Consider the following 144,179-nt stretch of genomic DNA (forward strand, 5'->3'; position numbering starts at 1 on the left):
ATGTAACGCTACTGGTGTTGTGTTTGCAGCTTGTTTTTGTTGCCCCCAAGTGGCACAAAAATTAAAGGTGGAGTCTTGCAGTTCTGGGGAGATTGTTGAAATTTAGGTGGTTAGCATTTGCCAGAATTAGCATCTCCTTGCCCCCACTGCCTTCTTTTCTTTCCTCTCTGGAACAGTGCTGCATGGCTTGATTGGAGCCACTTGGTGCTCCATTTCTACAGCCAGAGCTTCGTGTAAACATTGTTTTTTCGTGCACACAGCTAGCAAGCCCTGAGGAGAAATTCACTGAATTAACAAATGGATTAGATTAGTATCACTGACTCCACCTTTTAATGAATCACAGTTTCATACTGGACCACAGTGGCGAACTACAGAGCAGGTCATGTTAGAAAAAATCTTTTGTATGTGTGGATGAATGCATTTGTGGGGTCTGATTGTTAAACTGTCCACACACTGGTTTGTAAAGTAAGTATGCTGATCTACAAGCCTGCTGAAAGACTGGAATCTGTGGGAAATAGAGTTCTCCTCAAAACTTTAGAAACATTAAATGATCTATATGGACACATCCATCTGTTCCTCACATTTTCACATAAATATTTGTCTCCCACAGATCAAAAACATCTCACTTCAGTTGGAGAGAATAAATGCAACACTGGAGAATCATTCGTGACACTCAGTTTGAGAAAAATTTACCAAGAAAAACTCAGGAGACCAGAAATATGAGACAGTATTCCACGTTTTATTTTTTTTGGATATTACCATAGCTATATGTAACGTCTGACAACAGGTATCAACTACAGAATAATACACTGAATATTTCTGTCAGTTCCAGCCCATCTTTATTCCCTCCTCCTTCTTCTTCTGTTGCTTTTTGGTCCAGTAACTTTCCTGCTCCTGATTCTCTCTTCGCTCGGTGTCTTTGAATGTCAAACATTAAACACATGCACGTCATTCACCTGGATACAGCTGAGTAAGACAACAGTCAAAGAGACCTGACAGTATGAATAGAATCGTGTTTTTTTTCTCACACAGCTTTATTTTAGCTGAGACACCCATACAGTATTACTACAGTAATTATCATAAGGCTAGATTATTGTACAGCTATGCACCAAAAGGTTCACTCTGCTGTTCTAGATGGAGAGAAAGAGCACCATATTTACAAATCTATTTACATTTGGTTTTTTTAAAAAAAAAAAATCTCAGACAACAACTAAAGAGAAAAAAAATATTTAAAAGGTTCCTTTTTTCCTTTTGAATCTAAAGCAGCTGCTGTGAGGCTGCACAAGTCTGGAATTTAAAAATGAAACTAATGAAAAGTGTTTCTGTACAGATAGCTGCAACACACGGTATAGCTTATTGCCAATGCCCTTAAAGAATTTCCCCATTCCCCCTCTTCCTCTCTCTCAATTGTTCATCTCTTTTCCAGCTCATGTTAAAGCTGGAAGTCAGAAACATTTCTCACTGTGTGAAAGAGTTCCTACTGGAGCACATTCCTCACCAAATGACACTTCATGCAGACCCCTCAGTAAAAAAAAAAACGAAACAAAAGAACATTTTCAAACAGCAGATCGCTCAAAATAATGTACAAGTTTTAAAAAATAAACTTTGACTTTTCATCACACTGTATGTACATACTCTACTAACGCTGCACCCTCATGTACAGTAAGCTTTGGGGAACCCCGGATATCGGTAGCTGGAAACAACATGTTCTCTATCAGCAAACACAACGTCATGTGGATAAAAAAATAACACCTCATTTGTAAATATGTGGTCAGCAGTAACTTTTCCAAACATGGTGAGCACCGTGTTGCTACAGAATCAATACAGCGCTGCACTCAACATGCTCTTTGAGAAACGGCCAGGTTTCCTCTTCCTTGTTCAAAATCTAACAGAGTGCTGCCTCTCCAATGAGATTTAAAGGGTTGTGACCAGCAGTTTGCACCAAGCTCAATTCACCCAGAAATTATTCTCAAAAACAACAGAAAACAGATTGTCTGAGTGCAACATGGAGTCCAAATAGTTTCGTCCCCGACAAGATCCACTGGATGGATTCATACTCAGGGAGTCCAGCTGATCTCTCTGCTGGCTAACATTCAGAGATGACCACCGGGTAGAGGTGAGGGAGGGCTGTCGTTTTCAGGAGTGTTGCTTGGTATTAATGAGGAGATGCACTCGTTCTCCATCACTATCAGCTCTGCCTAATACTTCTCTCTGAGCCTGTCAAGCACCTGGAGTGTTCAGACGCTCACCTCTGGAGACATCAGTTGTCAAGTGATCACAATGAAGTCGTCATTTTGAGAACAAGTCAACAACATAAGAATACGTTTTTCATTTTTACAAGGAAAAAGGCTAAAATTTCAAGATTAGATTGAATTATCAGGAAAACATATATAAATAAAGCTTAAAAAAAGTTATCACAAAAACCCTTTAATGTCAAGAGTAAACTCTCTACAAGTTAAAAGGTCGTAATTAAAGAAATAAATGAGACCCTTAGAAGAGGTGATTATAAAACTGAGCTTTCATTCTGTAAAAAAGAAGTTGTACTTCATTCAGAATGTCAGAAGAAATTGTAGTACAAGCTGTAGTTTTATAAATAGAATATTTCAGCAGGGCATCTGCAGGACTGAAACCAGCTGGTCAAAGTCTATAACTTTATTGACAGCGGCTCTGCATTAATCAGTAAAGGTACTTCTAACAGTCTGCACATGACTTTAGCTAAAAAACTGAAATCTTTAGTACACTTCTGCAGTGTTCACTAAATCTGCCTCATATAACATCATTTAATGTGTTTGAGGGTTAAATCAGCAGGACAAGAAGGCTCAAATTATATATGAAGTGCAGGAAATTATTGACATTTCTGTGACATTATTGTCAGCTTAATAATTCCAAGTTACATGATCTGGACACATACACCACTGTTCAAAAGTTTGGAGTCACCTAGAAATGTCCTTATTGGTAAAAAAAAAAGCATTTTTTTTCAGTGAAGATAACATTAAATGAATGATAAATCCAGTGTAGACATTGTTAATGTGGTAAATGACTATTCTAGCTGGAAACAGCTGATTTTTAATGGAATATCTCCATAGGGGTACAGAGGAACATTTCCAGCAACCATCACTCCTGTGTTCTAATGCTACATTGTGTTAGCTAATGGTGCTGAAAGACTCATTGATGATTAGAAAACCCTTGTGAAGTTATGTTAGCACATGGATAAAAGTGTGAGTTTTCATGGAAAACATGAAATTGTCTGGGTGACCCCAGATTTTTGAAGGGTAGTGTACATTCATTTAATTTCTGAGTTGATGATTTTCCAGATGCTGTAGCAGCTGGAATGATGCGACATTAAAAGGTGTGAACAGCATCTCAACAGTCCTGCTTTTAGTTCAGAGATGGAGAACGTGTCGTGACGGCTGCAATCACGCACCAAGTAATGTATCATTTTTCTACTGCCTAACTCAGGCAAGATTTAAGTCCTTTGGGATTGAAATGCAAGATTTTTTATGACCCTCTAAAGGGACTGAATACTGTGTATTAAAGTCAAGTCCAGACCTGCAGATATGTAGACCATAAACTGGTTAATCCTTCCACTGCTGCTTCACCAGCTCCTGGCTGTGTTTGGTGACTATTTAATTACATTGTTGTGGATGATTGTTCTGTGCAGCTGGGAATAAACAACAAAGATGCCATATAAATATTTAAAAGTTGCTTGGTGAATAGTGCTAGGCCATATCCTCTATACGGTGACTGTAAACCAGGCATTACACTGTGGTGTATATCTTGGAGAACCCTGCAGAACTTGTTTGAGAATATCATCATAATATATTTATCAATAAATTTCCACTTTGTCAGCTTTTTCCAAAATATGACTTCATTTTGAAAACATGACTTCATCCTACAATGACATTATAACGTGTTTCTCAGAATGCTTCATACGGAGGTCCTAACACTGTCTGTCTGGACTCTGCTTGCCTTTAATTCAAACCTTCCTTGTTTGAATATGCTTTAAAACCAGCAGATTCTAATTAAGAATGTAAAAATGCAGTTGGGAAACATAAAACCAAGATAAAATGATGACGTGAAAACACTAACAGATGTTAAAAACAACCAGCAACAGGCAGCAGAAACACATCCAGGTAGCAGAGGACAGAGTGAACACAGTGAATGGAGGCTCAGCTACCTGCCACCACAAACACAAGACAAGAAGGTTCAAAAAAACAGGATGCTGGAGGAGCAGAGATCATACACAAGACTGAGAGACAAGATGGAGAAGTGTGAGAGCTGTGTGGAGGTGGTCCAGGTGGGTGAAGGTCCACGAGGGCTTAGAGAGCTTCAGATGACCTGGCAGCAGCTGGCTGGAGCTGAGGTACAGAGCAGGCCATCCCTAGAGCCCCCGCCCCGCTGGATGTTGACGGAGATGGTCTTCTCACAGAGAGGTAGTTGGAGCACGCCGTTTTTCAGTGCGCTCAGGTTGCTGTGAGCGTCCCTGCCGCCCGGCCTGTGCAGGCCGGGGGCCCCGTGCGGTGCAGTCTTACGGTGGTGGTGCTGCCCAGAGTGGCTGTGGGTCAGGCTGCCGGTGGTGGTGGTGGTGGTGGTGGTGGTGGGGAGGGTGATGGTGTCCAGGCTCCCCGTGGAGCCGATGCACATCCTCCAGGCTGATTTCTCCTGGATTTTCACGCTCCCTCCTGAGAGGCTGCCAGGGTCTATGATGAACTTCCCCCCTCCCCCTCCTGCCCCGCCCCGACTGCCCCGCCCACCGCGGTGCTGCTGCAGCTGGGAGCTCAGACACAAACTCATCAGCTTCAGACTTTCCACCAGCTCCGTGCTGCGGCTGGCTGTGCGGGAGGACCGGGACAGAGAGCTGAGGGACAGGTTAGTAGTGCTACTGTTGTTACAACAACTGGAGGGGCTGTCTTGTCCTTTGTTACCCCCTCCTCCACCCCCACTCCCCCCTCCGCCGCCGCCACCCTCTCCTCCTCCGTTACCTCCTGCTCCAGGAGGACTCCCTCTGTCTGGACCAGAGGAGCCTCCTCCCTCTGCGGGGGGTTTACCCTGCCCTGAGCTGCTGCCTCCCCCGTTTCCCCCCTCGCTGCCTGGCGGCCCCTCGCTGCTGTCCCTCCTGTTCCAGCCGTAGCTGAAGCCCGAGTCTTTATCCAGACGCCTCCGGTGGCTCTCCGAGTCGTCGTCGCTGGTCTCAGAGCTGGAACACGACGACCCCCTCCCCTGGCTCTTGCGTCGGTGGTAGCGCTTCTGCGTGGAGCCCGGAGACGACGAGGATCCGGCCCCGGCGCTCAGGTTGCCTGCGTTTCCAGCCATGTTCATCTTGAGGCGGCTGAGTTTTGGCGGCAGGCCCTCGTCCATGTCGAAATCGTCGTCCGACTCCCCCTCCTCTTCAAAGATCTGGTTGAGAACCGGGGCGCTCTTCCTGGAGGTGAGGCGGTTGGTGATGGAGGGGGGTTTGCGCCGCAGGATCACTTGGGTCGGGAGAGGAGACGGGTCCTGCTCTTCCTCCTCCTCTTCATCCTCCTCCACCCTGATGACAAGTTGACATGGAAAATTTCACTCAATTTATCAGATCAGAGAGAGATCACAAAGCAACAACACACTATTCTGATTCCAGGCAGGACCACAACTGATGGCCACATTCATTATCAATGAATTATCCAGTTATCATCTTAATAGATCCATTGATACTTTGGTCTACAGAGTCAGACAGCAGTGAAAAGTGAGCATCACAGCTACTAAACACCTAAGCTGAGGTCTTCAAATCTTTCCTTTGGGTCTGGATCAGTGAAAAACCCAAAACATTCAAGTTCTTGTAACATTAAAAAGAGATAAATAGCAAATCTTTAAATGTGAGAAGCTGAAATGTGAGAAAGTTTAATGTTTTAGTGGTAAACATGACCAAAATAGTACTGTTTGAACCATAGATCTATTAGACCTGAATAGGCAGGTTCGCTGCTTGGCTGCTGCTGAGGTGGAAGGGGTGGCGGCCCTGATGGTCCCAGAACCAGAGCCAGGAGCAGGACCCGAGGCGGCAGCACAGGCTCCCTGGAACGAGAACACAAGAAAAGAGCAGCCAGATGCATTACAGTGCATTAACACAAGCTGAAGTATCCAGTAATGAGGGCAGCCATCTTTATTCTCACATCGTCTTATTGTCATCACCACAGATCACAGACAGACAATCCAATCACCCCCTGCACGCCTCCCGCCCCTCATTCATCACATACTGTCACCTTTAAATCATAACACACTCACTCTCATTTACATACGGTCCTGCTATAAACTGAAATACAGGTTTGCTAGCAGCTGCTGTGCTTTGAGAGCTGAAAATGAGTGATGACAGAATCAACCAATCAGATGTGTAGGGCGACATTTACATGTATCTTTGGAGAAGCATCATTTCAGCCTGATATGTTACGTTGCCCCATTTGTAGCTCAAAGTCAGAGATCGGCTATAGAGAACACCTGAACCATTGAACCATAGTACTTGTCAGGTGGTCAAACAGCTTCATTTGACACATTTCCCCACGTGTGCTGATAAATATGACAAAGATGAGCCAACCTGTGCTGTTGGTCCTGGACAGTCGGTCACAGTGGTTTCTTCCCGTCGGCCCAGCTCCATCATGCCTTTGGAGCGATGTCCGTTGAGCAGGTTTTCTGCGCTGCGAGCGGGCGACTGAGGGCCTCCTGCGTGGGAGATGGACGAAGCTGCCAAACTGTCCTCGATGTCCTGGTGCATGTCCATTCTGGTGGGCCAAGACTGCCTGCAGAGACAAAGTGGAGATGAAATAAGATGAATGGAACTCACTTCTCAGCTTAACTTAACTGTGGCTTGCACAGTAATCAGCTAATAAAAAACTTATCTGACAAATACAGACAATGTGGACAGGAGTGGAGAAGACAGCTTCAAAGAGATTACACATCTCACTTTAAAGATGCTGCATTGTTTAAATGTGTTGTTCCCATGAAATATGGAAATAATATGCCATGGTCAATGAAAGTTCTGGATTCTGATTGATTAGACAATTAAACTGAATCAATGCACTGCTGTCAATGCACACAAGGCTGTGTGTCTTCAGCATACAGGTAGAAAGAGAGGCTAAGTGTCCCAATGACAGAGAGATTTATAATATAAATATTAAAAAGAAAAGGCCCTAAAATCAATCCTTGAGGTACTCCACCAGTTATTCATGCCTGGAGAAATGATCATCAGTTGCTAAGGAGAACTCTCTGCCAGGGAGATAAGAGGCAAACCAGTCCAATGAGAATCCTCCGCCTACAAGAATTCAGTGATCACCTGCATCACAAGCAGAACTCAGATCAACTAGTATGCAAGAATCCAGCTGGTTTATGAACTACATTTGATGCATTTTGTAAGAAACCAAGATCAAAATGAGCTGTAGGTGTAAATTAATGACTAGTCAGTCAGTTTGTGTGTTGCCTAATGGAAATCTTCTAATCAGCGTGACAGAAGCGTTTCTCATTCCAGGTCATTTATGTCTGTGATGTGCTTTGTTCATGCTGCAGATAATATTATGTTTGTGAAATAACAGAATCGTTCCTCTGAATTACACAAAGAATGTTTTAAAAGTAACAATTCTCAGCATTCATTATGAAACATATCTACAGCACATCCCATACTGTGTCCAAATTATGATATGACCAAAGCCTCTGATTTCACAGCAACAGCATCACTCGCTGAATGTTATTTTACTCTATTAGAACTTAGTATCCTTGTGTTTCAAGGTGACGTGTAATGCACTGCATGTTCACTCCATCAGTTTGTCAATCGTTTTATCAGTTTGTCTTTACAAACTGCAGGACCCTATATGGACAAGAATAGTTTAAATTCTGGGTCCTTTTAAACCAGGCAGCTAAACAGGTACTGAGGAGCTAATCGTTCTGTTTTGGTTTTGTAATTAACGGAGAGGTGGGACAGTGATGGGATAAATTAGAATCCAATCCAAGAGAACATCTTTGGGGTTTTTTTTTAAAGAAAGGCAAAGCAACAAAACCCCTCCAGCAAAGAGCAGTCCACCAGACAGACTTTGAACCTAAACATATTGTATTTCTCAGTGCACTTGCACATATCTCCTGCGAATTTAGGCTGTCTCCATGTCTTCTGTCTCTTTCTATAATCTCAGACTGAGAGCATGATGTTGATATCAAGGCTCTCTCGAGGCCATACCATCTGTTGCAGGACTCAGAGAAAAACTTGAACAAAGGCTTAGCTCTAACCAAAATTCAGTGTGGTTAGACATCTAAATGTAACTGTTGCACAAAGCAGTTTAGTACTCGACTATCTTAACGTGAAGTAATTTACTCTGAATACAGGTGAAATTTCCCTCCCTAATAGCATCATACAATGGATAAGAACTAAAACATCTAAAGTTCCTACAACTTCTGCATAGTGCTGTATGGTGAATGCCATTATATGCATCTGTTTATTTGATTTCATAATGTCATCACACCTGATAATCTAAAATGATAGGCAAAACTTTTCCAGTCATGTGGAGACATTGAAAGAGCTGCACTCCAGGATCTGCTTGGACCTGTATTAGGTCCATGCTGCCTTTGAGTAAAACAACGTATTTGATGAAAACAAACAACTGTACCGCCTGGTGAACTTTTTCCTGGAGGGTTTGTGTTGATGGGAAGGAGCTGAAACCAACAGTGAGGCTGAGCGGTCCCCTGACAGCACACTTATGAGTCAGAAAACAATTAATCCCACGAGAGGCATTGCTGTTCACTCAGAACACACGAATGCACTCACTGACTTGGAATCTCATTTGCATGGGAAGCACATCTTATGCACACAAACACAGACAGATCTAAGAATACATCCACACTGAAGCGTCCACATCTGAAAAGGTTGTTTTCTGGTGAGAACAATTTATGAACTTTTCAGTTTGCAATGAACCCCAAGACAAAAAGTAATTAGTATGTCTTTTATGGTTTCTTCTCTTCCAGTCAGAAATCAGCTGACAGACAGGCAGGTCACAGAGCAGAGTACACCTCCTGCTCTGCTGCCTCCTCCTCTCCATTATCACTGATCCTCTGCTTTAACACAGACTTGTTTTCAGTGACTCTTATCTCTTCTTACTGCTGTCATTCAACTAAACAAGCAGAACTCTGACTTGATAGAGGCTCCAAAGAGCTGGAATCCCTAAGCTACTTTAATGAGACAAATAAACACAAGTATAGAACAATGAACAGTGTACAAGTGCTTATACTGAAACTGACTGATCACAGATCAGAGAGCTGAATTTAAAGTACACAGCACAAGTTTGTGTCTGATCACTTGAAAAGAGGCCAGATTTTTGGTTAAAAAAATGACAAGTGTGCATTTATGGTTCTAGTTCTTTTCCTGCTAATTGTTTACTACATGAAATGTCAACAAGTAACACACAAAGAGTGTCTACCAAGAAAGTCCTAGACACTGTCGATCAACTCACTTCATCAGGACAGGATCATGAACCTTGTGTTTTTTTCCAATTGGCATGAAATGTCAAAAATAATGAAAAATGTCCATCACAACCGCTTAGTGCCTGAGGCTGTGTTTTCAAATGTCTGTATATGAGTATTTTTGCTTGAAAAATCACTGATTCAGTTCTTCACTGACTCAGAAACTTTATCATCTGTCAGAATAAATGCAGATACATTTTTGTGTGGAACAAAACCATCACCAGATCATCTGTTTCAGCTCAAGAGAGGATGTGTTTGAAGATTTGGTGTATGTAGTAGTACTTTACTGGACTATCAGGGTGCTTCAGCTGCTTGATTTCTGTTTGATATTTAGGTTTGAAGTGTACACTAACAGTCAAAAGTTTGGACACACCTTCTCATTCAATGCTTTTTATTTACTTGTATTATTTTCTACATTATAGATTAATACTGAGGGCTGCACAGTGGTGTAGTGGTTAGCACTTTCGCCTTGCAGCAAGAAGATCCCTGGTTCGCGTCCCGGCTTTCCTGGGATCTTTCTGCATGGAGTTTGCATGTTCTCCCTGTGCATGCGTGGGTTTTCTCCGGGTACTCCGGCTTCCTCCCACAGTCCAAAAATATGCTGAGGTTAATTGATCATTCTAAATTGCCCGTAGGTGTGAATGTGAGAGTGATTGTTTGTCTCTGTATGTAGCCCTGTGACAGACTGGTGACCTGTCTAGGGTGTCCCCTGCCTTCGCCCGAGTCAGCTGGGATAGACTCCAGCCCCCCCATGACCCTAGTGAGGATTAAGCGGTGTATAGATAATGGATGGATAGATTAATACTGAAGATTGACACTTTTTTGTTTACAACATAATTCCACGAGTATTCTTTTGTAGTTTTGATGTCTTCAATATTAATCTACAATGTAGAAAATAATGAAATGAAAACCATTGAATGAGAGGGTGTGTCCAGACTTTTGACTGGTAGTGTATGTTGGTGCTACTGTGCTGTGTGGCTGGCAGCAGGACAGCTCCTGGTATGTGACTCAATCTGAGCCAATTAACAGAGGTCTCCTTTAAACACATTAGTCACTATCATCTGCACAGCAGGTCAGATTCATTTAACCAAGATGTAAAGGGGTAAAGCAGTGCAATGGAGCAGATGGTCATAATTTTACTACTCTGACTAACATCTTATTTCACATAGTGACTCAGGTACTCACATAGAACTCCGCTCAGTGTTTGTGCAGGTCACTGTTGCTATGTAGACGACACTGGAAAATGTGATGAGTCATGTTTCCCCTTATATTTTGTCTTGGTGTTAATTGGTCTTAGTCAGCTGTGATCCCTCAAATTCTTCACATTGCACCTGTATGGCTTAAATCTATATCATTCATTCTTAATCTCAGTTCCCTTAAGGTTTTTACAAGTAGAGAGTAGCTGGAAAATGCTTTTAAAGCAGTTCTCAGACTTAGAGGACCTTCTGCAGAGCAGTAAGAGGAATGTGTAGGGAGTTGTGCCAATGTTTCACAACCACAGCTGTCTTGCTGAAGCCTCCTCACTCCTCTTTTCCTTATTTGTTCCCGTTCTCTGTTGCGCTTCCTTTTATAACCAGAGGAACAATGTTGGCAAGGAAGCAAATCAGAAATACTTGGACAGCCAAGGGATAAACTAGGAAATGTTTTCTTAGTTTTTAGCAATATGATGACTGACAGGGGTCCAACATCCGTTACTTGTCTCACATCAGGGAATTTAACTAATTTTAAGACACAACAGTCAGTTAGAATAACGATGGAAAATGAGAATCAAAAATAGATTAAGGCTGAGATTCAAAACACTGTGAACAATCTGTTCATAGTTCAGACTATTTCCTCCACTTTGTCTCCCCTGAGCCCAGCAAGTTGAGGCTCAGTGAACCCAGGAATGGAAATGAAACCTTTAGAGATCTAACCCAGTCTTAAGTAACTGTGGCTGAGCTATGCAAAGTGGAGCTAGTCAGGCTGCAGTCTGAGGCAGTAGAGCAAGATAGGTCAATTACCCTCTTCTGGGCTCATGCTATGACTCAGATACTCATTATGACAACAAGCAGTGATATTACATTACTCACAGTCTTTGCTAGTTTGCTAAAAAAGAAAAAAAATCTGAATTTCTGCCAAAAAAGTGATGGTTTCACTCTTACTACTCAGAGAGTGTTTTTGTGCATAGTAGTGTGACTCAGCGGATGAAGGATGCGGGTATAAGCCACTGCTCATTGTCACCTCTGTCCTTCCTTCCGCTACACGTGTTACTGTTTTCTTCATGATGGGAAACAACAACAAACTCTGAGCAATAACGTACTGCACTAAAAATGTAAAGTTTTGGCGATGATTTGGATCGTGCAGTGAGGTTTTTATGTGGTGACTTTTCCATTTTAATAACACACCTTGTCACCCTGCAAGCAAATGTTCAACTCCAACAATTCCACTCATCACTATTTATTGGAGCACTGAAGCCACATCCTTCACTTTGCCCTGCCTAAGATGACTTTTAAAAGAATGCAAACAAGCCAGAGCGTTTTTCCCCCCATATTGAATGATGTTCTATAGAATGATCTGGAAGCGTGAGACTAGCGGAATGCTGGTGTTCTTTACCTGAAGTGTGCCTTGATGTTGCTGGGGCTGGAGGATCGGGTCTGGACCTCCTTCTCCTGCTTCTCCCTCAAGATCCTCTCTGCTAGCAGGTAGTATGTGGCTGTGATGTGGTTGTATTTGTTGGTTTCCAGGGCTCTGAAACAACAAGACAGACATTAGGAACATGTGAAAATGGAAACAACAAAGAGGGCTGAAGACACGCAACATGGAAGTGCTGGATGTCAACAAAAGTGACAATCCAGAATAACTAACAATGGTATGGCATTCTGTGTTTGTGTCCAGGGCGTCACCTATAGTGCAAAGTCTCAATAAAATTATCTCCATATGTGACCATCATATATGACAAAAGCAGATAATCATGACATTTGAGAAACTAGAGCTAACAAATATTTGGCATCATTGTTGAGAAAACATACTATAAAACAATTATTTCATTTATAAAAGTGTTGCAGAATAATTATCTGGTGATCAGTGTTGTTGCAGCTCTTTCAGAATCTTTAAATAGACTTTAAATGGAAATTTAAGGTGTAAAGTGTCAGACAGAAGCAGAGAATAACAGCCACTAGAATATACCATTTAAAAACTGTGTGTAAATGATTTTTGTATTTCATTCAGATAGGTCACAAGTCACTGTTAGATAAGACATTCTTTTTTGTGTAAGTCTCTTATATTTAATGTAATTTTTGTTAGAAATGTAGAATGTTTTATATATTACTCCATACAATGCAACCTTGGTCCTTAGTCAATCCAGTCGAAAACACTGCAAGGTGAAACATTTCAGCAGCATCAAGAGAAGATGTTTTCACAGGACTACAGCATAACGCTGATACACAGGATTCATATGCATTTATCATGGACAGAATGAATGTCAGGTGTGTCTAGCAGTTGATGTCAGATCAGGCATGTAGTGTCAGGGTTTGGTTTCTATTATTTAACTACAATATTTAGACTAGCACAGCTCTACAACTGCATTCCACAGAGACACTGTCTGAGCAGACTCAATTAAACATGACAAACCTCTGAAAGTACTACTACAATTATCTGGCAGGGACTAGCTGAGAGAAATATAAATATTCAAAGGATGCAAACATCTCACTAATGACGAATGACTGCTGTGGAAGAAACAGCAAAGAAAAGCTTTCTCCCTCTCAGTAAGGTTTAGTCCCCTAATAAATGATCTTATTAACTGGACTGTCATGATATTAGACCACTACATTTGCCTGAGCCCTCATGTTCCATCGTAAAATGAAAAAACTGCTTTAACTAATTGTATGACCTCTTTGATTTTAAAGAACCTTTACCAAAAACAGCATCAGATGTCCTTGTGAAGAATGACCTGCTGACCTCAGTGACCCAGACTTCATGCGTCAAGTCTGGGAAAAAACACAGCAGTGCGTTTCTCAGACTCCCCGTGCAGCCAGTAGGATTAGAGCTTAAGCTCTGCATATTAATGAAACTAATTGAGTCCTTAGGACTGCTGCCAACAGCTGTATACACAGGAGGCGTGAGAACATTTGTGTGCTGTGTGTATTTTGTTTGTGTTCTTGCGACTGTATTTATTTGTGCTTGGAAGTACTTTCTTTACTCTGAGGCTAAGACACAGGTCACTTTTCAAATGTAGTGCAAATAAGCAGGAAAATCTATGAAGAGATGTGAAAATACATTGTATTCTGATAAATCACTCACTACACACTGCTTTGGTGTTGTGTTGTTACAATATATTATACTCAGTATGTTAAATATACAGAAAGATTCAAAAAATGGAAGTGAAAGTAATATCATAACTGCTCAAACAGATATTTTTACTCTGCTAAGGAATGTGGCGGAGTTATGTGACGATCGGCGTATATTGTCCGTTTGTCTGTCTGTGCACAACATTACTCAAAAACAGACAGATTTGGATGAAATTCTGAGGGAAGGTCAGAAATGACACAAGGACCAAGTGATTAGACTTTAGCAGTGATGCAGCTTATAGTCTGGATCCACGGATTTGTTAAAGATTTCTGTATCATTACAAGATAGCAGCACAGCGTCACTGTAACTAAGACAACAAGTGAACACCACATCAGCTGCCTGCTGACGATCACATGATTGTGATCCTACTACAGATCCAGCGCTGCAGACTTATCAGGACTTATCCGTTGGAAAAGATACAAGGAACAGTTGATTAAATTGTGGGGATGTTTCTGAGTCCCATCAATTCCCGCTACATATTTAGGTCACGTGATTCAGTATCCGTACATAATGTACACATGCATAACACACACCTGTGTTCAGCGTAGCATCATTATGTTTGTGGGTACATCTATATTAAATGGACACATTCTATAGTGCCATGATTTCTGATCATCAATAACTAATAAACAAATGCTGCATTTCTACAAAAAATATGATGCATTTCTGACAATGCCATACGGGGGAATGAACAGCCTTGGTGGAGTACTGTGCTCTCTGAGTGTTTTTCTTATTTACTTCATCTGCAGACAAAAGAGCATACCATGTTTTTAAATTCTTTTGTTCTATTAAATTGTATTTTAATAAGAAACCTTTTTTCTTTATCTGTATCTATTCAATTTACCGTTGATACCTTTTGTTGGGAATGTTGACTCAATAACTCCAAAATATCCATGTTAGAAGTCAATAAAAGCCAAAGGGCACAACTGTTGCCTGCCCCGTTCGGCTCTTTTTGTGTGATTTAAGCATTTGTGATATTAGTAAATATCTAGATTGAATTTTATGAATAATGGCCTTAGATGAAGGACCAGTGTTTGGCTCAAAGTATTGGTGTTAGTCAATCCACTGAATGTTTTGGATTACATATGAACATCCCACCTTTGAAATGTGTAGGATTTAATTTAAAATGCAAAAATTTTTGATTTGATGTTTAACATGTACCACACACCAAAACACACCCACATAGCAACAGCAGTCCTTGATGCCTGTTGCCACCCCCAGCAGGACAATGCACCCCGACACACCGCAGAAACAGCTCAGGAGTGACCCTGAGGTGCATGTATATGTATGTATATGTATATGTATATATAAATTCAGAAAGTTGTGACTGAGAGAAGAAAACAGGAGCTGAAATAGATTTTCTGTCAGCATTTTCTATTAATAAATGTGTTGCCTCTGCTTCATTAAATCAAGCAAAGGGCATCACTAATTGACTGATGTATGGCAGCCAATTGAAACTCCCTGTGCTTTGTACTGTGGCTGAATGAGTATTATAGTGCATGAAAAGACTGCAACTCGTTGAAGCATGCAATGTGTGATAGCAAGGCAAGGTCTCTGCTGCATGACGCTTCAGCTTATGATAGAGTTAATGTATAAGACAGGAGAGTGGAGAATGTACAGTGAAGCACAACTGCAGGAACACATCACACACACTCTGACACAACAAATCCATCAAAGGCTGATGCTCAGTGGGGAAGAAAAGCCTGTAAAAACTGAGTTACACTTTATCTCTCTACTATTATCTCCTGAGCTTATGTAGACTCAATCACAGCTTCTGTGGATGTTGCCAGTGACAGAATACAACTTAGTGTTTGAAGTCTACATTCCAGAGGGAAAAAAATGTACTTAATTACTCCTACTCTGCAGCAATAGTCACCGTTTAGTTACTTTTCAGGTAAATTACATGACAACACAAAAGCCTATAAAATATAGCACACTAGAATTAAAGCGATAATTTCCAACTTTTTGGACTTGTAAGCCACTAAAGCCAAGTTTCTGTAGATTGCTGTCAAGTCCAACTCAAAACAGCTGACTAGTATGTGCTTCTATAAAAGCTATACTAAATGGTACACAAACTAAGATACGTTCCACATATGCATACTAGTAAACATGATCGTAGTCTCTTGACAACAAAAATCAGAACTGCTTTGTTTGTTGTGCTTTGTTGAAAAATGTGGGAAAAGTAAAAAAAAAAAAAAAAAAAAAAGAGAAGTGTGTGCAACTGTTAGAATATATTGAGGATGTGGTTTACATTACAAACTTATAGCATGAGCATCTAGTTGGCTCTGTAGAGAATTTACTCCCAAGTCCCTTGCAGAGGGTGGAGCAAAAAGAAACAATCCTGTACTTGTGGCTCCTTGTCAAATTCCAGATGTCTAAATCATTCGCATGTTTTTATTTCTATAGCTGCTAAAAAGAAAGACTTACATTTTCAGCTAGAAATCAAAGACAAAAGTCCAAAAATTTAAACTAGATGTAGGTATCAGATCATCTCACAACTTATCAGATGTACTGGATCTTGTGAAACGTGGCTGCAAGCTCTTGTTAGAAAATACTGAACTGCATATGAAGTAGTTAAAACTGGTATCAGTGACAGAGACCACCTGACTGCAAAATGTGTACAAAATATCTTTACTTTCTATGCATTTAGCTCAGAAGCATACAATTATTGTATTAGTACTTTTACATAAGTAATGCTCTGTTCAGCTGGCGTGCCTGCATGCTAGAACACAACACACACACTCCCTACTGCTGTGTACACAGAAACATAATGAGTTACTTTGTAGTGCTGTTGTTCTGAAAGGAAGACAAAGGCTAAAGTATAAATTGAGGCTGTGCACACTCCACTTGGTGTATATTACGTGTGTGTTTCTGTCATCACACCACAGGCAGCTCCTTAGAGAGAGCTGAGGGTGAACTGTGAAACAAAGCTGACAAGAACAAGTGTGAACTTGAAATCCAGACTCTGAAATCAACAGCTGTTCTGAATTATTCCTTTAACGTTCTCCCATGCAACCCTTTGTGTTTCTCAGCATGTAGCAGCACTCCAGGTTTCTCTGATAGCTGGAGGGTAAAGAGTCAACGGTTCTTGAAGTCAAACATCTGTCAGCTAGCTTCAGGCTTTCTGTTAATGTTATGTGTGCTGTGTTATATAACTTGTCATATGTAGGATAGTGAAGTGAAACAGAGAACAGGTTGACTCACATTTTATGGAGTCGCACAATGGAACAGTCTAACTGCCATCTATTCAATTCATTCAGTTCAACTGAAAGAGCTTCAATGACGTGAAATATTGCCAAAGCATCCAAATAGAATTTCGGTCAAATGTTTGGAAGAATAAATCATAGTGATATTCACTGTCAGTGTCAGACACTGATGTCTGTCTTAGGAATGTTTTCCAGTAGATTCTAGTTTAAAATATCAGTTTCTTTATCAGAAAAGAACTAAGAACTAATTTTCCTTTAATCACCTACTTGCAAGGCAAAGTGCAGCCAAAAGGGAAAGTTTCAAATCTTCCAAGCCTGAATTTTATAAAAGAAGAGGTCATATTAGACAAAACAGGACTGTGGATTTCAAAGACTCCCATTAGGAACGGTCTTATTTTGACAATCCTTGGAGGATACAATTACAATGTATTTCACAGTTCTCAGTATCTCAAAATCTATAGTGTGTTTATAACTGTATACTTGGCTAATGACTTGTTAATGTCACACAAACTGGACCAGTTAAAAAAGTTGCATGGTGGAAACAAGGCTTTGTGAGGACTGACATGAACACTGTGTGAAAAATGCACAGTACAACAAGGGCAGAGAACTTTGGTAAAAACAAATGCAAAAAAAACGATTCGTCACAAAAATTTACAGCATCTCTAATGTGCACTCAGTTTGCTGCAAAAATGCATTCAAGAGCACAGTCCTTAATGGCTTACATGTGCACAGCTACAGCTGGGCACGATGCATCACATACTTCTGAAAAATATCTTTTGATTCTGGATCATATCCAATAAAATACTGCAGTTTTAGACCCTTTGATGTGCTTCAAACGTATGGATCAACACCTTAAACTGGTCTTCCTGGGTTGTACACAACTGTCTCAAATACACGTTTTCCTTGATATGTTGTGAGTCAGTGTTTTTGTGTGCTAATGTGGAGCCGTTGAAGGTGTTCACATAAAAATAGTTGAACAAAAAAAAAACATATACTCCAGTTTGTATAGCAAAGGGACAAGACAAAGAGCAGCTTACTCGACTATGGCCTCTCGGTCTGCAATGTCTCCCAGCACCATGCGCTGGATGATGCTGTTGTGCTCCTCCTCGGACAGGTTCTTGTGGGAGACGAGGGGAGTGTTGTACTTGGTGGCTGGGGACGGGTCGACCCCCTGCAGCCAGGCGTGGCTCTCAATCTCCTCCAGGGAGGCCCGCCGCTTAGGGTCTCTCTGAAGCATCCGGTCTATCAGACTGAAGAGAGAAAGAGGAAATAAAGAAATATTTTTTAAGCAAAATCCTATAAAAATATCAGTCAGTGGTACTTTAATTAAGAGTAATCAAGGGATGTAGTCTCTATCTAACCCAAATCACATTTGGTTCTGGTTTAACATTCTTCCTGTTTGGAGTGTAAGGAAGCTGTACCCTGATGTTACGCTCAGTGTGACAGCAGATTAAATGAGTGACAGAGACCTTAGAAATAGGTGCTGCTGGGTCCTGAAGACCTCGTCTACATGCTGGTGAAAAACTAGTGATAGCTGACAGCTTCCAGGGTACGAGACGGTCTCCACCTGCTCCACCACCTGCCCTTTCTGCCCCAGGGAGCAGACCCATCAGAACAACTCCTGAGTGAGTGGTGTGACTCGAGCTCTGCTCCTCACTATCGTTAGACCTCACAGAATGGCACATCACTCACAACTAGAGTGAAATTGTTACTTCAGTTTGTTTTACATCAGTTCTGTTTAGTCCTGTGTCTGAACTTTTCAAATCAGATATTTTTTTAAAAAAAACAAACAAAAAACAAACAACAAAAGCATCTGCAATGAAGATGTACAATTAAGTTATCTTATGAAACAAAACAAGTTGGGGGCTTTGGTTAATTTAATGTACACTTCAGTACTTCTTATGTTGGGCTGCAGAGCTGACATCACCTAAATGTTAATTACACAGATGTAAGCACTGCGGGCTAAAATATTTTTCCTCAATAAAAGGCCTAAAGTACTTTCATTCAAGTAAATGAAATAAAACATGCATGTTATTAATGGCAGCCACAACACAGTGGTGACATTGTAACACTCAAGTGTCAACTTAATAATTTTATATCGTTGTCTTAATACTCAAATTATGTAGTGGAATGCTACTATGGGAATGAGGCTTTTACTCTGAAGGATTCAGGCTACAAGTTTTGCAGTTGCTGTTTGTAGAACGTACATAAGAAGGATTTGTTAGTCATATTAAAACCATAAGGATTTCAGCATGTGGTTGGTTTAGTGAAGGTTTGTATAACTGTCATGATTTTAGTTCAGTTTTTTACTCTGGAGACCATGTGCATCAATAACAACAGTGCATAGCTCCTTAACTGTGGCTCTCTTCACTTTAGTCAGCAGCAATCTGTAAAAACATTTGCCTAAAATCTGAAGTGGATTTGCACAAAAGCTCTGTAATGCTGTTTCCCAGAGGTTCCTTTGCACAGTGGCTGATGTTAAGGTCATCTATTTGCCAGGCAGAGTGACACACTTCCATTAAATGTATTTCCTCATGTAGAGGAGTTTGAAAATGTAACAAATGATAATAATGATAATTCTTTGAATACTTGTTGCCTACTAACAATCAAGCAGAGTTGGGGTAAATCCAGTATCAGATCATACCTAATGACAATGCATTTAAATGTACTTGTATGCTGTTGTGCCCATTTATTCCATCTGTCCAAGTAAAGACGCTGAACACATAGGCTGATGTGTCAAAAAAATTTTACAGCTATGACAGTCATTTGCAAGAGGGATTGTAGTCCTGCCACCAGCCTTGCTGGTTCGGATGCTTCCTTTAGTGGGTAGCCAATGTTTCAGCTTTCTGCCTCACCAGAGCTTGCTGTCTCAGTACAGCCTAACTCATTTTGTTGTTGTGACACACAGTATGGCGAGCAAGAGCAGATGGAGGCACAGAATATATGGTGTACAATATATAGTGACAGACTGTGTGAGACATTTGCTTCAACATAGTTGAAGATGTCAAACTACATCTGGTCAGCTGGCAGCTTAAATTCCACACAAATGACACTGTTGAGAGCTGGGATTGCAGTTAAACAGGATTAGGTGGGATATGGAATCTAGTGAGAGGACTACAGTTACTACAGGACAAAAGCATCATCCATCCAGATGTAAGCCATCTTCATCATCTGTATAGTAAGTGAGACAAATAGGCATAAAGCTCAGGATTTACATGTGGCATATAACAAAAGACTGACAAAGGAAAAAAAAACGAAATTAATATGTGACAGGAAAATAGGAAAAAATGCTTTCTCTACATGAAAATGATCTTGTAACAACAAACTAAACCTGGTCTTTTCATGTCTATAATATACACTACTATTTATTCACCGTGCATAGAGCTGTAGGACACTTGTAGAATTTTACTGACATGCACAAAGAGTAAGTACAAACTTATACTTTAGTCCTTACACACATTGATATATAGACTAAAGCAGAGAAATCGGTGCAACCATGGCAATGTGCTTCACCTCATTTTGCTTCACTAAAATCATTTTTCCAACTCCATCTAATCCCCAAGTGTATTTGTGGCAAAGTACGAGCAGACCATGGCGATGGAGGCTACAGGCTAACAGGCTGGGCAGAGCAGCACTCAGCTGTCCGTCATGCTGGGGATTAGTCAGAGCTAGCCAGTCTCCCTTGGGACCACAACTAGCAGCAGCAGCAGCAGGAGCAGTGGAGGGAAGACAGAGGCAGCAGGGAAGGCCCAACAACTATCTACACACTGGCAGCAAACACTGCATGGTTGGTTCAATAACCCTACAGACACATACACATTTACAGATACATAAGAATTTTTTATACCATGTTGAGATGCATTTGAGTGAGATTCATGTATTTTGTCAGGGTCAGTGCTCATGAACCTGAGTTAGTTTACAAACTTCATGTTCATCTCGTGCCTGGGGAGATGTTAGAAAAGAGAGCAGCCACAGCTTCATATACAAAAATCAAGACAAACTGTTGCAGTAAGTGGTAGAATTCCAATAAAATGGCCAGTGCAGCTTATTCTATTATTATTATTATAAATAATAATACTAATAAAGTAAAAAATTAATCAGCAGACAAAATGTGCTGTCAAGTCTTTTTGTCTACTGTGTTGCAAAACTGAGACAGTTCCACTGTGTAAAGTCAATTACATTTTGTACCACAGAATGACAATTTGAGTACATTTTAAACAAGCCAGTCCTACATTTGAAAAGAGCCGCTCTATCCAACTCTTATTAATGTAACTAGTTCTGGTGGACGAGCTCTATCACAACGATCTGTGTGGAAGAATCTACACCATGACCCTAAACATACTGACCACCCCAAAACAGCTCTGTTCCACTAAGACATGGGTTCTACAAAACCTCCACAAGTGCTCTGCAGTATCTGGCAAAAAGACATCAGCAAATTGCAAGTAAGTGGTGAGTTTCAGCACACTCAGATCAAACACCCTGTCACTAGTTTGGTCTTTACTTCTGTCCATGTCTCCCACATCCAAAACATTGACTATCAAACGGTTCACATACCTTTTAATATAGCCCAGACCTTGACTTATGCTGCTGTTAAGCATTAATTTGTGTTATTTGCTTCATCTGTGAGTGGTCAGAATATTTTGGCTCACTGGTGTATGCAGTCATGAATCCAGTGATCGAGGCTGTGGCAAACAACCTATTGAGTTTTTAATCACATAAATACTGTAACTACTTGATATTCTAGGCTTTGTGTACCTTGTGTGCACTAGTGCTAGCACCTGCACACTTTAGTGGACTGTAATGACTTCTTTATTAGGACATGTTCCCGTCTGACAGCAGATTGGGAGTGAAATACCAAAATCTGGGTGCAGTTTATATGGACTATACTAAAAAGGGCTACCTACTATGAGCCGTAAACAATAAGGTGATCTGTTGTATTGCAGCTGCACCCATGTATGATATCACTTGTTATGTTTAGCTGAACCTGTTAATGGAAGAAAACAGGAGAAAGTTGACCAAAGAGTGTATTAATGAAATGTAGCATTACAGCAAGGTCAAATTTGAGTGCACTGTCACACTCAGTGACATGTTTTCAGTCATGTCTTCATGTATTAGTATCAGAGTTGATCTGAGGTAAATGGATTGGTATGTGTATTCTGATGGGCTTTGTCCACTCCAGTCTGCCATTACTGTAGTGCTGCTTTTCATTATGACAGCAATGGTGCATCAGCATACACGCTTTGGAAATTTGGTGTTCATTAAATGACATTACACAGTCTTACTGAGTAACTACCGTATGTACCATCGGCAAAGAGCAGTGTTTAAAATATTAACCTAGTTCAGCATTTGTAGCTGATACAGACTGTGACAAAATTACAGGTGTTAAAGTGTGTGGGTGTGTGTGTGTGTGCGTGTGTGTGCATGTCAGCCAGAGACTAAGTTCTGCCAAAAACCATGAAGGAAGAAACTCCACTCTGTAACATAAATGCACAATCTCAAGTGGACAAGTGCCTCTGTAGTGCCGTCATATCAGCCCCAGTGATGTGTCCTCTAGCCAGCTGTCAATTTCGGGAGTTGCATTCTCCCAGTCAGGGCTTTTAGTGCACAGATTTTTTTTTTTTATTTATGCTTTGGCCAGCACAAAAGGAAAGTCTCCAACACCTAATGGATAAGAATTGAGAAAAAAAAAAAACTACTTCGATACAGGGAGTTTCATTCACTCAACATGATGGACATGTTTGTTTATCAAATACGATGTCAAAAATAACAGGAAATGCAAATTTCTCTCAAATTAAGTAACACAAACACATTGCCCTGTACACAGAGCAATCATGCTTACTGTTGTGCGTAGTCGTAACCCCAAAGACCCATTCTGTGCCACACATAAACCCAGCCAGTTAAACTTTTATTCAAATCAAATTAATAATTTAAGCTTGAACAACATTTTCAAATCAAGACATCCAGCTTCTGAGGCAAATAGCATGTGGAAAAAAGTGTGCCAAATTTAAACTGGCATTTTGGTAAACGTGTGGTGGATTGGATGAGTTTTGGATCACGCCAAAAAACACCCAATTGAGACGTTCTTTATTTTTAATAACATACAGGTGAATCCCTCTGCAAACCATGACCATGACCTGTGTAAAAGGGCCTTTATCTTATACAGAGAGCTACACTGATGCTTTACAATCATTTCTGTAACTAACATACAAAGTGCAAACATGTCCTCTACAGCATGTAGTGAGCTGCTATACAAACAAAAATGAGCCAGTGTACAGTAACCAGTATGTACACACAGAAAACCACTATGTCATCTCTGTACTGATGTTTTATGTTACCCCTTCCACATCTAAAACTTAGGCATATGTACTGCCATATACTGTGTCTGCACACATGTCAACACACAACAACATACAAACAATTATTTTTTAGTCCACTAGAATTACAGCACAAGGTGAAAAGAATGTCCTCTGGAACTCATATATGTGCTACTCTAACCAGCACTTGCCTTCCTTACAAATGGCTGTCTTGTCTCGTTCCTCTCTCATTCTCATTCTCATTCCCTTGGGACCTATACAGAGAGAGGCTGTAAAGTGCTTGCAGTCAGTCACACAAGGGTGCCTCCGTTTATACTTCCTCCCTCTACAGGTTACACACATTCACACTTGTGTATAATAGCTAGTCCACACATTTTCTGAGGTGTGTTAGAGATCCCACCAACCCACGAGCCAGAGAAAGTGTTAAAGACACGGCAAAGGGAAAAATTAGAATCGCAGCATTCATGGACATTTTCAGCTTTCCTCCAGAATTAAAGTGTAAAAATCAGCAGGCAATGAACTCTCTAAACACCCATGCTGACAATACATATGTGTGAGTTCCATGTCGTTTGTACAGTAACATCAGGAACCAAAGAAACAGTGTTCTGTTTTGATTGTCATTGGCATAAAGATGCAGAGAAGACCCTGCAGTTCAGGCACCATAGACACCACACCATGAGGCAGACAAGAACTGAAGTGTGTTTGTTCCTATATGTTGATGAGGGTGGTGGTGGCCGTGGCAGGGAGGGCTGGTGGATAGTAGGCATACAAAACAAGGACTATTTTAAGTCTAATCCCCAGAAATTAAAATCAAGGATGACAAAAACAAACAACGCTCAGAAGGAAGAGGGTGTGGGATTGCAAAAGCGAGCTGGTGAATAATTAATTAACTGAAGCGTGTAAATGCGTTTTGGTGAGTCAACAGGGAGTACAGAGCAGAAAGAGAGACACATCCACACACAAGTAGACAAATGGGGGAATGAAAACACAGAAATATGAAAGGCTGTGCTGATCCAGTGAGGTGGCACACAAAACCGACCAGAACAGAACAGTACAGCTCGCCTTATGGGAATTACCTGGAGGACGAGAGCCTCAAAAACCAAGGCAGTTGAAGGCTCACAGTAAACCCTGACCTCAATTACACCAATACTATAAACTGAGCCCACTCACAACCAAACATACCAGCCCTTATTACTAGCAGACAAGACTTCACAAATCAGTCCTTCTCCCCTCCCATTTTCGCGGCCTCTGACTCTTTTCTCTCCCTTTCCTTCTTCTTCTGTCAAAGGGTTTTGTATAAAATAAGCAAAGGTCAAATACAAGCCAATTAATTTTATAGCCTGCAGCTGCCTGCCTTTAAAATAGCAGTCCACTAGCTGTAACTGTCACCAGCTCCCCCTGCTATACTGAAAAATACCACATTAAATTTAATACTATGAAATTCTTAAAATGGCTTGTTTTCATTTAATTTAAGATGTTTGTTTCTTGTACCAAAGCCTATCTATAATAGCAGACCTAGCTTTGGGACTGAAAAGAAACATGATGATATCACATGCCTCTCCTATGAATTTTATTGATTATGTCATGTTAAGTCTTGGACACTGGGCTTTAATGTTGGTGTCACTTTGACACGAGTCAGAGCTCATGCACACATTTGGCCTGTGCATGAGCACGAGGTGCACATGCAGGCAAGTGATGCAGCACAAGCTCCTTCCAAGTGCCAAATACATGGATCTAAACAATGCAGGATTTAAGAAAAAATGGCCCTGCAAGTGTTTTATAACAAAGGAAGTGCATTTAATCACACATCTCAAGAAACTACGTAATTAGCTTTGATATATAAAGGTCAATCCAAAACAGCACATTTGCATGTGCTTCTATACACTACCAGTCAACAGTCTGGACACACCTTCTCATTCAATGGTTTTCATTTCATTATTCTCTACATTGTAGATTAATACTGAAGACATCAAAACTATAAAAGAATACATATGAAATTATGTTAAAAAAGAGTTAATGTTCAGTATTAATCAACAATGTAGAAAATAATACAAATAAATAAAAAGCACTGAATGACAAGGTGTGTCCAAACTTTTCACTGGTAGTGTACATACTACAGGTAGGGTTAGACTTGAATGCACGTGTTCCACACGCGTGTATATATTCATGACAAGTGGATACCGTTATTGACACTAAATGTAAATATAATTTCCGTTGCTATTTTGTTGTTGACGAAAACTGCAAGATGTACTTTAAATTGTTGAGACCCTATCAGGCAAGGTAATAAAAAAGAAAGCTACAGAGCTGTTCAGGTAAAACTATGCAACTGACCTACCTACTGACATACAGTCCCATTCTCCTCTCTGTAGGTCTTCTTACCTTCTTCATCAGTTCTCAGACTTTTAAACATAAGGTAGCAGCCACACTGTTCTCCCAATTAGACACAAGTTACACCAAGAGCAGATGTTGCAGAACCAACGTGTATTCCTCCAGTGACCACAGTGTTTAAACTAGGGCCTCGCCTAATTAAACATGATGTGTACTGAGCAGCCACAACATTAAAACCGTCTGTCTAATTGTGTGCAAGTCCCACTGTGTGGCCAAAAACAGCTCTGACTCATCAGTGCATGGACAGGAGACCTGTGAAGGTGTCTGGCATCGGGACATTGGCAGCAGAACCTTTGGGTCCTGTGGGTCATTCCAGTGCATCTCATGAATGTTCGACTGAATTAGGATCTGGGGAGTTCTGGAAGTTGAATTAACACCTTAAGCTGTTTATCATGTTCTCCAAGCTGTTTTGGAGCAGTGTTTGTGGCGGGGCAGGGTGCGCTGCTGGGAAAGGATGTTGCTGTTGCCATGTGGGGTGGTGCTCGATTTGCAACAATGTTCAGGTGAGTGGTACATGTCAAAGCGACATCAAGATCAAAGCCAAGGACCCAGGCTTACCAGAAGAACACTGTATTCTAACGACGCGATCAGTGTCACTCGTTGTACCTGACCAGTGTAAGCATTTAAACAATGCAATTTATTTTCACTTTTGCTGGATGCCCTACACCAACTACATTTCTTGGTGGAATTACTACGCTAGAAACTATACAGCAAACACAATTCATTTATTCCAACTTCACAATGACTGAACATCATCTTCTCTAATCAGTAAACTACCACTAGAAGTTTTTATCCTCTCTGACTAAAAGTAATCCAGGTAGTGATATTTTATCCTAGATAAGAAGGAGCCTTTATCGGCTATTGACTTAAACCTGTCTATTGATTGGCTAATGCTTTTAGTCATACCTATAAAACAACTACACAGGTGGACAAAATTGTTGGTACCCCTCAGTTAATGAAAGAAAAACACACAATGGTCACAGAAATATTTTCTATCTGACAAAAGTAATAATAAATAAAAATTCTATGAAAATTAACCAATGAAAATCAGACATTGCTTTTGAAATGTGGTTCAACAGAATTATTTTAAAAAATAAACTCATGAAACAGGCCTGAACAAAAATGATGGTACCCTTAACTTACTATTTTGTTGCACAACCTTTTGAGGCAACCACTGCAATCAAACCATTTCTGTAACTGTCAGTGAGACTTCTGCACCTCTCAGCAGGTATTCTGGTCCACTCCTCATGAGCAGACTGCTTCAGTTGTCTCAGGTTTGAAGGTTCCTTCTCCAGACGGCATGTTTCAGCTCCTTCCACAGATGTTCAATAGGATTTAGATCAGGGCTCATAGAGGCCACTTCACAATAGTCCAGTGTTTTCCTCTTAGCCATTGTTGGCTGTTTTTAGTTGTGTGTTTTGGCTCATTATCCTGTTGCAAGACCCATGATCTGCGACTGAGACCAAGCTTTCGGACACTGGGCAGCACATTTCTCTCTAGAATACCTTGATAGTCCATCCATTCATCCATCCATTATCTATACACCGCTTATTCCTCACTAGGGTCGCGGGGGGTGCTGGAGCCTATCCCAGCTGACTCGGGCGAAGGCAGGGGACACCCTAGACAGGTCGCCAGTCTGTCGCAGGGCTACATATATAGACAAACAATCACTCACACATTCACACCTATGGGCAATTTAGAGTAATCAATTAACCTCAGCATATTTTGGGACTGTGGGAGGAAGCCGGAGTACCCGGAGAAAACCCACGCATGCACAGGGAGAACATGCAAACTCCATGCAGAAAGATCCCGGGAAAGCCGGGACGCGAACCAGGGATCTTCTCGCTGCAAGGCGAAAGTGCTAACCACTACGCCACTGTGCAGCACCTTGATAGTCATGAGATTTCATTGTACCTGCACAGATTCCAGACACCCTGTACCAGATGCAGCAAAGCAGCTCCAGAACATAACAGAACCTCCTCCATGTTCCACAGTAGGGACAGTGTTCTTTTCTTCATATGCTTCATTTTTGCGTCTGTGAACATAGAGCTGATGTGCCAAAAAGTTTCAGTTTTGTTTTGTCTTGTCTGTCCATAGGACATTCTCCCAGAAGCTTTGTGGCTTGTCAACATGCAGTTTGGCAAATTCCAGTCTGGCTTTTTTATGATTTGTTTTCAACAATGGTGTCCTCCTTGGTCGTCTCCCATGAAGTCCACTTTGGCTCAAAACAACGACAGATGGTGTGATCTGACACTGATGAACCTTGACCTTGGAGTTCACCTTTAATGTGTTTAGAGGTTGTTCTGGGCTCTTTTGTTACCATTCATATTATCCGTCTCTTCCATTTGTCATCAATGTTCCTCCTGCAGCCACGTACAGGTCGGCTACAGTCCCATGGATCTTAAATTTCTGAATAATATGTGCAACTGTAGTCACAGGAACATCAAGCTGCTTGGAGATGGTCTTATAGCCTTTACCTTTAACATGCTTGTCTATAATTTTCTTTCTAATCTCCTGAGACAACTCTCTCCTTGGCTTCCTCTGGTCCATGTTTAGTGTGGTACACACCATGTCACCAAACAGCACAGTGACTACTGTAACCCTATAAATAGGTCGACTGACTGATTACAAGTTTGTAGACACCTGTGATGCTAATTAGAGAACACACCTTGATTGAACATGTCCCTATGGTCACATTATTTTCAGTCTTTTCTAGGGGTACCATCATTTTTGTCCAGGCCTGTTTCATGAGTTTATTTTTTAAAATAATTCTGTTAAACCACGGTTCAAAAGCAATGTCTGATTTTCATTGGATAATTTTCATAGAATTTTTATTCATTATTACTTTTGTCAGATTCAAATTATTTCTGTGACCATTGTGGGTTTTTCTTTCATTAACTGAGGGGTACTAACAATTTTGTCCACATGTGTATATGGGATGTGTGTCTATCACATCAGCACTTCCCTTTTGAAATTCCATACTTAAGACATTTGAGGACTGCAAGTCATCTATTTATATTTGGAACTATTTAACATGGATCTCAGCTGCGTGGTGGAAGAAAAGTTCATACAGCCTCATATCAGACAGTAAAAGTGTCCCAGTTCTGAAGAAAGGCAAAACATTGCAGTGTATTAGATGAACATTCGCACCATTTTTGAAATAACAGAAGATTTGTTGGGACAATCTATTGATCATGATTTGCTTATTGCAGATTTGTTTGTCCCAAGAAAACTTCACAGTGAATTGATCTGCTCTCAGTGAGTTTCCTCCTGTAAATATCTTCTTCTCCACTGCTGGTTCGTTAACTTTTGTCCACTTTACCCTCATTCATTCCAAAAGTGTCTCCCAAAGTTGTCATGAAGTGACTCTGTCAAACTGGGTTTGGAAATTAGTTTAGAGTGACAGCATGTTTAAATGAAATGTTAATATTTGCCACCAGTGTATTAATAAGGATTTGCAAGAGTAAGTGATATGATATATTAACAGATCGATATTTTGTAAATGTTTTATGACAAAGGAAGTGCATTTAATCACACATCTCAAGAAAATACGTAATTAGATCTGATATATAAAGGTCAATCCAAAACAGCACATTTGCATGTGCTTCTATACACTACCAGTCAACAGTCTGGACACACCTTCTCATTCAATGGTTTTCATTTCATTATTTTCTACATTGTAGATTAATACTGAAGACATCATAACTATAAAAGATTACATATGGAATTATGTTAAAAAGAGTTAATCTTCAGTATTAATCAACAATGTAGAAAATAATACAAATAAATAAGAAGCACTGAATGACAAGGTGTGTCCAAACTTTTCACTGGTAGTGTACATACTACAGGTAGGGTTAGACTTGAATGCACGTGTTCCACACGCGTGTATATATTCATGACAAGTGTATTAATAATGATTTGCAAGAGTAAGTGATATTATATATTAATAGATCGATATGTTTTCCCAACCCTTTTTTTAAATGATTGATAATGCCTTGGTTTTGCGCAACCATTTCTCAAACTGGCAACACTGAGAGAATTGTTTGTAGCAACACAAAACTGAGACTGCAGCAAGATAAGACACTGGACAATCTGTTTTGAAATCCATGTTTGTGACATGGACAGATAATTCAATGAGTGACGTGGTAAAAATATAAGCCTGACACTCAGCATGAGACAAATAGCTCTTCTGCTCTGAAGTCAAAGCCCATCAGATTGCTCACAGCTGCTTCAGCTTAGCACTTCAATCTAGTCAGATCTCTCCTCCGACTCAGAGAAGATAAGCGTTTATTTCCTGTGTCTAAAAATACTCTAATGTGCTCTGAGAGTGTGGAAATACAGAATTGGCCTTCACAACGTGTTGAGCACATTGGCTCTGATGCCATCGGCCATGTCCATGAAACCCACTCATTAGCCATTGCGTCAATTCAAAAATACATGGTCGTCTAATCAGAATTAGAACGGCGTTTCATTTTTTGAAACGTAATTTTCAGCTTTTACAGTTTGTCAGACCTGATCTATTTTAAAGAAAAGGATGAGCATAACTGCCTTTTATAATCAGTGCAGAAATAGTTTTTCTGAGCCATGAGACACAAGAAATATTGAGGAAATAATGATTTCAATACAGTCAATCTGAATACAAAAAAAGAGTCAATGAGAACAGCAAATTAGATCAAGTTAAAAGAAATATATAAAAATCCTGGCCACAGTTGCTGAAAAGACTGTCCAGCTTCAAAAATCACCCCAGTGTATCTTCAGAGAATTAATTAGTACAAAACTAAGAGCATGAGCTACAAACACACATGGTTAATTATGCAACTGCTAATTTATTTGCCTCACCGTCTAACTTATTATGAGGGTGGAGCATGTGTTGTGTGTGCAGTTGGACTGTACTGCTCAGCAGCTGGGCTGCTCAAACCGCTGTAAGGGTTTTAATCTCTGCCAGCTACTGGAGCAAATTGGTCTGCAGGGCCTGGAATGAGTCAGTGAGGCTACTGCTGGGTTCCAGTGCCTTCCATTTTACACTGCAGGTCAGAAGAAAGAGTTTTGCCATGGTTGACAGCAAACTGTAAATATCTGATATATTTTTGTCTTTTACTGTACATTTGTAGCAATGCCAAATATTGAGGCATTACAAAGACAAAGGCTGATGAACTTGTGATGACTTGTCTTACAATATTCTAATTTACATGAATATGAACTGCATATGAAGTTGCACATGTGGTGGCTGATAATGTATGATCACTACAATCCACTATGACACCTTGAACCGTTGCATATCACAAAGTTACACTGAGCTTCACAAAAGTAGATCTAGCTACTGAGTAGGGTATATTTTGTATTTGCAATAAACTCTTGCAATAATTACAAAGGCAAGAGTTTGTTGGAGCGTATTTTCTACACTGACTGTATGGATGTATATTTTTATGTTATTTGTGACATTTGTTTTATATTTTTATATTATGTCAATCAAAAATATAATAATGAGCTGATATGAATGCAGGATGTTCCTATCTGGCTAAATATGCTGTATTTTTGTGCTGTGGATGAACTCAGTCATTTCATTCTACTATGTTTTGTGAAGTAAGTTAGTAATGCAGTTAAACAATTGATGAGAGAAGGTCATTAATGGTAACATTATTACTGTAAAGTCTTAAAACTAGATGCAGCATTAAATAGAACAGCAGGCTGCCATATGGTGAGTCAAGGTTTCCATCCAGCCAAAAAGTATGAAAAGTATTTACATGTTTTGCTTTTGTGACAAATGACGAGCTATGACCCATTTATGCCTAGAAACAAACTTTGAGAAGATGATATGTGACTTTCGGTGAAGGTGGATAACTTGATTGTGTTATGACATATAATACACAAAACGGTACAGACAGGGTGGAAGTGTGGCACTCGCTGTACAATATGGCTGGTCTGTGCTCTGGTCTCTGGTGCAAGCTAGCAGCAGTTTTGTTACAGGTCAATACCCCCGACTGCAGACCATTTCTGCTTAATGGGACTGGCTCTTGTGTGAACTACAAGCCAGACAGACAGAATGGCAAAACTGGAATATAACTTTTATAGGGACAGATACAGGGGTAAACAAATAGGGTCCTGTAAAGTTTTCCAGCACATTTCTAAGACTTTTTCAATCTTTTAGGCATGGTATTTTAGATAGAGATGTCATCCTTCTACCAGGTTACTCTTTGTGAAAATCTACACATAAATACGCACAATAATGCGACAACATTGCTACTGAAATAAAACAAAAACTACATTCATACTTAAACTTGTTCCTTTGAAACTGTTTTATATTAGTCAAATCTCAATCCTGATTGTGGGAGCACTAAAAAGTTGATTTCACAGCTTCTTCCTCATCTAGATCCCAGTGTACCAGGCCTAGATCAGAAGCTAAGACTTGTCAAATCTGGCGAGAGTTTAACCATGAACTTATTCTTGATTTATACCTATTCTAATGTTGTGTGGATGAAGAAAGCATTGTGAACCTACCATTTTTGACTCTGCTTTTATGTGTAAGCAACTATAATCTCCCCTTTCTCATTGTAACTTCATTCCTCTCTCTTGCTCTAAGCAAAAAATGTCAGAAGTGTTTTCCTGGGCAACATAATATTTTTCAAGGCACTGCACTGTTTCATTCATTTCCCGACTGGCAATGTGTCCAAGTTTTCCAGGACATGTAGGAAAAGTATTCAGGCCTGGCAACAATTGAGGAAGCACTCTAGAAACCAAAAAGAACAAGACTGAGTACAGCTCAGCTTGTTGAGATGTCTTATTGTAAAAGTGTGACCAAAACCTCAATGTTCTTTCAGCTTGATTTCCAACAGCATCTCAAAAAAAAACTACTTACAATAGATGCAGATGGGATAAAAGGAAAAGAATGCTGTAACCATGAGACTTACTCTTTGCAGGCGCTGGAGACGTGTGCCGGTACAGTGTATTTACAGTCCATGATCATAGTGAGGGTCTCACTGTCATTAGCTTCCTGGAAAGGTGGTTGGCCGCATACCAACATGAACAGGATCACACCAAGACTCCAGATATCTGAGACAGAGAAATACAGAGAAATACACAATTTCAATCCAAATATAAGTCGCTTTTTTCTTTTTGTGTATAACAGCAAACATGATCCAGACATTTGCAAATACTGCTAACAAGTCTATTCAGTCGGAATGGAATAATCACATGTGCTAGGCCCAAACACAACCTGTGATGGGGGTTATATTTTCCTTTTCTCCCAAGAAAGATCAACTAATATGTTATATTTAAAAAAAATGTGAACACTGTCACCATGACTTGGGTTACAACAAGAATAATAATAATAAAAAGCTGCAAATACATATGGAAGGCCTTGCTACTGATGGAAATGTTCCATTTCCGATTCCCTTCCCACATTCTCCATGTTCACACATATTTTAAGGTGCTAAAGCATCAATTAAACAGCCTACTGGAAAAGTGGAGGTATGAAATAAAACTGAAGCATGTGAAAGATACTTCTGTATGTTTTCAGAGTGTAAATAGGGATTTGTTGTGTGTGAGTTTTTTTCAACTGGTACATTTGTACAGTATATTGGTGACTATATGCTCATAGATCATAATCTATTCAAATTGAAGCTCCAAGGCAATAAAAGATACTGCGGAGACATCCAATGACAGTTGATCTATCACCGCTGACATCACTTAAAATGATCTTTAAGTGGGGAAGGCGTCTCTATGTTTTTTCCTCGTTATCTCGCTCTTCTTATGTCTTAGGAAAGGATGACTATGATCGGAAAGATCCTATTGAACGGAAACAAGGAGACAATTAAAGGAAGTGGGATGTACTCTAGACAATCTGGTAAACAACAGTGATGGAGAGAAAAGTGAGCGCTACAGTAAATCAATCTGTTCTTTCTTGTCTTCTTCCTTTCCATTGCCTCTCTTCCATAGCATTTTAACCCAACCTGTCATCTTCACAGGTGAAATATAGACTTCTGTACACCCTCTTTGCACAAAGGAAGCAGCGTGTGTTTTTGTGCATAAAATGTCCACTTCACTGAAACCCAAAACACGCTGTCATGTACAACACTATCATGCAAAAGTGTGTGTGTGTGTATAATGAATGTCAAGTCAATTCCTTTGTGCATATATGTGTGCTTATTCAACTGTACATATCTGCACTTGCTAGTTGCACCCACAGAAAGTAAAGTGTCAACATGAAGAAGCAATAGGCAATGCAGAGTTTATGTAAAATGCACACGTACGCACACGTATACACACACCTTTTGCTCCAGTAGTGGTAACAGAACCAACAGCAGGAGGGTGACAAACGGCCTCCAGCCGTTGGGACAGTAAACGCATTCTGATCATATAGTATGCTGTGTTCTCCCTCTCCTACACACCTCAAAACACAGGCAAGTATTTAAGCAAGTTCACTGAACACATAGTCAAGTACAAACAGTGCAACTATGAGTCAAACCATACTCATATAATCACACACAAAGATTTGTGAATTAATGTGTACCATTTCCATCTCTGATCCCCTGTTCAGCAGAGACACTCAGCCAACTCATTCAGGATTGAGGGAAAAAAAACCTAACTGCCGATAGTTTGAAATATTGGCAGCTCTGAACTAATTATCATGATGAGGATTTTTAAGTAACTTTATAATTAAGCTCAAATGTTCAGATGCCCTCAACACTTAAAGGTGGAGTGAGTGATTCTAATCCAATACACTTTTTGTCAAATTCAGTGAATATCTCATCACAGTCTGCCATATGTTCTCTTTGATTTCGTTTGTGCTGTGAATAGGAAACAAACAAACGAAGGGGTTCGGAGTGATCCACACACTATTCCAGCCAAACGACAACAGCGGGTGTTCATGCTCCTGCAAACAGCACAATGTCGAGGAGAGATGGAGGAAAGAGGGCAGTGGAAGTGAGAGGGATGGTAAGTCTGGTACATTCTAACATGATGAACTTCACAGCATAGCTGCATTATCAAGGAGAAGAGCATTAGTACCATTAGTTCTGCTATGTTTAATAGAACTAATAGCTGTGAGTTCAGGTAGCAGGAGAGTTGGAACTGTCTGGAGCTTGTGTGCTGGCTCATCCTCTCCATAAGCTAGCTTCACATGCTAACTTAGCTAATATTAGTAACATTATTTGCTCTATCGTTTTTTACTCTATATCATGACATTTGTCTGCAAAGGAAAGGTTTCATGGCCACAAAGATCTAAAAACACAAGTTTGCTTGTCATGCAAAGTCAGATCTATCACCGCAGCACTTTGTCGATGCTGGAGAACAGTCTGGTTGTACCTCACTACCATCCTGCTAAAAAACACTGCGGCTTGGTTGCACTTCTTCAAACCAATCGTCGCCAACAGTATAAAGCCCTGGATGCAGCAATGGTGCCCCTGCAAAACAGTGATGGGGTAATAGTTTTGGTGGAACGCTTTCACACGAGAAAGGGAGCACTTTCATTAAAATTGCTAACTCACTGAAAGAACCAAACAGCCCTGCCTTACTGCCAAAACTGTTGTTGTGGCTGTAGTGAACAGGATTTTGAAAACAGTAACACGCAGATCACGGAGGGAGAGGAGAAAGCCACGTGACATGCACAGCAGAAACAGTAGGTTGACCAAAAGTGTCAAGTGAGTTACACTACAAGAATGCTATCCCATTGGGATAATTTGGATTGATGCACAATTTGAAATGTTATGTGGGTAAACACTACCCTCCTTGTTAGCTGGGCTACAAATCCATGATCCTATCTCAGACACTGTAATTTTGCGAAAACAATTTGTGCATCCAACCCTCTCTTATATTTTGTTGTGCTTTGAAAGGTGCATTTGCCTGCCTGAGTGGTGTTCATTTTAACGACATTTAACTGTGTCATTTTTGTTTTGCGGTGAGAAAGAGATCCTAAAACTCCTGTAGCACTGGTCAAACAGTGACACATTCTAAAATGGGGGGCTCCATCTTCAGAGCTGATTTAGTTGGGTTAGTATCAGCACTGCGGAACTTATCCTTAGGCTAGGCAGTGCTGTGAATAATTAAACTAACTGAGTGACCATACAGAAAGGGAACAAAACAAGCCAGACAAAGTGCATTTAGGTGCACATATTTGAAGAAACAGCTCACGTAATTGAATGTTAAGGCTTTGTTCAGTACAAATTTTAATACCATCCATTAAATCTAATCTTAGGGCACACCCCTGTTCCACTAACATGGCTTACTGACACTACTGCTGTAGCCTATGTTTGCAGAGCTATCCTCGGCTCTGCTCCTCTCCTCTTGTCTGTCAGCCCTAGGGTCTAGGTCTCTGCTACATCAAGCATGGTGCAGTACGGGACAGAGTATCCCTCAGGCATGTTTTATACCAATTTCATTTACCCATGTTCACTCAGCGGTAGTGACATAGCCAGGAAATATAAACAGTGGACACAGCATGCATAGAGCAGCAGCTGCAACAGACAGTGGTCCACAGTAACAGCCTGCCCTCTGACAGCAGAGTCCCCACAAGCAAAACACAGGCTATGTGGCAGGTTAGACGATGATTCCTGCTTTTCTGTCTGACTTCCAGATGGCATTTGTTATGAGAGTAGGCAAAAGTGAAAGGCATTAATAACACTGAGCCACTGCTAAACCTTAACAAATGGGATGTTACAGGGGAGCAGAAGCTGCTAGTGACTTTTTTTTTTTTAATGAAAATGCATCAGCGCAGTCACCATGTCTCTCAATCCATTTACAAAGTATCTGCAATGGTACGACTTGGTGCAAATTTGGAATGGCTATTAGAGAACATAACAAGCATTTTATTTCAGCCATGTTAATGGACTAAAAAGCTGCCTCAGTACAAGATGATAAAACAACAATGTGTACTTCTGTATTACAAGCACCAATGGAATTTTCAGCTAAAATGGTGAGGCAGATGTACTGTGGTATAAAATACATCACTGGGATTGACATTGCCACATCTGGAGTACTTTGATAACTCTAAAACAGCTCTCCCTCACCTTGTACCGTCTCCTCACCTGCTGAAATATTAACAGAACATGGATGTTGTGAAATGTTAGCTCAGTATGACATCAGCGGATCAGCTTGCTGTTCAATGTGCCAATTAGGTCTAGTGATTGTGTTGACACACCCATCATCAGGCTACGCCTCTGTTATCTCACTGAGGAAGGCTGCAGCTAGGTGTGTCTCAGCTAGGACACATTACAGCTTGTAGACATTTCACCTGAGTCCTTGTAAATTACAGACAGCAGATGTTCCGGCTGGACAGCTAAACATAGACTGTGGGCACTGTCTTAAAGGGCAACCTCACCTATTTTCTAGAGCAGTTCCATTATTATAAAATGGGAGATACATCTTCACAGAACAAAACTGTAATCATAGAATGTCATATTATATTAACTTCTGTATTTTCTATTTTTACATATGGCTACAAGTGTTTGTTATTCTAAAACATGCCATTGCAACAGAATGGATGTCATGAAACAACCAAGTATGTCTGATCAAGAGTGGGGTCATAGACCTGAAATCACAAGTCAGTAACAAGTGTGTCAACCATTTGCACTGCATAATGCTACTCATCTGCAATGAATAAAACTAATGAAGTCCTCTGCCTTGGCTTGTGGAATGTTGTCCCACTCTTCCTGGAGGAATTTCTGAAATTGTGGGAGATTTTGGGGAACAGCATCCTGTTATCACGCACACCTATCCAAAGCTGTGTGAAATGACTTCTTACAAGATGCCTATTCTCATTTTCTTTTTTCCATATGTGACATTCTGTCATTTGAGTAAAGCTGCATTTAATGCCTGTGTGATGGTCACGCTATCTTACCAGCGTCCTTTAAAGCAACACCTGACCGGGGTGTGGATTAACTCAGTGGTCGAGTATTTGTCACCTGTTGAACAGCTCAAAAACATTTTGTGCACAACTGTCTCAATAGAACTTTTTAACTAACCATAACTATGAGATTTTTAACTTTTTCTGTAAATCAGAGAAGACCATTTGCTACGTTTATGCTTGTATTCAGCATATAAATAATATATCTTACATCCCTATTTCATGTTGCCTTTATGACCTCCTATTCTATCATCTGAACATGTTTTGTAGAATCCAGGCTCTACTTTAAAGATTTTCACACAGTGAGGTATATAGATTTTGATGTGTTCACAGATGTGTTTTATTAACAGCAAAGGCATCACAGTTGTGCTGAGTATGGGATGCGTAAGCTGTTGGAAGTAGTGTAGTGAAAGAGAAATAGTTGTATTCCCAGATCAAGGCAACAGCTGAAGAGAAGGTAGCACTGTCAGGCAAGGTACCAACACCGTTACACTGCAACAAATGCCAACAGTAACCAAAAGGAGAAATATACCCCCAAATAACAACTGTTTTAAAAGAGAACTTAATCAAGCTATATTCTGACCAAATCCCTACCAAGTATCTTCCATATGAGCTTATTATTTCCAACAACACAAATAATGACCGCAAAATGGCAGAACAAATTAAGCTGAGTGTCTTTCACAAACAGTTGCACCCTATAGTTGTCTAGGGCTTTTATTACTAAATAAAAACCCCATTTTCCAAACTACTACTACCTCATAGTATGCTGATGTAGCAAATTTGGCCTGACTCCTGAACAGTGGAATAGCACCTTTGAGCCAGTGCTATGAGACTGATTTGAGGAACAGGATGGTATGCTAAGGACTACATCCATCCATTATCTATACACCGCTTAATCCTCACTAGGGTCGCGGGGGGTGCTGGAGCCTATCCCAGCTGACTCAGGCGAAGGCAGGGGACACCCTAGACAGGTCGCCAGTCTGTCGCAGGGCTACATACAAAGACAAACAAGCACTCACACATTCACACCTACGGGCAATTTAGAATAATCAATTAACCTCAGCATATTTTTGGACTGTGGGAGGAAGCCGGAGTACCCGGAGAAAACCCACGCATGCACAGGGAGAACATGCAAACTCCATGCAGAAAGATCCCGGGAAAGCCGGGACGCGAACCAGGGACCTTCTCGCTGCAAGGCGAAAGTGCTAACCACTACGCCACTGTGCAGCCCTTCCTAAGGACTACAAGTAGTTTCAAAGAGTGTTTTATCAAAAAAACATGTCTGAAAACTAAACATTTGTTTTCAGATCTAGCTGAGATAGATATGAACCCTAGAAATACAAGTTGCTGTTGCCAAGCTGCTAAAAATATATTTAGATTTTTCTACCGCTTGATATTTCTGCTGCTCCAACTTGAGTCCAGACATGTCACCAAGTAGGAATAAAGATGTCATGAAGGGAAGCAGACTTATCCTAATGGGAAGAGTACACTTCAATTTTCCCCTCTCTCAACAGCCTTTTTTATGTCTTTTTGGTATTACTGGGCACAGGATGCTTGGAAGACTGGCTGCAGCAAACTCCAGCAGGGGCAATAAAAAAGAAATCAATACCTAAAAAGGATATGGGTCATAGCAGAGGAACTTAGTGTGACCTTGTGTGCTTTGGACCGTATGACAATTCAACTCTCTAGGTGGTCTCTCTCCCTCCTGTCAGTGTTCAGGCCTTCATCTGTCACAATCACTGAGAACCACTACAGCAGCAGATAAAAGTCTGCATAACACAAAAGCAGGATGATTTCCCTCAAACAGCCCCATTCAAAAAAGAACAGGGCTGTCTGAGAATGAGACCAGTAAATTATTGCCTCAGGGGGTCGTGCTGCAGAGAACACTATTTAGCCAGGCTACATCATGAAATACACGCAATCACATACCAGGTCGAATACCCTGAAGCCTGTACTGTACCTTGAAGCAGTATACTAAGTTATGGCTTCCTGCATCAGAGTCGAGAGGAGCAAATTATTGCTGACTTACTTCACCTTCTACAATTGTTAGTTTTAGAATATAGTGGTATGGCAAAGGTGGCATGCAATCTTTTCTGGAAGCACAGCAACATAAGAGCTTGCACACAGATGTTTAATGAATGCTCGTCTCATTTTTGGAAATAAGAAATCCAAATTGTTTGTGACAAGGGTCTACTGCAGTAAATAACACGAGCGATGACATCAAGTCAGGGGACTGAACTTGTGTATACAATTACAAGGGTAAATGCATCTCAATGCAATGGCAGTTGGTGCAGTAATTACCCTCATTTGTTTAACCTGCGAGGCTCGGACTTTGGATTCAAATTCTACAAACTGGCTGCTGTCACCTTTTCTCTCAGCAGGTGGGAACTGATTAGATTTAAGGTGATTGGGGAAGTGTTAGAGACTGAGGACTTTTCCTAGTAGTGGCACACCTGAGGGCTCCCAAAACTGAAGCGACATCCTCAATATTCATTCTTCAGTTCCAAAACTTGGAGCCCGAGTTCCATCTAGTTATACAGGACTGTATCAGCCAGTAAGCTGATAGTTTCATTTGTTGCTGCTTGCTCTCCAGTGCTTTGGTAGCAACAGCGTTATGATTGAAGTGCCTCATCAGCTTCCAGCTGCAACAGTGAACTGGTGCACATAGCTGGAAAATCCATCATTAATAGCCAAATAAAACATGTGCCAAAAGTGTGGAGCTAAATACAAGTTTGCACAAGTAGGACAATTTGTTGTCATGATATTTTTTGTGTTCTCAAGGATAGAGACTTACTTCAGCAGCTAGCTCAAAAGTCTCCACAGCTTCATTCAGCTTTTCACTTATCTGCTGTTGTGTTTGACTGATATGGCCTTGGTTAAGAGGATCACTGATTTCAAAGGCTAGTCTTCATCGATGTAGTGGACCATAACCGTGTTGCAACTCTGTGCAGCTAATGCAGTCCAACAGTACGTTATTATAGCCACTTTGTCTTTCTTTTTTTTTTTTTGCATCATCTTTTAATGTGGCAAGTAACTGTACCTCTTGAGGGGACATAATAGCCTGGTTCAGTGTAGTTCAGTCACTCAAGAATCCTTTACAGTCCACTACACCCATAGACATCACATCCTTTTCTACCGGAAAAAAGAAACTGCCAAAATTATAAATTCTGTACACAAATCACTTAGAGCCTCTATTGGCTAACACCAATGCACTCCAACCTTTTGACTGGATTTCTCAGGTGCTACAACACTGACATTGTACTGGACTTGTATTGTAACCTGGCATCACAATGTCTACAATGAACAGTGTCGATTTTTGTTTAATGCTTCTACACTGGACTGCTTTTTGCTCTCTTCATCATCTTATCTCACCATTCCTCACTGACTGCTCATTCCTTTGTTGCACCAGCAGTCTTTCTGAACTGTGGTATACAAGTTAATATATGTGAGCTCCAAAGAAATGGTACACAGCACATAGAACTTTGTCAGTTAATACATTTATAACTAGTTACATTCTTAACATCCATAACCAATTAATGATTCATAATAAACTACTAGGCACAACTGAATGAAATACAAAGGCTGAATATAGCCAAAAAGGAAACTCCTCCAGCATTACTGTGCCTTGTATATGTACAGTTTGTGTATTGCTCGCTGTACAGGAAATTAACAGGGGTTTCCCTTCCACAGAAATGCTTGCCCTCAATTTTTAAGTGATCTTAAATAGAAAGGTAAGCTAGCAACTAGCAATGACTTTTGATCAAGTACAATGGGTGTCGCTGTTAAGGATACAATTAGCCCCCAACATCCACCAAACCCCCGGCTCCCAGACACAACCTAAATCCTCTGAAAAGGGGAAAACTCTGGTTTATAGTGAGGTAGCATCATCACTCTTTCATTTATTTTGTTTAAAATTGAAAGCACAGTTTGGTATAATTAAGGAAGTGATGTAATATACTGATTTTCTAGGTCTTCATTGTGCATGAACCTATCCCTAGCTCAAAACTGTGTATTCCCACGCAAAGAGCAACACAAGCAGCGTTGGCAAAAATAGTAAGCATAAACAGGAAAAAGCAGCAGAAAATGCCACACAGCTCCCAGCACTGTGTGTTGGTTAAAACAGATGCACAGCTAAATGCCAGGCTAAAAAACAGTCTTATGAAGATGAATTTGGATTTGTGGAGTGGAAACCCACTAACTAAATTGGTAACCAAGCTCATTTAGATGCAGCAAGGACATAGTTTTATAATCTGCACAGTGTAATTTCAAATCATCAGTGATTGAAAAAAAATAATAATTAATGAGCTTTTTTAAGGGGGGGGGCTAAAACCCAAAATCACTTCTGAAAACATTTTAAAACAAGAATTATGACAAAATGTAGCACATTTTTCATCAATAAGTTAAAGGCATACAATGATATCAAAGGCAGACAAATGGACAGTTTAATTATTTGACTGCAGTCTTATTCAACAACTGGCACTGCACACTGTCACCTCCAGCTCCTGATTAATGAAACAGTTTTATCTGGTGGCCAAAATGTTCAGAAGTTGATTTAGTTGCTTTATCTGTTGCAATTTATCTGATGTTACTGGCTCTCAGAAAAAACAGATTGATGATCTAAAACTATCTACAATCCATTGAGAATTAGGTAGCAAAACTGCTGAGACAAACTACAAAAAGGCATGGAGAAAGCATGCCAGCATTCATTAAAAAGTAAGTCAGTGTAACATCATTAAGTGCTCTGCTCTAATATTAACACTACTTTTGGTCTACTGTCTTTCATGTTGCTATCCAACCAGTATCACTGTGGTAATGTTCTCCAATGAATTTGTGTCCTCTCTCAACCCAGACACTGAACTTTTAGTGAAAAACAGTGAACTCAAATTATTTGCTGATATGCTGTAAAGACAACAGGTAGCTGTGTAAAAGTTAACAGAGAGAGAGACTGGTTCTGTCCCAATAGCCAGAGTGTGGAAATGATGGAAAGTGTGTCTGTTGTTTTACTCCAGAGCAGATTGACACAGAATAAACAGACCCTTTTCAACCGTGTCATGGAACATTTTCCTATCCTGTAAGTATAAGATATAAAAATGTGCCAAATGAGACTAAAACTAACAAAGTAACCATCAAGTGAGATCAATTAAGCAAAGTACAGACATCTGATTAAGCATAGCTGATTAAACAGGGAAGGAAGTTTAATCTATCTAGAAATGCAAAAGCCATCCCTGGAGTTTTTCCATTACTGAGCTTCACATCAGACAAATATTTTCTGGTAATTTTCCAGGATTTATAGCTGTAAGATTACAAATTATGCAAAAAGGCACAAACACAGCAACCACAATCACTTTAATGGATAGGCTGTCACCAACATATATGGAGCTGTCAGCCTGAAGAGCACCTATACACTCTTCAGTCCTTCACACACACACACACACACCCTCATCACATCCACATAAATGCTGCTGTCACTGACAGGCAGAAAGCATGGAGAGAGCACTCTGGGTGACAGCTGGCGATCTGCTTAAGATCTCTCTGTCACATACAGACTTGTTGCTGATCCACTTCTGCAACACATGTATGAGACTGCTGCATCATAGGTCACACATGCACTGCTACATATTGCTCCTTATTCAGATCCTTAAATGTGTGTTTTACTGGTATGTTGAAAGTTGTTTGTACTAGATCCAGTAATTCTCGTTGGAGGTGTCTACTCGGTATGCAGCTTACATAATTTTGAAGGTTAACCTTCTTTTTGTTTTGCTCTTTTAATATCTTCAAAGTCCCCTCCAGCCATTCTTTAACACATTTTAAATTACTCTGCTTTGAATATTATCTGCATCTCATATGGCTTGCTCATTTTAAGAGTTTAACTGCTCAAAAATGCACTTAATGTTTTTCTACCTTAGCGGTGTTCAAAGCATTTTACAATTTTTCTCATTTACAAACACACTCACACACTAATGGTGGCAGGACTACTATGCAGCCTGCTCAGATGCCATCAAGGGAAACTATAGGTTCATGTCTTGCCCAAAGGGAATGAAGATCGAACCCTCAACCTTGTCATATGTGGATAACCTGTCTCCAACCAACCACCTGAGCTATAGCCACCCAGTAGATCTCTACTACTTCATCATGAAGTCAATTCCCATTTAATGCATGCTGGAAGTTAGCTTGTATATCACCCATCTAAGTGGGTTATTGGACGCAGATTGACTTTCATAATATTTGTCATGGCACATATTGTGCATGTACTCTACCAGTCAAAAGTTTGGACACATTTTCTCATTCAAATGAGTGAGAAATTTTCTCCCACATGTATATGATTGTAGAAATGTATTTTAGCTATTTTCATTCCTTGATACAACATCTGACATATGAAAGAATTCATACAACTGTATTTACATTTGTCTATCTTTTTGGGTAACATCCCAAAATGTATGAGATGTCTCTCTAACAGTTAAAAGTCTTCATTTATGTGAACTTTTACAGGAAGCAGTGAGTATATTGTTGCCATAGTCATCAGTGAGTTACACTATGAGCTGCAACATGAGCTGAAGTTTTTAAGCCTATAATGGTTTACAAAAGTAGACAAATTACTGTGTGAGATAAAGTTCACCAATTTTAGTTTGTCTTTTGTGGTTGCAACGTGCTTCTGAGATCACACTGATACATATCTCTATATGTGACTGATTAGGGGTGAGCTGGAAAATGACTGAGACATCTGGGCTAACTTTACTGCATTTGTCATCTGATGTTGTTCACTTCAGTCTACTTTTGTCATGTGTATCCTGATGCTCCATACCACCATCCACCCTGTGAGCCACATCTGACATCACCCCTTCAGCTGTCTCTCAATCACAGGAATGCTTCCAATTCATGTGCTGTTCACCATACAACCTGAAGTTAAGTTTGAGTACCTCTTTGTATATTGGTTCTTTGCTCAGTCTTTTGCTACATATCCAAGTTGCTGTTGATCTTTTACTATTTTTTTCATTTTTTAAATGTATTTTCCCACCATCAAAAATGTGTTATTACTTGTTTATCAAAATTTGTAAATGTTTTAATCTCTAGGGAGGGAGTAAATCTCCTACAATCACTGATTAAGACGGATTAACACAGCAAACAATAAGCTTACTTGTAATAGATGTAGTATTGTTACACCAACTTACCCATGCAGCATGTGATTTTTCATAGATTATAAGGGGATCTACACAAACCAAGAAAGTGGAGATTTGTTTCTCTTGTCTGTATTTTTTAAAAGTTACTCTTTAAAGTTAACATTGGCAATATGATTGACTTTTTATCACATCTGCAACTGTGCTTATTTGACTCGTGAAATTTATTTCATATTATGTGATGTTTATAGAATATTTATGTAACCTATTACCTGACAAGTCTACAAAAAAGAGACAGAAAGATAGAACATGAGTGGGTGAGTGAAAGAAACTAAACCTAGGCAATTTGTTTTGGAACAATTTCATGTGGCTCCTTCTGAAAACAGAAAAGACACCAGAAAACACACAACTCTCAAACACACACACCTGAAACAGTTCATGGCATTCCGATCTGGCTTTGAACTCATCATACAGAGCTTTGAGTACTGATTTAAACTAATTAGTTAGTAGTAACTGGACAACACGTGCAAGACACTGTCAACCAGGTGCTTGTTTCTGAGGAAAAATTGTCTTTCCTGTAGTTGATTTATCAGAATTTCTCATTGATTTTAGCAAAAGCAGCAAATGAGGTTGTAGCATGATGTGTTCAGGTTAATTTGCCCAACACACACCCTGCAAACTGACTATTGCACAATATGCATGTTTTAAGGATATATGTAGTGCACACACAATGGCACACATAAGACTTGGAGCTCCTTTCTTCTATCACACAAGCTGATCCTCTGTAATTTGGAGAGGTTTACTTGTTCAGCAGTCTGGAATGAATGGGTCAGGCGGAGCTACAACACATGTTCTTTTCTTGCATCGAACACAGCTGATGTGTGAAAGTGACATTTTCCTTCTCTTGTCTGAAGCACATCCTGCTCTGCAGTTACGGTCTTCGCTAGCGACTGGAGAGCCATTCCTGCACTTTGCTTTCCTCTGCTAGCTTGTTTTAAAATTCATCAAACACATCTCTCCTTTCAAAATGGGCTTGGGGACTAATCAATTCTGCGTTTGAGATCCACAACTTTCTGGTCTGCAAAGTTTCTAAAGATGCCCATTCTCAAAATATATTGAAAGCAAGCAAGTTGGAAACAATAACAGTAAGTTCCTAACTACAATATCGTGGGAGGGCAACATTATGTGTGTGTGTGTGTGTGTGTGTGTGTGTGTGTGTGTGTGTGTGTGTGTGTGTGTGTTCAGAAAAAAAATAAAAATAAATTCAAGGCAAGGGCCCTGGAAAAGATCAAAAGCTGTCATGGTGCTAGTTTTATGAAGCATCCTCCTCACACACACATCCTCCTGGCATGTCTCAATGGGCTAATGATTCCACTATATCCTGCAGCAAATCATAAAAATGCACACAATTACTGCATAAAAATTGGCTGGGATTGGCACAGTGTGACAGTGGCTTTGAAAGCTGCAGGCAATGCACGATAGAGTGGCTTTACACCTGAATTCCACAAAAAAAAGCACTGCAATATCTCTATATCCTATTCCGTGCCATTCAGTATGTTCTATTTTTTATTCTCATTAACACTTGGGCATCTATAGAATCTGACAGTAAATATACCAATTCATTATTCTGACAAGAATATCATGAGACCTCAAAGACAATAAGTGAGGGATATCTTACACCGTGCCCACGCAGAAAGCATTTTTGCTATATTTTTGAGTCATCCATCTCACGCATGTCTGACAGGAAAATAGGCTTCTATGGTGGCTTGTCATTCATGCTATAAGGCTTTACATCATTTTTTCTGTGTAACACACACAACTATACAGTAATTGGGCTCTGAGCACTTCTAAAACACAGGTGACCTACGCTGAATACCTAAATGCCTCTTGTGTAGACACACAGATGGATCACTCGTTGCTGAAGCTGCTTTGTGAAAGATGTTGCTCAAGCTACACTTTCTGTCGACATAATTTTACAGAGAATCTTGGTAAAGACCTAAACCCAGACTTGTAAGAGAGCATCAGTAACTAGACAGACATGCCAGAGCTCTGCACTCTGCTCTAATGAGCACAATCCCCTCGAATACAACTGTGTGAGCCTAAAAGGCTTCAAATAGATTGGATTGTCTTAAAATTCCAAAAGTGAAAACAACTGTGAAAGGGAATGTACTCAATAAACAGCAGATCACAACATTTCTTTAATTATTAATCTACTGTCCATTGTGTTGAAGTGAGAAGCTGTTGTAGTTTTAATAACTTGAGTGCTTGTCTGGCTGCTTTTACAATGTATTCAACCCTTCAGTAGGAAAAGACTGCTTCGGTTTGACAGTTAACTGTTGCAGTTTATATTAGTGTCAGTGTCATGCTTGTCTGGTAATTGGCCCATAAATGTATTACAATGACCAACTGTGTTGTTACAAGTTTTGATCTGATTAAAAAGGACCAGATTCTCTCACCTCAAGTTATATCTATTGTTATACAACTCACTTGAAACTTGTTTTGTTGAGTACTGAGGAAGCACTAAAAGCAGTACATTTTATTTTAAAGAGAGGTCTTCACTTAACAAAAACTACTTTCAATATGGGATTCGCATTCAGTATTCAGATATGTAACTCGATTCTGATTCAACAAAATCTTGCCAAACCCAGTTATGGGAACTTCTTGTTTCCTGTGCGATTCCAAATGTTGCATGAAAGGTGCATATATTTAGTCCTCATCCTGCCAGTAGGAGACAGTGCAACAGATGTTAAAAAGAACCAAGGCACATGGGTGCAGCCAGGATGTACTGATGCACACAGCGGCAGCACTAATCAGAAAGAAAAAACAGTTTTAGTGTAAAAGAATATAAAATGGCAGGTTATGTGTGTAGGAGAACTGTGCACATGTGGGGCTATACTGAATGTCTCAGTGAGTGGCTGAGACATTGGGAGAGAGAATGTAGGAGAGGAAGGACAGGAGAAATATGCTGGCTCCAAGTGGTGAACAGAGATGCTTTTGCTGAATATGGATGAGAGCCAGAGTTCCAGAATAAAGTGCAGCTCTCTCCCAGGCATCTCCTGCCTCATGTTGTCTTACATTAGCATGACGGCTAAGGGATTCTCCCCTGCCCTGAATACCAAAGAGACTAAAATCCCTCATCCCTGACCTATTCATATGGTATTCACTGTATGACTGGTCTCTAGCATTGTGGGCTGGAACTAACAACTACTGTCACTAGTGGTTGATATGTGATTTTTTTCAACTAACTGTCTACAAAATATTACAGTTCCTTCGAGCCAAAAGATGGCACACTGAAATTGTTTGTGTTGCTTGCAGTATTGGTGTTTCATTATGAAAAACTCCAGCAGAAGTTTTAAAAAAGAAATCTAATATGCAAATGTATACACAAAGGCACATCTAAATCTAATCAGACCACACCAGGCTTTAAACACTAAAGCCCCATCTATGTGTATTAAAATTATATATTTAGAAGTATTTTTCATGAAAATAATCCCTCTCCACCTTAAAAAGGCTTGCATGCAACTCTATACCTTTGCTTAATCTAGAATGTACAGATCTATGTGGTTCCTGCCTCTCTCCACTCACAGCAGTGTGTCTGAGCAGGAAACTGATCTTGGATAATGAGAGCCCCAACCTGCAAGTTGAGGAATTGGTTCCTTAGGTTTATTACATATAAAACCCCAGAAGTCTCAATCCACATGTTTCAGACAGTCATTAGTATAATTCACCATTCACCACTTTTTTCCCCTCATAATGTCTCCTAGCACATGAAAAACACCATATGGACATGTTATTAGAGTAAAAAAACCAACAACAAAAAAAAAAAAAAAAAAAAAACTTGATTCCACTGGAGGGGGTCTTTAAGGAGTGACAACGATTTCTGAAAAATCGCGTGCCTGCATTAATATACAAATATATGCAGAAAGGTGCCCTAAATTCAAATGAGATTACCTCCTCCATATGGAGTAGCCATCATTAAAATGATGTTTTTACAGTGTATTATGTTCACAAGAATGAGTCTACACACTTACAGCCATCAACGAGACAATACAGCGCCCCAATTAACTTTCGCACAGTGGTACTTTGAGCTTAGCAGTGCAACTAACTCATCAGAGGACTCTTTTACTTTGTCTAACAATAGTGAAAATGACCATCATTTCATACTAGCCTTCAAATAAATTATTTTGTTCCAACAGTCTGAACACAAAGGCCATTTAGGTGAGGAAGAGCAGCAAATATTTTCATGGAGGAAGCAGAGGTATGTAAAAAAGTTATCCAAGCAGAAACATTCAATAATTGAAATGTAGCACTGATCAATATCATGATAATCCATGCAAAGAAGGTTGACACACTTCAGGTATGGCAAAGGCAGATTGACCAACACTGACATCACCAGAGCTGAACTGCTATTGTGGCTGAAAACGCTGATTCTAACGGTATGTGTCCACTGAATACGTTTTTCCCGCATGTAAATGCGCCGCATCTGAAAATCGTCCACTTGGTGAGTGGTCACTATGTGGTCACATGATAGCGCTTTCAGCTTGAGTCCGGTAGATGCATCGGACCAACATGGCGGCTCGGTCACAAACTTTCTCTTTTATTATGAAAACACTTCAGCGAAAAGTATTTCTGAAAGCATTTGAGGTGAGAAATAGACTGTGCATTAGCTGAATCTGTCCTCGTTTTAGTTCAATGACAGCTAGTTCAGATGTTTAAAGAAAATTTCACAATGTGTCGGACCTCCGCACTCCGCATTGAATTTGCATTAAGTAGAAGTTGTCTACTTTATGCAAATGAGGTCCGGGGAGATGCACCAGATCACAGCTCCAAACATACCACGATAGAACCAGCATGCAAGGTGGTGCGTTTCACATAGACAATGAATGGGATGCGTGACATTGATGAATCAAGTGGACAAGTACCTTTAGCCTCAGCCAATAACAACTATAATAGTAACAAAGAGCAAACTCAGTGCAGATCATCCACTTCTACTTTTACAGCAAATTAACTGGGGATCAAGGCATATGAAGGTCACTGTCACACAAGACACTACCTGTATTAGTCTTGTGGCGATTAAATGTTTTTGACCTTAAAAATGTGTAAGAAGCACATTTACCTCAACTTTAGCTGCAGGCCACCCCTGGACAATGATGGTTGTTACTTTTTCAAGGAAAACAGCGACAACAACTCCGTCTGCATTGGCTGGCTCAGCTGTATCATCAACCAAAACATATTCCCAAACAGCGAGTCTACCATATCTGCCAGTTTCCCATATCATGACTGACCTCTGCTAAAATGTGTTGCGCACTGCTAGACATCACATTCATTGAACATCACCATGTCAGTTTAATAGACCAATGAGCATACAGTATTGAAGTCATACATTTCTACATACCTTAATGGTAAAATCAGAAATATTAATCCAGTACACATTTTCTCCAATTCAGTGAATATCTCCTCATGGTCTGCTCGCTGTCTCTTCTGTGTGTGCACTGAAAAAATTACCTAGTGTTGGCACACAGAGTGTCTCGGACAACACTATTTCAGCATATCTTGTGCACATTTGCGCTTTGGACAGGGGGAAAGGAATGTGTGATATAATAAGGGGAAAGGGGACCATCTGGCACATTGTGTAAATTGTCAAAATATGCTAACTATCAACCTAAACTGTCCAGGTTTCACTTTTATTATTACTTAATCCTCTCACAAAAGTAATTCTGTGAGCAGTTTGTTCCAAACTAGATGATGTATACTTTGCTCCCACAGTAGTTTCCCATAAACCACCAGCCTTCTGATCTTGTCTGATAAACATGTTTCATTTAGTCATAGCATGCAAGTGAAAAGTGGGTTATGCAACCATAAACAACCTCAGGCCCTCCCGGGACCTGATGTGCTGTGTGAGACACTGGACTGAAGCCATAATCAGGTCAAAGAGCTTGACCCAGGAGTGACTTGAGGCCTACACAGTGATGCACACACTCACAACATTATTAAAGCTTCCTTTCTTAGGAATTACAATTTGTGTCAGCACTACTAAGGTGCTTTATCAATTTGTACCATTTGTGTGTTCTACATTGTCTTTCTTTTTGGAGCTTATGTGCCCCAGTTTGACCTAAACCAGAGATAGAGAGGGGTGGCGGAGGAGAGGCAGAGATCCCCAGGGACCACAGGAGTACTACCTCACACCTGGCAGCATCTGTTGCCATAGCAACACTTTCTCCCCATCGCAAATTAGAGACTGAAACGTGCTACTGTCAAGCCCTCTGGCAAATCTGTCCACACACACACGCACACGCACAGGCACACGCACACGCACACGCACACACACACACACACGCTGGTGAACAATAAAGATGGCAGACCTACAGTACACATCAATATCACACAGCCTGGAAAAGTCAAGCCTGTAAACCTACATTTCTATTTCACATTTACATATTAAGAGGCATGCTCCCAAGCGATTCACAAACAGAGGAAGCTTGGATTAATATTTGCTTCAGTAACCCAAGCAGTCAGTCATAAGTACAACTTCACTCAGCATGTATAAATACAATAAGGAGTGGGAGACTGTTAAAATAGCGCTTTTATTTCTGTATTCCCATCTCAGCCTCAACAAACAAACAATGCTTCTAGAGGAAACAGGAAGGAAAGAACTCAGTCCCTTCTTCCTTTATCCTCCCCTTCTTCCTCTTCTCAGCCATACTCTGGCTCATCTTTGTGTCCATGTTTTAATTATTTGTTCTTGACAAGCTATTGTTCCATCATCCTCTTGGCCTCCACACTGGAGCCTTCTCAGTGGAGTTACAGTGCTTGACCTGAAGCTACCACTCCTTTTTCCCCCACTCACTCCTCTTTCCAACATTATCTATCTTGGTATTATAGCCCACCATGTTCCATTTTTCATGTCCTCCTCTCTTCATTCTCCCAACTGTCCCTCCCCACAATACACAAACACATGCATTTGCGAGCTCCTGAACATCTTCTCCTCCTCTTCCTCCTCCTCTCTGTATTACAGCGGCACCATGATGCTTTAATTAGCGATTGTGGGATTTTGTCTCTTGGCATCTTTTCCTCTCCTACTCTGCAATCAAACGCTTTGCTCTGATAAACCACCAAGCAGCTTGAAATGACACCAGCCACGGTACCAATAACAGGGAAGTGTGTTGAAGGAACTGGACCAGATCAGTGCTGAGAAACGTTATAATGAATAGCTTGAAGGCTTTATACTGTAGCTGTTCTTAGTACCAGCATAAAATGATCTCAGCCCCGCATTTAAAATAACATTACACTGTTGACAAAACAATTTTCCCTTACAGTCCATTTAGTAGCTGTTCTGAAAAGCTTTCAACATATGCATCACTGCTCATCAGCAGATTGAGTCTGCTTAATTATCACATTATCAAAAGTCTTCAGATACAGCCTAGAACATCACATTTATTTTTACTTGAAAACAACAAGAATTTAGAGAGGAATTATGCACTCCAAAATTTCATTTTGCACTGTGCGCATACACATAGATTTCCGTTTGCGTGTTGTGTTGATACACCTGACTTTCTGCACAATATCTTCAAGGCAATCAAATGTGCATCTTTAAGGTCTGTGTGTGCAAAGCAGTTGTGTGACAATAATAGCAGAAAAACTAGACCACAGCGTTAAATTTAGTTTATTTAGTTTATCAGACAATGCAAATTAGTGATAACTCATGTCTAAGAATAACACAATCTTAACCTAGGTTATAGGTCTGTTACCATTTAGAAGATACAATGTAAACTCCCAATTACTTATGTCACAGTTCTCCTATGAACCAAAACTTTAGGACAACATGAGGGAAAATTTTCCCTGCAAGTTAATAGTCTGTATTTCAGACTGCTCCCAAGGGCTGGTTTGCGATATTTCCTTAAACTCCCTAACTCAATCTAACATCAGAACATTCTTAATACTCCCAAATAGCTGTCTAATTAGCCTTTCCAGCTAAAGTTGTTCAGTTGTTGCCTATGTCGTCTTAGTTCAGTGTAACTGAGACTCTCACCAGCTTAGACAGCATATGTGAATGGTCTATACTAAGATAATCACATGGCTATAAAAAGTTTTTGGTGGGATTTATAATGCTCAGAAAAACATATTCACTGTCTTATTGTCACTTTTTCCAGCAATAATATCTACAAAAAAAGCGCTTTTTGGGCCAATGTATATCATGTGATGAATGTGGAACTTAGTGACACAGTCTGGCCACTACACTTAAACTGTCTCAACACTGTCGCTTGGGGCTTTGTCCAGAGCCAGCAGACGTCTGCAGTGGCAGCATCCAGAAGCAGACCAATCACAACAGAGTGGGTTCAGCAGTAGCAGGGACATAAGGAGACTAAATGAGCTGAAACACCATGAAATGAGGGGCTACATAAAAGACCTGTGTAAGATACACACCAATGACAAATTCAAGGAAAATCTGACTTCTAGCCACTACAGTGAGCAGATCATGGGCAGAGTATGTGTTATGCAGTCGGGGGCATTTTGCTTTCAAGTTTTGGGGAAACTTGTCTAGTTTAGACAGAAGGATCATTCCAAATCGACAGTTGTTTTGGGTGATAACCTTTGATAAAACACTAAATGCTTTGATGAGTATAAAACTGCTGTGAATTACATACTTCACAGTCATGAACCTAAAGTATTATATGCATAGCTGATCAATGCCTCAGACATCTAAAATGTACTAGTTTGAAGCAGCATTGGGATCTATGCCATCTACCCAGGCTGTACGTTAACCCACAAACACGTTAGTCTGCATATCAACCAGTCAGTCAATTAGTGTGCCAAGCAGCCAGCAAACCCCACCCAGTGGCCCGTGATAATACAGAGTGATGGGCCTCATTGCACACAGCAGCACCACCTCTAACTTGTCATGGATCACTGAAAGGAATAATTACACTTAATTATATCTCTTTTCTTGCCTGCTTGCTGCCCTTTTCCTACCGTGGAATCCTACTGTGACAATTGTTAATGCAGGAACTGTCTCTTTGGTTAGACTGAAGGCCAACTTAATTTTCTTTCTTCATCTCCTCTCCTTTATCATGTTCTTCTTACAAAGCAGCCATGTCTCTAAGTCCTTATTTAGTCAGCAATTAAGAGAGAAGTGACAGAATTTGGCACCGAAAAATACCCCCTTGCAGATCAACTGGCAGTGGAAATTGGAGACTGACAACAAATGAGAACACAGCTGACTGTTTCACTGTTTGGCTCATCTAGTGCTGGCCAGATGCAGTGCAGTGCTGGCTGCTTTATCGAGGATTTGAACTTTTTGATAAGTCAGCCAGAGAGTGCCTGTCCCGCTCAGCAGCTCAGTGTGTATATTAATAACAGATGTGTCAGATCCAGAGCAGACCAGACATCTGCCAGCTCAACCTGGACTGTGCTTCAGGAAGTGAACAGGAATGGAGGAGATGACAAAGGAATACAGAAGAAGACACGCCAAAGTGAAATGAAGTAGTGAAAATAGAAACATTTCATCGCAAGGATGAAAAACCATACGCATGTAGAGCCTGAAAGTCGGCTGTGTGTGACGTATCACCCAACCACAACCACTCTGCTTCCATCTGATGACACACTGACCGGGCTGTAAACACCAGACTGAATATTGGCCTGGGCAATTACCGGATATGTTATTCAAGCAATTTAACAAATACATCATAAAATAAACAAATTTATTCATTGCTCAGATGTTGCTGCCCTTCTCTACCTGTAGTCCAGTGGTTCCCAACCTGGGGTCCATGCCCCCCTAGGGGGGGCGCCAGAGATCAGAGGGGGAGCATGAAGCTTTGTCTGCTCTGAGGCTGTGAGGTTTTTAAAAATAGATTTTTACATTCTGGATAAAATCAGAGTACCAGACTTACTGTGTCATCACAAGTCTACCTATAAAACATTTTTAAAACACATTTATTTGCTCTTTCCTCAAAAATTCTTTGCTGCTTTGATGGCCACACCTCCTTGACCTTTCAACTTCTCTCCACACCTTTGTCAGGTTGGATCTCTCGCTCGCTCATCCTGATTCATTATTTTGTGTGCAGTTAGATAATTATTGACGGGAACAATGTCTGAAAAATGCAAAACGGCTGAAGATTCATCAGTACCTAAAAAAGAAACTCCGGCTATACCTCGAGAGTTACCTTAAATTTGGTTTTATTGAAGGACAAGACAGAATTATGTTATTTGTGGTGAAATCCTCGCAAATGACAGCATGAAGCCAAGCAAATTACGGCGACATCAGGAAACAAAACACAGTTCGGCAAAGTCAGAAAGATTCACAGATTCGGACTTCCAGCATCAATAACTCATTAAATATACGTTGTCAAAACATAAACGATGCCTCTTTCCCATCATTGTAAGGTAGACAATGTACTACAAGCCCAGTTTTATCAAAAGTAGCTTTCTTTCAAGTTGCAGAAATAGCACTGGTGTCTGAGCAGCCGGCTGTATGATGACTGAACAGGGACCGTCTGCAAAATGCAAAACCGCTGCAACAGCGAAGAGACACAAATTTTCAATAACTTAACTTTATACACTGTAGTGTCACATAGTGTAAAATTTACTGCAGCCAGCAACTGGCTCCTGCTGGTCATACTACAACTCTTGGTTTGATATAAAAAAAAAAAAATTCAGAATTTTAGGAAATTTTTTTATTAATAATACAACTCAATAACTTCCCTCTTATGTAGTGTAGTGTACTTTTAGGGGAGTTTTGGGCGGGGGGTTGGTTGGGGCTGGGTTGCAGCTTATAGGGGGGCTCCAAGCCAAACAGGTTGTTTACCACTGCTGTAGTCAACACTCAGATTGCTCAGAGGAGGATAAAAGCCAGAAGATATCTTAAACATGATAAACATAAATACACACAGGCATATCAAGGAATTTTTGGAACAGAGTTTAGATTTTGACAAGACTTTTATTTTTACTGCAAATCAGTCCCAAATTCAGTCACACTCATTACTAATAATTGGTATCTTTATATCGGCCCTCACGTATCAGTTGACCCCTGCTTCATAGATTTTCATTGATAACAATAGTGCATCATGATATTCCCACGTAGACGTGGTTGTAGTCGACTATAATTCAGACCCTACTTCAAACAACACTGATCTCCGTCAAATCAGGCTGTATATAGTCCACTTCAGCAACTGACAAACAAGCAGCAGCAACTGGTAGTAATAAGTATTCTGTAAACACAGCAGCCATAAGAAAAGCGCTTTCTAGAATAATCCAGGCCAGCATTGTTTTCATATGTTGATACCAGCCAAAGCAAGTGAAATCAAGCTTCCATATTCTTGCAAATGATTCTATGAGAATCACTGATCAAAATGTAGCGAGGTTCCTACAAATACTGGAATCAGTTAGTCCAGAAACAGATCAATGTCATCAAACTGATCAACAGAAAATTAACCACACCTATTTTGATAATTGATTGGGTCACTTTTCAAGCAGAAATGCCAAGTTCTTGATAGCTTTAGGTCCTCAAATTTGATTTATTCTGTTATTCAAGCAGGTAGGTGCCATTGAAATCATGATTTGTTTTTCAAAATGTCTCAAATTATAATAAATGCGGGCATGAGGATTGTTCACAACATCAACTACAGCTGTAGGACACTTTGATCTGTTATTTTAACTGTATTTTCTTACCTACCAAAAAATGATACAGCTAAAAATATTTTTTAGATTAATCAGCAACAAAAATAATTTGTTGAGGCTCCATGCCATACTCATACACAGGGCCAGACACGGGACCCATATTCAGATTAAATCACAGAGCTGAAGAGCAATAAGATTTGGATCTATAACCGCTTAAACAGCATTTCTGAAGTCAAGTTAACCTTATCCTAACAATTGCTTGCTAGTAATGCTGGCTACAGTCCAAACAGAACAATGCAAAGACTCTCCCTATCACCATCATCAACCTGCCATTTCAGATACCTCCCTCACAGCATAAAGGCCTTAGCTACACTCCTGTGTTAATTATTTTGAAGTGCACTTTAAGCTGGAAAGACTCATGCAGAGAGAAGGCTGAGCAGAATCAAAGCATGTCATGAGGGCATCAGCAGTTAGGAGTGCAGCTGCGACATAAGTCTGACTGCAGACAACAAGTTCACCGTTCTCGTACACTGCTCTGTTCCTTTGAAAATCTCTGTGGTCTGGCTCTACAATAAAAGAGGGAAAAACAATAGAAAGTGCACAGCAGTCACAATCCTGTCGAGCAGAGACCCATAGGGTGTCAATCCCACCTCCGGAGTCACAACACAATTTTTAGCTCAAGTCCAAAAACTAATTGGCACTCTCCCACCCTCAGAGTGATGAGTCCCCGCTATGCCGTCTGCGCTTGGGAACCACACAGGCCTCTACGAAAGTGAGATAATGACAAGTAGTTCCCCAACTGTCAGCTTACTTTTCTTGACAAAATACGGTGGACTTCTATGTACCCTAAGGGGCTACCATGGCAACTACATCACAGCTGGTGTGTCAAAGTACCTGGGTACTACAAACAACTCCACAGACCTTGAGTTTTTATTAAAATGTTAATCAGTGGATGGTCAGTGAAAGACACAGATGCTGTGAGGTGAAAATGATTTGACATTGGCTGATAAGCTGATGCTTATGAGGGTTCAATACAAAGCTACAGCTGACTGAAATGTGATGATGCCACTAGATGAAAATTTAGGGGAATACTCAAATTGTTACTCTTCATGATGTGGGGGCATAAATGTCTGCACCAAATTTTATACAAATCCATCCAACAGGTGCTGAGACAATTCATTCAAAACCACAAACGTGATTCGAATCGGTACTACTGATGGAAAGGCAGAGGATCATCCAATTTAGGAGGACCCATCTTCTGAGGATCAAATCCAATAATTACAATCATGACAGGAGAGTCAACAGTAAGAAAGAAATGACTGGTCCTCCACGTAATTGGAGTATTTCACCTGTTAGCAATGTGGACTTAGGCTTAGGGTCATCCTGAAATTCAGTCTGGCAGTGGAACCTTTGACTCAGACCAAGTCCTCATGTCTTCAGATTGAGTGCAGTGCACAACCCGTGCCACCTGTCACCCCATCCATTCACATGTCTCTCTCTCAGGAGCCCAGCTAGCTTTGACTAATCCCCGCCATAACTGACTGACAGCTGACCATTTGCTCTCCCAGCCACCATGCCTAAGTAGGCCTCTATCCTTCCTTGGCTTTGTAAATCCCTCTGTCACACACTCACGTACGCACGCACGCACAAACACACACACACACACAGTAATACAGATGCAGATCAAGTTACCCACTGTCTTACACTGCACTCTTTTAAATTAATGCAAGAGGTGCAAGGGGCCCTTGGGCATAGTTGCTCTACAATTTCAAGAATCTGGGACTACAGCAAGAAGTTCAGATCCACATTTTACTGTGTACAGGAAGAGCAATTCTCACATGAAGCGTGCTCCTGATGCTCTAGCGAATTTCCTTCTGCAGCAGATACGAAGAACTAGACCAGACCTGCCAACTTGGGGCTTCATTAGTAATACAGGTATTAATGGAAATTGAACATGAAGCATGCCTTCTGACTTCATTCACATGCAGCACTCCTCCACAGCCTTCTCTCCCTCATGGCACTCAGCTTCAGTGTCACCTAGAGTTTAAATGGAACACACAGTATCGCAGCCAACACCACAGTGGTGTGAATGTAAGAGTGTATTTTTCTGGAAACTGCTTTTGAAAACTTTTTTGGTCTTATATTAGAGGACTGTACAGCTATATCTTGAAATCTTAAGATATTGTTTATGGATGGAGAGTACAACAGTCTTCTACAAAAAATTCCAGGTTGTTTGCATTCTTATGTCGCGTTCACAAAAAGGGTTGCCCAACAAGGTTTTTCCAGGGTCAATGCCGATACCAGCTATTCCTAATCATAGAGACCAGTAACTGATAATGAAATATAAATTTGAAGTAAAAAGAAGAATCTTGGTGTTAATGTTTAGAATAACGCATACTCTACACAAAAAAATGGATTTGCTTATTTATGTTTTACATATGTTTAATAAAAAAAATAGTTTATACCATTTATCCTTCAATATTGATGGGCTATTATTCAAGACCAATCAGATAGTGGTGTAGGTAAGATACTGACAGGAGCAGTTGCATCAGAGCCAAAGCAATGCATTTTTAAACTCTTTTTTTTTTAGGGATTGGTGGAAAAAAATGCAATAATCTGAAATATGCTGGATCTGTCAATCAGGCAGGCAGACAATTTGCTAAGCCCCATTTCAAACTACACAATATCACCACGATAACAACCCAACCCAAAACACAACTGATTATTTTATCCCGTGTGGTGTATCAAAGTGAACAACAACCAATGCTGCATCTTGGATGCCTCACAATTGCCCCTGCCAGTTTTTTTTACCTTCTCTTGCATTTTATGACAGCTTCCAAAGCATGACTAACAATGATCAATAGCAGCACAGACATCCCACGGCAAGGTATGACAGTATCATCCACACTGTTTCAGACATTACTGTTTCTTTACATTCTTATTGATCAAAGTTGGTCCACAAAACATCCTTCCCAATGGCATCACACAGGTATCAAAAGATGGCAAGCTATGATTGGCAAGGTATTCACATGTAGTCATGTCATGTCACAACAAAATCTATTATTCTATAATTGCCTAAACTGAGACAGTGACCATATATTCAGACAAAAATATTATGTAGTATTAGTTAGGCATTAATTTTGCTAAGTTAGCAAGTGTTTTAAGTCCGTTCATAGGGAATCTTTCAGAGTCAGCTGGCATATAAATTGGTCTGTTGGACCAGTTTAACCTGCAGGAGTTTCTGAACACTCTTGGAACAGGAAATATGCCACTGGAAACTACTTCATAGCATCTCTTCACATCTTTTCTGCAGAAATGAGGCAGGGAGAAAATCTGTCAAACAGCCAAGAATTACAGTTGTCACATGTGATGAGCTCAAAAGAGAAAACAAGTTCTCTGACAGTAGCAGCAATCAATATAGACAAATGCAGGTATTATGGATATCTACATAAGAAAAGGTTTCAAACTTAGGAAAACATCCCCAACAGGACGAGTGCAGAAGGACTTTTTTTGTCATTAAAAAGATGTTTTCTTATAGTCTGTGCTGTTCTTTACTACTCCAAACCCTAAACACTAAACACATTTTCATACAACTTCCATTTTTGTCTGTGAAGGCATTTGCACTAATGCAAATACATTATACTATACCAATTATCACAATCCTGTGAGTCAAGATGTCAAAGAAATATTTTGTTTGTATTTTTTGAGGAACAGCGTTACCCAACAACACAAATCTCTTTTCAGCTTTATAGCCCATTCCTTATCAACATTTTTATTGTTAAGACATATTTGGTATGGAAGGTATTAGAAAGGTTCAGCATGACGACAATTTGTACAATTACTCGACTGTAGACCTGCTTAGGCTCCATAAAGGGGGAGATGTAGATAAGAACTAGTAAGGGTACTGTACGGCAGGGTCAGAAACCATATAACATTTACTGTATGTTTGCTTTATGTAGTGCTGGGCGATATGGAAAAAAATCATATATTACGATATGGATTATTTTATATCACGATAATGATATATATGAGGATATACCACAACAAAGTATGTTTTCTGTTATTCTCTGAAAAGTTTGACAAAAATTTCATTGCATACTTTTCTCCATGAAACTTTAACCTGTTGCTAGGGCTGGACCCGAGTATTCGGTCCCCATGGTGGTATGTGGATATTAATTTTGAGATCCGAATATTCGCCCCCTCCTACCTCCACCCTCACCCCGTCGGGCGTTACGAACGGAGCCAAAAATTCGGCTCTTTCCTCCGTTAGCTCACCGCCTCTGACCTCACGGACCGAACCAAATATTCAAGTCATTCCTTCGTCCGTCCGTCAAATTCCTCCCCCCCGGACGTTAAGGAGGGGACCTAATATCCGGAGCCCAGAAACTGTTATTCGGGGCAGCCCTACCTGTTGCACGTCCATCGCTCAGCACTCATGAGTTAAGTAACGTAAAGCATGTTGCAAACCTGCATGAGAATCAAAGAACGTAAAGCAGCGTCATGTCGCAAAAACCACAAGACGGAGTTTCTTTGCGAAAAATCTCTTTTTTATTCTACTTTATTTTCACGTATATAAACTTAGAGTATGCATAGTGACAAGAAAACACTTATACAATCGTCGCAGGCTATTTAATGATAAATTTGCTGTAATAATTGATAAAATCAGGTTAGAAACGATAGAAACGATAGAAGAGAAATGGCACCATAGACACTTTTCTATCGTTCTCACGATATGTATCGTCATATCACCCAGCACTAGGTTTATGTTTTAACTGAAGGAATGTTGCCCATTGCTCCCAGCAGATCTTATGTTTGTCTGCTGACATTTTTTTTCCAGTGTAACAGAAGCTTGAGGGATGCTTAAGTCGCATGCTTCATGTAAATCACAAATACAACAACTTTTCCAGCTCGGTCAATCATAAAATGCATTCTTGCAATATAGTATTTTGAATTTCCAGAGTTTCTGCTCAGGTTTTTACTCTACACCAATTGAAAACATTAAAAACTGTGTGACAACACAGTTGGTATCAGGTTTTCTGTATGTACTTGAAAAGACCATTGTTTGAACAAATAGCTATTTATGATGTTATTAGTCACACTTTCTCAACAATTACAAGTGGAAGTGTCTGCTGGGACAGACGCCTTTTGATTAAGGTCTGATTACAGAGTGGCCACACTTCAGAGGCGACGGGGAAAAGTGCTGCTTTATTCTATGCAAGAAAAGAAGCATGAATAAAATGCAGCTCTATTTTAAAATTCATTAACTCAAGATTTAGCAAGATAGCAGAAACACCAATTAATCCTATAAGCCAAAGGGTTTCATTTGAATAATATGATGGCTGTGTTACTTCTGCAGTCACACTGAAAAAATTAATTCATAAAAACTAAGCACACATTGTGGTTTGGTCCAGCTGCCTTTTGTCGCCCTGCCTGATGAACCTGTTCGACTACTGATTTCTTACGAATCTTTAGTCAGGTTAAGATGCTGAGTTTTGCAATACATACCATTTCCAAGTATCTCATTTCAAAGTGTCTTTGAAACTGTTAAAACTGTCATACTGCAGTATGTATATCACTGTGTACATGCATTAATTTATCCGGGTCTATCATTACGAAATGAATCAGGCACAGAGAAAATGCACCTCAAAGGAAGCGTAAAGTGTCAGTGTGCTATTATGTGCTATTATTCATTTACTGTTTGTCTACAGTCAGTGTCAATCCAAATGCCGTTTTCTGTGCATAAACCAAGTCCAACCACAACAAGAGGAAATCTTCTGACTTATTTGCAAAATCCGCATCATTCATCAGCTCCCTATTTTGGAATGTGGTCTGCTTTTGGCACAGTGGTTGCATTAATAAAAGGCCAGGCACCAGAGTTGACTTTAAGCACAGTGCTGCTGGAGAGTGTTCAGATTCATGACACACAATCCAGAGTGGAGAAATGACAGATATAGTGGGACAGAAACCACCACAGAGGGAAAATATTAGCTTAATTTATGAAGCTAAACCAGAGTGTATTTATAGTGTTATACATCATCTCTTTTTAGGGTCCAAGCACTGAGTGATGTGAAGGCCTTCTGGAATCTGTAAGGATTGTCCAAATGTATAAAACCTCCCCATAGAGCCATGCCGCAAGTACAACATGAAGTAAGCCATTTTAAATCTAAATCTTTTTGCCATTTGCAGCTCTTGTACTTGAAAAACTTCTCCTAAAGAATTAGAGCAACTTCAGACATGGTCAGTGTCAGACATTTGTGATGCAAAGTTGTCAAAATTGTGACTTTATACTGAATGCTGCTGCCCTCGTGACCTGGTGAATTTCAATGTTTTAGCAAAAAAAAGTGAAGTTGTTGGAACGCAAACATGCATTGTTGAATCTGTCACAAAGTTCACAGGTTTGATAAGGCTTCTTGCCTGAAAACATACACGTAACATCAATATATAATTGGCACTATATAAATAAAATAAAACTGAATAAGTTATGGCCATAGCAACACCTACTGAACACAACCCAACACAACCCAGTGGACACTGAAAAATATATAAAACGTGCAATATGCCATGTCCACCATCACACAATTCAGGCAGCATATACAACTCATTCCTGCAAAGAAAGACGTCATGAAATTTCACAGTTGTGTCAATCAGCATCCCATTAGCATCCCTAACATGTACAAAGGTACAAGGGCTTGATGTTCTGCTAGAATCTACTCTTATGCTAATAAAACAAAAGCCAACAGGGTCTTGGCAGGTTTTCCATGACCCTTATTTAACACATCTGTAACATTGAGTTAAAAAGGACCAGTGTTCTATGTAACACAAAACCTGAAACAAACAAAGACAGGGGGTGGGGGTGTTATATATTTCACAGGTGAAGGAATAAAACACCATAGTTCAGTCCAGATCCATTGCAATATAGTGATTTGTTTTTAAAACCCATGTTGGAATCCTGCTTGGCTGTGTTCCTCCACTGGACAGTACATGCATACAAAAGTACACAAACACCAAAGCTGTTGAGTCATTATGTCTTATTTAGTCCTGTGTAATTATGATATTATGTGGTGTTTTGTCCTGAGCTCATAAATATAAATAATGACTAAAGCAGTAATTGCATAAACTTACTTCTATCTATCCCTGGTAGAAAGACTAACAAATACTTTGTTTTCAGTGGAAAATGGTCCACATAATGAGGAAGGTGGTCTTTGGCCCAGTGGTGGGAACCAGATGAATGTGTTCTAATCAAAGCCAGCCAGTCTGTGTCAACACAGGACTGTATAATCGCCGCATCCTGCCTCTCTCTCATCCTCTCCTGGCCTAGTCCAAACAATAGCATGGATTAACTGTTCTTCCCATCTACTGGCAGCAGGCAACAGTTACCAGGACTGCAATTAAGAGCCCCTCTAGCTGCTCTCTGGAGACACAGTTCCAATGCCCTCTTGGTACCATCACTAAAGCCTGCTAAACAGCTCTGCAGGGCACAGATACACAGTACAATAAATAGGATGATAGGAGTAGTCAAAGGCTACTTGTAGACAGAAAGGTTTTGTAAGTTAAGGGATTTCCATCAGCTAAAGCACATCAAGTGCACAAAATATTTAACCTCTTAATACAAGCTTTAACTTGTCTCTGTCTATCAGTTGGTCCATGAGCATAAGACATCACCCTCTGTGATGAAACTACTAATTGTCAGTGACTGCACTGCACCACCTCTGGTGAGATGTATATATAGAATGTGATTCTTAACTATGTAATACATGTGGTCTATTCACTTTTATCTCAAAAAACTTATCCAAAACAGACCAATCTTATTTTTCCTCCAAGTAAGCAGATAAACATGGCTCTACTCCGCATGGACAGCCACTAATGATCTCAAACTAAACCTTTCTGGGACCTGGGCTACACATGTGCAGACAATAGGCACTTTCACCTCAGTACAATCACTTTCAGAGCAGCAAACACATGAGGCTAATGGTTTTAACCAAAGCATCAAAAAGCCCCACAACAGCCACTGCAACACTTGACTAAACTACGCTGTGATGCAAACAAAAAACAGAGAACCAGAAAACAACCATCAACAGCTCTAAGTACTCTCCACCCAACAACTGGAGAGAAATGTGGTGGTATAACACAGCCGAAAGTAGTACCTATGCAATTACCATCAGTGGCACTAAGTGCATCTCACACAATAGCCACCTGGCAGAAAGCAGAGATCGTTAGGCCCACTAAACAGTTCAGCACAATAAAGCATGGTGAGCTGCATATGGGCAATCGATAATTCTGAGTGCAGGGTGCAGCAGTACACTACAAATTCATGGAATAAAAAAGGAAAACTATACAGCTATAAAACAGTTGAACATAAAGCAGATAAGGTACACTTTGAACTAGATGATCCAGGCTCTAAATGTGTATGAATTTCCGAAGCAGGATCTGGAGCTGCACGGGAAATCTATTAAATACTGGAAAGAAAAGCATAAGATAACTGATGACTCTAGGCTTTCAAATGCTGACCTACTCAATAGAGTAAGATAATGATAAGCTATTAACTACTACAGCAAACACTGAACTGTTGGGCTAAGAATATATCAGCAAAGGTATGCCTGTCAAGACTTAAACAGAATTTAAATTTCACACTGAAGACCATGTAAAGACGCTGAGCATCACTTTGTTCAGCCATGCCCACCTTAATTTACACATCACTATGCTTTACTACACACTGAGCTGAGCAATATGGGCAGTTTTTACAAAATGTCTATGAGGGAACAATAGCCAAACTTTGTCTAGCAAATGTGCAAAAAAACAGCAAGAGAAAATGTGAATTAATAGATGCTTCAATCCACTCTTGTTTCACAAAATATTAAATGTTGGGCACATCAACATTATCAGTCATTGACTGATTTAGCAGTGCCATCCTTACAACAAATGAAAACTAGGGGAAAAGGTGATGGATATGAAGTAGTTGGACTAGCTATGTCCGTTTCATATATTACTTGTAAAAAGTGGCACTTGAAAAGTGGCAGTTTTTTTTTTAAATCACTCCACATGGATCTAATCTCTTTGTTAGTTGATAGTTTTCTCTCTGGCAGATATGTAAGTACAGTGCTTTAATACGACAACTTTGTTTCCACTTGGTTGCGTTTGCTTTTGACTGATTAACAAAATTTTCAATTCTGCAAAGTGAAATTGGGCATAAAATTAGCTGGGTGGAAACACATTTGATTTTGCGCATTGCAACAATATTGCTGTCAATATCACCGATGATTTCAACAACTTTAATGTTTGGTCTTATACTTCATCTCTTCCATTAGACAGCATGACCAAGCCAAGTGCCAAAAAAACCACTGCATAAGGAACAACATCTACTCAAACAAAAACTAACGAGAAATAACTGTACCTTACTGTTTTGCATCCCAGTTGGTACCAAAACAGTACCAATTAATGACCTCAACTCACAGTATTTTATCATACCCTGGGTTTCAATTTCAAGAATGTTAGAATTTCAGCATTCAGTTCTACGTTGTCAGTCATAACACAGCTCATATTACAGGCCTGTAAGCCTGACCACTTGTGGCTTCTGTACCAACCACACATTCACCTAACCTTTGGGTAACTGTGCACCACATGCAGCCATCAGTAGCAACAGGTAAGATAGACAATGTAGAATTCTTAGTCAGCCTTTTATTCACTCATGTGCCTTGATATTCCCTACATCACCTACACACCAAAGTAACACCTCTAGTCACCTCTTAAAGATGCAGCACCAGTATGATGCCGTGAACAATTGCTCAAGCAGAACAGAGCCAAACTGCAAAGAAATGTACTATTCCCTCTACTGTCCACAGTCAAACATACAATATGAAAGCTCTTGGATGAGTGAGTATGCATGGGTTTGTGATTGTGTGTATGTGTGTATGTGTGTCTGCAATGTTCTACAAAAAAGTAACCACAGTTTCCTCAATAGCTCTGCCGCACCCCTCAAGTTTGTGAAAATTGCGATCGAAAAAGGGGAGGCAAATAACATCCATTTGACTGCCTTTGAAAGCATTCTCTACATGAAGACATAATCATGAGGCTGATTTCAGATTCCTACAGGATTAAACACATCAACTGAAAAACAAGCTTAACAGGTTACATTTCATTATCCAATTCAAGAGATGGACTAGATCATATGGTTCAGTACCTGATGTGTAAATATATCATGTCATGTCACTGAAGGACACACAATCTGTCTGTCTGTCAGTCCTCATAGAAAATCAATGAGACAGTTAATTCAGTGCAATGGGACACCCATGGACATCAGTGCTCGTGAAGCCGACCTTGTAGCACAGGGCCTATGGCAATGCAAAACGATCAGCACTCTTAGCAACATACTAGTGGAACACACAGCTTGATATTTAAAACAAGTCTGACTCTGAATATTCTGTTACACAGGGCCTTAGCACATGATTGATAGACCAAAGCTATCTAAACTCAAAACCGGACCTGGGTAAACACGTGTTCAGGGTTTGTAAGCAAACCAGCAGCCAAGGTGTTTCAGCACAGCGTGACAGAAATGTGTGAAACAGGTGCTCGCTACACTGCCAACCTCATTACACCGCTGTGTTGAAGCTGGGTTTTAATATGAGTTTGATAAAGATGTCCTGTGTAGTTTAATGTCAAAAGTGTATGTTCTAACAGAGACAGATTTTTTGTAAGAGGTCACGGAGTTAATAGGTGGAATAGACACTGAGTTGGTTCCACTGGGAACAAGTCTCATGCTTCCAACTTAAAACAGTCAATGGAACATGCAAGATGATAGGACTAAAATGTCTGGGTGAAAGCAATATACTTTCATAAATGGGCTGCATCAAAGATCTACCTCACATCCTGCCTGATCGTACTGCACTGTAAGTGCAAAGACATGTTCTAATCAACAGCGTGATTCATTTTATTACTTTAACATCATTCATCAGCCTACATGTTTTGCATACCTACGGCTGGAGCATCATACTCATCACCCAGCAGTATTTCCGGTGCAGAATACGCCAGAGATCCGCAACTTGTGGTCAGCTTTTTCCCCGGCTGAAACTTGTTACTGAATCCAAAATCAGTGAGCTTGACTAGTCCTTGTTTTTCGAAGAACACCACATTCTCAGGCTTGAGGTCCCTGTGCACCACATGTAGCCGATGGCAGTAGGATATAGCATGGACAATTTGGGCAAAATATTTCTTTGCCAGTTCTTCATTCAAACCCTCCTCATGTTTCATGATGTAGTCAAACATATCCCCTCCATCACCTAGCTCCAAGATGAGGTAAAGCTTCGTCTGAGTGTCTATCACTTCATACAGGCGCACAATATTGGGGTGCTGTACCAGCTTCATGCATCGGACTTCCTGGAAAAGGTGGCCTGTCGCCACAGTGTCCAGCTTAGTCTTGTCGATGACTTTTACCGCCACCTTCTCGCCAGTGAAGACATGGCGTGCCAACTTGACCACGGCAAAGTGGCCACGGCCCAGCGTCTTGTCCAAGTCATACAAGCCAGCGATCTTGCCATCATAGCCTCGCTTGAAGCCTGCCATAGCTGGAGAGGGTGAAGGGGAGAGGGAAGCCCCTGCTGTAGGCAGCAGCGGGTTGGCTGAGTTGTGTGGGTCCAGCTTACTTTAGTTCACCGAAGGCTGAATGAAAAACCCATGGCTCCAGCTTCCTAAGTGACATAAGACACAAAATTATTACAGCTGCAAAATGACAATGAATGCATGACAGAAGTTAATATGGAAAATGAAACGCACGAGTCCCATTGTATTTGTAGTCTGGCAGAAGTACCTGCCCCCTCCCTTAGACAGAGTGAAGAGTTATGCAGAATAGCGCTCGAATGTGTGACAGAGTGAAATAGGTTCAATTAAGCATAGGGAACAAATATTTATGAGCAAAAATAATGCGCACGTTAGTGCAAAAAACGGTATGCTGAACCCCTCCTTGCTGAATGTTGTGGGGAGGCGCTGGGCTTGTTTTGACAGGAAGGCTGCTGTACTAACGCACTAGCTAGTTTATCCTCATGTCCTGCCTCGTGTTGCTACAATGAAGATTAAAAGTTTTCTCTAACCATGATGACTAAGCTTCCTTCTACCACAGCAGAGTTTCGCGGACAAGTCCAGAAGTCAGCTGTATAACGGGCCCGGTGACAGCACAACCAACTAACGTTAGCCTGACGTTACCAGGGGCTAGCTCGTTGTTCATTGATTGATCAACGTTAGCTTACTGGATGACTGACGTTCACTGCTTTTGGTCGTTAAGGTTAGAACGTCACAAGCCCACCGTTCAGGAATATCTAAACAAACTCATTTCTACCCTTGTAACTGAGGGCTGGACACACAGGTACACAGGTGTTGCTTTAAATATCACACGGCTAGCCGCAGATAGCATGTAGCATGTAGCAAGCTAAAGTTACTACGGCTCGCTCAGCTCACCTCTCCAGCTTCTCTTCGGTAAACATAAAGCCCAGATTCCAGTATTCGCCGGGTAGCTTGGGGCGTTTGGGCGCTGTTTACAGGGGCCTATCGCAAATTATATATGAGAGAACGAGGGTGATACAGCCTCTTCGAGATGACCGCGGCACTCAGAAGGTGCCTATGCCCACGGTTCATCCGTAAAACGAGGTATTGCATCGTTGGCAACGGCTGCCCTAATCGGAATGGTTGTATCCTCCCAGCCGAGGCGGTGGGGCTGTGATGCTGCCTTCCAGTGCTCAACAGAAGCATCGACATTTCCAACCATTCCGAGTTTTCCCAGAATTACTAAATTTCACTACAATTAGTGAAGTAATCTAGTTGTTTTTCACTGTTTAAACGATAATAATCACAAATATCTATAGATCAATAAAGACATAGTAAATAAACTTAACATTACATTGTAACTAAATCATAAGATGAACCTTTTTTCTTTTCAGGAACCAATAGAAGTGCAAAACAATCTCTTAAATTGGAAGATTTTATTACCATTATTACCTAAAATTTTTACCTGCGGAGCAAGTTGTATATATTCACAATTAGGCAGTTCCGCCTTAGGTTTTTACGAGGAGTACTTGAAGGCATCTTAAGAGCATCACACACCGCATTCAACTCTGACGTCAAACAAAGTCTTTGATGGGGAATGGGCGCAGAAAAACACAGAATTGTTAGAATAAGTATGTATCTGATATTGCTGTGGCCGCTTGGCTTTAATGACGGTTAGAGTTTCAAATTAGAGGTGTTTTTCCACGTACGTATAACAGGGCATGCAATATATCGTTCTTTAATCAATCTATATTTGAATCTAAAAACGCCCAAATCCTGCCCAATGTGATGCAGTCCTCAAGATTTGTGTTCCATAATACAAAATTTGCTCACTAATCTGATTTGATTTGGGTTTGAGCACTGCTTGTGGGTGTTGATTGCGCTTTCCAATAAAGATCATACAGTGACACCTAGTGACAGATACTCAGAATTTTTTTTGCATTTACCTTCTCTGATTTAGTGTTTACAACGATACAGCCTTGTAAGAAAATATTTAAGCTCAACAAATATATTTGCACACTTACATTTGCTCACAGAAATGTAACCATTATGTCTTTTCCACAGCAAACATCTCAATAGAACAAGGAGAGATGTTTAGCTAGACTTGTGCTTTTCCTGCACTAATGACAGAGTTGACGTGTGACATACTGTGAAAACACCTGACAAAACCAAAAGAAAATGCAAATGAACATAAATACAATTGTTTGCATGCAGTTGTACTCCATAATACATTTCAGTAATTTAACAACATTCTGTCACTTTAACAACATTTTTCAGGCTTTGTGGCATCTGTAAAAAAAAATCTCAGAAATGCCGCTGACCTCGATTAAAGATTGAAATGGTTTAGGCTTAGAGGTATGCTCCCTCTAATCTGTGGGTCTGTTTGTCTTTGTCCTTGTACTATTGTTTGGAGAATCTGGGGATCAGGTAATCACGCTCTGTCTGGAGGTACACAAAGCTTCAGACCTGGACTTTCAGGCCTCTTGTGCGCTTGGTTGTGTGTGTTGTTATTTGTCAGTAGCAACGCTGCACTCCTGCCATGTGAAAGGGAAGCTAATGAAAAAGAATTTTCTCTTGTTAATGACTTACAAGTCATCAGACATCTAAAGATGAAAGGTATCAGTCTTCTTGTGCTTTTTCTTTCTCATTACTGAAGATTCAAACAGTCTTTTGTAATAAGTGTTGACTAAACTAAGCAGAAAGAAACAAATTTTAGCTATATTTCTGCAGAGATGGTAACGCTACCTAGCATGACCTAAAATACTTTCCATGGCTACTATAGAGGTTATGAGTGTAATTTGAGTTATGGCTGGACATGTGGGTTGAAATATTGTCAGTTTCAGCATTTAAATACCTTTAGCAATACAGATACTATTATAAAAATTTGGATACATCAGAGCACACATGTGGACTCCACACAGAAAGGTTGTTGGATTGAGGTCTGAGCACCAACTCAGCCACTCCAGAACATTCACCTTGTTTTCTTTGCTGTACAGTTTTGGCTGTATGCATTGGGTCATTGTCTTGCTAGAAAACAAATCCCCCAAGTCACCATTCTCTTACAGACTGATGATGCTGCTGCCACCATGCTTTACAGTCTAGAGGGTGTGCTTGTACTCATGTGCAGTGTTTGGTGCCAATCAAGCATAGCATCTAGTCTGAGTCGAGACTTAATGTGAGCTATTCCAACAGTAGCTTTTCTTACTACTCTCCCATAAAGCTGGTCACACAGTTTTTGAGGATGGCCTGCTGTAAGAATATTCATGCTTGTGCCATATTCCTTTCATTTCTTCATAATGGATTTAACTGCACTCCAAGGGATATTCAGTGACTTGGAAAATTTCTTGTATCCATCCTCTGACTTGTGTTTTTCAACAACCTTTTAACAGAGTTGCTTGGAGTGGTCTTTTGTCTTCATGGCAAAGTTGTAGCCCAGAGTACTGATTCACTGGGCCTTACAGATACATGTGTATTTATATTCCAATCATTTGAGACACTTATATGATCTCTATTTTAGTAATTGTGTGACAATTAGCAGCACCTGTGTTAAGTCTGGTGAGCCAGTTAAAAGGTAGTCACTTATTTCACGTTCTTATATTTGTAGTTTATTAACATTACCATGTAGAAATTTGTTTTCACGTCATTTGTTTTCACTTTTCATAAATTCTTGTCCAAAAGAAGTCTAATTAAATTGACCTATATTAAATGTTGAAACATTAAATTGTTCCTTGGAGAAAACTTCCACTGGGGTTGAAGCTATGCTAACTGACCGCTGGCACAGACATCTGTGATATCATTCATTGAATCTAACTCTTGGCATGATAGTACTTTACCCAGAGTTGGGCAATTCCTTCAAAAGGCAAATTATTGCTTCTTACCATTCCCCATTGTTTTGAAACTTAACTATAATTTTTAGTCCTTCAAAGGAAGCCCTGTGGGCAAGAACTGACAGTTTTGTTACATTCCTTCTGGTCCTGCTTTTTCTTTCTGTTGATAGGGAGTTAGGTTATAATCAAAGTTATGTGGTCAGATAAATCTTCCTGCAGAATATTCTCAGCAAGTTGGCAATTCATGTGTGGCACCCAGAGAATGGTAACAGTCATAAACGCTGGACAAACAGAGTCAAATGACTGCTGTTATGATGTGGGTCCATGATTTCAACCACAAAGGAAAAGGCCACGACTGCATATCTATATTTTATCCTGATGGCTGTGGTTTCTTGTAGGGTTATCTTTTGGAAGAATGGGGCACATAGTTCCAGAAAAAGCTTATAGGACATGGAGCAATAAAGCAGTTCTGGAAGTCTGGTGTGAAACAAACATAGTCATGCACTGTATTATTTATATTCTTTAATTTATAGCTTCAAGTTATAACTAGAGCATATAAGACAAAGACAAGGAGACTTGAGCTTTCTTTCTGAGATAATATTTATGCATACTGATATTCCAAGGAGCAGCAATAAGAACAACAGTACTGGTGGTTTACTTTGCTTTTCTTTTTTCAAACTCAAGGTGGGAGTGTTGCTTTGTATTTGATTTGTCACCACACAGTGTGTGGCTGCATTTCTCTGAAGACAGGAATTACAGTTTGCTCCTCAACAGATCCACAAGATTTTGTATATGAAAAAAAACTCTACAGTAGATGTTTTATGATCAGCTCATAATTCCTTGGGATCACATCTATCAAAAGACCCATTCCACTCTGACAATAATACATTAGTTGTGCATTTTTCTTCTTTCTTTCTTTTCTTCCATTAAGGATCTAAAATTTCATTACGCATGCTACAAATATGCAAATTATATAGAGACCTTTATCTTGTATTATTAAAAGAACAATACACACACGCGCACGCACGCACGCACGCACGCACACGCACACACACACGCACACACACACACACAAACACACACACACACACACACACACACACACACACACCAGTTTTTCATTTCCCATTCCAGAAGCATTAATCAAGGTCATCCATGCCTGTGTCTCCTTCTCTGTGACTCATTTGTTTTCTGCATTGGTTGGATATAAAATGTTGATTGCAAGGAACTTTTACAAGAAAAAAAATCTGAAAAAGCACACATGCCAGTTCAGACACTGCTCAGGTACTGCCAGTTTATTGACATGTTACTCTATTTCTTATTGACCAGTGTTTCTGCTCTGACCTTTGATGGGAAACATAGCCATGCCTGGCTACTGTATATGAACTGTATATCAGTTTGGTTTTCTTGAAATGGAGTCACCTCCCTGGACTTCAAAATCTTTAAACTATTTTTAAAGCACAAATATCAGGGTGAACAATTTAAACCACACAGACAGGCTTTTATTGTGAAGCCTAAGGATTGTTATCAACATGCTTTTGTCTCTTTTCATTAAGTTTCTTTTATGTCATGTAAGATTCTTGACATGTTTGATGTTTGTGTCTTCTCATTTGCTCCTATTTATGGTCTAACCTTTGCTCATGGTGGAGCACAATTAAGCACTTTAGCATTGCCTTCATTGCTTTCAGAGTAAAATGCTAAACTTTATACCTTACTAAATCTCAACCACATCTATTTTCAAGTTGTAGATATAATACTTCATGAACTATGAGTAAATTATGCATTCAGAATTACATAATACTCTGCCTAAATTATGGCCTCTCTTAAGTGTGTTTGGGAAAGAGAATTAAAGGTTACTCTAATGAATTTTATTTATTGAATTTCCCTTTGGGCATAAATACAGTTCTTGTATTGTATTGTAACGTTCAGGACTGGGAGAAAATGTATGCTCTTGGGTTTCTTGCACTCCCTCAACCAAAGAGTTAAGTTAATGCAGTTCAGAATATTCTATCTGTTATAGACCCCAGCAGATTACAGAGGATTGGTTTGTTAGAATGATGAGATATTATTTTCCATATGTAGTTGACATGCCCACAAATGCTATTTTTTGGATGAAGACTTATAACTACATTGGCGAAGCAAAAAGCCTTATGCTTCAATAATTTTCTGGACTGTTTTGTGCTTGATCAGTCTCAGGTCCTGCTCAGATTGTCCAAAGCACTGAAGGACTGGCCACAGACTGCAGTAATGACTGGAAGAAACTGGGACACCCTTTAAAGATGAACTGATTAGTGGTTGCCTGTAAATGACATATTTTTGTAACCAGCATTGCTCATTAAATTTTATTTCATTCATCAGAATTTATAAATAAGCCAATGAAAGAAAAACACCTTACATTAAAGGACAATGCTATTCAAATATTGGCATAAATACACCAGTATGAATAATCTTCCACTACGTGATAATCTTTAAAAAAAAAAATGGTGGTTTACCTTAAGTACAGTTTATTAAAAGCAATATTTTTACTTCACTGCACTGCTGCTTTTACCTTTAATAGAGTCTTTCACCACTGTGCCAGATAAAAAAAAAAAAAAAAAAAAAGCGAAGATGCGGTGACTATCGGTTGCACATGTGACAATTAGAGAGGTCGAGTGTCATCGCGAGATCTGAGCGCGGGATTTCCCTCAGCGGTAGGTGGAGACTGGACACAGCAGAGTGGAGTCGGTATCCAGGCAGCTGCTCTGTCTCTCCCTGCTTTTCTGACAGCTAGGCTAGCTTGTAAACAACAGCAAAAAGCCCCGGTTGTGTCTCAGAGAATTTAATGACTGAAAACGCTGGTGTTTTTTTTACTACTAGTCTCCGTGTCCGTCGGTATTCTTCTTTTCTTTTCCACTACCTGTCTTTGGTTCCCGTTCAGGAACGACTCTGCAACATACTGAGGCGCTGATGTTGCCTAAATGAGCTAACCTCTCAAGTGTCTTCAAAGACAAAAGCAACATTTTCACCGGCACCTAAGGTAAGAATTATTGTACACATGAAGATTTAATTGGTTTGTTTTGCACAGAATATTGCTGTTGTGTCGGTAAATTTCCTTTAGCTTGACTGTTACAGGGCTTTGCCTCTTCAGGTACAGCTGTGTCTATCAGAGAAGCGTGTCCAGCGGCTACCTCTTAGAAAAGAAGCTACCAGCTGATAAATAGTCGGGATATTTTAATAGGTGTGTGTGTGTGTGTGTGTGTGTGTGTGTGTGTGTGTGTGCGCGCGCGCGCGCGTGTGAGAGTGTGATTGTTTTTAGTTTTTGTTTTTATATATATATATATATATATATATATATATATATATAGATAGATAGATAGATAGATAGATAGATAGATAGATACAGACACAGACACACAGACGCATGTGGTTATCTGTTATGCACAAATTCATTGAATACATTTGTAATATAACTTAAAGATGAACTTGTATTTCTGGAGTCCAAACCTACATTTTGCATGATCATTAATACATTATTTTAATGCATTCTTATACACATTTTCAAACTACCTTAGACATCAATCTATTTCTTAAATTCAGGTGCAGGAAGTAATGAGACAGTCAGTAACAACTGACCTCCAGTAAATGATCATCCAAGGCAAGCATTATTGCCTTCATAACTGTGTTTTCCTTTAGAGAGAAGGGTTAACCATTCATCACACCAATTTCCCTTTGTAGTATTCATTACTCAGTATATTAGTAATAATTACGCTGTGTCTTAAACACTGTACTTAAATTCTCATCAGTAACTCCAATGTTAGAATAATTACTATTATTTGAAGCATTGTGCTTTTCTCTGTAGCATTGTAACTGTATAGTCTCGGGCTAATACGTTTTTGTGTTGACAAGATATCTTCTTGTCCACTTTACATTACAAGTAATGACACAAGACCTGTGAAGGTAAATATAACACAACACTGCTTGTGTTGTGTTTATGGTCCATCAACTCCCAGATGAGATGTTATTTCATGTCCCTGGAGTTTGTAATACTCTCCTGCATGACTCAGATAACATCTACAGTTGTGGCAAACACTGCAGCTGAATATTTCAGTAACATTGATGTGGTTTATTTTAAACCCACTGCCATCCAAATGCTGGCCTTGACCCCCAAATTGGAAAGGACATGTTTGTACAGGCTGTTCAGTCATACAAAGCCATTTTGTGTCCGAGCCTTGTTGTTTTCAATATGCTGGATGTCAGATCTTGATTAACTGCATTTACTGACTGTCAATTTAGGATGTATTAACTGTAGGGTAATGTGATCTTGTCCCACAGCTTGCTGACATTACTATATGCAGTTCTACTTCATATACCTTCATATCCTTTGTTTTTTCTGCCTTCTTTTATGTGTGAAATGAGTGGAGATGTTCAACAGGGTCCTCTGTTACAGCCCCGGAGCTCTCCCCATTACACTGTCACTTTGATCTGCATTTCTGCTCTTGTCTTTGGGAATAATTCAACGCCCTTCTTTGCAACTTTCCACAGAACTGTAGAGTTTGAATTTTCCTCAGTGAATACTCTTGCATTTTTAAGGGTTAACTGATACTCCTATATTTTTAAATTCTCTAACTGGTGAGCAGAATTGACATGCTGGGCTTTTCACAGCAGATATATTTGCCCACAGTATGGAATTTAGTGTTTTGTTAGCAGATTATATATTGGGGTAAATCTCAAAACATACTTAAAGGTGCACATCAACATCTTTGAAAACATATATATACTATACCAGGCATTTTCAGGTGATTTTAGATTGAAAGGCTTGTGATGGAACTGATGTTTATCACTATGTCCATCCTTATTTTTGGGAAATTATGAGTGCACCACAATGAGGTGGAGAATATTACATAGCATATCTTGACAGCCTTGACAAGTGACAGAAAAGAGAGATTTATGCTTTAGTTCACACTGTGTTTTTCAGTTTTACAAAAGAAAAGGATGAAGACTAACTGGCTGGTTCCCAAGACTTGTCTAAGGGAATCATCTAGGACTGTCATCTAGGGCAGATTCACAAATGTGCAGACAGTTGATGGGTCCTTAAATTTATTTTTGGTATTTTTAGTTTGGGTTTTCAGAGAAAAACAATAAAGAGAATAGTCCATTATCTACACACCGCTTAATCCTCATCAGGGTCATGGGGGCTGGAGTCTATCCCAGCTGACGTAGACTCCTAACAGAAAGATCCCAGGCCCAGGCCGGGACATGAACGAGGCATCCTCTAGCTGGAAGGTGATGGTGCTAACCACCCAGTCACTGTGTAGCTGCACTTCAAAAGTAAAGTCATTCTTTACTGACACAAAGCTATTATGAATTTTGAAGGTTATAAATTGGTTATAGTGAGTGAGAAGAGTTGCAAGCTTTTGGGAACCTAAGATTTAGGTTTCTTTCTGACTTAACATTTTATTTGGCCTCCTTATGATGTCAGGGTCAAGGAGAATGTGTTTGACAGAGGTTTCATTCACATAAAAAAACTGTCTATTTGAACACATCTAAAGATTGGAATAACTTGTGGTTCATTTTAACACAAAAAATTCACAGATGTCATAATGCGTGAGACTTTACAGATGTGTGTGGTGCAGCCATGTTTTGCTCAAAACCACAGAACAATATTTTCAATTCAAACCTTTCATAGATATCACATATGTTGTGATAAACTCTGGGGAATTACATATAAACTGATAGAACATGAAGTGCTTCCCCATCATTTTAAGACTTAGCTGCAACATCCAAACATTTTTGCAAAGCACCTATGCCAAATGATCTCAAAAAATATGCTGAGTGTACTTTAGTGAAAGGACATTGTATTAGCTCCAGTATGGGTGGAGTTAGTCTGATATTTGGGAATAATTGTGTCTTAAGTTAAGTCTTTTTGAAAAGAATTCTTAATGTTGCCAGGCTAGTGACTGTTTTCTGTTTATTGTGAGTCATTCAGAGTTGGTCAGTCAAAGTGTTTTGTTAAGGCAGTTTTTTTTTTTCAAGGGTTTCTGATGGCTTCTGTAGGGTGATTTGCTTCAACAGTGACACTGAGTTCATAGCGTTGATCATGAGCTAAAGAAGACAATCTGGAAATGCTAACTGTCAATAAATGTTGCATAGAGATTAATGAGTGATTAAGTCAGTCAGCTGGCTCGTGCCTACACCCACAGAAAGTGACCCGCTGACAGGCGTCAAACTGAGCAAAAGTTTTTGTAAGTAGCTAAGTGCTGTTAGATTGTCAAATGAGTAAAGGAAAATGCATATAGTGTCAAATTTTCAAGGGGAGGTCTTCTCCTCAGCTGAAGCCGTGACGGTGCAAAGCTGCTAGCAGGTGTCCTCACATTAAAATGAAACTATTGCCTTGAGAGGATGTGACATAAATTTTGTTATCTGCTCATGGCTACCTTGGTGCATACACACATCGGACTGTACACATGGACAAACACGAGAAAACATGCCACTGTTTGCAGACAGTAGCAATTATAAACGGAGTTACATGCATGTTCTGGGTCTGCATCTGTTTTGGAATAAGTCTGCCCTTTACAGTAGTGAAGCATCAACAGTGTTCAAGAGTGTCTGTCCTTGCCACCCCATATCCTCCAATCGTTGTGAATTCTCAGGATACCCAAGCCTCCAAAATGGATGGGATCAACAACTTTAGAGCTTGGACATTGGCAGATATCTCCAAGTGTACATCCAGCTTTCATGTTCTATTTATGTCCATTTTCTGGAATATTGCCTGTTGTCCTGGGGCAGCACTGAAGTGCTATACTGCGGTGTTTTTAGAAGATGTCCTTCTCAACTTTGTTCCTTTTTGTTGGTCTGTCACTTACACACACACATTTTGCACATTGTCCACGCCAGCCTCTGTATCTTCTGTGTCCCTGGGGGAGAAGCGACAGCACAATGTAGTATACAGTCTTGGTGTTTTATCTGCTGTATTGCAGAAGGCATAGTAGGTCACTGTTAGCACATGATACAAAGAAACAAGAAAATGTTATGAAGTAGCTGGATATCAATCAGGCAACTAATCAGTCTCAGTTTGAAATAGGCAAGTAGTCAGAAATGTGATGTGTCAAACACAGACCAGAGGTGTTTTCTGACACTCACTTCCAGTCATTATGAAGCAGCCAGCTTTTCACCCCTAGACTGGATGGCATGGCACTGTGTTTATAGAACAGGACAATATGTGTGTGTGTGTGTGTGTGTGTGTGTGTGTGTGTGTGTGTGTGTCTGTGTATGTATGTATGCCTGTCTGTCCAAACGTGTTTGAGAAAGAGATGCAAAGTGAGAGAAAGGGTATGAGACTTGTCTTTGTACAGCCAGATAATGGCTGCTGGGCCATTAATTCTCCCTAGTGCCACAGTGAGCTCCAAGCAGCTTGATCCAACCTGACAGGCCACATTTAGTCCAGGAATAAAGATGACAACGAATAAGGACACGGCATCACGGCCAGAGGAGCTAAGCAATCAAGTGGCCGAAGGGAAAGAAAAACAGGTTGAGGGGAAAAGAAAAGGAACTAAAGTGATACAGGCTTTGTTCTTCTTTTCTTATTTAACATTTTTTTTCAAGAGATATTTAAGGAACTCGGAGTGGTTTAAAAGGAGAAAGAAATGGGCGAAGAAATCTAGAGAAAGAAAGAAGGTTAACTCCAAAGAGGGAGGGATGGTGAGCTGCAAGGAATGATGAACACCTGGGACCCACTGAGCAGCTACAGTGCAGGGCCACTGCCGCCACTTCTCTCCCACAGGCTCCTTGGCTTTGGCTTTCTAGTGTTCTCATTAAAATGCATTAGACTTTCCAGGCTGCCCTGTGCTGCTTTCCACCACATCATCGGGGTGCTTATCATCTCCAGAGCAAACAGATATGCTAACCCAGTAACACTGGGGAAGCCGGAGCTTCAGTGTCAGCATCGAAGGCAGCGCTGAGAGAGCAGTGACTGACAGACAGTTTATGAGGGGGTGTGGTGGTCTTGAAGGGATATTATTTAAGATGAGGAACGAAATGTTCAAGAAGATATGACAGTTACAAATCAGTGGACTTGATGTTTGAAGGGAAGCTACACTCAAGAGAACTGTACTCTAATGCTTATGTCAACATTTGGCTATTGCTGGACAAATAATATTTATTTCATTTTGGAGGTGAAAAGAAGTACATAAAACCTGGCAGCAAGCTTCCAAAAGCTCCAGTTTGTGTTTCTGTAAAAACACTGATGGTACAGTTTGAGGTCTGCTTTAAACATGGTTCCTATATTCACTTTCACTTAATTTAATTTAATTGAATTAGTGGATTGCACTTATATCCAGAATTTGTTAATATTTAGTGGAATCTATTTTTCCCTCTGTCTGTGCAGTGTTTCCTGTGCCACTGGCTCCCACACTGCCCCAAAGCACAATATTTCCACCACCGTGCTTAACTGTTAACTTCATCAAATGTTTCCTTCCTTTTTTTCTTCAAACATACCTTTGTGATTATGGCCAGTGAGCTCTGTTTGCACTTGTTTCTAATATCCATATCCAACTCTCTTAATACGTCCATGGGTCACAGCTCAGCAGCCATCCTAGTGAATCTCCAGCTTTTAGTCTCTAGAATCAAGACTCAAAACTTGGTTAACTTTTTGAGTCAAAGGAACCCAGTAGCACTGGTTTGTACTCTTGTCTGGAACTACATGCAACTATAGACTACACTGACAGGAGTAGATGTCTTATGAAAGCAGCACTGTGAAGTATTACTAATGATGCAGTAGGATGGTGACAGCCTGTAACTTAGCATCAAGCCAACAAGAGATAGATTTTATGCAGTGGACAAGGTTGTTGGCTTCACTGTTGACTTGTTTTAATTTACTTCCAGCATTCATTTGCAATATTCCATACCTCAAGCAGAAAGTCAGCTGGGCATGTTTAAACTTTTTTTCAATTTAGACCAAAAATAGCTGTATTATACTTTGTTTTACTTGAGGATTAAGGCTCTTCAAAACATTGAACGCACTTATATGTATACACACAAATGCAGTTGTGTAGCTATAATTTGAGAGGACATAAAGCTGATTTACATTCATTTCGAGGGGATTTACTCAACTCAGACTTCACCATGACTACTATTTGCCTAACCCTAAGCCTTACCCTAACCTTAAATTGTCTTCACCCTAAAGTTTAGTAATTTACATCACAGACTTGTTTTTTTTCTCCCTAAACAAGACATGTCCGCATAATGTGACTGCGTAAACAGATTTAGGACCCACAACATGAGTAATACCTGGATCACACACACACATACACGAACAAACAGCCACTATTTTTGTACAAAATCATGTCTTACTTGGAAAAGATATTTTTTACATCCATGCATGAATCTATGTTATTTCATGGATACTTTCAGGCAGCTTGAAAAGTATTATACATGTAGGCAGACTGCCTCAAGGTTTATTGGGTAGAGAAATCCAACTGCGTAAGTGCTGATGTACAAAATGGTTTTGTAACTCGCCTGGTAGTCTATGTGGTGGGTTTCAGCTCAACTAACATGTAAGGCACAGTGGTGTGCAGTGGAGTGTGTCAGCTCTGTTTTTGAATTTTTATTTGAATGTTAAGAAAATGAGTGTCAAAAGTAGTGCATAATTTTATCATAATAAAATCAGCCTTTGACTACCCCCTACTCTTCCATTTATTAAATCGCTTGTAATCATTTACAGGTTGGAAAGTGATAGTCGTTGCAAAGGCAAATGTTGATGTAACTGGGCTAGCACGGACCCCAGAGCTGTGTTGTTACAGGCTCACACAGCAGTTGTTACGTTAGAACTGAGGCTGCTCTGCTTCTAGAAATACTAGATCTGCTTCCTGACTTCTTAATTTTAGCACAGAAGTGTCCATCATTCAGCAAGGTTTTAGTACTTCAATCAAGGATGTTTTTAAAACTCTATTAATTAATGTTTTCACATTAATAATAAATCAGATGACTGCAAGTAATGTCAAAATGGTTGCTCATAGTGATGATTACAGTCTTTTTCAGCCCGACAGCTTTGGTTTTAAGGGAGCATTTAATATCTTGTTTAATTTCATTGCTTTCAGTGACTCTGCATCCAGTTTACTGATAAAACAGCTGGAGTTGGTGAATTCAAGGTCAATAAAGTATCGTGTCTAGCAGTCAAACTTATAAGGGGATGGCATGTCTGTATCATGTGTCTTTTAGTAGCTCTTAAGCTTCTTGTGTTTTGTGTCAGCTTGGGATGCACAGTACGTGTTGTCACCATCATCATAGGTATTGGATGATAAAGGCTTTGAAATGAAATATTAGGCTGTAAATTAATGCTATGGCAGGTTTTAAATCTAACTTTAATTTGTGAACTCATCGTCATGTTCTAGAAACCAGTTTAAGATGATTTGAGCTTTGTGGCATGGAGCATTATCCTGCTGGATGTAGCATCAGAAGATGGTCACTGTGGTCATAAAGGGATAGACATGGTTAGCAACAATCCTCAGGTAGGCTGTGGTGTTTAAATGATGCTCAGTTGGTACTAAGGGCCCAAAGTGTGCCAAGAAAATATCCCCCACACCATTACACCACCAGCAGCCTGAACCGTTGATACAAGGCAGGATGGTTCCATGCTTTCATGCTGTTTACACCAAATACTTTACACTACCCTAGAGATAGTTATGCGTGAAAATCTCAGTAGATCAGTAGTTTGTGAAATACTCAGACCAGCCTGCATCTTCTGTGTCAGTTTTCTAACTTTCCTACTAGCCTATACAGTGGGTTTCAGCTCTAATAATGTGTACGGCACAGTGATGTGCAATGTGCATTTCTGGTGTCAGCTTTGGGCTGTTTTTAGTTCAAATTTCCCCTTTCTTACACACTTTTCTATGTGCACACAATATAGATTTGTTAAAAGCACTTTCAATCTCTAGAACCTTTTTCATCAGAGACTCTTCATTTACTAGTCTTCAACTGTTATTTTACTGTGTCTCATATGTATTTCAAATTATTTAAACATAGTAGCAGAAGAGACTTGGAATAGACAGATATACAGTGCTTTAAGACTCAGATTGGGATCGGGACCAAAAAACTTGTTTGGAGCATCATGGCTAGAATTGACCTGGCTTATGTGTCTTCATGAAGAGGGTTTTAGTAGCTGTCTATGTTCAGACATTTGTCAGCAGCACAAGGAAGGATTAATCATGATTTGTTGACATGGGCTGCAGTGTCTTTTGCCAGTAATATACTTTAGAATACGTGTTGCTGTGTTACAGTAGTTAGGAATTATTGATTTGGAAAAGAGGGAAATCTGATTTACCTCTTGCTTGTGAACATGAGTTTTACAGTAACCAGGTAAACAACTCTTCTGATTTCCTGCCTTAACCCAATTTCTCTAAATAACTGGATTTCTTCTCAGTGTGTTAAGGTAATGAGAGAGTATGAGCATGTTGGCAAATGACCAACATCTAACACGCAAGAGATAATAAACATTACTGACTTCCTTTCAGTGGAATCCTATTATGATGATATGATTAAACTAGAATTAAATCTAAAAAAAACCTGAGTATTAAAGTATATTTTGATAGGTTCACAGTTTTTGAAGTCTGTCCTAAAGTTTCATGTTAATTGTAATTAAATGCAATATAACTGTGACTGTAATCATTCCTCTTGCATACTGCTGGATTCTGAAAGTATACAGACTGTGTCACTTTTTGGTCAATTTATTGTGTTTATCAAAAACTAAAGCCTTTAGACTCTTACTTCACTACAATGTAGAAACACCTTTGCCAGTAGTTACGGCATTTGTCTTTATGGGACACTAAGTGATGAAAGCCGGGCCATGAATAGGGTCTGTAAATGCATCATATGTCACATGTATGTGTATTGAACCTGGAAGAAAATTAAGCATTTTAAAATATATATATATATATATATATATATATATATATATATATATATATATATATATATATATATATATATATATATATATATAATTAATTTATTATTTAATTTATTAAGATAATTTACAGTTAAATAATGTATCTAATGTAATTTTATAGAAAGACCCTTAATACTTACATTTACTTGGCTTATAGATGTGGCTTGGATGGAAATTTTACAGTGGTGTGACTTGAAAGTCATACCAGGGTAAATGACAAGAATGTTCAAGATTATATTTGTCACCTAATATATACATATTCTCCATTTCAGCTTATCGCCAACCGCTGGGTTTAGAAAACCATGAGTACCATTGGTCTGAAGTCTGTGTGAAGTGACTGTTCTCCTCTAGTTAACCTTTGGGAAATGCCATATACATGGTTTTAATGCGTACACATTTTTTATACATGTGGCCCCAGGGGTCAGAATTAGTGGATTATTTAACAGTGTATACACTCGGCAATAGAATATGAATATGAAATCATTCCCTTACATTAACACTGAGGAATTGAGTCTCCACTCATTTTTAATAATATTTAGAACGGTTGTGACCTTTTCTCTAATTTGAACATTCTTATTCTCGGGCTGTATCTTAGCTCGCTCCATCACACTGCTGAGGAGATACAAAAGCTCCTTGTCTTCAAGGTCACTTTAAATTCCTACATGTACACGCACAGATATCAGATTTTGAAAAGTGCCCTGTTGTTTTAGGTTTCCTTTAGCTACATAACCTGGCCAGATCCAGAACGCAGCTGTCCAGGTCCTTGTTTGCCGCCTGTAACACGTGGCGATGCAAATGAGGGCGTTTTGTGCGTGCTGTGGTGCCTTGCAGTGCCTTTGACATTTCGAAGCTTTCGGTTTCTTGGCTCGTGCAAATTGCAGAGGGCATTCACATCCGTCCCTGTGGGAGCCTGTGTGCAGTGAGTGGGATTAAGCAGGACTGCTGGCTCTGTGAGCCTTGCACCACCCTTGTCCTTGTGGAGTGAAGGAGCATGCAGGCTGCCTGCCTAATGTTAGCCTCACAAGCAGCCTCCTCTTCACACTTCATTTCACTTTATTTTGGCTGCTGCGTCAGCATCAAGACGAATACTACAGTATAGAGTGTCTGTGTTGCTTCCATTCACATCCACTCTGCTTCACTGACATTTGTCAGAGGAAATATCTTTAAGCTCTTTTATCAGCTCATTATGTAGGAAGAGATTTTTTTTAGAAGGAAACAAAGACATCTTTTTTTTGGTTGTCTTTATGACCTGCATTGCTTTCTCTTTTGACTTTAGTGTATCTGTTTGCATATAAACAGTAGATTTTGTCCTTGTGTTTGCATTTGCTCCCTATCCATATTCACTTTCTTTCTCTTGATCATTTGGCTCATTCAACCACACATGCTCTCTGAAAAAGCAAGATTGTATTTCACCAGTAACTCATGTGTGTGTCCTATCTGACGAACAGCGTTTTTTACAGGAAGGTCAACAGTGAGGGGCTCTCAGGGTCAGGTGCTTGTCTATAGATTTTTGCTTTTAGGCATCCTTCTGTCAAGGATGCAGTTCAGGTTGGGTGCCCAGATAGCTCAGCTGGTTGAGTGGGCTGTAGTCCCTATTTACAGATCGCCCGGCGGTCATGGGTTCGAATCCAGCTCATGGCCATTTACTGCATGTCACTCTGCCACTCCTCTACCCACATTTCCTGTCTCTCTCTCCACTGTCCTGTATAATAAAGGGAAATAGGCAAAAAAAAAAAAAAAACACTTCAAAAATGACTTAATTTAATAATAAAAAAATGCAATTCAGGCTAAGACTTTGTACCTGTGTTTTTCTGTACCTTTCTGTGCACAAAACACCTAATCTGAAAAGGAAATCAAAAGCACCCGCCATCTCTCTGACTGTTCCAACAGTTGGAAAAGTCTCAGATTCTGAGGATTTGCTGCTCCTCTGTTTAAACTTAAAGTGAATATTTGAACAAAACAAAATATTTAAGAACCTCGCTTTGGACTAACTTTTTTTTTTTTTTTTTTTTTAAACAGTTTCCGTCACTGACAATTTAGGAACCAATTGTTTAACTAGATGCACAGCAACCAATTTCACCTTCAAACCCTATAAAAGCCTTCACTGAATGTAGTAGACTTTCAGTAAAGGCTGCTTAAGCACTTCGATTTAAAAAGAAATTCACATATTAGATGTGAAGAAAGGCATGTAAGATATTCATTGAATCCCCACTCTTCTGTCTTTTCTGTACATTGCTGCATTTTGAACTGTCCATACTGTGCTTATGTGTTTTATTTCAGTTTGATCACAGTTTTACCCTGCTGTCAGTGACATATTGTACTTGCATGGATGTCAGAAATAGCCTAGGGACTCTGTTCAGCTCCTGCAGAGCAGAGACGGCACACAATAAAATGGAGGAAGAACAGAAAGAGCATGACAATGTGCACATTGTGTAAGACAGCAACCAGAACAAAATGATACAATGTATTGGATAAAGGGGAGTATTATAAAAAAGGTTGGAGCAGTAAGAGAAATATTTGAGATATGGATGATTACTGACCTAGGAAAGAGACAATAAAGACTTTCCCAACATTTCTTCAGGCTAGCCTTGTGTCATTGTGGCACTTTGCTTGAATAGGTACAGTGTGAGTGTGTGTGCTCACCTAGGCTGTTGTCTTAGTTTAGTTTGACCTGATTTAGTTTACTTTCTGTTAGAAGACCACTTCCAGAGAGTGGAAGAGTAGCTCTCTAAATCCCATTTTGTCACATGCTGGATGTGGTACCAAAGCACAGCTTTGACTTCACCGCTCTCCTTCCTTCTGTCGGTGTATGTAGATATATGCATGGATTTTTACAAATAAGAAATGACATGGCAGATAATTGCTTAATGTGAAAACCTTTGGTGTAAGTTAGTTAAACTCACCTTCAAAAAAGGACTGATGCCTGCAGACACGAGGCAACTAGCATGCTAAATTTAGCATGCTAGTTGCCTCGTGTCTGCAGGCAGCTGCTGGCCATTAGCGGTTGGTTTGATTTTGAGTTGCTCAATGACTCACTTGTTCTCTCAGTATGCAGATGAGAAGAGTTGAGAGCAATACTCTTGTTCTTTTTTCTGTGCCTCCTCACAGTGTAATTTGTTTTGACATATCCAAGGAGGGTGACGGGGATATAAGGTTAAGAAATGTCTCATTTGTTCGCCAAGGTAAACAGCCACTATCCCCCAAAGTGAGAGCTCAAACCTGCTCTGATGAATCATTGTATTGCTTACATAAAGAAGTGCACTGCAGTGTTATAGGTCAAACTATTGATTTCTTAATAATATCAGTGCTGTTAATATCTCTTGCATTGATAGTTTGTTAATTACTTTGCGGTAACCATGACCTTTTCTTGTATTTGTGAATTGGGTTCATGATTAAATTCTTTTTTAACTTATGTCCTTTTTTTCCCATCCCTTTCTATGCTTTCTCCTCATCTACCCTGTCTTGAAGTCGTTGCCAGGCAGCGGATGTCTCGTCGCTTCCCTCTGAGGTCAGAGGCCAGCTGGAGTTGGGAGGTGGGTCCTCAGCAGCAGCAGCAGTAATGCGGGCTTCCGTGGCAGGCTGCAGGATGAGCGTGGGTGCGCTCCTTAACGGACTGCTGGTCTCTGTGGTCGCAGCTCTGCTTTGGAAGTACTCCAAGCTGAGCGAGCATGCTACCCTGCTGGAGGAAGAGCTGCATATGACACAGCAGTCACAGGAGGTCTCACAGGCTCGCATCGACTACCATGTAGCCCTGCAGGCTCTCCAGGAACACGGCACCCGCATGGTCTGCAGCGGCAAGATGCACACTGACCGCATCTGCCGCTTTGACTACCTCTGCTACTGTTCTGAGGCAGAAGAGTTTGTATTCTTCCACTCCAATTCCTCTGTCATGCTGCCTAACTTGGGGTCTAGGCGCTTCCAACCCGCCTTGCTTGACTTGTCCTCAGTAGAGGATCACAATACCCAATACTTTAACTTTTTAGAGCTTCCAGCTGCTGCTTTAAAGTTTATGCCCAAGCCTGTGTTTGTACCAGATGTGACGTTGATCCTAAACCGGTTTAATCCCGATAACCTAATGCATGTATTCCATGATGACTTACTCCCAGCCTTCTATACCATGCAGCAGTATTCAGATTTGAATGATGAGGCTCGTCTTGTGTTCATGGAGGGCTGGGGTGAAGGTCCACACTTTGACCTTTATCGACTTCTCAGTAGCAAGCAGCCGTTACTCAAAGAACAGCTGAGGAACTTTGGAAAACTAATGTGTTTCACTAAATCTTATGTTGGCCTGTCCAAAATGACTACCTGGTACCAGTATGGGTTTGTTCAGCCACAGGGTCCAAAAGCTAACATCTTGGTCTCAGGGAATGAGATCAGGCAGTTTGCTAGGGCTCTGATGGAGAAAATGAACATCACAAAGGTGGATGAACCAGAGAGGGATGGAGGGAGCGCTGAAGATGAGAAAGAGAAAGAGAAGAAGGATGAATACATTGTTGTGTTTAGTCGTTCAACAACAAGGCTGATACTGAATGAAGCAGAGCTAATCATGGCACTGGCCCAGGAGTTTGAAATGAGAGTGGTTACAGTGTCCTTAGAGGAACAATCTTTCCCCAGTATCGTCCAGGTGATCAGCGGTGCTTCCATGTTAGTCAGCATGCACGGAGCTCAGCTTATCACCTCGCTCTTTCTCCCCAGAGGAGCTGTTGTGGTGGAGTTGTTCCCTTTTGCTGTGAATCCAGAGCAGTACACGCCATATAAAACCCTTGCGTCTCTTCCAGGCATGGACCTTCACTATGTCTCCTGGAGGAACATGAAGGAAGAGAACACTGTGACCCACCCAGACAGACCCTGGGAGCAAGGCGGCATCGCTCACTTAGAAAAAGACGAGCAGGTACGAATCCTGGCAAGTAAGGACGTCCCCAGACACCTGTGCTGCCGCAACCCAGAGTGGCTCTTTCGGATCTATCAGGACACTTTGGTGGACATCCCATCTTTCCTGGAAGTCCTCAAAGAAGCCATGAAGGCCAGGCCCAACTTGAAGAAGACCAAGGTAACCAGTACAGTCCACCCAGGCCGGGTCAGAGACCCTCAGTGTCAGACTTCAGTACAAACCTCTAATGAGGCAAAACTTACCGTCTCTTGGCAGATCCCATGGAATCTGAAATACCTAAAGGTGAGAGAGGTGAAGTATGAGGTGTGGATCCAGGAGCAAGGAGAGAACACCTACATGCCTTACATCCTTCCCCAGCAGAACTACACTTTTTCAGAGAACATTAAGCCCTTCACCACCTACCTGGTGTGGGTTAGGTGTATCTTCAGTAAGAACCTCCTGGGTCCCTTTGCAGATGTTCTTATGTGCAGGACCTAGTACGGAAACAAGGCCAGTCTGGTGCTGTGCAGTTTTACACAAAAACAGAGTAATGCTTGTTCCAGACAATCAGATTGGAACAGGGAGCTGGTTGCTCCCAGTTTTTCCAGTAGGGGTTAGCAAATGTCAAAAGGCTTGTTTCTACAGGTCAGGAACAGGCTGTTGAGCTCTTGCACAGTGATGTTTCCGTGCCCAGCACAAAGTGTGCAGTACCTTCTGGGTGAATTACTAAAGACTTGAACCACAGGGTCAGAACTCAATGGCAACAGTTACTGAGGAATGGAAAGTATTTTTTCTGTATTTATGAAAGAAAGAAAGTGCTAAACCATGTCCCTACTGATATACCAGAACTGAAATGAGCAGATTTATTTATGTGAAAAATAATATATAATCTTTTTTTTAGTATTAGTCAAAACGCTGGTTCTTTACCTTTTACAGTATGCAATGTAGCTTTTCTGTGGTGAGCAGGAGAAATTTTAGAACAGCAGGATTTTTTATGTTTTCTGACTTGTCCAATGTCTAGTGTGTGCGTGTGTGTGTGTGTGTGCGATACCTCTGTGGCTTAGTTTACCTACGGATTGTTAGATTCCACACACCGTTAATTACGGAACCTAGCCAAAACCAAAGCAGCTTTTCCCATATAATTTTCAGCAAATTATTACTCATGCCATATTAAATTCTTGTGTTATAGATTTCTCATACGTGCCGTGTTTGCTAAGAACTATAAAACATTTAAAAATATTGTCCAGCATCAAGCAACATTTTTCATAATTTACTGTTCATGAAGTAATGTGTGTTTTTGACCCTTAGAGCTAAGATATGCGGTATTACAGAACACTTTGGATCATTTAATATCTTTTAGGTTGCTCCTTCATGTGTTATATTTATAGCACTGCAAGTCCTCGGCCACAAATAATTTGTCTGTTTTTGCGCAGAAATGGATGATTTTTTTCCTTATTGGCACTAATTACAACTGTAATAATGCAAATGTCCTGTGAAGTGTATATTTTTTACACCAGGCTGTAATTAGCGTTAAGCAGTTTCCCTCCTGTACCCAGCAGTAGGCTGCTGGACAGTCTGATTTCACTGCCTTGTGTGAAAAGCATTTTCATTAAGATAACAAGGTATTTTGCAGCTTAGGATTTCACTGTGTTGTGTAAAACTCTGTTAATTAAGATTAAATCCCCAGTGATGTGTCTTTTTACTTTCTTTCCTCAAAGGTTTTCTAGCTGGTCTGAAAAAGTCAAATGTTGAATTTTAGAGGGAAACAGCAGACCTCCAAAGCTGCCTGTTAAAGTTGTTTCAATGTCATTTGCAAAAGAAATGCAATTTATGGGTAGTGAGACGTCAGAAATGTGCTTATGTTTTAACCCCTTGGATTGCAGATGGTAGTAAGTATGTGCTAGCAGTGATGTAGCTAGAGATGGTTTATGGAATGGCACAAGTTAAACCAAACACTGCCACTAACATATTGTGTTGTATTGTGCCATTGTTGAGATGATGTCATGCCATTTTTCTTTTCTGTCTTTTCCTTTTACCTGCTATCTCTCTCTCTCTCTGTCTCTCTAACCTTCCTCATTTTCTCCCCATTTTCTAAAGTTCTTAAATGCAGTTTGTTCCAGTGCATGTCTAAAAGATTATGTTATGCCATTGTTACGCGTGCAGGATGTGATGGATTAGATTTCCTTGCAGGGATTATTAAAATGATTTTGATTCTGACATGTCTGTGTTTATATTGTCGGTTAGATTTCTGTGTGCCCCTGCTCAACTTCTGTATGTGCTGAGTGAAGCGAGACTCTGTTTTCTACATTAGCAAAGAGCTGGAGTTTCTTTTTCAGTAACTGTGATTTGAATAAAGAAGCTTATTTCTTACCGTGTCTGTTTTCTTTCAGCTGTACTGTTAATAATATTAAAGCAGTGCTTAACCGAAGATCATGAAAAGCAAAGGCTGAAGAAAGAAATGTTCAAATAAGTGAATGAATAAATAAGCTCATTACCTTTTATCTAAGCACCAAACTTCTCTTGGAATTTCATTGTGTACCATTGTGTTGTAGAAGACATTGATAGCCAATTTAATACAGTAGTTTGCATTTTCTCACTTGGCAAAGGTTAAAGTGTATCTATTCCATCTTAAGGTGGCAGCCCAAGTAGACATTGCCAGGAATGTAATTACTAATCTTTTGTCTCAGTTTAGAAAACCTAATGCAGTAGTTCAGCATTTTAGGAAGATGTGATGATTTTTTGAGATCCAGAAGTGACAATGTTTGGATGAGATGGTGAATCTGAATGAGAACATGAGGAGACACTCACACGTACCCATGTGGTAGTGATGTCCTAAATCATTCCCCGCTTTATCGTTCATTTGACTCTCAGTGAGACTGTAATTTACAAAATGAACATAAAAATATATTTATTCAGAAAATATAGGGGTCCCTTTCCCATATCTTTCTATACAATCAGACTTACTTACATAAGCAGTTATATCAACCAAAAAAATTGAAATGTTAATGTTACATTTACCACTTGGACGTCTGCTGAAATAGAGTTTTAAGACCATTATTTCAAGTCTCTGGTTCGATGTTTCTATTTATTGCTTTTCAATAAATGGTCTGAATCAATTATGAGATCCAGTTGTATTACAGTATGGAACATGATTTGTTTAAAATTTGTAAGGTCTTTACCTTCACCTATGAGAGGGCATGTGTTGTGAACTAACACTATGTTAACAAGAAAAGCACTCAGAGGGCAGTACTCCGCCAAGGCCGCTCAGTCGTTTCATTTCCGACAGATAAGTCTGCAGCAGTGGATTTGTAGTAGGATCGCAATCATGTGATCATCAGCAGTCAGCTGATGTAGTGTTCACTTGTTGTCATAGTTACAGTGATGCCGTGCCGCTGTCTCACAATGATACAGAAGTCTTTAACAAATCCATGGATCCAGACTTTAAGCCACATCACTGCCAAAATCTAATCACTAGGTCCTTGTGCCATTTCTGACCTTCCCCTTAAAATTTCATCCAATTCCGTTATTGAGTAATCTTGCTCTCAGACAGACAAATGTACACCAATTGTCACATAACTCCATGGCATTCCTTGACGAAGTAATAAAATTGAACTGAAAACTGCACCATGAGATGAACATAGTCTCACCTCCTAATTTTAGCCCTTAAACAGAATATAGCTTTACTGTCATCTGTAACACCTTCCTGCAGGGAAATTTTCTTTTTTTCTATTGTGCACACAAAGGTCAGTGGTCAGTCACCTGCATGGTAGCTTCTGGCATTCCAGTGTATTGCCCAAGAACACTTCTGCAGTGCAGATCCTTGTTGATGTATGATTTTAGCCCGTTAGAGCAAAGCAAATGAGCTGACCACTCCTATCCTACGGTTTCATATATTACAAGTGGAGGGGAGCAACAGGCTCCTACAGTGTGAGTAAAACCGTTTCAATTATCGTCACCATTTAATAATTAATTTTGCTAAACCACTTATTCTGTTGCTGTGGGCTCGAGCCAATCCCAGCATGCATCTGGCAGAATGCAGGGAGAAATCAGAACTGCTTGCCAGTGCTTTTGTGAGACTAACCGCAGTCCACAGTCCAGCTCATTTACTGAACGCAGTTAGACAGTGGATGGAAATGCAAACTTCAAACACAGAACACCAGCAGACTTGGAGCTGGCAATCACACCTATGTTGTATGCAATAGAATTCTTTGTAGTAGTTCTTGTATTATTTTTGTGGTTTTGGCTATTGGCTATTCAACGAGGTAAACACACAAGCAGTCACACAATTGTAATGCTTTTTTCCACATTATCTAAGCCATGTTCCTTGGTGGAAAGTCTAAACTATAGCAAATAATTCCTCTTTGCACAGGAAAATGTGTGTGTTTGGTGTAACATGGAAGTAGTCCACAGTGAGCATAGCTCAATTTTAAAATGCTGCTTTGGTGCAAAAATGACGCGTCCACATAGAGGGCAGACAAGAAAGCCTTCCTCACAAAAGCAGTAAACAAGAAATGGTATACTATTTTGCGTGCATTGTTTATTTGAGGAAATAACAATTTGAATGAGAGGAGCATCTGAGTCATGGCTGCATGGAAGAATAACTCGTCAGTCTGTGTTGGGGCTAGGCTGGGAACCAAAGTGCAGAAACACAGACACAGGCCAGGCAGAGTGCAGCTAAGTAAATGTATTAACACAATGAATATTAAAAGCTGAACAGAGAGTCTTCGGAGAGTTGAGGCTGAGCTGTAAGGAGACAGCAGAAGCCGGGTTCAGGCAGGAAAACATAAGTGAGGCTTGGATTAGAGAGCAAACAGCAGGCTAAGTCAGGAGCAGGAGGCTGGTGATTTAGGCCAGGCTCACACATTAGTTATGGGCTGATTTTGGAAGGGAAATCTGTTATTTGTTTGACCCAGCGTTTGGCTGCCATTATCTGGTCATATGAGGGTTGTACAGATCCAGCCTTAACTCTCCTAAGCTACTCACAGACTCATTTGGGTCACCCCAAGTAACATCAAACATATTTGATATTTAGGAGTGACGATGGGAATGGGGATAAAGATCATGGAACAATCAATGCTAAACTTCATAGGCCATCAAACTAACCTCAGCTACAGATATTAAAACTGATTCTCTCCTCCATTCCCAATCAAGAATAAACAGTTCCCAAGTATTTTCCCACCTAGGTTTCTGTTTTTTTATTTGTTTGCTTGCTTGTTTGTGTGTTCGCTCTCACTGTACAGTATCATTTATGTTAAAGCAAGTTGTTGCAACACAATTTTCACTGTGTGACCCCATGAGACCATGTGAGGTGTGTATTGCTCACCTCCAGTCTTGTAGTGTGTATGTGCATGTCTAATATTAGAGAGAAGAATATCTGAAAAGTTTCTCCCTGTGTGAGTGATGCAACCCAATTTTCAAAATCTCATCCCATAGTGTGAGACTGCCCCTTAGCTGAGGCTTGGACTTAGGGGTGGAGCAGAGCAGGCTGAAACAGGAGTAGGCAGGGGACTTGACTGAGGCCAGGTATACAGAGGTGAGGTGAATACGAGTAGAGGATGGGCCAGGAAAGTGTGCTGAAGCCGGCTGGGTTGGCAGAGGGAGGCCTGGCAGTAAGTGAATGTAGAGAGGGTTTCAAGAGCATGAGGGAGGCAGAGGCAGGTGAGGCACATGTGTAACAGAGTCTACAAGTTAGTGATGAGTGGAGATCTGAGCTGGGATTTTACAGCAGAGGAGGATAATGAGTAACAGGTGACCTGGCCTCCCAAGCAGCTGTCTCCACTCCTGTAATTAACACACCAGCCCACAGAACTGGCACAGAGAAAAACAGAGGGAGAGGCAGAGAGGCTGCCAACCATACTGAAGCAGAGGGCATAACAGACTGCTTTTAAGAGTTACCATGAGCATAAAATCACAAAGCTCTTTTGTTGTTGGGTTTCTCCATCTTCCAGTTTTGAGTTTTGTTCAACAAAACAGTGAAATACTGCAGTATTGCCACCATCGGTTTTGTCACTGATACTAAAGAGTTTCTACAAAAATCCAAGCGCACTAAAACGGCAAGCCGATGTTTTCAAATTTAAACACTGGGTGTGTTTACATGCGCACTAATATCCTGGTTATGATTGACTTTTTAGAGCATACAAGTTACACTACCGTTCAAAAGTTTGGGTTCACCTTGTTACAACTCGGCTCCAAAGCTGTAACAAAAATGTGGAGACAACCACTGTACGGTGACCAAAGCAAAGGTTTATTACAAAGCAAATAATCCACAGTGCCTTAAAGGCCCAAACAAACAAAACCAAACACGTGTGACTGGAGCTCCAAAGGCAAAACAGCTCCTGTCAGCGAGTGCCGCTGGACTGGAAGGGAGAGTGATTAAATGCAACTGAGCCAATGATTGCAGGTGTGGCTCAGTAAGGTGGTGACCCTCAGCTCCTGATCAGGTACATCTGGTGTCAAAGTGGAGGGTCATCAAACACCCCCCCTTAAGACGAGGCTCCTCCTGGAAATCTCAAACAGCGCGCATCAGCAATACACAACACGAACTTCTTGCTATGACGAGTGGTCACCAATTTCTCCCATCCCTGAAACTGTAAAACCTCCATACTGACAAGTTACAGTCTACTGTATGCAATGTCTACACCATCGTACTCACCAATCCTACGTCCGGGCCCCCTTTCCTGATCCTTCACCCAGCAACCCTGGTGCCCAGGGAAGCACTTTAAGGGTGTGGGGAGGAAAACAGACCAGGACCAGGTAGACTACACAGGTAATCCCCTTCAAGCCCAGCTCACAAGCCGGGGGCTCTGGACAACGCATCAGCCACCATATTTTTTGGAGCCTTTGATGTGGCGAACCTCCAAACAGTAGGACTATAAAAACAAAATCCACCGCATCAGTCTGCGGTTCGGGCTCTGCAACGGCTTGAGGAAAGTCAGTGGGTTATGGTCTGTGTAGACTACTAATGGCCTACCTGAGTCTACATAAACATCAAAATGTTGTAAAGCCCAGATAAGAGCTGAAGTCTCCTTCTCTATGACTGAGTACTGAGTAGTTCATTTGGTACGAGTTGAACTTACCGGAGAAGAAACTCACGGGATGCACAACTGCATCTGTGCCAGCTTGGAACAACATCGCACCAGCCCTGACATCACTGGCATCCACCTGCAGCTGAAATGGCTGAGTCATGCAAGGAGCACTAAGGACTGGAGGAGAACACAGAACAGCCTTAACACTCTCCAAAGTTTGTTGATGTCATGTTCTATTAGATGTGTAGACCATACATACCTCATCTTAGCTTTAAGTAGGTCTGTGAGAGGAGCAACCACACTTGAAAAATTTCTGCAGAACCCCCGATAGTACCCCACCAACCCCAAAAAGCGTATCAGCTCCTTCTTAGTGGCGGGAACTGGGTAGTTCTCAATAGCAGTCACTTTAGCCTGTACCAGCCTAACCTGACCTTGCCCCATGACCTACCCGAGATAAGTAACCATAGCCTTGGCGAACTCACATTTTGCCAGGTCCACAGTTAGGAGCGCAGTACGCAACTGGTCAAAAAGGCTCTGAATGCAGAGGACGTGTTCTTCCCAGGAATCACTATAGATCACTACATCATCCAGATACACTGCACAGCCCTCCAGTCCTGCTACCACAATGTTCATTAGCCACTGGAACGTGGCCGGCGCATTCTGAAGCCCAAAACTCATCACACTGTACGAGAAAAGGCCGAAAGGAGTAATGAAGGCGGATACCTCTTGTGCTCAAACAGACAGTGGAATCTGCCAGTACCCTTTTAGAAGATCAAATTTGCTGACAAAGCACGCTGAACCCACAGTCTTCCCCCCAGGTAGGCATCTGCTTTCGTCACCTCATTTACTTTTCGATAATCTGTACAAAATCTAGGACTCTTGTCAGCTTTATCTATGAGTAAACAGGGAGATACCCAGCTGGACGATGAGGGCTGAGCGATACCATGGTCAAGCATATATTGGATCTCTTGCTCCATCACCTTGCATTTTGCATCTGATACCCTGTAGAATCACTGCCGGATTGGCTGAGCCTCACCCACATTGATGTCATGTTCTATTAGATGTGTACGAATTGGAACATCATTAAAGAGACACAAGTACACCTTGATAAGACCAGACAGCTCAGTGCACTGTTCACTGAATAACTGCTTAAACAAAGAGTCCAGCTTGCCCAATGTCTCTGAGTTTTTTAAACGGCCTCGCAACTGGCCCTCATCAGGTGTACCATCATCCTGATCTAGCACAACACAGGTTTCGCCATCTGCACTCCTGTCCCCCTTCACAGGACTGTGCCGTTGCTGCCCTCAAGGATGTGTGTGACTGCTTCATCAGGGAGATCGGTCAGGTGGTGGTTTTGATGCCACTAACACAACTCCAGAGCATAGAAACATCATCCTCAGCTTCGCCAAAGAAAACGACTACAAGGTTTACTTTGTGGAGTCGATCTGTGATGATCCAGAAATCATCGCTGAGGATATTAAACAGGTGAAGCTGAGCAGTCCGGACTACGTCAACTGTGACAAAGAAGACGCCGTGGCCGACTTCCTGAAGAGGATTGAATGTTACAAACTGACCAACGCTCCTCTGGGCGACAACAGAGACGAGAGTTTATCGTACATCAAACTCTTCAAAAGTGGGCAGCTGCTACCTGGTGAACCGGATCCAGGACCACATCCAGAGCCAGATCATATACTACCTCATGAACATCCACGTCACGCCCTGCTCCATCTACCTGTGTCACCACGGCGAGAGCGAGCTCAAACTGGTGGGTCACATCGGAGGAGACTCGGGGCTGTCGAGTTGCGGAGCAAAGTTTGCCAGCACTCTGGGTTCGTACCTGCGAGGTCAGTGCATCAGCGACCTGAAGGTTTGGATGAGTCACATGATGAGAACCATCCAAATGGCCAGAGCTCTGGGATTCGAGTACGAGCAGTGGAAGGCTCTGAACGAGATTGATGCTGGTGTGAGGAGATGATGTATGAAGAAATTCAGGAGAATTATCCCAAGGAGTTCACGCTGAGAGACCAGGACAAGTACTGATACCCCAAAGAAGAGTCTTATGAGGACCTGGTGCATCATAGTCATCATGGAGCTGGAGAGGCAGGAGAATGTCCTGGTCATCTGCCACCAGGCCGTCATGAGGTGTCTGCTGGCCTACTTCTTGGACAACAGCACAGGTGAGCTGCCCTACCTGAAGTGTCCTTTGCACACCTTTCCCCCCTCATGGGAATAATACAGCTTTAGCAGGTTGACATGACAGAATTGAGTCTGCCTTCCACGCTCCGGTGTTGCCAAGAGATAGTTCTGCTCTGAAGTCTGGCACATGACTATAAAGATACTATGAAACTTAGCCTCTAACGGAGACATCACCAGGGGCCTGGTCTCCAGGAATGAACTGATGAGCCTCGGCCTTACGATCATACCAGCACTATTATAGTCTGGGAAGAGGCCAGACCCCTCCTAGCAAATCACACAATTACACAGGGTCCGATTTATACATCTCTCTTAGTAGCTGATGGCTGCTCTATTATATGCATCATTCAGTTGAAGCACATGTTATAGTGCGATATTTTTTTCTGACAGTGTTTTTTTCTTCCCACAAGTCCAGGGACTCTGCAAGCCTTTGTAGCATTGTCCTTTTAATTGAAGACATTTCTATTAAAAGATTTCTTCATGACTTATGTACCTGAGTGGCCTGTTTTGGGGTTTCTAGGACTGGTAAATACAATTTTTTGTTGTGGTGGAGGCTGATTAGACTGAAATGCTGCCATAAATAATTTAATCAATTGTCATTCATGGAGACAGTGTATGGTTCTCTTTTTTTTTCACATGTGGTTACCCCTACTCTAATCCTCACGTCACATACTGTTTACTATCTTAGTGTGGTTGACATGTTGCCAGAGAGCACATTGCCCAGAAAAACGTGTTAAGAAGTGATCACAGTGGAAAAAGCCTGCAGCAGCAACAGTGAGCCATCAGATCTCCAGGATGGTGGGCCAATGTGCCCGGTCAGTGGTGAGACTCAGCTCAGCTCCTCTCTCCACTTCCTGTAGTGCTCTCTGTTCCCAGGGCTATTTTCTTATTTTCTGCCAGCTTAACTGCAGAGACGAGATGCCGGCTGACAGGTGCAGATGGGCAGCGCTGGGGAAGTGACAGTGGCCTAGCCTGGAGCAGGAGACGAGGGAGCCCACAGCAGCACTCAGAGATGGGCTGTTGTGTAATGGAGTGTGTGTGAGAGACACTAAGCCTAATTTAGATTCAGCAAATTTAATAAATTATTATTATTAAATATTTTAAATGAGCAAATGAATTCATTTGCACTTTTAAAGTATTTTAATATTAACTAAAATGAGGGTGTACAGTATTTAATTAACTGCAAATGAACACTATCTAAACTGTCCAAGACAGACTTTAGCTGCTCTGGTCCACTCTATTAAGAAATAAGTATTTAGTTGGGTCTAATATGTGTTGTCAGTGCAAGAGGGAGCTGCAGCGTTACCTCTGTTTTCATCTGTTTAATTTTCAGCTTTCATGTCTGTTTGAACTAATAGACACCAATCAGCCACGACATTATGACCACTGACAGGTGAGGTGAAAAAACATAGATCATATTGGTACTGTTTATTTGTTTCTTCATTATTTTACCACGTAGGATCAGTTCAGAACAAATTCTCATGTACAATGATGACCTGGCAAGAGGCTCCAGCAGGAAGAAAGATAACAAACATTACATATACAAAAAGGACAAACAAGTGTTTGAACAGAGATCAAAAACAGCCTAGATTAATGCTAGCAATTCAGTGAGAAACAGCATTTGCAGCGGTCAGCTAGGGTCTGCTGCAGCTTCTGCTTAAACATGTAAAGCGATGGAAGAACTGACAATTTGAGAGATTTTTGGATGGAATTTCGATTGATTGCTGCAGGAAAGCAAAACTAATTCTGGATGAAGACGGTGCGAACTATGTGGTGTTCTGCTGGAAAAACTTGGATTTTGGGATCCATGTTGATGAGACTTAGACACCCAAATAAATGTTGTCCCAGAACAGGCATAGTCCTTCATGCAAATGACAATCCTAAATGTCACAGAAAAATGCACCCCACCACATCACAAAAACATCAAACAATCAGGAACATGTTGGTTAATATGACGAACACCCAAGATGTTGATCTGACCTCCAGACTTCCTAGACCCCATTCTCATCGAGCATCAACAGGATGCAGTGGAACAAGTTTGATTCCCAGAGACCCCACTACACAACACAGAACACCCAAAGATCCTCAGCCAACGTCCTGGTCCAGACCCCATAGGACACCCTGAGAGGTCCTCTGGTCCAGACCCTCTTGTCCAAGAGGTTTTCTTTTTCATTTATAATGTAGTACAAATTAAATTTTTGAAAGAATTTTGTTTCTGACCTGATAGCCCTCTGACATAAGAAAGTATTTAATTCGTCATGGTTCATTAGGACATTGCCTTTGACAGATGTTGGTTCTGATACACCCTAAGCCTGGTGACCTGTCCAGGGTGTCCCCTGCCTTTGCCCTAAGTCAGCTGGGATAGACTTCAGCTCCCCACGCCTCAAATGAGAATGGATGGATGGATGTTGTGTTTCTGGCATGGCGTTGAGGTTTTGGAACTTGGACACTCCCCTCATCTCATTTCAGTAATTGTACAACTTCTACTACTACTACTTTCTTTGACTTCTCTCCTCGAGTCATAGTTTGTCCCACCAGAGCTGCATCATATTTAATACTGTATCATAATTCATGGTGTTCTGGATACATAGGACATCTCATTAACTATATATTTTTTTTGCCTCCACAGATTAAATATGGCTTTGTTGAAAGAATAAAGAGTTGAACTGGTGCTTCTCAGTAGACATGAAGGATGGACATATGGAAAGATAGCAGATTAATTTAATGCACGTCATCCAAGGAGGATTCCACTTGGCTTTTCCACGTCCACTGAGAAGTACCAGTTCAACTCTTTCTCCTTTCAACAAAGGCAAAGTGGAGGCAAAAAAAATTATAGTCAACAGGATTTCCTATTTGTCCAGACTTTAGGGACACCCTGTACAGCTCAGCCTTTCCTCTGCGGGTCAAATGAACCTCAAAAGTAATGGGAGGTAACATAAAAATAGTCCAGACAAGAACTGTCCACTTGACAGATAGAGGGCTCTGTGACAGAACCCATTTTTGAAACTATCCCAGACACAGTAAACCTTTAATTATGAAGCAAAAAACTGAATATAACCGGGTCAAGACAGTGTTTTACGAAATACAGAGTTTAGATTTTACAATTTCATTTTCTCGTTCTGGTTTTTGGAGGATTATTCAGGTTGGTGAGAAAAGAGACAAACCAAGTAGCCTAGCTAAGCTGTTGGATGGAGTGTGTTTACTTTTGTGATCAGTGCAAATGCAACAGTGCGCTGTAGTTGGAGTCAAAGCTTCATGCATCACGCCTGACCAAAGCTTGTGTGTGAGCAGTTTCGTACAGGTGGATAATCACAATCCCCTACTAGGTGTGTTAAAAACATATACAGCAGCCACATGCGGCCTGTGATGGACAAGAAGTTAAATCAACCTTTTGTCAGCGACACTCAACACGATGATAACGGTGAGCAGAATCAGGGCCGCAAATCTGTTTTTACACATGACAAGAATAATGATATATTTTCGTGAGTCTCGGGAAAGAAAATGTTTCTCATTTCCTTTGCAGGCATTGAATATTTAAATAACTCACTGGAGTAGATTTATCATCATTACGGATGGAATTACATGAAATCAACCTTCCCAATGTGTTTACACCCCCCCACCCCCACCCTCCATCACAGTTATATTAGCTGTGGTGGTTACACAGAGCCCAGACAAATTCCTTGCCGTGTTTGGAATCTTTAGCCTTTTCTGGTATAGAAACAGAGTGAAATAATACACTGAACATTGTGGTAGCACATGCTGTGAGGGGCAGCTGTGTCACATTAACCTAATCAGAGTTTCTTCAGTCAACAGAATGTACAGCATCTTCTGTATGTGCCTAATTCACAAAGACACACTTTACAACAAGGGCTTATGGTAACATCTCTTTGCAGCCATCACTCCAAACAGCAGTCCTTTTTGCTTATACGTTCTCAGGGGTTTGATGATTAATATCCGATAAGACACAGAAAAGGAAACACTCCTCTTTTTTTGTCCAACCGTAATATGGTCTAGCAGTTCAAAACTTCGACTGTTTATCTAGAATTTATGGAGCATGAATAGATTCTAGACAGCTTTCCTCTTAGATTACATCAGACATTTGACCCTGCAGGCTGCAAACAGATACAGAAGGAGTCAAAAGGATAAAAACAAACCTTGTTGGAATATGAAAATGGCAAAATGTAATGAAAAGAGGTGAGACATGTTTATCTTCAGAGGACATTAAAGTCTTGATAGTGGAGGATGAACACAAATGAATGATTGTGCATTGAGTGTTATGGTTCAGATTGGATAAAATGTCTTTTATTTAGCTATCTGTTGTTTTCTGTTTTACATTTACACAACACTACCATCACATCGACATCAAGGTGATCTCAAAACCCTAGTTTTTCCAGTTCCATATAAGCCATCTGTAGAGTGATATCAAGAATGAAGTAGAGTCAGCCTGATGTTGTGTTTCAGTCTTTTCCCCTGATCAAAGCTGAATAAATGGACTGAATGCAGATGGAAAAGCACTGAGCTGCAGGTTCACTATAGTGACATGAAGATGTTTTTTTGTAATCAAAACATTAAAGATAGACTTATTATTGGATTTATTACTGCTAATAGAACAGACCTTAGATTTCTTTTCGAAAACATCTCTCATCTCCAAACAGTGTTTTATCACCTTCTGACTGTCAGGCTAATTTCCAGTGCCATGTTTTTTATTCCTCCTGCCACCCTGGGCGGTCTCTCCTGCTTTGTTAAACAAACTAAGTGACTCATCTTTGTCCCACTCTTCTCTTGATATTTTGCCATCTACATTCTTCAAAGTCTTAAGCATCACTGGATCTCATTTATTCATCATTATTAATAATTCCCTTTACTCCTTCTGTGTCCCAAACTATTTTAATCTCACCTGTATTCGGCTGCATGTGAAAAAACAGCAGATCCAGAACCTGCTCAATCCTTTGACTACAGGTTCATCTCAAAGCCAATATTTACCGTATTTCTAAAAGCTGGGAAACAGAAGGTTGTAAGCAAATCATTCTACTGGGTTTTGGGCAAATTAACACACAAACTACCTGGCCTAGTTAGACTAAGTAAATTTAGATCTAGTCATACTCAGGTGGCAGGTTGGTTCTTGATTCCCCAAAACTGAGATAAAGATTTCTACTGTGCTACTCTGGGAAAAATCCTGAGATCACTCTTTCTCCAAAGAGTGACCTTTACAGGGAATGAAGACAGCCTCTCAATGTAACACTTTCTAACCAGTAAGACATTTATGATCATCACACTCCTTCATGATAAGAAATGTTACTTTTGCTTCAGCTTTACCATTCTGTTACAACACATATGCAGGATAGATACAGTACTGGTGCTATTGCTGTTTTGTTTTTGTTTTTTTATTGCTGTATTTGTCTCAAAATTTGATCTGCCGTACACAGCTTTGAACGCTTTGCTTTGATAACTGATGCTAATATGCCAAACCTGTTTTTGACAAATTGGACTTTGGGCTTGTCCACACTAACATGGAAAATTAGTGTTTTTCTCTCAGATACACACAAATGGCTACTGAAGTGGAGTTTTTAAAAGTCTGGTTTATTTATTCCATGTGGACGTGTAAAACAGAGTTTGGGAAGCAATGATGTCACATTTCCAAGTTTTGCCTTCCCATTGTTGCTTTGTGCAATGAGCATGCCCTGGGTACCTGGAGTATACACTCTAGTTTATTTACGTTTGGTTTGGACTATCAATTACAAGTTGAGAGCTTCACCTACTATTGCTGCACCATGTAGCTGCCATGCAAAAGCCGTTACATCTCTATTCACATCCTCGGTTTAAAGATAATAAACTAACACAATGTTCAGACTTCTCTGGGATTTGACATGTTGTTTATGTACACTGGACTGACCTGACCTGCAGCATTTGTGGTCATTTTTACATTCTCATACAGAGATATTTTATAAAGTGATGGTCGTGTAGACCAAGTTTTTTTAAAGTGAGGATAAAAATCCCATGAAGAAAAACATCTGTATTACAGTTTTTCTCAATTGATAAGACACTAAATTCCATTCACTGCACACAGCCACCAACTGACTGCACACATTTCTCAAAAACAGGACTCTGCTGTCAAAACCTTGAACACTATTCATGGTTTGCACATTTTCCAAAACTCTTGCACTCTTTTTGCAAAAGACTGAACACGTTTTTTGCTCATTTGAACACACTTTTTCACTCATAACACACATTTTTCAAAAAGTGAACACTAGGAAGCAGAACTGGGACACTGTTCCAACACTGCTGTCACAATTAAGACACAACAGGTCAAAACTGAAAACACTTTTACCAATGAACTGCACACTGTAAAACCTGCTGGGAAGCAGAATTAGCTGTTCACAATGGATGTCAGAGGACCAAGAGGTCATGTTGGAAGAAGAGGACGTGGACGACACAGACCACAGCCAGAACCAGAACCAGAACCTGGACCTGGACCTGGACCTGCACCTGGACCTGGACCACTTTACATGGTATGTAAATGTTGTTTGTCACTTCAGTGACATGTCTATATTGGAACAATACAAGCAGTCAGAAATGTTCTGAGAATACTGTAAAAAATCTAATGTATAATTCTGGTTCACAAGTGCTGGTAAAATTACAGAAAGTGTACATGACTGACTTTTTCTCTGTTTGGTGTGCGTTTGTTCCAGAGAGTTTTTCACTTGGATTCTGATGATACACATGAATACATCTATGTGGATGAGGCTGGTTTCAACCTGGACAAGAGGAGGAGAAGAAGGAGAGACATCATTGGACAACAGGCTCTAGTCAACGTCCAGGTCAGTGAGGAGCAACGTAACCCTCTGTGCTGCAATAAGTAATCTGGGAGTAATTGACCATCATGCAGTTCTGGACCCATAGAACACCCAGCATTTGTTGACTTTCCTAGATGGACTTAGAGGGTCTACTGACACGGTGCAGCAGGACGTTTAGCAAGAGGACACAGTTTTTGTTGTTATCTGGGACAATATTAGTTTTCATAGAGGACTATTGATTCGGGAATGTTTCAGTGTGAACTCTCAAGTTATTGTGGTTTTTCTGCTGCCATATTCTCCTTTTCTGAATCCTATAGAAGAATTCTTCTCTACATGGAGGTGGAAGGTATATGAGCAGCAGCCATACATTCAGGAAAATCTCTATCAATCAGTGGTCTTGGCATGTGGTGATGTTTCTGTTGATGCATGTCAGGGCTGGATCAGACACACTAGGTCTTTCTTTCCAGAGAAAACATAGCTTGTGATGTTGATGAGGTCCTGAGGTCTGACCAGGCTGAAAGAACTGATGCAGACGTGGTGTAAATATCTGCATACTGTACTGTGTACAATACAGTGCTGTATTTTTTGTCTAACATTATTTTTATTTTGTAATGTACAGTCAGACACTGCAATGGCCCTTCTGATTCATTTATAGGATGCATTTGTGTTTAAGTTGTCATTTTTGAGGACTGTATCATTTTTTTACACTTCATGTGAAAACACAGTGAGAGAGGAGTGTTTTGTATTTAGCAGTGCAGTGTCCTAGTTTTGCTTCATGTGTCTTAATTTGGAAAACAAAGTTCAAATTTTGACAATAAAGTGCGCTTTTGACGCAAGTGTGCAGTGCTTTGTGAATTGTGTTCAAATAAAGAAAATAGTGTGCAGTGTGTTGGGAAATGTGTGCTATTTTTCAGGAACAGTGTCTTATCAATTGAGAAAAACTGTATTATGGAAGTTGGTGACAAGCTTGCAACTTTCTTATCTGTAATTTCCTCTGACAAGGTGGTTTTAAAGTGTGACTTTATTTTTGATTAATTTATTTGATAGGGACAATGCACATTAGTGAACGTCTATTTATACAGCAATAGACGAAATATGCTGATGATGTTAATTTACATCTGCAGTAAAGCACATTACAAAAAGTACACAAAGAAGTTAAAGGTCAATGGTCACAAGACTGGTTGACTTTCAGCCACTGTTTAAGGTGACTTTTGAAGGCTGGTAACGTCGGACACTCCCTTATGGAGAGTGGAAGACTATTTCACATCTTTCTGGCCTCCACAGAAGGAGCATTTTGTCCTAAGACTGTTTGTCTATGTGGGACCTCACAGTCCCCCCTAGAAGAGGCCCTTCTTTTATGAAAGTCAGTCATGGGGGGGGGTGGGATGAGTCCATGTAACACCTTTAAGATCATCCATCCATTATCTATATACTGCTTAAACCTCATTAGGGCCATGGGCTGCTGGAGTCTATCCCAGCTGATTTAGGGTGAAGGCAGGGGACACCTGGACAGGTCACCAGTCTATCACAGGACTACACATAGAGACAAACAATCACACTCATATTCACACCTACGGGCAAATTAGAATTACCAATTAACCTCAGCATGTTTTTGGACTGTAGGAGGAAGTCGGAGAACCAGGAGAAAACCCACACATGAACAGGGAGAACATGCAGACTCCATGCAGAAAGATCCTGGTAAGGCCGGGATGTGAACCAGGGATCTTCTAGCTGTAAGGTGACAGTGCTGACCATAGAATCACTGTGAAGATCCCATGTAGATCAAACAAGCAAATTTTTAATTTTTAAAATTCTCAAAGCTCAATAAGATATTACAGACATGATATGACATTGTTTTCTATCAAAGACCTTGAACGATTTTTTAGAGTGATACTATGATTTTGTATATATTTACACCTGTCAGCGACCAACATGTTATGTAATTTTCAATGTGTGATAATCTCATGGAATGTAGAAACATTCTTGCAGCACCAAGTGTTATGAAAGCTGTAACAAGTCTAAAATTGTTCAGGCTGAATTTCACTGTATTAGATATTCTTTTAATGTGGCTCTTATCAGTTCTGCCTCTTTAAATTTAACAACCTGCTTCACTCATGTGATCTGATCCCACCTGTTCTTTCTGTGTACTGATGTCAGAGTAGCTAATATCAGTGTATAGGGATGTGTTGGATGTTTGTTAAGCAGTATTACAGTCTGGTAGATTTACATAGGTAAAGGTGATATTTTTGTACTAGTGTGGTGCAAATGAAGAACTCAAAGAAAATTCTAATTGGAAAGGGTTCATCCTCTGTGGTGGGTGGTAGAACATGTTGATTAAATTTCCTGCAAATCAAGTTGCACTAAAATGTTTACATGTAAGGGTATTTTTTTCTTTTTGCTCCCCTTGTGTACTTAACACACACATGACATTAGATTGATGTCAGTTTTCTCATCCAGTCTCGTAATAATACAAAAGAACATGCTTCTCAAACTGTTTCTTTAAAATCACCTCATTCTTGCCGCTGTTGTGCTGTGTGTTGCCCCAAAGTGTCTTCTTGTCATATTCCTCATCTGTGGCCTTTATTCTGAACATGCATCGCCTCTTTGCCTTTTCCAGGTCAACACACATACAAACCTTCCATGTTCCAACATTTCAGGCACAGTTGGGTAATGTGACCAAAGGGCATGTTTGTACCTTCCTTCTCACATCCAGAGCCGTGTCTTACACCAAAGAATTAAACTTTCATGCTGGTAATTACCTCTTTTTGTTTACAGTTTCATGCCTAACCTCTGCTTAGCCCTGTTTCCCCAAAACTCTCCTCCATATCCAACAACAACTCACAATCTGGTGAAAACACACTCTGAGCCAAATGATGCGTTTGAGGTCGAATGTTCATCTTTTGTTCTCTTTTTATTACTCTGCCAAGGAACACGGTGTGATGGTTGGCGTACATTTGTCCGTCTGTCTGCCTGTCAGCAACATTACTCAAAAACAGATTAACATATTTGGATGAAATTTTCAGGGAAGGTCAGAAATGACACAAGGACCAAGTGATTAGATTTTGGCAGTGATGTGGCTTATAGTCTGGATCCATGGATTTGTTAAAGATTTCTGTATCATTGCCAGACAGTGGCACGGCGTCACTGTAACCATGACAACAAGTGAACACTACGTCAGCTGCCTGCTGATGATCACATGATTGCGATCCTACTACAAATCCACAATGTTGTATAATTTTCAAGGAATTTTGAAAATGATACAACAAAACAAGGAACAGTGGATTAAATTGTGGGGGTGTTTCTGAGTCCCATCAATTTCCGCCGCTCTCTACATATTTGGGACACGCGATTCGGTATCCGTACATAACGTACACGTGTATAACACATGCCTGTGCTCAGTGCAAGGTCATTTTGTTTGTGGGTACATCTATATTAAATGGCCTATTTCTGTTTCCATGATTTCTGATCATCAATAACTAAAAAACAAATCCTGAATTTCTACCAAAAAAAATGCTGCATTTCTGACAATACCATGTGGGGAATGAACAGCCTTGGTGGAGTACTGCACTCTCTGAGTGTTTTTCTAGTTCAGGTAAGTAACAGCAGTGGATGATTAAACCTTAGAATTCAGAATGTTTTTATCTCCCAGGATTCAGCTGTCAGTCGACCTCTCAGCAGCTCTTATATTAACTTCTTGATAACACTGCTGATCATCTTTTTTCTCCACACCTCTGGTTGACTTCTTCCCATAATTGGTGCAAATGTACACATCAGTAGAAATCAAACCTGAACTCTCTAAGCTGGCCGCAGTGACCTACAGTATGTGAACTGAGTTTTCAGGTAGGTTTTTCCACTAAGCTTTGTATTCAGACAACGCTGCCGCCGTACCCCCCCGCCACGATCCTCCAAAAGAGAGCTTCGACTCACTAATGGGTTTCTGGCTTTTCGCAGAAACAACGTGCCGCTGTGAGGAAGGGTGTAAGGTTAATCTGTATGTGTTTGAAGTCGGGGTTGTGCCTCATTGACTCTCTCCCTCTCTTCTCTCATAAATCTCTCCATCACTCCTTCGTTTTCTCTCTCTCTCATACAAATATTGGCGCTTTGAACTGCGACTAAAGCTTTCTGGTGTCTCTGTGTATTTTTTCTTTGCCCCTCTTTGATCTGTGTTAAAAGGTTAAGGTGACTTTGGGGATTGTGCAGGGCAGGGAGTGTGTAAAGTTCATGCTCAAGAGTTTCTGTTGGTGTACTGGCTGCATAATAAAACTTTGCACTTTACCAGCATCAAGCATGAACAGGGTTGAGTCAGATTACTTTGTAGACTGAAGGAGACTGCTACTGAACACAAACTACATGGCCATTTTGTAATTATGTAATCCATTGAATTGCTAATGTAATCTAATCTGAATGTTTTGGATTACTTCAAAAACCTTATACTAAAACAATGGCTGCTTTTTTCTCTCTAAACTTCACAAAACATTTTCAATGCAAATAAACTGCCTTTTGTATATTCAGCATGTACAGTTGGTCAAATCCAAATGACCCTTACAAAAACAGTACTGACACAAGCTATGGGTGTACAGTGTGGACTCTACTACACGTGGGAAGCTGTTTCTTTTGTTGTTGTTGCTGCTGTTTTTTAATCAGAGCACTTTGCTCTTGTAATGCTTTACGGAGCACTTACTCAAAATGTTCATCTGTCATTTTCAATGTAAACAAGAAAAGCACTCAGAGAGAGCAGTACTCCATCAAGGCTGCTCAGTCGTTATATCATTTCCAATGGATAAGTCCTGATAAGTCCTCAGCAGTGGATTTATAGTAGGATCACAATCATGCAATGGTCAGCAGGCAGCTGACGTAGTGTTCACTTGTTGTCATGGTTACAGTTACGCTGTGCTGCTATCTGGCAATGATACAGAAATCTTTAACAAATCCATGGATCCAGACTATAAGCCACATCACTGCCAAAATCTAATCACTTGGTCCTCGTGTCATTTCTGACCTTCCCTGAAAATTTCATCCAAATCCCCTTTTTAGTAATGTTGCACACAGACAGACAAACCAATGCTGATCATCACATAACTCTGTGTTCCTTGGCAGAGTAATTGAAGGAAAACAAAAACAAAGATTAGTTAAATTACCTTTAGCTGAAATGAAACCTGGATGCCTGGATAGAAAAGTAATTTAGTCTGATTTACAGTAGATGCTGCCATGTTGCACACAAGTTGTTGGCTGTGTTGGAAGGATTGCTGCTGCTAGAATTTTCTAAGAAAGCCTCTATGTGGCCCCTTTATAAGTTAACAGCACTGGTTATCATGACAATCTTTGCACATTTAAATAAAATTTAATACATTGTAACTATAACAATTCTCAAATGTAATCTGGGCCGCATGTCAGAGATAACTTATAATTGTAAGCATTGATTACAGTTACTGACGCTGTTGTTCCATAAATTTGTGTAACTCTCTTGCTTTGAAGACACATGCTGCTGTCTGATGCTACAGCTATTAAATAAACCCAAAGAAAACTCTCTGTACTTCTGGAAGCAACACACTTCAGCCCCTAGTATTGTCTGGTGGGCAAAAAAACAATTATTTGTAGGGATGTTTCAATTTGTAGCCTTATAGATTTGAAATTGCAGAACTAAGTGAGGGTGAGAACAGTGTGTTTTAGTGCTCTATGGGATGTTTTTTGATGAATATTGGTGCTGAAATGTAGAAAACAATGCTGACACTTTAACTCCCCTTTGTCATATTTCACTTCCCCTGAAATCTCACCTTCATTTCAGTTTTCACAGTGACAGAAAGCACTTCCTGTAGGATTTACTGCCACTAGTGCCACTGCTACTGCTACCACTGCAGTGCCTGAACTTCATGCTTCAGCTGCTACAACAGCCTCAGTTCCTTTCAGTGTTCGCATTTAAACTGGCAAATCAACCCATTTCAATGAAACCTTCACCTTTAATCAGCTGTTCTTCAAATTGACCTTTAAATCATTCGTTACTATAAGCGACACTTTAATTCCTTGCACTATTTCTCATGAACATTTCTCCCACAGTGTTTCAGCAGAAGGGTGAACATGCAAATGTATTCAGAATGTGAGAGGCAGATATATGACTGGTGAGCACCTCCCCCTCCCACTGAGATCCGCAGCATCTCCATAAAGGCTCAACAGGAAGCTGCTGGCATCCTGGTGCTCGAGAGCAAACTCCTCCACCGCCGCCGCAGCGTTATGTGTCAGCAAAAACATGATGGATGATTTCAGTTAAAACCTGATTGGCTCATCACACTGTAGAGATTTCAAGCTCAGTGCAGAGAGATGGGAACAGTTTGTCTCCATTTCCACACCAATCATTCTTTATAAATCCCACAGAGCTGCATGGGAATTAGGGCACACACAGGTCCCATTACCTTTAGTGTAATATTTGTATACTTAATATTTGCACTGTATAGTAATTTAAAGGTACTAGTACTTTAGTTGAATATTTCTAATTTGGGTTCACTTTTATAGTTGTGCTTCACAACATTTCAGAGGAATACATTGTAGTTTTTCATCACTACATATGTTTGACAGCTTTAGCTACCATTTCTTTTACTTTATATATTAATATTTTAGATAGAAAACACATGAACTAATCTAACAAGATATATTTTCATACATTCCCCAGGAGTATATAAAAGAATTCAAACTAGCATTGGCTCCATCAGCTACAGCACTGAAATGTCTAATATGAACTTACAGGGTAAATATCTGCGTGAAGAGATATTTTTTGACATTTTCGAAGCACAACTTTCATTTTTAACGGCATATTTTTTATATTGCGATGCTGCTGCTTTTTCAATCTAGATCTTCTACAATATGTCAGCATACACCCCTGGCCATGTGAGGATACTTCCATGTGTAATCCACCGTGGGTTTCCAATTAAACAAGCCAGGCCTTCAGGCAAGAGGCAAGAATCCATGTCATAGAAAAAGATATGAAAGCGTAGTTTATTCTTTTAAAACTACTAAAATCAAGGGGAATATCTGAAGCTTATGTCAATATTTTAACAACAATTAATGAGTGGAGCAGTCAGTGTCCACATACAGTGCCGTGAAAAAATATTTGTCTCCACTGAATTCCTTTTTTTTTTTTTTGCATATTTTCCCCACTTTAATGTTTAAGATCACCAAACAAATTTAAATATTAGCCAAAGACAACTCAAGTAAACACAAAATGCAATTTTTAAATCATGATTTTATTAATTCAGGAGAAGAAAACTATTCAAAGTTACCTGGCCCTGTGTGAAAAAGTAATGACCCCCCAAACCTAATAACTGGTTGGGCCGCCCTCAGCAGCAGCAACTGAAATCAAACGTTTTCTAGAACTGGCAATGAGTCTTTCACATCTCTGTAGAGGTATTTTGGTCCACTCTTCTTTGCAGAATTGTTTTAATTCAGCAACACTGGAGGGTTTTTGAGCATGAACGGCCTTTTTGAGGTCATTCCACAGCATTTCAATCGGATTCAAGTCTGGACTTTGACTAGGCCACTCCAGAACCTTCATTCTGTTTTTTTAAGCCATTCAGAAGTCGACTTGCTGGTGTGTTTTGGCTCATTGTCCTGCTGCAGAACCCCAGTGCACTTCAGCTTGAAGTTACAAACTGATGGCCAAATATTGTCCTTCAAGATTTTCTGGTAGAGATCAGAACTCATGGTTCCATCAATCACAGCAAGTCGTCCAGGTCCTCAAACCATCACACTACCACCACCACGTTTGACTGCTAGTATGACGTTCTTTTTCTGAAATGCTGTCTTGCTTTTATACCAGATGTAACCAGACACACACCTTCCAGAAAGTTAAACTTTCACCTCATCAGTCCATAGGATATTCTCCCAAATGTCTTTAGGATCTTTCAGATGTTTGTTTGCAAAAGTAAGACGAGCCTTTATGTTCTTTTTGTTCAGCAGTGGTTTTGGCCTTGGAACTCTGCCATGGATCCATTTCTGCCCAGTCTCTTCCTCATTGTTGAGTCATGAACACTGACCGTAACTGAGGCCAGGGAGGCCTGCAGTTCTTTGGATGTTGTCCTGGGTTCCTTTGTGACCTCCTGGATGAGTCGCTGCTGTGCTCTTGGGGTAATTTTGCTAGGGAAGGTTCACCACTGTTTCATGTTTTCTCCATTTGTGGATAATGGCTCTCACCGTGGTTCAGAGTCCTAAAGTTTTAGAAATGGCTTTGTAACTCTTTACTGATAGATGTCAATTACTTTATTTTTCATCTGTTCTTGAAGTTCTTTGGATCGCAGCATTTTGTTGCAGCTTCTTCAGATCTTTTGGCCAACTTTATTTTGTCAGACAGGTTCTATTTAAGTGATTTCTGGACTGAACAGGTCTGGAAGTAATCAGGATTGGGTGTGGTCAGTTAAATCGAACTTGCTTTTCAAAAAATGTGACTGGCTACAGTTAATTCATGATTTAAAAAGGGGGGCAATTACTTTTTCACATAGGACCAGGCAGGTTTGGATAGATTTTTTCCCCTTAAAACGTTAAATTATAATTAAAAACTGTATTTTGTGTTTACTTGGTTATCTTTGTCTAATATTTATTTTTTTTGATGGTCTTAAACCTTTAAGAGGGGGAAATATTTTTAAAAAAATAAGAATTCGAGAAGGAGCAAATACTTTTTCACAGCACTGTAGATACAATAAACTGGAAAACCATTGTAACAAAATGGTCAAATGAGAAAAAAACATAAGAAAAAAACTGCAAAATTTAATTAAAAAAATAAAAAATAAAAATAACAAAAATTCTGTAATTAAAGGTGTTTTTATTATGTGCTTTGCAAAGTAACACTTTTATTTTACAGATTTGGCCTGTAAATAAAATGTTGTTCAAGACTGTTAAATACCAGTCTACTTTTGGATAACAAATACAGTACGCACTACTGTTCATTTCCAAAGCACTTTTGTTTAATTTATTCAGATAAAAATGTACTATATCAAACAGTTACTCAGAAATAAAATTAAAAAAAAAAAACAAAACAAAACACTATGACAGCATAGTGAGCTACAGCAACAAGACTGTGGTGACATTAGAAGCCTTTCTGGACAAATGTGGACGATTCAGACAATGAAGCCCAGGTAGCACCAGAAACCTCTTACACCACCTACACACCTGAAAGATTCAACCTCTGAAGCAGTGCATCTTTGTACTCTTTAAAAAACACTCTGCATTATGTTGGACTTAATGAAGAAACTAATCAGATTTACCATAAGATTAAGAGGAAAACATCAAATAGATTTTATAGACACAAATGTTTATATGAAGAGCAACAAATGTATTTATCTATAAGTATTGTCATTTTATGCAAATTTAGTATGTTCAGCAGAAAAATACTTAATACTATAATTATTATATTAAATATTTTCTAAAAAAAAATGCAATTTGGCATTATTGGCATTGAATTAAAATAACTGTTGAGTTCAAATTGATATAGTAATGATAATAACTTTATTTGTATAGCACCTTTCAAACCGCACATTTACAAGGTGCTTTAACAGTCAAATAGGATAAAACATCCATCCATCCATCCATTATCTATACAACGTTTAATCCTCATCAGGGTCATGGGGGGCTGGAGTCTATCCCAGCTGACTGAGGGTGAAGGTAGGTGACACCTGGACAGGTAACAGTCTATCACATGACTACATATAGAGACAAACAATCACACTCACATTTACACCTACAGACAATTTAGAATCACTAATTAACCTCAGCATGTTTTTGGACTGTGAGAGGAAGCTGGAGAACCTGGAGAAAACCCACATATGTACAGGAGAACGTGGAAACTACACACAGAAAGATCCGGGACACGAAATAAAACTAAAAAACAGTAAGATCCCATGAGAACACACTAAAATCATATAAACAAAAGCAACAGTTAATAAAAGGCCAAATGATAAAAATGAGTTTTTAGAAGTGATTTAAAAGAGGACACTGAGCTTGCCTGTCTGAGATCTCAGGAATTTACAGGTAATGTCTGTAATTTTATACTTTTCTATGCAAGTAAAAACAAAAACAAAAAAACAGAAAACTACCACAAAATGACAAAAACAAGGTTCTTTTCTGCTAGATTAAGATTGCCAGCGGTGTTTGTTCCATGTGGCATAAGTAGACCACAGACAGCAGACACACCTTCCCTCAATAAACCACTGTATCAAAGTCACAGTAAATGTAAAATCCCTCCACCGCCTCACCCTCCCTCCCTGCAGCAAACACTGCTGCAATCACTGCCAGATGTTTTTTAAGTCACTGACAAACTTTTAAATTGCTTTGTTGGCTTCATATTTGCATGTATGTGATGTAGGACGCCGGTCACAGGTCAGAGGAGTTTGTTCTACAGGCAGTGCTTTAAACATGGTGAAGTTTTCAGAGAGTATCTATGTTTCCAGGGACGAAGCGCTGCCTTAAGGGCTGAAGTCAGTGAACAAAAGTCTCCAACATGATTAAATGCAGCTGAGATGTGCAGTGACAAGAATGTGTGGCTGTTTTTAGGTATATTAGTATATAAGTATTCTGCACAGGGGGGGCGCTCTACATCCCTGAATGCAGCACCACTTACACCCCTCTGCTCATTACTACCATGGCACTCTACACTTGTGTGTGTATGACTTATTATGGTGAAACACAGCTCATCATTGTTATAGTAATACACCCAGGGGAGGATCTGTGTGTTCAGTCTGGTTAATGAGGCAGCTTCCAGCAGGCTCCAGCATCACCTCTTCATGGGGATGGATGGCTGCAGAGAAAGCTGCTCTGCTCCCCTCTGCCTTTTCCCTCCCCTGTTTTCCTTTCTGTTCACCCTCTCTATCTGCTGTTATCTTATGGTTTCTCCTGACATCCTTAAGTCACCACTTATCCGTCATGTCATTCTGTTCTCTTCTTTTCCCTGCTCTATTCCCCGATTCATTCATTCGCAGCAATCTCCATCCATCTCTACATTTTACCCTCTGAGCCAGGGGAACCAGTACAGAGACATCAGCATAAATAAGGTATGAGGTGGTGTACCATTACCACAAACACACAAACACACACACACACACACACACACACACACACACACACACACACACACACACACACACTGCTGACATCCCCACACTCCTCCATCAGAAGGAGGTGAGCAGAGGGCATCCCTGGGGAGGATGTTCATGTTTTCCTTGAAGGAGGGAGTCACCACGAGGCCCAGGAAAACAATTCAGAAGGTTGGAAATGAATTCAGCCTGGTGGGTGGTGCTGACTGAGCTATAGACACCTTTTGAATAGATCCTGCTGATGATGATTAGTTAATAATTCATCTTGAAACACTGGCTGAAAATGAGAAAGTATGAAAAAATAATGGACAATTTAGTCCTTGTAATGAGTGCTGAAAAATTGATATCAAAATAAACATAGGATTTACACCAGCTTACTGTTAGGCCAGCTGTCAGGATGTCATGAATATTTCACCTTATTGAAAGCACCTCTGGAGGAGCGCTTCCTGTTCTGCTTGAATATTTTACAGTGTGGAATACGGCTTTCATACTTACTTTGGCCCATTGTCTCTCCGGGGACAAAGGCTGCTCCATACCCTTTGCTCATCTCTTCAGCTGCTTCCACCTGTGAGCTGTTGTCTGTAGTTTTCTGCTCCACATGTTTCTTTCTGGCATCATTTCCGTTGTGGAATCCTGTCTACAAAGTTCAATCCATCTTTACCACCTTCTTTTATTTCTTGTTCAGCAGGTAGCTGGAGGGTTTTGTGTCAGTGCTGCTGATTAAGGATAGACTGAATACCAGCCTGCCTGATTGTCGTGGCCGATGTTTGACATTTTTCTCATTATTACTCCGTCATGGAACTTGGCGGAGTTATGTGACGATCGGCGTACGTTTGTCTCTTAGCAACATTACTCAAAAACGGATTAATGGTTTTGGATGAAATTTTCCGGGAAGGTCAGAAATGACACAAGGACAACCTCATTAGATTTTGGCAGTGATGCGGCTTATAGTCTGGATCCACGGATTTGTGAAATATGTCTGTATCATTGCAAGATAGTGGCACGGTGTCACTGTAACCATGACAACAAGTGAACACTACGTCAGCTACCTGTTGATGATCACATGATTGCGATCTTACTACAAATCCAGAATGTTGTATAATTTTCAAGGAATTTTGAAAATGATACAACAAAACAAGGAACAGTTGATTAAATTGTGGGGGTGTTTCTGAGTCCCATCACTTCCAACTACATATTTAGATCACGTGATTCGGTATCCGTATATAACGTACACGTGTATAACACATGCCTGTGCTCAGTGCAAGGTCATTTTGTTTGTGGGTACGTCTATATTAAATGGACACATTCTATGTTGCCGTGATTTCTGATCATCAATAACTAATAAGCAAATGCTGAATTTCTACAAAAAAATTCTGCATTTCTGACAATACCATGTGGGGAATGAACAGCCTTGGTGGAGTACTGCACTCTCTGAGTGCTTTTATAGTTGGTATCTGTATTTTTATTGACCAGTTATTGATAAAATTAAATGTAGTACTTGAAATCTGATGCAGATCTGTGTGTCTGTCATCACTCTGCTGTCCCAGAAATGTCTCTCAAGCAGAAACGACAAAAACAAGAATCACAAGCCATTAACTGGGAAATTTTGCTCTTCTCACTGTGACTCAAGCCTGAGTTATGCTTTCCACACGAACGTGAAATAAGATCCTTGGAATCTGCACGAGAGCACACATGGCTTTTATACTCCATGTGATTTCTGTTCCCAAACTGCAGGGGGCAGTTTATCGTAACCACACGTCTATCACGGTACTAAACTGGAGTAGAAGAAGTTTCCATCATTTACACAACTTACAAGTTTAAATTTCACACCATGAATTGTTCATAACTTGGTTACCACAGTGATCTCTGTGTGATTAATCGTATAAATGCCTGTATTTCTGAACTTCTGCTGCTAGGAGCTCCTGGTCTCCATGTTTTCCCATAGACTGTGTGTTTTCCACATGTCTCTGTCTGCATTAGAAAAATTTGGAGGTGTGTGACACGGAAATTTTCTGCTTGAGAAGGGTGAAGGTGTGGCTGCTAAAATGATGTAATTCATCCACGCAGACCTCGTGGATGCATCAAAACAAGCTTAAGGCTATGCCAACAGCTGTTGAGGATATTTTACACACCTGAATTCTACCCTTGAATAAGATTTTATACACACTGCTGCACAAAGCTATTACTGTTAATGATCTGGAGAATGAAATGACATCATTGCATTTGGAAGGGCCTTTCTCAAAGTGGGAGGAGAGACCTCACTCCTGTCTCCCCAAAGGATGAAGTACCAGCAGCTTCTACAGTGAGCACATTCTCTTTTCCTACTGGCTCGCTCTACATAGTTTGTAAGTTTAAAGTTCATCTAGAGTCCATTTAGACCATTCATGCTTCATCTTTCCGAAGACAAAAACCTTCCAAGGGTGTAAACGTATCTTCTCTGGTTGGCCTCAAACCTTCACCTTTTTGACCCCTAGGTAACTCCTCCATCAGAGATTGAGCAAAGTTACTCTACGAACATGAAAATTGTTCCCTGACAACAAAGATACGTTTACATTAAATGAACAAATAGATAAATGATAGCCCAGGAGCTAATGAATGATTTTACGGTCACATGGCTAGTGGCTAAGTTAGAAGAAAGCCACAAACTACCCTAGAACAGAGTCTAGAAAACAATAATTAATAATGCTTTAAGATGTGGACCTGAGAGGGCAATACAAGTGATAGAACAGTGAAAGTTTAAGGAAATAGAGAAGAACAGCAGACAGAACTGAAGGAGACAAACATAAACAAAGGAGAGTGTCCTCATTTAGTCAATCCTTCTATTTTATATATTCAGTTATAGCCACCTCTATTAATGAAGAAGCCTGGTCATGAATGACATCTTCTCTCTTATCACATGGTGTTAAAACATTACATTTAATGTGTATCAGTCCCAAATATTGGATATCATTCTTTCTTGTAATCAGCATTGCTATTGGCCCTAAAAAAAAAACATATTGGTCGATCCGTACTGCTGATCTTGTCTGGCAAACGGATGCAGAGAATTCTTCTGATACAGTTGTTCATTAAGGTCTGCATCTTTCTGATTGTGATCCTGTTAGTCCTCCAGGTTTCTACCCCATGAAGCAAAACTACCTCCACATTGGATTTGAGGAAACACAAAGATCAGACCGTTTAACGCTAAATGAAGTACAACATGCTCAACTGTAGTTCCTAGATTTTCTTACTTTCCTGAAACATTGTGATGTGCTTGTTTGAAATATGGCACATATTTAACTTCTCTCAGAAGACCAACACAGGGAAATAAAAAAGGCTTAAATCACACAGCTAATTAAACCCCTGCAGTGGGACTGTTATTACCTCAGCTCTCTCACTGCATGAAATCATTTGGTTGACTGTTAAAGAAATGTCACAAATCATGTGGGGAGAAGGATGCTCTGGTGGCTCGAAGGCCTTGGAGTTTTGTACCTTCACTTTTAGCAGCTCTTCAAAGAGAGAGGCGCGGCAGGAAAAGTTACTGGTTATTAGAACAAAAATGTTTCATTCCCATGTGTTCTAAAGGAACCACAGTGATCCACTTTGGATGGAGTTTGGTAGGGATAAGACAGTCACACAGTGTTCAAAATCGAAAGGGTTCCTACTCTGGGGAGTTTGAATGTGCTCATCAAATTTCATGGAGGTCCAGCTGTTTATAGCCTTGTCCCTGGATGGCAATTATGCTTGGCTGGTCAGTCAAACCACCACTTTAGTCAAACTGAAATCTCTTAATAACAACTCTATGGAATGCTATAAATTTTCAAGCTGAAATTCGTGGTCCCCAGAGGATGAAAGCTGCTGACTTTGCATCTAAACAAAATAAAATAGGATGGAAAAATAGAGAATTAATGTTTAAATAATCTGTGCTTGTAAATATAGTTCATCCCATTCAATCTCCAAAATAAAATAGAGAAATAATATCAATGGAGCTAGAAGACAACAAGCTGAATAAATGTTACCTTGAGCACATTGAAAATTTTATTTGGATAACTCTAAACCATATCTGTTGTTACAGATGACTGACATATAGAATAGAATAGCCATTTTAAATGACCCAACAACTATTACAGTTGCTTTTGGAGTCTTTCTCTCTTAGTTAAACAAGCCAGATCCAAACTTTGTATCAGAAAACTGGTCAGAAATTGTACATCAAGCTATGCTCCCTCCACTCTTGTGTATTTCCAAAGATCTCCTATATTTGCCCATTACTCTTTTAGAACTAAAACATGCCCTTGATGCACTTATATTAAAAATTTCTCTCAAAGTCTAGACCAAATCAGATCCATTAGAAATAGGCCACAGACCATGTGTCACTTATTATGTTAACACCATGTCAGCATACACTACCTAACAGTTAGGGGTCATTCAGACAATTTCATGTTTTCCATGAAATCTCACACTTTTATTCATGTGTTAACATAACTGCACAAGGGTTTTCTAATCATCAGTGAGCCTTTCAACACCATTAGCTAACACAATGTAGCATTAGAACACAGGAGTGATGGTTGCTGAAAATGTTCCTCTGTACCCCTATGGAGATATTCCATTAAAAATCAGCTGTTTCCAGATAGAATAGTCATTTACCACATTAACAATGTCTAGACTGGATTTATGATTAATTTATTGTCATCTTCATAGAAACAAACAGATTTTCTTTCAAAAATAAGGACATTTCTAAGTGACCCCAAACTTTTGAACTGTAGTGTATATATTTTCTCGTGTGTGTTTGAGCACTACTAGTGTGTTGTTCATATTGATACGTCCTACCTTAAAGACAGGACTTGTGGGGCATTCAGTGAATTGAGGCAGAATGACCATGCTATTGTTTGTATTACTCACTCATAATGTATCTCGGATATTTTAGTATGATAGTTTTCATATAGTTTAATGACCAGTGGAGACTAATGTTGTTTCAAGAGCTTTAATGTAATTCAGAGAGTACAGATATGTGTGATTCTTCAGACTTCCTGTTTCGTTGCGCATGCTCACCTAAGACCCAGCAATACTTTGGTCTCATATCACCACACACTGCCCAGCATTAACGAGTCACTATACTTATGACATTCCAGTTTTGTCCATAGATAACAACACTAGGCTACTACATCATTTGCCACATTACTAGTAGTGGACTTAATCCATCCATCATCTATATACCGCTTATTCCTCATTAGGGTCATGGGGAGCTGGAGTCTATCCCAGCTGACTTAGGGTGAAGACAGGGGACACCTGGACAGGTAACAGTCTATCACAGGACTACACATAGAGACAAACAATCACACTTATTGTTTTGGTCTGAAACAGGTGTACAATACATTTCACTATGCATTATACTGTGTATATTTGTGTTTGTGATACATAAAGGTCTTGAATCTTGAACACTTGCATTCACGCCTGCGGACCAATCAACCTCAGCTTTTTTTTGGACTGTGGGAGGAAGCCTGAGTACCTGGAGAAAACCCACATGTGTACAGGGAGAACTGTTACGTTCCCGATACAGAGACTCAAGTGCAGGCAATGAAGACACAGCGATTGTGAGTTTCAGCAATAATAATTTATTATAAACAATTTAAGTGTTATACAGGAATCTGCACAAGCAGAACAGGAAGCACAGAACTCTAAAGGGCTTGAGGTCCAATAACAACTAAACCCTAAACTGGGAAAATCAAGAAAGCAATGTACTAACCCGAATAGCGATAAGAGGAAAGCTGAATCAAACGCTAAGTGTACACAAAAATAAACAAAATACTAACCCGATTATCATAACACAATAAGAGGAAAGCTAAACCAAAAACTACGGACTGTAAACAAAGTACTAACCCAGACACTGTAAGACAGTGACAAGTGAGCAAACTATTAACTGTGAATATATGCACGCCACAGTGTGTTCAGATAAATGTGTTTACAAAAATGCTAATTCTACAGAAGGCACAGACTCATAATGCAAATAGGAGTTAGTGACTAACCACGAGGCTACAGATAGAAGCTAAGCTACAAGCTAAGCTAGACTGGGTACCGGAGTGGAGACCGGGCTGCAGGAAAATCCGGTGGGGAGCATCCAGATGGGGGAGACAGTGTATGGCGGAAAGGAGGTAAGGACGAGTAGGTGCTGCAAGGTGTATGGAGAACCACGTCTTCTAAGAGGGGTCCAGAATCGGCTAAGAGCAGAGGTGGTACGCTGGACGGCAGGCAGGTGGAATCCAAACTACAGAGCAAAAGAACAAAGTTAGAGTCTGGCCAAAACACAAGAGCTGAGCAGAGAACCAGGAGCGAAACACTGACTAGGTTGTACAGCGGTCTGGCGATGAGTGATGGCAATGCCCTGCTTATATGATGAGGGAGAGGTGGATGATCAGATTGCTCCCACCTGCCTGATTACCGATAGGCGACACCTGCTCGCCGTGCCACACACCGAGCTCACGCCCACCTGGAGAGAGAGGGAGAGAAAAACTGCCACTACATGGCATTGGATGCTGTGGACGTAACAAGAACATGCAAATTCCATGCAGGAAGATCCCTGCAAAGTGACGGTGCTAACCACCAAGCCACTGTGCTGCCCGGTAGAAAACTCAACTAATGGTAAATGATAAGTTAACATCACATTAGCTAATGTCACATGCAGCTACTTTGTTAGGATGAAATGACATAACGTTGATACATTACAATGTCCATACACAATTTCTACCCGAGTCTTGTTAATGGCAGTGAAAACAACTCCCATGAGCCCACGCTGCTTCACAACATCACCAAACTGTATTTTGATATTGTTTTGTTGGATAATGCCCTAGCAGCAGGAAGTACACCATCAGTTTTCACCTTTATGCAGATGACTAACCTATTTTAACTGCTCCCTCAACAATTTCAGTGAGATTATCTTTCTCTTTACCTGTCCTGAGCACATCCAAAGAGGTGTTTGTTCATTTTTTACAATTACACCAAGAAAAGCTAAGGTATTTTAAATTGGTGTGAATGTTATAAACATGAAAATCTCTGGGAACTTGAGTTCTTGCTTGCATATCACTTATACAAATGTTGGTGATGTTTTATTTCACAGCAATATCAGCTTCACCAGTCAGAGCAGCTCAATTATGCAGCCTTGTTTCAGCCACCTTTGGAGAATCTTGAAAACCAAAGCATTCCTCTTCCAAACCTACAAGCTGTTATTCATACCTTCATGAATAACTTATCACCTTTCACTGTGTGAAGCAAAAACCCCTTTAGTGAAACTGCAACCAGTACAGAATGCAGCCAGCAGGACTGGAGGTACCACTCAGTCACACCCACTGTGGAATCTTTTCACTGGTTACCACATACTTGTAGGACTGATTTTGAAACTTGATTTGTTACTTTTAAAGCTCAGCTGGGTCAAACTATACATCACCCTTTTAACACCACACATGCCAGTTCCTGAAGGCCCACAAAGGCAGTTTTTAGCCTGGACTGAAAAACAAAGGACATTTACCGAACTTTGAAACTACACCAAAACCTGATATTAGGCCGCACTTGACTGTATCTTCTTTTAAAAATACTTTTACAGTGTATTTTTACAGGCTGAACTTCCTGTGATCTTTTAACATATCATATAAAAATGTGTTCCTATTGTATGATCATCTATGCTTCTATTTTGCCCTATGGTGTATTATTTTATTCTGCACTGGAGATCATTTGTCTCCACAGCCATCAAGTACAGAATCACCAACACCTCATTCAAGGGCAGGTGCTCTTATTATTACTATTGCAAGCTGCTTGTGTGTATGTGTGTGTTTCTGTCATCAGTTCCTGGATGTGCAATAACTCCATTTTTCAACACAAGAATTGTAATATCTTTGCCATGATGAAGCTGCGAGCAGCAAAGTTTATTCCTTAGAGTTTCTAAAGAAATACAGTCAGCATTTACTCTCTCACAGTCTAACAATGAATCCGTGTGCTGTACTGGATCAGTATTCCTTATCTAGTAGTCACACTGACAAATAGTGTCAGTGCTCTCACATCATGCCACCATGCTGACCTGCAGTAATGAATCCTGCTTTATTTTCATGTAACATCTCACATTTACATCTAGAGCTCTGGATTCACAGCTTTTTATTTTTGTGACAGACATTCTTGTTTTCCAACAGGATCATTATTTAATGGCATGAATTGTCACTTTTCATGCAGTTTCATCACCACCAAATTTAATTGTGTGTGTGTGTGTGTGTGTGTGTGTGTGTGTGTGTGTGTGTGTGTGTGTGTGTGTGTGTGTGTGTGTGTGTGTGTGTGTGTGTGTCATCCCAGGCCAGGGACGCAAACTGGCTATCATCTAGCTGCAAGGCAACAGTGCTAACCACCGAGCCACTGTGCAGCCCATGTCAGATCATTAATTAAAAAAAAACAAAAAACAAAACTCTAACAGTCTCACTATGAAAATGAGCATTACAGCCTCACAGAGCTACAAGAGCTTGACTTTAGTGTGACTTCAACATGGTTTCATGGTCGCTTTGTTAGATCTGCACTGTCTGAGAATGCCATTTTAAACTAGTCAGAACCTTTGGTGCTTTGGTAAAAACACCCAAAATACTCTTGTAAATATGGCTTGACGTCCTGTAATGATTCCTGATATCTTCTGTGTCCTTGCAGGAGAAAACATGATGGTGCAGCTGTTGAGGTGGAACCGGCTGCCAGGCGAGCTGACAGCCAACGACGTGAGTGAGTGGCTGACTGGAGCAGAACAAGACAACTCTCAGGGAGCTGCCAGACTAACTGAAACACCTTCAGACAGTCCATCCACAAGCCTTCAATAACTCCTCTAACCTCACCTGTTTCTGAAATACACAGCAGGAAAGCAAAGATGAAATGGCTCGTTCACGTACACTTAGTTCTGAGGCTTTGAGAAAAGCATTGTCATACTTCCTTTTGCTGAGAAGATGAAAGTATCAGAGAAAAATGAAGGATATTGGATAGGAAGGCTGAATGGAGCTCAGATCAGCAGCTGCAAAGATCCTGTTTTTCATAAATCACATTTCTCGCCCCAAAACATAAACTATGAGGTGACATCAGCACAATAAACTAATCTGTGATCTGCTCAGCTACAGCTGCAGCCTCCACGGTGCATCACAAAGTGCTGCAGAGGTATTCTTTCTGATGTCAAACTGTAGTAGGTTTGAAAAGAAAGGAAAGGCCTTTCTAGCCAACCTGTTACAAGTCAGAAATAATAGCATAGTGAGCCCTTTATAATAAAGGGCAATCTAAGATACACTGACAGAAAACCTAACTGTTTCTTTCATTTTTATTAAAGTTATAAAGATAAGATCAATTTTATTCATCCTGGAGTAAACTGTTTTGCCAGAGTACAATAGAATAAACAAAGGTTAGTGGAATATACACAATTACACAGAGGTTAGTAGTAAAATAGAAATCAAAAAGAATAAAAAGTACAAAATTCAAAGTGTATGGGTGTGTGAAGTGTCTAAGTGGATGCCAAGAAATAGTGCCTAAAAAAAAGAAAAGAAAAATAAATAAATAAATAAAATAACACGTACAAAATGTAAACTGCAGGCTAATGACAAGAAACAGATTAACAGAAAGTGAACTGAATGTAAAAGTAAACAGATGCATTGCACTAGAACTATTGCACTTGAACAATGATAATACAGATAGTGAGACTGTTAATGAAAAACTCAATGATATTGCATTATTGATGTTTGCATCCTACAATCAGCTATGGATCCAGTAGGGACTTTCATTAGCACTGATACTAATTTCATCCCTAAAACTGATGATTAACATTTGTTTATATCCCATTTCTCATGAAAAAATGAACCAAAAGAAGGGATTACACTATGAGACAAAGAATAAAGACAAAAAGTTAACACAAAAAGAGGGATGCATGTACAAATGAAGTAATTATGATATGAGCTGGTTACATTTAGTGACCTGCAGAATCCCTTATTGTATGATCCTTGTTAGTAAAACAGTATTCTCTGCAGCCAAAAATATTATTTTGCCAGAAATAATTAGCTTCTTACTGTTGCTTCACCTGTTGCTCTAATTAGTAGCATCTTGTCTTTCGATAATGTTAGCTGCTGGCACTGTTAATTAACATATTTTCTTGGAGGAAAGCAAAAAAGCAGCAGATTTATGACCTAAACGCATCCAGAATCTTAATGAATATTAAAAAGCATCAAAAATGTTATGGATTGATGCAAAGTTAATGTTACTTATGTCATGATTAAAGGCCGTCAGTAATAAGAACTGCAAGAATAATGCAAAGTTAGACTGTCAGTCATCTAAACTGGTGTTTATTATACTGGTTGTCTCGCATTAACAAACTACATGGAAGTAAACCCTCAGTTATTCTGCCTCACTTCGATATTCAGTCCCAACAACTTTTTGGTCGGGCTGTTTTGATGTTGATATTTTGTAGTCTGAACCAACATTACCCAGTGATTGGACTGTTTTGGATAATCCTCGCATCTCAAGTACCCACATGGGAAAATCCAGTTCCAGTCAGCAGCTCAGTTTGCAGTTTAATGCTTGTTCTAAGTAGATTTATGCTCTGTGGTAGCAAAAAGAGCTCATTAAATTCAAACCTGCTCCAAGACAATGTTTACAATGAATTGTAACTGATTTATCTGAAGATAATGACGATGTGCGCTATAGCAGGCTCAATCATCCACTGTTGTCTTTTGGCTCCTATAGTTATCCACCAAGGCATCAATGCAACTCCTGCATCTAGGAAACTGATGAAATATGCATCACTGTCAGTTTCTGTGTCAAGGTTTTGTGTGTATGTGTGTGTGTGTGTGTGTGTGTGTGTGTGTGTGTGTGTGTGTGTGTGTGTGTGTGTGTGTGTGTAAGTAAATATAGTAAATTAGTGTAAATACAAGTAAGCTTCACTATCTTCCTGTACATATGTACATATACTGAAATTATGAAGGGAAGCAGCATGGCAGAAAGCAGATCCTGCAGATATTTCACTTCAAGATGTGACTTCCTAGACTGAAAATGAAATGTTACACCCATAAATCTGGACCTAAAGATGCAGTCAAGTGCCTGTCCGTGTTCTCTTTTATGCATTCCTTGTTAAACCCCATGAGAGGTTAACCTGACTGAATTTGCCATGGGAACAAATGGAATGAACACAATGCTAGCTGACCATGATGTTTGGAATATTTTACTGGACCAAAGAGCAGAGTTGGAATAATAAGTTGATGCTTTGGCAGCGTTCAGCAGGAAACAGTGAAGTCAGCGGCTGTCAGGCTGCCATGCTAGAGACACAAGATCAGTACAGGAGTCAGGAGCATCAGCTGTGCCAGCCTTGTTGGCAGCACTTCAAGCAACAATAGCCAAGACTCTGAGACCAAACCAAACAAGCTCGGGTGATGCCATGTCACTCAGCAGCTTGCTTTCCACCAGAGCAGACTGGGCTAATTTTCATTATTCAGGGCTGCTCAGGACTGTGATCTCATTCCCTTAAAGTATCTTCTAGCAGGAACTAATGACACATTAACAAGGTGGTAGTCGAGCAGTAAGTGGCTGCTTTATCACTAAGCCGATTTGTTCTGGCATTTTTGATGTCTGATGTGGGATGGGGATACATGAATCCACATTTTATAATGATGAAGAAATGTGCCTCTATCATCTGAAGAGAAATTCTGAGCACTGTATTCTTTTAATCACACCTAAACATGAGACAGCAGATTTTTTAGTTTTTCTCTAATGATCAAATATACCATTAACAGACAGTAAACAGCTCCTCCAAAAGCTCAAAGGTCCACTTTAAAACTAAAAAAATCTGCCTTAGTGTAACTGCTGTGTCGCTTGTGATGAAAACACAGAAAGAATACATCCTTTGGATAATTATTAGTTCATTAATTTTCCAAAGGAAGAAGTTTTTTTTTTGTGTCCGTTTGAAAGACAATGGACATTAAAAGATTATAAATACCACGATTACGCTAATTACAGATGTCCAGATTCAGGAAGAGCCTGCATGCATCTGCTGTCCAGCTCAGAATACCCAACTTCAAGGTCTTTCCTGCATTGGAGTGGCTCCAGATTATTTTCTGGATTGAGCCTGACCAGTCCTCTTGGGTCAAGGTCCCACCACCAAATGCTTGCCAGCGGCTTCCCTTCCAAGATGAACGGAGCCCCAGTCTTCCTGCTTCAGGTGAGGTGACACAGCTCCAGATTCGTTGTTCCATTATGTTTTTGTGAATCGCTCTCAGTTTGACCCCTTCCCTGGAGCCAGGCTACCTTTGGAGATCCTACGAGGAGCTACTGGTTCCAACAACACTGGATCACACCAAGGATCACAAAGAAGCTCAGACCAACTCCACTATATTAAGGCAGTTCCCTGAGAGGCAGGAGCAGCTCATTCACTCAGTTCTCTCCGTCTGGTTGGGAGGGAGATGTTACCCCAAGTATCCCGACATCTGGTCCATGAGTGAGGGTAAAACGGAGAGTGAGATCAACAGGTAGATTTCACAAGACAATTGATAAAGAGACAGCTAAGCATCAAGACAAAATGTTCTATTTACAGGCATTCTAGTCCTAATTATCATTTATTTTCTTGTGCTTTGGTTAGTAACTGAGAGAATGCAAAAACAAAATGAGCTTCCTTTGTACTTGTCTCAGTCTTGCTGATAGGATAAAGAGGTCGGACATCTGGAGGGAGCTCAGAATAAAGCTGCTGCTCCTTTGGCTCCAACAGAGACAGTTGCTGTGGTTCAGGTATCTGATCAAGATGCATTCTGGGAAGTTTTGCCTATTAATGTCTACACTTAAAAATGACATTATGGCTGTCAACTGTTACATTAATGTTGTTAATTAGGTTCTTAAAAATACATTCTGTCATGCCAGGAACAATAAATCGTCAAAATGCAGAGAGCAGATTGTCAGTCAGCTACAGCGATTGCATTCTGCAAAACAGATGAGCTCAATCGAGAGTTTCACTATCGCATCCTCACTCCCTGCAGACTTGCAAGTAGCTTCTGTAAACTCGCTCCTTTCTTTGTGCTGCTGTAGTTAGCCTGAATTCTCAGCATTTACAGTGGATTCCAATGGGACTTTGCCAAAAACTTCATAGAACCTTCTCAAAACATTGCAGCAGCAGAATCTAGTCACTGTTAGTTTTAGGGTTAGAATGTAGAAAACATTTTTATGACTTACGAAAAGATTGCTAGACATTCTATTTATGGCGATTCACGGCTACAAAGAGTTCACATTGAGACACTTGAGTCTTACGTTTAATGAATACAAGCTAAAAACAAGATCAATGCCAAAGAAGAGAGTTGGATTTTTGTTTCTGTCACCATGGGTTACCGATTCATTCCTTTAACCTGATGTTATTTTAAGCCACATTAACTGAGTTTGTTACGAAAAAGAGCAATCTGCAAACTTCTTAAAAGCACTTTTCAGGCCGCCAGATGGTAATTTCATGTTAAAACAAAAAAATTAAGTGGAGTCTATGTTTAAAGAATAATTCAACACACACATACACAAAACTTCTGTTGAACTTCTCACATGTTACTAAACTGGTACATTCAGTCAAGCAGCGGTCCTGGTCTCCTGTTCGCCTCCTTTGAACAAGCTCACAGTTATTTAGCTTTGATCAGTGGTCAAGTGAGAAGTAGTTATTCGAGAAGCTCATCATCACCTTGTTCTGTGAAATATTACACTCTGAAGTCTACAACCAGCTGTGGATCCAGCAGGGGCTTTCTCCAGCACTGATGCTAATGTTAGCTTCATCCATAAAACTGATGATTAGCATTTGTGTACATCCCATTTCTCATGAAAAACTGAACAGAAAGAAGGTATTACAGTATGACACAAAGAATAAAAACAAAACATTAATGCAAAATGAGGGATGAATGTGCAAATGAAGTAATTATGACTTTGCCAGAAATAATTAACTTCTTACTGTTGCTTCACCTGTTGCACTAATTAGTAGCATCTTGCCTTTCGATAATGTTAGCTGCTGCTGGCACTGTCAATTAACATATTTTCCTGGAGGAAAACAAAAAAGTACAGCTGTGGACATGGACAAATATGTTGCCACTAGTAGTGCTGCTGAGATGGCTAGCATAGATTTTCACCTCAACAAGCCTCATTCTTGTTGGGTTAATTTTCAAATGCATGTAGGAAGTTGGGACAAACTGAAAGCTTTCATTACTCTTTAAATCAATATTTTACATATTGGAAATGGTCCACATCACTCTGTGTAATGTCAAAGACGTCACCTGCAGTTATGAACCCACAGAGAATTATCCCCCAACTCTGCTGAGCGTTTTAGCATCTTTCAGCTCATTGTTTTGGTTTGACCACCTTCACTGTTGTTCTGACTGACTCACTTGTTTCCAGCAGCAGTTTGAAATCAAAAAGTCAGTCTCCACACTGTACTTTCTGACAGATGAAATGAGTACATATCATCAATATGAATGATCATTTTGCTTTCTTTATGTTGGATGTTATAATCATAATAATAATAATATTGCCATGTAGGCTGAAGGAAGGAATGTGTAGCAGCCTTGGACACCAATGACTCCAGCCACTGGTTCCTGTTTTCACTGTTCTTAGGACATCAATTTCAAGATCTGACTGTTCACTTGCTAATGTATCCATATAAATACACTACCGTTCAAAAGTTTTGGGTTACTTAGAAATGTCCTTATTTTTGAAAGAAAATCTGTTATTTCTTTCAATGAATATAACATTAAATGAATGCCAAATCTAGTCTAGACGTTGTTAATGTGATAAATGACTATTGTAGCTGGAAACAGCTGATTTTTAATGGAATATCTCCATAGAGGTACAGAGGAACATTTCCAGCAACCATCACTCCTGTGTTCTAATGCTACATTGTGTTAGCTAATGGTGTTGAAAGGCTCATTGATGATTAGAAAACCCTTGTGCAGTTATGTAGCACATGAATAAAAGTGGGAGTTTTCATGGAAAGCATGAAATTGCCTGGATGACCCCAAACTTTTGAACGGTAAGGTATATATACCATATAATGTTTATCACAGCAGGCTTGAGATTCCAATTACTTCTATTGCTCTCAATTTTTTAGGATGGAATCATTGAAACACATGCATCTTTATCACAAATGCAATCATGTATTTTGATTCTTTCATAGATTTATTAAAGGTATTCTGGTAACAGGACAAAATTTGCTGTGTCAAAAATATACATACAGAAATTTTAATATTTGACTGAATGTATTTTGACCATAGTCACCTCAGCTTTTGGTATATAAATCTATCTAAATATAAATACTGACGTGAATACAGTGTGAGGCACAGTACAATACACAGAGTCAGTGTAGGTAGGTCAGTGCCTCATGTCTGCACTGCAGGCTGGTGTGTGGTTAATATGTGGCTGGCAGGGGGCTAATGTGTCGGCTCCTGTCACATCATGTCACCTGTAAAGAAGTGATGGGGCCCTGCAGGGAGACAACAGCAGTTACCTCCACAGGAATCTTCACAGCAGTGGTGTCATATCAAAGGACCACAAGGTGTGCTCACATTCATGTTATAGCACATAATCCTCACTGCAACACTGCGGCATGAGAGGACAAAAGAAGGAACAATTAGAAGTGTGTAATCCATTTTTAGATGTACAGAATGAAAACCACGAGTGTTTTACAAGCTAGCTCAAAACATGTAGACTCCCCTTTTAAACCGCTATTCTTCTTTTGACTTGGACTGCACATGTGGCAGTGTGGCAAAAGCTGCTGGGTGGAGCATTTTTATAATTTGAGGACAGGAAACAGCTGACGTCTCAGACTGGTTTCTATCAAACCAATATATTTGTCTGGCTTCTTGGCTGTAGCTCCACCACAATTAGTTAATACTTTCCACAGTCAGGGATAATGAGTGAGCCATGAGAGGAGTGTGGGCTGAGAAAAATAGCATTTTGTATCCCAGTGTGTATCCTTGTCCTCTGTCTGTTGAATGTTTAATGTGGTTTTTATTCTGCCCGGCGCGTCGGCGCTTCTCAAGCACTAATGCTGTTATTAATATGTTGCCATTATCAGGAGATTGAGCACTGAGCAAAGAGTCAGACGCTTACTGTGGGTTTGTATAGACTGTAAGTAAACATGTTGTTCTGTGATTGCAAGCACAGAGGTTACAGGCTGAACGGCTCAGTGCTGCTCCTTCAAGGATGCTGTTTCTCCATGTGGTTCTATTATGATTAAGAATCCATTGGTTTGACTGTCATTGAAGGCAGAGGATCACCTGTTCCTACTATATACACTACCAGTCAAAAGTTTTAGAATGCCCCAATTTTTGCATTTTTTTATTGAAATTCAAGTAGTTCAAATCCAATAAATAGCTGTAAATGGTATAAAGGTAAATGGTGAACTGCCAGAGGTAAAACAACAAAAAGCAAAAAACAAGCAACTTTTGGGTAAGGTTACCCAAAACAGAAAAATAATGTATATTTCTGAATTATACAAAAAGACTCTTTTCAAGGAAGAGGAAATGGGTTAACAACAGTATTATACTGCAGAAAGTAATGTGTTGCTATTAAAATGGAGAGGAAAAGGCAATTAACAATAGAAGAGAGACAGACCATCATAACACTTAAAACGTAGGTCTTTCCTACAGAGGAATTGTGAAGAAAGTCAAGGTGTCAGTGAGTACAGTTTTCTACACCATCAAAAGACTCAGAAACTGGAGGAAACTGTGACAGGAAGAGGTCTGGAAGACCCAAAGCCACAACAGAATCAGAAGACAAGTTTCTGAGAGTCAACAGCTTGGAGATAGGAGCTCACAGGACAACAGCTTCAATCAGCTTCATAGTGGTCATAGTAAGAAGTCTTAGTTTCAACTGTGAAGAGAAGACTTGGAGTTTCAGGTTTGACAGGTGGAGCTGCAGCAAGAAAGCCATTGTTAAGACGTCAGAATAAGAAAAAGAGGCTTTCCTGGACCATAAAACATCATCAATGAACTACTGAAGACTGGAAGAAGGTATCATGGACTGATGGATCAGAAGTTGATGAGCCAAAAGTTTACAATACATTCTAGTTTCTAAATTGATTTTTTAACCTCATTTGTTTGTTTGTTCTATGCTGTCATTTAGTAGTACAATGTAGTACAATGAGACATTAACATGCATAATTTCCAACAAAAAAATTTAAAAATTGGGGTGTTCTAAAACTTTTGACCGACTGGTAGTGTATCTGAGCTGGTGATGAATTTATACCACAAAACCCAATTTTTGCCCTTCTGTAAAGCAACAAATACAACACTGATCATCATAAGATTTGGGGGTTTTGTCTTTAGTTTGACTATTATAATGATGCGGGACACAATTTCTAATGACTAGTTGTTGAAGCTTGTGCAGGCCTTGTGTTTATGCTCAGGGTTCAGGTCCTGGAAAGCACATCAGTGATGCACTTTTGGTTTTAACAGGCAAAGATGTCATCATCATCAACATACTATAACTTCAGAACTGATGTAGTGGAAACTTAAATTTTGGCCTCAAACCAGTTGAAGCTGAACTGTTTGCCGTGTGTTCTGTAAAGAGTTTGGACACCAGATGACAAGTTTTGGCCAATGAAAGGGCTGAAAACCCTTTCACACTTGTCACCACTTTATTAACAATGTTCTGGTCATCAGACGTTAATCAGGAAATATTCATACAGATGCTGGTGCCATATGCAATCAGAGAGCATTTCATTAGGAACGGTGCACTAATACTGGCCTCAGCTCTTGTCACAGATTCCACAGGATGTTGGAAAGTGTCCTTTGGGACTCAGCTCCATGTTGATGGATGTGATCATTTCTGCAGATTTGTCTGAAGACAGATTGATGCTATGAATCTCCCATTCCACACGTCTTACATCCCAAAGGTGTTTTCCTGGATTCAGATCCAAATACTGGGGAGGCCACTGAATCCACTGTCACGTTCACAAAACCCCTTTGGCACGACTTTTCCTTTGTGACTTGGTGCATTGTCCTGCAGGAAGCAGCCGTTAGAAGATACAGGATGCACACAGTCAGTAGCAACACTCAGAAAGGCTGTGACATTCAAACCGTGACTGACTGGAATTACAGTGCTCAAAGCGGGCCAAGTTTGAACAACACCAGTTTGAATTGAATGCCCTCTAAATAGAACAAAATCTGCAGCACAAGGTTAATTCCACACGTCTTTTATCCCTCTTATCTGCAAGGAAAATACAATTAGTTGAACAAATCAGGAGACACAGTGAATAGGACATGAGAAGATTCTTCTCATATTAGTTCAGCATAAAGTTATTTTGTCCCCAGAGGAAAAGAAGGCCAGGAGTCTACATGTAACATGCTTACAGTAACAATGTTAACATGGTCGTGTCAGCCAGTGGTTTATGGAAGTGGATGCTTTTATTCAATTACTGCACACATGTAATTTGAGATACTTTGTGTAAGCGTTTTTTTTCCCACATCACTTTCTACTTCACTCTACAAATGTTATACCTTTACTTCCACTTGTCTTTAATAATGACCTCATGATTTCACATATAATAGCATAAAAGTCACAGGGGCGTTACTGCATTTAGCAGTTTTAATACTTTAAGTAACAGCCAGATGTAAAAGCCTGTTAATGGAAACTTGTCAGCAGCTTGTAAACTGGGATTCTGCCTGAAGAGCTGCAGTTAGCAAAATCTGGACTTAGGATGGCTGAAAGGAGTGCAGATAAGAGAGGAGAACTGGAACAGAAACCAGGGTGTAAAAGACAAGAAAAGAGAACAGAGGAGGCTTGAGGCTTTGACCTATCTCTGATCCACTTACTCTCCTCCATGGTTGGAAGCTGGAGAGCAGCTGGGCTCTTTTATTTATGGCTTGCTTTTGCCTGCTGAGAAAACATCATTATTAGCTGAGAGGCGCGAGCAGAAAGTGTGTAAATGTTCTTTTAATCGCTGGTGGCCTGCAGCAGTCATCACTACAGTTTGAAATGAGAGACATGAATGGAGCAGTAATCAGGGAGAAGAGGACTGAGGCTGACATCCAGATGAACATGCTGGCTGTGGGGCTGAAATGTCTGAGCTAGACTCACTGGTTTTACATTCTGCATTTCTGACACAGATTCACTTTCAGCATTTACATTAAAAATGAAGGAAAATTTGCATTCTGTTTTGTACTAAATAGTTTTGTCTTCAAATGTGTGAGAGCCAACACAGTAGATAGATAGATAGAACCATCACTCCTGTGTTCTAATGCTACATTGTGTTAGCTAATGGTGTTGAAAGGCTCATTGATGATTAGAAAACCCTTGTACAGTTATGTTAGCACATGGATAAAAGTGGGAGTTTTCATGGAAAACATGAAATTGTCCGGATGACCCCAAACTTTTGAACAGTAGTGTACATTCCTTTCCTGGAACATCTCAGACATGTTACCTTCCTGAGCCATTCCTGTCAGAAAAGGTCTGCCTTTTCAACAATAAAACCACTCCTGATTCCTCGTAAAATTGTTCTACTCAGAAATTAGGGACTGTCGTGGCACGAGAGGATCTGAATGATCTTTTCTATTGACAGATGAAGCAGCAGCTTGTTGTGTCGTCATCCAGGGGAAAGTGAGAGTGAGAGTAGTTTAGGACCTGTTGCAGGTAGACGGTGTTCTATGGTCCCCATCCTGCCTTGTTATGATGATGATTGCATCACATTCAGTCTCTTTATTCTCTGTTTTAGTCACATGCATGCACATACTCCACCCAGTTCTCATCCAATCCTGGTGTTTCACATGAGCAGCATATTTTGTGGCACCGTTGCACCTAGTTCTAAAATTTCGTCGCACTCTCACCAAAATGGTCACAAAATGTGACTAAGTGGTTGCAGTCTATCTATCTATCTATCTATCTATCTATCTATCTATCTATCTATCTATCTATCTATCTATCTATCTATCTATCTATCTATCTATCTATCTATCTATCTATCTATCTATCTATCTATCTATCTATCTATCTATCTATCTATCTATCTATCTATCGTTTTTTTGGGACACATTCTTCCAGGTGCCCACTCAGGGTTTTTATTATTACAATTTGCATTAAAAACTTAGAGGGAAATATAGACTGCTATTAATAATGCCACATTTGTAAAATTCCTGAGACAGCAACTCAACTTCTTGAGCCATCAGTGTAGGATATTTGATGAAAGAGAGAGAAAGACACTATTGCACAGGTAGTGGCCCAGAAACAGAAAGCTGTTTGGGTTTAGGCAGAACAATTTTCATTAGAATGGATGCCTGCAAATCTTGGAGAGTAGTAGTGCATGAAATTAACATTTTAATATCTGAATTCTAAATGTAGATTGTATACATTATGTAGTGCCTTAAGTAGTCTACAATTTCTAACAATGCAATTCTTCACTTAATGCAAATTAATTATGCAGCAGTATTGTAATGGTCTGTGTAATAGTGGCTTCTGTGTCTAAAAGTGTCTTAAAAAGTTCCTGCTGTCTAGTAAACATGATAAACAGTGTTTCTCTTGCACTATGGCTATTTGAATTGGCTGACCACAGCATCAGTTTCAACTGGTGCACATATATTTTTAGTTTATTTCCATTTTAAATAGGTAAAATCTTATTTCATTGTAAAACTGTGTCCTTCTGTCACATACACATTGACAATGGAGCCCTCCTCTCTGTGAACACTCAGAGTCAAAATATATCTGGTAGCAAGGATTGCTGTTGGCTTTTCCCTGCAGAGAAGATGGTTGGCTGCACAACCTTGTTCTAAACTCTTTTGTTTCAGTTAACTGTTATAACTTAGAAAGTAATATAAACCTAATCCAATAAAGAATATCAATGTTTTTAATACAATGCTGTCAATTTCAGGGACCCAAGTCTTCAAAAAAGATTATTAGCAAGCATGTAAGGATCTAGTGAGGATACAGTTGGGTTGTTGAGGTTAGCATGCTGGAAATAGCTGCTAGTTAGTGTTGATTCCTCATGTAAGTGATTAATGTTAAAATCTCTGTTTTAACTGACACTGAATGTTTGCTCCCTCAATCCAGATAAATGCTGAAAAATATTTGCAAAGACTCAAAAAGACTCGCCTTGATGATGTATAAAGCTTCAACTGGAGGTATTTGTTTTTCAGAGATTTTACAAAAATTGAAGCAAGGCAGTTATTTGTCGCAAAGAACACTCCATAAATGGCAATTCATTTTTAAACATGCACACATGCACCCAAACAGGAAGAGGAACTGTGGCAGAAATATGTCTATATCAGTGGCATGTTGTGTACATTTGTGTAGCACTGTGGACTATAAACTTGCCTGGATATAACTGTATGTAAATGTGCAAAACATGTAGAGGTGCAAACCGCAGTCATGAGTGTTTCGAATTGTTTATTTTTTTTAACCATTGAGTGAATTGACAATGAATATGGATATTTATTACCTGCACAGGTGTATTCCAAGCCCCAGTATGGGATATCTGATTGTTGTCTGTATTTGTACTTTCTGTGTTTGGTTATTTTCTCACTTTTTTCTAAATGCTACTCCTACTGTGTCCAATAGTTGAACATGTTTTCTTGGGTTTTGTCTCTTTGAATTTTGACCCGTCCTGTTCAGAAGCAGCCACAATGACAACCTGTGGCCACGACAATGAAAACATATGCCTGACTTCTGCCAGAAAAAGACACCTGAATTTGAACTCAACTGTTTATTTAGTTCAGATCAATTTATGTTCCCAGCTGGCCAGCATAAAAATCCAGACTCTGATGAAAACAGAAGTTGCTCATGAACTCTGGATGAATGAATGTGCTCACAGTAATATCACCGAAAATGAAGCTAATGCGAAATTTTGCATCACCCAAATAAGGGAGCAAAAAATACCCTCATTACCAACATGGCCTCCTTTCTCCCAGAGAGCAGCACTCTGATTCACATGTTCAAATCCCAGCCTGGAGGTAGCAGCAGCAGGCCCGTGGCTCGCCTCTGCCTCTTATAATGGCCCATTCTTTTCGCGCTGCGCCAGATAATGACCTTCACCTTACTGCTCCATGATGATAGCTTTTATGGATGAGTCATAAGTGGCTGGCCATTTATGTTTGTCGTCTATCACCCTCCGTCTCCTGTGCTCTCTCTCTCAGTAGCTCACGGGAAAATACATTTACATGTTTGTTTTTTAAGCTTATATGGGAGGCATATATTCATTTAATGTAAGTCACCTCAAACAGGAACAAGCCTAAGATGTTCCCACAGCAGTACATAGTGTACCGAGCACCAGATCTAATTTGCCTCTGAGATGCTTTAGTTTAAATGGTAACGACACTAGCACACACTTGGACTCTGAGTTAGAGGAGCAGGAGTGTGTGTACAGCATATATAACGAAGAAACAGCTCCTGATGCAACCTGTTCAAATATTTCCATTGAGATGGAATTTGTATAGAATGTAATGAATAAATTCCAAAAACAGAGCTGAGGCCAGAGTATTTAATGTTTAATCCTTGAAAAGATGAACAGAAACAGATGTAGGTGAAGTATCTGATCTGGTGGTTGTTGACCATAGAGTGAACTTTTAACTAACAGGTGGTTCTGGTGGTTGTTGACCATAGAGTGAACTTTTAACAGATGGTAGTAAGTACTGAAGATGTGTTTTCAGGCTCCAGAAATCCTATGCTGTGTTGACTTTGGGGTCCACTGTTAACCTATAGCTGATTTGTGACCCTTAGGAATGCACAGAAGGGGAGTCTTGTCTGAGGAGTTGTCACTCTTTAGTGGGGTTGTAAACCAGATGCTGTAATTTTATACGTTGCTAGAAGGTATAAAAACTGACCGTTGGTCTTTGTTCGAGGAGGATCATTGGGCCACATCCTTCCAGACAGCTCCTGTCTGTACGATACTGTTCTTTCTTTTAATAAAGTTCTTATTAAGAAAGTCAGTGTCAACGGGCGTTTCTTCTCCACCTGCACATCACAGACATCAGAGAAACAACGACATAGGTTTATGGTCTCTAGTCAAGTGGTCATTCATATGGCTGGAACCATCACTGAGGACACTGAGGTCAGGTTGTCCTTAGTCCCAGTCCAGCTGCATTACCACATAACATAGGCCAATTTTTTGCATCACATAAAGCACCTAGTTTTAGTGTGGGAGCCTTTTAAAACAGCAAGAAAAAGGAAAAATAAGGATCCGTATAGGGTCTGTTATTAGAATTAGGGGAAGATAAATGCTGCAGCTGATTTCCAAATCTCTGTGTCAAACCGGAGCTGCACAGTGGTTCGGTGGTTAGCACTGTCGCCTTGCACGGTTCGGGTCCACGCCTTCCCAAGATCTTTCTGCATGGAGCTTACATGTTCTCCCTGTGCATGTGTGGGTTTTCTCCAAGTACTCCCACAGTCCAAAAACATGCTGAGGTTAATTGGTGATTCTAAACTGTCTGTAGGTGTGAATGTGTGATTGTCTCTATGTGTAGTCCTGTGATAGACTGTTACCTGCCCAGGTGACCCCTGTCTTCACCCTCAGTCAGCTGGGATAGACTCCAGCCCCCCAGTGATCCTAATGAGGATTAAACTGTGTGTAGATAATGGATGGATGGATGTCTCTGGCTGCTTGGGTAGCATTGGAGTGTTGTGGAGAGAATAGGTGAGGAATCTTGACCTTCCCTGCTTGACCTCCCATCTCAAGAGCAATGTGAGTAGTGTGGTGAAAAAAATAGGTATTTTCAAACCAGAATTTATTTCCCAGTTTTGGCGAAAGCTGTTTAATACAGAGGTGGCTGGACTCAGGTGACAGGGTGAGTTTTCCATTTATTAAAAGGTTGGTGATTCACAAATCCACACTTGTCGTGAAGAAGGGACTGAACCCGTTCTCAGCCTGGTAGAGCCATCCATGACACCTCGTGTATGTGAATGGGTGAATGGGAGGCAAATTGTAAATCAAATAATAAAACATGCAGACTGACCTGGATTTATGGCTGTTGTAGAGCCTTAAGTACGGCCCTGTGTTGAACATTATTTCTTGATGGGTTTACGTAGTGGGCCTGGTGTCCTTCTGTGCTTTTTTGGATTTCTTTAATGAGCTACTTGAAGCCTAGTGTCACGTTTCATCTCATTCCAGTTCATCTGTTCCTTTTGAGATTTTTTTTTTTCACTTCCTTAAATTGGTACCATTCCCTCCTATTTTGGTATCGTTTTTTTTCACGCAGAATCCTGCTATTTTCAACCGCTGTCCTGTAGCAGCACAGCATGAAAGCTTTACTCTGTGTATATGAATGCATTAAGTATGGTATAACCCAGATGGGGCTTAATGAGCTGGAGCAAAAATGTGTAAAAATAACAAAAACCAGCAGCGACCAGCACACTTCTGGTGGTTTGACGAATGAAAAATAGGCCAAACATTTAATGTAAAAGAGATCAAGTGGGGATAAAGAGATGATCACACATTTGAACCACTTCTCATTACAGCCATTTATTCAGTGATAAAAGAGGGAGCCATAGAAAATGTCATTAATCCAAGAACGACGAATATGACTGGAATTTTAATTCAGAACGGATAAGGAATGAAACAGCTTCAAGTGATATTACCCGAGCTTTTCACAAGATTCAAGTACCAAAGGAATGTTTTGTGACAGTTCAGCTTAAGAAATGCGTCGCTCAGAGAGAAAAGCCTCGGCTCTATTCCTTTATTCCTTCGCTAATGACACTTGAATTTCATCCAACTTTTGTTCCTTTTCTTTCATCTTTCACAGCTGTAAATGGTTGCACATTTCAACAATGCTAAAGGACAGGCCCTTTGTAAAAGTATAAAAAAAGTTTTAAAAGAAAGGTGTACACACACACGTGTATATATATATATATATATACACACACACACACACACACACACACACACACACACACACACATGGAAGGCTTGCAGGATCCAGTCCAGAAGCTATTTCCTGACCGCCATTTTTAATCCCTCGATTAAAAGCTTATCTCACAAAAACAGACATCCAAATCAGTCACTCAATCTGCTGCTGCTAGCTCCCTGTAAAATATTAAAATAGAAAGGCAAAATAAATTCCTTTCCACTAAATTGCTTGGGAAAAAAAAATCTGAATTTGCACTCCCTGTTGTTGAGGAAATGGGAGCATAATTTGCCTCACATTTCCCTTCTGTGAGAGGACATTTGGTGAGATGCTGGTGAGTGCAGATGGAAGGCTTAAATGGAAAACATGATGCTGTTTGGAGTGCCAAGCATGGTGAACAACAGACAGAGCTACAGGGGTATTTCATATGGTGCAAATGATCAAACTATTCGGATGAATTAGACTTTTCGAACACGAGAGCCTGTGTATAGTTTGTTTTTTTCCAACGGGGTAAACACACTGACACATGCATTTCCTTGAGGTTTATGCCTGATTCTGTTTGCAGAACTGGTGCAGAACGAAGGAAAACTCGCTACAGTAGCTAGACTGACAACAGACAAAGCTTTCATGGTAAGATGGGGAGGTTTCAGTGACCTAACTGGAGCAATATAAGCAATGCAGAGTTAGTTGTGTATAATTGGTCGGGAAAAAATAGGAAAACTAAGACCAATGTTGTAATATGGCATAATTTTGCCCAAAATTTGTGCAACAACAATTATCTGATTTTTCCTAAGTTGTCCTATATTTGGGCTTTACATAGTTTGGTTTATAATGGGTTAAACCTGATCTGTTAGGTCCATCCACCAGTGGAACGTCATCTTAATCTCAGGCGACAGGTGAGCTGTAGCACCAGCAGCATTAACACACACAGTACCTTTAAATAAAAATACTGGTCAGTTTACATGCTGAGTGATGAAGTTCTTTAACACTACTACACTTCACAAAACACTGGACATCCTTGCTTAATCAAGGATATCCAGTGTTCAATGAAATGTGAATAAACTGAACGTATAGATTGATGAACTAATTACTTCCTTCATTGGTGGCAGGTTACGGCTTCCTTACAGATTTTATACAGGGTTATTCAAAAAGAACTAACTCATTTCATTACACAATATTTTAATAAGGAAAAGCAATAGAAAACTACAAGTATTCTACTCACAATCAACTTATATTTGATGTTTAAGGTGATCAACTCAGTGGATGGTGATATGCTGACAGGCGTCTGGGAGGAATTCTCTTATCGCGTTGATGTTGTCCATGCTGCAGGCGGTTGCCACATTGAACACTTGTAAGACAGGAAATAAAAGTTGACTGTGAGTAGAATACTTGTGACTTGGCTGGAGTTTTCTATTGCTTTTCCTTATTAAAATATTGCACAATGAAATCGGTTCATTCTTTTTGAATAACCCTGTATAACTACATGATCCCTGTGCGGCTCTGTACAAAAGTTACCATAGAATTTTCTTTACATTGTGCTTCTGTACATTTCTGATCCTGCCATTTCCTTTCAGTGAGAAAAATATATTACAAAAAAACTCGTAAATGACCTTGACACTAGTTTTAAATGCATAATCGGAAAACTTTTGTGATTCCATCTGAACGTGTTTTTCAATTTCCTGACTCATTTCATCGCTGAAGGCTGCTGTTCTTTCTCTTTTGCTGCAGACTGAGCTCTCTTTGATCACACTGAGGAAATGTCATCTTTAGCAGTTCAACCTGCTCAGTGAGTTTATTTTCTACTCCAGTTTGGCCTTTCCAGCTCGGTCACAGGTCCCTCTTGAGTCGGAGCTTCTTGTCCCTGATGTGCTGCAGGAGAATATTCCCTCTTTGCTGCACCACTTGGATGAGAGGCCTGAGAGCGCCGGCGCCACCATGGCTGTCCCAGAATTCCCTGTCAGTGTAAAGGGAGCGTAGAAGAAGGTTTTCCAGACAGCCTGAGTGGAGCACTGACACTGCTTTTTCTGGAAACCTGATGACAGAAACAGCATTGGATTTGACGTGTTAATGTGTAAACCCACTTTACCAGAGGCTGTGATGTTTATTACACACTACCATATAGGACAGAAGAAAAAAATCTAAAGTCATTTTTCTCACAGCCTTTTCCAGTGGCAGGGATAAAGGTGTGATTTGTACACAACATTTTAAAATGAGAAAGTGCTTTGCTATGAAAGGTGTAAAATTTGCCCCGAGCCTGCTGCTAGAATAAAAGCTCCCAGGCCTCTGAAGGCTGGCAGTTTGGCCTGAGGGTGGCACAAGAAGAAAACCTGTGGATGATCAAAAATATAAAAGGATTCGTTCTGCATTAACATTTTAAGGAAATCCATATGTTAAAGTTGTATATTTTGAATGTACGAATACATATTTACACTTGATGGGAGTGAGATGATGCAAGAAGAAAGCTCAGAGAGTCCCGCAAAACAAGGATTCACTCCTGCAACCATCATATCCAAACAATAATCTGGACCTGCTCTGGCAGCCTTAACTGGGGCCTCAAGGATTGTTTTCAGATACTGGAAGGGCCAGACAAAATCTGATTTTGCTGGAGGGTTAAAATCAATGAATGAATCTTTACTTACGATGATCAATAATAACCAGGGTAGGTGCCAGAAAGTAACAACTTTGAATGTTTTTTCTTCTTCTTTTCTTTTTGCTTTTATAAAGACCAATAATAAGAAAGATGAGCTGATAAAGATCACCCAATTCATGTAGTATTTTTTGGTACTCAGTATCTACTTTATACTCCATTTACACGTTTGATAGGTTCCACTTGTTTTGCTAGGATTAGCTACTATTCGACCCTGGATTAGTTGTGTTCTGTTTGCTTTGTTACCCATTCTTCATTGATTAATTGTAATAATACAACTTGTCACAGCTCATAGTGTTGCTGAATAGAAAATGAGCTCAACAAACCAAGAATCAATATTTTTTACCAGAAATAATTGTTTTCTGAAACAAAATGGGAAGCAACACAGCAGTGATGGCGGGTATAAAAACAGATGAGGTTACTGAAGTCGCTGTTATTTTAGTTTGATTACAAACCATGTATAATCTAGGAAATAGACTATATGGCACCACGAAAATGGAGTGTGGAGATACACCTAGGATTATGAGAGTATAGTTTGACAAAGTTTCTATTTTTTCACCTGTTTTGGCCCTCTATGAATTGCATGTTCTGCTGATGATGATCCTGCTTTTCTGTAAATTTTGGTGACATTCCTGTTTGACTAGATGAGCTTGACTCTACATGAGCTTTTTGTGCTCATGTAGAGTTTGTATTGGAGTCTGTATTGTGAGGGGAGTGGGTCATTTGTTGGCGTTCGCAGACTCTAAGTTAACATCAGCTAATGTTGAAGCACTGAGGGAAGCAGGAGCTGGCATTAATGTGGATTTAACCTGAAAATCTGGCCCAAGTTCTGGACATAGAAATGAGTCCGCAGGCTGTTTCAAGCAACCAAGACAATAAGAGAAAGTCTAATTTTTGAAGTTACATCACAATTCATTTAAACACTAGCAATAAAAAGGTATTTTTGTGCTGACATGCAGTGTGCATAGTGGGATGGCCTTTCTGAACTCTGTCCAGTCCATTCGTTCAGCCACAGCTGGACTCCAGTCAAGTTCTAGAGGCCTCTCAAAGAAATTAAAGCAAACAGGATGCATCTGACCACAATTTGGAGCCACAGCAAAGTGTCTGAATGCATTTGTGAAAGAAAATTCAGTTGATTTTTTAATACTTTGAAAAGGTTTCTAAAGACGTGGTTTTACTCTGTCATTTTGAGTTATTCAGCGTACATCAATGGTGAAAATGCCAAATGTGTCAATT

The 144,179-nt window shown here is 40.1% G+C and overlaps 3 protein-coding genes and 1 pseudogene across 6 annotated transcripts in view; 2 read left to right on the forward strand and 2 right to left on the reverse strand.

The window, feature by feature from the left end:
• Positions 1–718: 718 nt before the first annotated feature.
• snrka (SNF related kinase a) lies at positions 719–68,951 on the reverse strand. 2 transcript variants are annotated; one of them, XM_023278058.3, is made up of 8 exons: positions 68,714–68,951; positions 67,237–67,946; positions 32,611–32,752; positions 18,038–18,250; positions 12,061–12,195; positions 6,566–6,767; positions 5,939–6,048; positions 719–5,530 (listed from the first exon to the last, which is right to left on the reverse strand). In XM_023278058.3, the coding sequence occupies exons 2-8, from the start codon at positions 67,823–67,825 to the stop codon at positions 4,330–4,332; spliced, it is 2,592 nt and encodes an 863-aa protein (XP_023133826.2). In that variant the 5' UTR covers positions 67,826–67,946; positions 68,714–68,951; the 3' UTR covers positions 719–4,329. The 2 variants fall into 2 exon arrangements, with proteins under 2 accessions (XP_023133826.2, XP_023133825.2); XM_023278057.3 differs by having other exon boundaries at positions 67,237–67,950.
• Positions 68,952–74,324: 5,373 nt separating this feature from the next.
• On the forward strand, positions 74,325–90,785 carry pomgnt2 (protein O-linked mannose N-acetylglucosaminyltransferase 2 (beta 1,4-)). 2 transcript variants are annotated; one of them, XM_055013868.1, is made up of 3 exons: positions 74,325–74,641; positions 87,014–88,595; positions 88,692–90,785. In XM_055013868.1, exons 2-3 carry the CDS (start codon positions 87,105–87,107, stop codon positions 88,911–88,913), a joined length of 1,713 nt encoding a protein of 570 aa, XP_054869843.1. In that variant the 5' UTR covers positions 74,325–74,641; positions 87,014–87,104; the 3' UTR covers positions 88,914–90,785. The 2 variants fall into 2 exon arrangements, with proteins under 2 accessions (XP_054869843.1, XP_023133828.2); XM_023278060.3 differs by having other exon boundaries at positions 74,327–74,641; positions 87,014–90,785.
• A 4,965-nt stretch (positions 90,786–95,750) lies between these two features.
• LOC129349710 (6-phosphofructo-2-kinase/fructose-2,6-bisphosphatase 1-like) lies at positions 95,751–98,788 on the forward strand (annotated as a pseudogene).
• Positions 98,789–139,898: 41,110 nt separating this feature from the next.
• Positions 139,899–144,179, reverse strand: part of gask1a (golgi associated kinase 1A) — a 60,322-nt gene continuing 56,041 nt past the window's right edge. For both annotated transcript variants that reach the window (XM_055013913.1, XM_023278048.3), the window contains exon 6: positions 139,899–142,328. In XM_055013913.1, coding sequence (XP_054869888.1) covers positions 142,124–142,328 — 205 coding nt within the window. In that variant the 3' untranslated portion in view covers positions 139,899–142,123. The remainder of the gene's footprint in view (positions 142,329–144,179) is intronic.

Source organism: Amphiprion ocellaris, chromosome 9 (assembly GCF_022539595.1).
Source record: "Amphiprion ocellaris isolate individual 3 ecotype Okinawa chromosome 9, ASM2253959v1, whole genome shotgun sequence".
Taxonomy (NCBI): domain Eukaryota; kingdom Metazoa; phylum Chordata; class Actinopteri; family Pomacentridae; genus Amphiprion; species Amphiprion ocellaris.

Bases quoted from the DNA above. Each gene is read 5' to 3' on its own strand.
- snrka (XM_023278058.3), bottom strand. From the start codon at position 67,825: ATGGCAGGCTTCAAGCGAGGCTATGATGGCAAGATCGCTGGCTTGTAT. The intron at 12,196-18,037 runs GTAAGCTGCTCT...TTGTTGTTTCAG, and splicing joins GACCGAGAGGCCATAGTCGA to AGCCCTGGAAACCAACAAAT. The intron at 5,531-5,938 runs GTCTAATAGATC...ACTTGTCATCAG, and splicing joins CAGCGAACCTGCCTATTCAG to GGTGGAGGAGGATGAAGAGG.
- pomgnt2 (XM_023278060.3), top strand. From the start codon at position 87,105: ATGCGGGCTTCCGTGGCAGGCTGCAGGATGAGCGTGGGTGCGCTCCTT.